Below are 131901 nucleotides of genomic sequence, written 5' to 3'. Positions count from 1 at the left end.
TTTTTGAAATCTCTTTATCCTTTCAGGCATTACAAGCAAACTATTACTCACAGGTGTCTGTTATATCCACACCGACTTCCTCTTTATTGTATTTTTAGTTGTGTTTTAGAGCCTCCAGCACGTTTATGATTAACACCCGCCCTCTCTCACTGCAGTCAATATAAATGTTTCTATTATTGCATTGTTCAGCTGTCACTCCATATGCATTTGCAAAGCTGACTATTTGTATTCTTTCAGGTAATACACAGCCAGTTCCACCACCACTGAGTCCACGTCTGTGATTGACAAGCCCAGTAATAACAGCAGAGATTTGATATGGTCAAAGGGCACATGGTGTTGCACATGAGTTGAAGAGGAATGGCCTGAGTGTGTCTACCACACCCTGAAATGAGCAAACATACACTGCAGGCAAAGCTCTGTTGAATTAAAGATAGTTGTGTTGCATTTTCTGTGTCGTTTTTGTCAACACATTCAAATAAGTGAATGCAAGGAGGATGTCTCATTAAAACAGGGAACCTTTTCCCATCCAGTAAATCTTCAACATTTATCACATAGCAGCACTTTAATTTGTGAGAAAAGACAGGAGAAAAGGAAAGAAGATGGTGTGAGGTTTGGGTTATTAGATAGATAGGCCTGTGTTGGTAAAGTCCATGCCTTTCAAGCACAACAGTAATTCCTCATCAAAGAAAAGCACAGCTGAGCTGTATATTTGTCTCCCTGCATTGCTGTGTATAAATGGTTTGTTGTCCATTTGTCTAAAAAGGTTTATGTTGGGGCGCTACTTTGTGACATTTTTCCCCCTTATCTGAACTGTGGGCCAGAGGAAAAACTGTTGGTATATGTTGTTCACACTGTGAAGCCCCTTCAGGCAGATTTGTGTTATTATCTGCACGGACCTGTCATCACATGGTGTTTCCGTTTTGTGTTAATGAGAACCCAGTAAACCTCACCAAGACCTTCTCTTCACACATACGAACATGCAAATGCTGCAAGCATGCTGCTAAAGCACACTCTTCCCAGACAAGTGAAGGAGGTGGGAGTTTCGTAAGTGGAGAGACGAGTAGGTGATGGTGCTTATGACGGTAATAATGTGTGGTTATTGCTTTGTGTGTTCTCCATTCAAAAAAGCTGCTCACACAGCAGCAAGTCCGCTTTCTTGGTGTCCATGGCAACTGTAAAAGACAGAAGGCACTCTTCACTTCTTCTTCACTTCAGCTCTCATTCTCTCTCCCTGCAAGCCTCTCTCCTCCACATCCTCCATTAACGCTCTGTTTCTCACCACCTTTCATATTCTTGTTGCCTTTTGGGTGATGTTTGTTGCAAAATTGAAGGGAAAAAAAAAACCTTTGAATTTAGCAGCACGGCTCCTTTTTCAGGTTTCTTCTGTTCTTCCTCCTCCAGTATTTCTAATGAATAATGCAAATTATTGGCTGTACCAGCCACTAATAAGCTTTGGTAGATCAGACATGGACAAATGATACATAAGAATTCTGATACTTTTACCATCCTGATTGTACCGTATGTTGATGGGTGGCACAGCTCTAGTCTCACTGCGGTTCACCAATTACTTGAGATGGGTTGAGAAAAATCAAGATTTCATTCAAAACAGACACAGTTCCTTTTTTAAGCAATTTTTCTTCCTCAGTTAACCAATAGGTGCATCTATTTGAGTCCAGAAAACAAGGCCACTTGTTTCTATCCTGGAAGTGATTGATAAAATTGACCCTTCACTGGAGTGGGTGGTTTGGTTCCATGAGGTTATAAATGGTGCGCTGCCATTCAGTAATCAGCATTCGCCTGAAATAAACATAGGAGCACCGCAGTTTCAAATAACAGACCAATTGGGTGTCTTATACGTCTTATGGATCATTTGGAAACCATGTGACATGATTGCATAACCGAGATAATTAGTGCATAGGGAGAAGAGGAAGGATGCATGACCGAATTCCACAAGACACCAGTGATGAAGCTGCACAGGGACTTCTGTTCCACATCACTCATCAGAAGCAACTAATGGCTGGAGGTGTTTTTCGGGGGAGGGGTTGAATGCATTGAGATGCATTTATTGCTTTATGGCTCTCTTTCCTTTTTTAATCTGTGTTTCCTGTGGCCACAGAGATTGTAGGAGTTTTTGCCTCGGGCTTTGAAATGCTGAACCAGATTATAATTCAAAAATGCTGTAGCGTGTCGCTGCTGTAGGATTTAGTTCATTCATTTCGGATCGCTGGTGCCCTGGTGGTTCTGATCTCCTTCTCTTGTGTATTATGACTAGACTGAGTTATGTTCAACACAAAGAGGATCGCTCTCTAGCAGAAACCATGAAATATCCCAATTACATAATAATCACACAGAGGGTGTAAAAAGAATTAAGTTTAAAACACAAAGCCAACGTTTGTGCTGCTAGTTATTTTACTCGTATTAACTCCAAGTTCTTTTTTCACACGGAGACCTAAAATAGAAAGTGTGAAGCACCGCTTTGAGACATGGACTCTTCAGTCAGAGATGAGACAGAACTCTCCATACACCACGAGAAGAAGCAAGAGAATCATTACCGGCCATTTTCCACTAAATGTCACACATGTTGCCCAGGTGTCTCAGTAAGCTTCAAATTAAACAAAGTGTGGTCCATAGAGAGTCTGTGTAGAGAGGAGGGAGAGGAGGAGGAGAATGAAGAGGAGGAGGAGGAGGAGGTGGAAATTCTTTCCTATCTCAATTGCTCGTTCTCTCTTAAGGATTTGAGCAGCAGGTCTGTAAAAAATAAATAAAGACGTAAAGTAAAGTGTTCAAGATATTTGAGAATGTGCATGAGTGAGATCATGCTCTGTGTGTGTGTGTGTGTGTGTGTGTGTGTGTGTGTGTGTGTGTGTGTGTGCATTAAAGTATTTGATTCAGTTTACAGAGCTTTCCCTTTGATGCAGTCCCTTTCAGAATTAGCGATGTGTTGGTATTTTACAGGTAGCTCTTTGCCATCATCCATCATCCTTCAAATGTCATTTGTTAACTGTGAGTCCATTCATTCTTTTTTATCAAAAGGAAAAAAAAACTGGGACAGACTAGAGAGTAAGATCTCTGCTCCTCTCGTGGAAACATCCGGACAGTGGTAATAGCGCATTACATTTCCTCTCCTCCCTTTGTGGTGAAAGCACAGCCAGCGCCATGCTTCACTGAGCTGCACATTTGTGCTGGGAACCATCTCTGCAAACAGACAGAACAGCATGCATGTATCATCTTATGAAAGCTGTATTCTTTTTTTGTCTTTATCTTCTTAAGGGTTCATGAAGCAAATTTACACATTTAAATTTATAAATGAAAAATAAAATCTTCAATGGCTTCTTCAGTCCGTGTCTACATCTTATGTGGGTTTATCTGAGTCAGGGTTACATGGTGCTGGAGCCGAGCCCGGGAGACTGCAGACAACAGCAAACACCAAAAGACAGACAGGCACACACAGTCATTCACACCTAGGGGAGAATTAAAATCCCCACTTATCTTAGCTTGAAATATTTTTTGACTGTTCAACAGATGGACGGGGAAAGACTTCCACACACAATGACTTAATGCGAGACAGGAGGGCTAACCCGACACCACGGTGCTGCGCAGCATTTCTTTTTCTCTGTCCTGTTTAAAGTCTAAATTAAAATGAAATTCAGTCATTTGCAAAAGTAATGTCAGTGATCTGGAGTGAGTAGAATCCAAGTTTCTAAGAACATCAAATCATTGCAGGCTGTTGTTGTCAACATTCAGCCCATTGTTTAACTTGCTTTCATTGTTTTGCTTTAGCATCACTCAACTCAAGTAAAAGTCAGTTTTATAGTGAATGTAGCATCATGGAACACACACCTCCATTATCTTGTCAGTTTTGGGAATTTTTTTTTGCAAAAAATAGAACAAAGATGACAGGCGGTCTCATAAGCATGTGAGATTCAAGCCAATTAGTAAAGCCTGAATGCAAAGGCAGCTTAGATGATGTGACGAGTCCCTTTGGAAAGAGTTGCATGATAGTGGTGACATAATGAGCTGGTGAGGGACGACGGAGCGGGTCTAGTGGGTCACGGGGGGGATCAGCTGATGAGGAGCAGGTGCAGAAGCACAAACTTGCCAAAGGGGTCAGATGGGCAGGTATGCTACAAACAAAAAATACACACAAGAGAAAAAAAAAACACCTGACAATGATGAAACCCTGAGAAATATTTACAGTACACTATATACTGAGCTATACCACGCCTAGTTAGAAAGTCTTGTCAGTTAAATTTGTCCTTCGTGTTTGAATGAAGATCACTCTGCAATATTTACAAGATTTTTTTTTATTTTTTTTTTTACAAAAAGGAACATTTACTTTGAAATCAGCTGTTGTGAACACAAAAAGACAAAGAAGCACACAACGTTCAGCTGTGCTGTGCCTCAGTGAGAAAATCCCTCAGGGACTCGTCTGTGAACGGTTTGCATGTTCTCCCGGTTACATGGTTTTCTTAAGCAGACCAAAATATGCAAATAGGGTGAATGTGTCTCTGAACTGCCTGTTTATATTTATGAATGTGTTGTATGGTTGTCTCTCTGTATTTGTTCTATGACTCGTGGCCTGTTGAGGGATGACCGACTTCTCACTTAGTCTAAGCTGGAATCGACTCAAACAGACTCATGACCTTAAATTGGAAACAGTGACTATGGCTGGATATAAAGTTTATTTCAGGGAAAATAGTCTTAATAAATAATGAATGCATTTCCCCTTACAATTTGATGATGCTTTATAATTAGGACAGCAGGGCTTTCCAATTAAATGGGGAAAAACTAGATCAGAGACAAAACATTACTTGCTCACACAAGCTCTTTGCACATATTTTTGTTTCTTTTTATGCAGGTTGGACTTGTTATGCAGAAACCGAGAACTTTAGCTGACACAAGTCTTTCAAGGCAGTTTTTTTTTCTTGACAAACAAATTGTTTTATTTCACTGATGAAATAAGTGATTTACCCATTTCAATGACCGCAACTGAAAAAAGGGGGCAATTAATCACATGTGAGAAGAAAAATACAATGTAACTGCTTTTGATTTGGCTTCACAGGTCTTATTTTATCAGAGTGAAAATTAATCAGGAACACATTCATTATTTCAGCCTTTTTATGGGAGCCACACTGAACAAACATGATTCAGTTGTTTGGAAGTTTTGATGAAACTTACCTAGTGAGCTCAGCCAGGATTTGAGTTTTGATCAGGGTTAGAATAGACGAGTCAACTATTGTCTGCTTTTATGCCATATGATAAATTCAGCACTTAGCCCATGTCTTTGCTTTGTTACTGAGCTACAACTTAAAAGTCGGCGTTTCTCTTGTGGTTTAGTTTGCCTGCAGAAACTTTCAGCTGAGCTCAGCTGCTTTGAACAGCTCCCCTACTGTTAGCCGTCAGTGATCAAGTTTAGTTGTACATCGAACACAAAGAAGCCTTAAGAACTCACAGTCCTAATGAACGACATTCAGTTTACTTCATCCACTGGCCGTAGGTCACCACAGTGTTTCCCTGAGCAAGACCCTTGAACTTTAACCCCACGGCTTCCCTTGGTAGTGTGCGCCACGGAGCTTCTGTCTGTCTTCGCTCTGCTCTCTGAGCATCAGCATTCCAGCTATTGTCTCCCGTAAAGATGTCAGACTGTAATTAACGTTGACATTAACCTGTTTTAACAGCAGCTTCATGATTCAGCAGAAATGTTCGCCTGCCTGTGGAGAAACGTCTGCTGCTGTCTGCATGTTTGCACTTTTTCTCTGCTGGACTGTCTCTGCGTCTTCTCGATGTCGTTAGTTCACGAAACTAGTTATTTCTGGAGAGTCCACCTTACAGTTAACCTTCATCTACCTAACAGATTCAGCACCAGCTCCAGGAACATATTGAGTGAATCGACTAATTCATACATATGCATGGACAGGCGGAATAGAGGGAGCCATTTACAGGTAACTCTAAATCATATTACAAGTTCCTTTTATATTTCTATGTGTAATGACACTTCTTTTCAAAGAAGCTCACAAATGCCGTCAATGGCCAATCTTCAATAACGAGCAAAACATGTTGTCTCTTGTTTAGAAAATATAGATTTCTGTCACTTTATTGGCGATAGTAGACAGATTGGATGCAGAGTGTTGTACAGGACTCATCCATGTTCAGTAATGATGCAGCTGGAGGATACACTTTCACAGGAAACTGTGCTCTAATGGTGCTGGGGAAATACAGCCTCGGTGAAGCAGCAGCTCACAACTGAATCGTCGTGAACCACTTCCACAGCTCAGGGTCATTACGTGCACAACAGACGGACCACCACAACCTCAAGTGTGCGACTTCTTCATTATTTTGTAATGCAGTCAGATTATTCATGGTGCAGATTGATGGAGGAAAACAAAACATATATTAATATAAACAGGTGTTGGTTTGTCAATCATTAAAACAGTGAAAAACAAGTTCATCATTGCCTGAATGTAACCCTGGCCGGGGACCGCGCTGTGTGCCTCAGTGCAAAATAATGTGTGAATGAGGCTAAAAATAGCCAGTCTCACATGATATCCAGGAAAACGAGAGAGTTAGAATAGGCTGAGTTATATATTACATTTTGTTCTCTCCACATCTTGCTTTTTGAAATCTATTAACTACAAGAGCTGCACAAAATCTGTGTGCCCATGGAATTGTGTCCTGGAGCTTTCAGATAGTCATAACAGATTGAAATTGTAGATTTGACTCATGCAACTTATGTTTTCTGATTTCTGTGTGTTTGTGAGAAGTGTATAGGTTTGAAACGACATTGCAGTGAAATCTCTTGGGGTTTTTCTGCATTGATGTAAGCCTCTAAGGACATTGTGCTTTTTGACTGTATCAAAACAGAAGAAACTTGAAAGAAATTCTTAAAAAGAAGACGAAGAAGAAAAATGTTATCAGAGATGCAGCATGACTAGCCTCGGCTCTGGTTGGATGAGGTCTGTCACTCTGATGCGCTTGGTGGGCTGTGGGGAAGAGCGTGGTGATACCCTGGCTCTGGGCGGGGGGGGGGGGGGCATCCAGTGCCCGGCAGGGTACGGTCACAGCCCTCTGCCTCAGTGAGAGGGGGACATCTCCTGGTTCCCAAGGGCCCACTGCCCCGAGGCTGCCAGGGGTCCCAGCTGGAGCCTCCTTCCTCGGTCCACTTCTGGGCCGGTCTGGACGTCTTCCTTGTTTGGTGGCTGGGCTCTGGGATTGCTGCCGATCGTCTGGATCTTGAGGGCCTCCCTGGCCTGCTTCTGATCGTCTCAGAGGTCATAAGTCATATTTGCATGATCACAGTCACATTTGCATGATCATGTTGATCGTTAATCACGCTGCACTCTTCATATTCTGCTTGTGGCCTCAGACACCATGTTGTCTTGTGGGGTATTAGACTAATGGCTGGCTGTGTCAGGTCTCTCCTGCTGCTCTGGTTTCTAATTTGCTGTAGGGATCCTCAGCTTGCGCTTCCTGGATAATCACCATCTACTTTATGTTTCCTATCAAAAGTCCGTAGGATATTCTAAGTTGTTTCTCTGTGCAGGAGTAGCAGCCGGTCGTCTGGAGTGTCAGTTCCAATCGAAGGATCGTCTTACCTTTGCAATTTTTTTTCTTCTCTCCACACTTTTGTTTTGTTTTTGTCTTTCTTAATCTCTATTTAACTCTCTCTCTCTCTCTCTTCCTGTTTTTTTGTCCTCTTGTCAGGTCCAGCAATACATGTACCATCAAGAGCCATATACCTATAAGCTCTGCTTGGAAGAGCAAATCTGTCTGGCACATTACACCAGCCAGAGCACTTCATTCTTGCTTTGATGCTGGACAGGGCATGTGCACGCACACACACACACACACACACACACACACACACACACACACACACACACACACAAACACACACACACACACACACACACACACACACACGCGCAGTCTTGTATTTCTATCCTTGTGGGGACCTTCCATTGACTCCCATTCATGTCTAGCCCCTAACCCTGACCCTTACCCTAACCCTAACCCACACCACAACAAAGCCTAACCCTAAAGAAATGTTTTTGCACTTTTACTTTTTTCAGTAACAACAACATGGTCAAGAAAACACTGTTTCTCCTACTTAGGACCGGAAAAAGGTCCCCACAAGGCACGTCGTTCCACGTTTTGCTATCCTTGTGGGGACATTTGGCCCCAACAAGGATAGAAATACGAGAACGCACACACACACACACACACACACACACACACACACACACACACACACAAATTACAGACCTCATCAAGTCTCTGCAGCGGCATCATGGCCGCTTTTTTTTTTTCATGCGTTGAGCCTTTATTGCTCGCTCTCTCGTTCCCATAGCAAATATTGCAACTTTTCCCTTGCATGAAGGAACAAACGCATGAACTATTTGCCAGGAAGACTCTTGAAGTGACTATATAACAATCTCCTTCTAACATTTTGAACATTGTTGCCATACTTCTCACATTGTGGGAAGCTTCCATAACAGGCCCACTGCTGAAGCTGAAATACACTTTTGATAAGCTTGCATGCTCACACATGCAGTGAAGTTCCAGCATTCCCACCGATTCATGTCACATTGCTGTAATTTTGAAGTCTTCTTTATTCCTTCATGCATGATCCCGTTCTAAATATCTCCTTAGTTTACCTCCAGAACACCATGTCCCTCAGTTATAGAGAAAGTACAAATATACTGTGTACAAAAAAAGGCAGATCAACAGAAATGTAATACAGAGAAGCAGTGTGTGAGTTCCTAACATACAGAGTTCTTCACAGTTCACATAGAAATTGAAAAAGAGCATGGCCGAAAACCTTAACACAAGCTTTGTGTCATTAATCTGTAAGGGGAATAAAGTCTTACAACCAAAATTAGAAATTTACAATTTCAGGAACAAATAAAAGATCTGACTGACTAAATATTCTCAGGCGTTGAGTAAGACAGGAGAACCCTGTTTGCCCGTCATCTCCACCTGCGTGAGTGTTAGACTGTAAGCAGCTGAGGGAATGAGATGTGTTGCTTTGCAAGGCAGTGTGTTGCCTCAGGAGGGATCCGCCCAGAGAGAGGCTAACACCTGCTCAACCTGCTGAGGCCTGTGGGAGGATGCGCCTATAAAAAGGACACACACACACACACACACACACACACACACACACACACACACACACACACACACACACACCCATCACACAGAGAGACAGCCTCTACACAAGCTTGATGTGCACTAATACTTTTTTTCCTATTTCTTATTTCTTCATTTTGCAATGTCAGCTAGAGCTGCTGTAAATTTTACAAATATCTATTTCAGATTTAACAATAGTTATAACCTTAAAGTTATTCTAATTCTTTCAGGCACGCTGTGTTGACCTACACTCCTTTCCAAAAGGTTCACTCTGTCTGTTCCTCCTATCATCGTAACCCTGAGCAAACTCTGAAAATTAAATCTGGAACAGCTGTAGCTATACAGACATTTACTCTGGCATTACTGTGAATCCAACACGCAGCTACGGATCTCTTATTTTCATTTGGTCCGTCCGTCGCTCCTCTATATCCAACATGTCAAAGCTAAACCCTAAAGCAAAAGTCACCGCTGTGAGAGACATAAAACATCAGGCTGAAGTAACGCCAGAGTAACTGGCTCTTTTCACAGATCTTTTGACCTTTAAGCGTATAATTGATTCTCTGGGATGCCTATAAAGTCTAAACTCTGATCCCAAGCATCTGTTGATTCAAGACTCTGAACCTGAGTTGCTGCATTTATATTAGCATTGTATGAAACACAGAGAATGAAACACATATCTATATTGATGCTTCTCCACATCACTAGACCTGTGAAATAGAATTCCTTCATTTGTACACACTAAATTGAATTTCCATTTGAAAGAGATGGGGCCATTAAGCTGGCTTCATTTGCCCATGAGGCACGAGGGAGCACTGCAGCCTTGCTAATCATTATTCCAATTTCAATCACACAGAAATCACAAAATTGCTGCTGGTCGCATCCGGTAGGAGGACTTCCAGATGTTCTTAGTGTGGACATGGTGCATTATAGAAATTACAAATGAATAATTTGAACAAACACGAGGAAACAATAGATCTATTTTTTATCAGTTTTATTAAACAAACGAAAAAAAGACACTAAGCCGAGAGGTGACTACAAGCTTCTATTCATTTCTCAGAGACAGCTGGCCTTAATCCTGTTAATATCTAATTAAACGAATGATTAAAACTAGAAGCACTGTATAAAAATGGATGTTTCACTATGGTGCTTCTGTCGTGTCATTATGGAGCCAGAGTCATGAGCCACACGGTAATATTGATATGTTTTCTGTTGTGCAGCCTACAATTGATCGTGTGAGAGCGATTTCTCTAACTTGAGGGGCTCTCCGAGCGACGTAACATCCTCTCTGTTAGTCTGACACACTTCCTGAACATCAGCAGCTCCGCTGCGTCTCCGCGAGAGAGCTCCGTAAGTAGACCCAGGGGAGGAGGGCAGGGCGAAGGTTCGCAGCGCTGCCTCTGTCTGTGTGGAAACGTTTCCGTGTTTGTGTTAATGTGCCTACTTGCGTACGCTGTATAATGGATGTTTTTTGAGGCAAGATATTGAACATACATGGGTGCTTAGGGACAGTGAGCAGTGTTTGTGACAGTATTACCATGTCAGTAATAATTTAGCAGATACAATCTGCGATGCTGGATGTGTATATTACACACATGTCTCCTGGGTTCACTATGTTCAGGCCTGCACAACAAGCTTCAGTAACTGCACCAGACTTGACACCAATGCAGCAGTGCAACTAGAAAGACAACAAGATTGTTGAGTGTGTGTGCAGGCGTGTGCGTGCATGTGTTTGTGTGTGCAATAATGCAAACAAAATAACAATGACATTGTTTTGAGCTGCAGTTTCCTTACTTGATTTTTTTTTCATGATTTCATATATATATGTGAAATTTAAAAAAACCCAAAACAGGTTCACTAAATATAGATTAACTGGTGACACGGAGAAGCATGTGAAATAATAGGTAAAATGAAGGGAAGGACTTTTAGGAGTAAATTCTCACGTTACAATGTAAGTCGATGTTCAACGTTTAAGGCTCCGTCTGATAATCCCAGGCTTTGTTGTGTCGCATTTGCGGTCTTTCTCATTTTTACGTCATAAATCCAGCAAGTTTCCATCAGATCAAGGTAGATTGAAAACCAGTGAACCACTTTCTGCGGCGCTCAGAGAGAAGAACCAACTAAGCTGAACCATTGCACCAAACCACCAACAGCCAATCTCTGCTGATGATACCCCCAACACACACACACACACACACACACACACACACACACACACACACACACACACACACACACACACACACACACACACACACACACACTGCCTGTTGCCATGGTAACAGTGCAGCAAGTACCTCTATAGCTCTTATATCTCTGGTTATGGCTATCCTTTTCCATTCTTAGGTGAGGGGATTGATCACAATTCTCCTCACCAAGTGTTGGATCAGGGTCGCTCTGGTGCAGAACAGCTGGAAATGGACTGGCCTGAGACTGGCGACCCATTTTGAGTCAACAAATCATGTGAGAGGGAAAACCTGTGAAGCCACTGATCCTGCCTCAGAGTAAAATCCAATCCATCCTTCCAACAGATCTAACTAACCCGTTTCTGATTGCTATCAATACTGTGCAATATTCTACATTCTCATTCAGCAGTGGATTAAAGATAAGCAGTTACAAACTGCATTAGTGCAACTCGAAGGTAGGATGCTTTCCGTACTGCCGCAGTATTGTAACGTGTTGGTGGAAAAGCTCTTTTCTCACAAAAGCTGCATGAGATGAAATATTTCTAGATAAACTGACTTGTTTACTTCGTCAGCTGATAAAATCTGAATTTCTTTGCTACAAATTGCTTAAGCTAATTAAAACTGCATGTTTCTGTTACTGCTGTGTAGCGCAATGTTATCATGTGATAACAGTGTTAGACACAAGGGTGGTGGAACCTGTTAAAATGCAAATACCTGTGACAATCAGCACAGCCGTGTGTCTCCACAAGGGAAGGAGACCTGCAACAATATATCACGTTGACATATGGCTTCATGTGAGGATCACTGAGCTTTATTAATAACCTTCTGTGGTTGCATTATGTCCGGTCACTGCAACATTATTTCACTGAATCCTTCACCTCCTGCTGCTGCACAGAAGTATTTGGTAACTATCTCGTGGAAGCGTGGCTTCCATATATCAGGATTGTCAAAGCCCACTGGCTGCTTCTGTTTACGCTCGGAAAAAACAGGAGCAACAAAAAGTTTTCTCACAAAATGCAAAATCTGACAGTCAACTCAGTCAGTCTCTAAATCAGTTTCTTATTGTGTTTTAATTACATCTCAAGAATGATTAAAATTATAATAATTAGAAAAAAATATTTATGTCATATATATATATATATATATATATATATATATATATATATATATATGTTGTGCAGTGGTTCAATGTCAGGCTCAGGAATGTTCTGTGTTCTTTGTGTTCGTGTGGGCGCAAAAATATACAGTTATATTGGATTTCTGGCTCATAGGCATAAGAATGTGTGTGTGTGTGTGTGTGTGTGTGTGTGTGTGTGTGTGTGCGTTCTTGTATTTCTATCCTTGTCGGGGCCAAATGTCCCCACAAGGATAGCAAAACGTGGAACGACGTGCCTTGTGGGGACCTTTTTCCGGTCCTAAGTAGGAGAAACAGTGTTTTCTTGACCATGTTGTTGTTACTGAAAAAAGTAAAAGTGCAAAAACATTTCTTTAGGGTTAGGCTTTGTTGTGGTGTGGGTTAGGGTTAGGGTAAGGGTTAGGGGCTAGACATGAATGGGAGTCAATGGACGGTCCCCACAAGGATAGAAATACAAGACTGTGCGTGTGTGTGTGTGTGTGTGTGTGTGTGTGTGTGTGTGCTTCTCTTTGTGAATGTTCTCTGATGGACTGGCAGATTGATGTATAGAAGATGGAAGAAATACACAATTATCTCAAAACTAATCGTTTGTGTCTGCGTTTGCACACGTGTGTTTAGCTTCACTGTTTCTCCAATAGTAACAACAATAAGTAAAAACAGCATTTACCTGCGTCATGCTCTTGACATTTCATGCAGTGCTCAGTTTTATTGAATATGTTGTGTAGATTAATGTGCTTTTGAGCCAGATGTACAGACTTCTGTCTGCTCGGTACAGTCGCCATGCTGCTTTCTATTTGACTTTGCTTCGCTGCACACAGAGTGACATTCTGCTCAGTCATTACAAAGATCATTAGACACAGTTTGTATCATTACATGTTTTTTTCTGCCTTCAGCTCAAAGAAACAGAACTGAAACAATGGCTCAGAGGAGTCCATTTCATGGAAAAATACAGTGACTGTTAGGGATTCTTATCAGAGACAACATTCCTCAAGTAGAGGAAATTTAAAGTTTCCTCATGAAACTTTTGCCAATTTGCTTCAAGACTGGCTTTCAGACTACTTGTGCCACCACAAATTACAATTGTTGGACCAATTTTTAAAAATGACTATTTTTAGTGGGTGCACAGTGTCTTTCTTCATTCAGCTGATTTCCAGTTTCTGACCTTACTCTGACATCGCTGTGCACAGTAGAGCTCAAACATCCAATCGTTGAAGAAAACAGGAAGCAAAGGAAACATGCCTGCATCTGAAAAATTTAATAATCCAGACTGAGTAATTATCTGGCATAATTTCTCTACTGGGACCTATTAGTTAGTGCTGGAGTGAGAGCAAAATCTAATCAGGTTGTCACTTTTCATTGTTCTGCCTGTACATCTATGGATTGTGCCTTTACAGTCTGTAAAGACAGGAGACGTGCTTCCAGTCCGATCGTGTGTGATTGTTTCCACCACAAAATTTGGTTGAACAAGTCAAATCATCACTTTGTCGATAATAACATGTTGAAAGGCTTCATGAATTCAGACTCTGTGACAATTCTTGGATTATAATCGATATATCTGATGATCCAAGTGAGTGAATTTGCAGTCAGTTTCATTTTATATATTTGTCACAGTCGATTGGTAAACTGTAAACACACGCGCATGTTTCACCTCTGCCTCTTTACTTTCTACATGAACTTTTCATTTGCCGTGTTAGCTTGCGTTGTGACCCAATAAATCACAAAGTAAAAGCAGCTGGCGGCCTTTTGGTCAAAAAGCCAATAACACTGTAGTCATTTCAGGGAAATAAACAGGATTTCAAGGAGCAGGAGTTATACTGCACGTGATGAAGAATTCCTTTGGGGGCGCACAAGATGATAGAGAGTCAGAGACACTAAGAGAGGGAGAGGGAGGATTTTAATGATGTGGGAAAACATTAGAGGGAACCATTACATGCTCTGGCACTGCTCTGGGAGCCATTAGCTTGTGTAAACAGGTCATTCCTCTACTGAGCTCTACTCATTGATTCACAGATAATCTTTCCTGGCTCCTCCCACCAGCAGTAACCGAGCGCGGCCTGCTCAGCTCTGCAGTTTAATACTGGAGCTGCCAAAAATGTTCTGGCTGACCTGAGAGGTCCATCAAATAGTTTAGTACTTCCGAGCATGTTTCCTGAGGATGCATCCATGCTTCGTGTATTAAAAATTACGTTCCTATCACGAATCTTGATGTATAGCACAAGCTCCTGTTGTTCCATCACATCTGCGGCGAACCGTACCGTGTTGCTGCACACCTCACAGGTGTGCGCTGCCTCTGCGCAACCAGCCATGATAACAGGGACGTAATCTGCCGGGAGCCGTGCTTTTATCCATCTATCTCATACAAATCTGTAGAGACCAAACGAACAGTTATTACAAGCCTGTTGGCGACTCCTTGTTGACTGTGGGACATTTAATCTAAGACCACGAGCCCCCCCCCCCCCCCCCCGGGCAGAATGAAACATGAGAGAATGATGTGACGATGCACTGATACATGAGACCAGGGTGTGCAGAAAAAGATGGCTTTTTCCAAAAAAAAAAAAAGAAAAAAAAAAGGGGATCTGGCATCAGCTTTTAAGCTTAACTTTGATGCAGCAGGTTTAGGAAGCAGATGGATCTTCTGGTTAGAAACTGACTGGATTTTTCATACAAACGCGGTTGCTCTTTGTCGGTGAGTGAAACAATTGATGTGGATTTTGTTGTAAAAAGGTGAAAACGAGTGCACGGTATCTGTATCAAAGTTCTACTGAAGTACAATTTCACAGAGGTCTCTTTGAAGCAAACGGAGCTGCGGTACATCAGAAGTAAGTTTCTATGTGTTTAGCACAGAGAAAAAAATCATGGCTGACTGTCTGCGTCGACTAATTGGATTGGAGCCTGACAGGAAGTAGTCACGAGTGCATTCTGTGGATAAAATCCAGCTGAATGATGTTTGTTATTTAAAGATAACAGCTCAAGAAAAGGATTTTAAAAGCTGTGTATTCTGCATTTTTTAATTCATATGATCAGGATTCAGTGCAATACAGGGGAAATTTAATGGCACTCTGAGGGTTTTGGTGATTGGTTTCTTTTTCTTTTTGTTTTTTTGTGGAAAAATAGTTTTCTATCATTTCTTTAGAATTTTTTTTTCAGTGGGATATTGTATAAATTTAAGGACAAACCCCATAACAGCAATAATCACATATGCATATCCTGCTGAAATTCAGCCACGTACATGCAAAATTTTTCAGAAACTGTTTTACTTGTGGAAATCTTACTGTGATTTTATTAAAACGCTATCAATTCAACATATTTTCCACCAGTGCCAAATTCAAACCACTGAATGTACCAATACATGTGCTGAACTTTAAGAAACAAAGTGGAAATGATTTTAGTTCACAGTGTTTGAAGCTGTTTTTTGAGTGAGAAAAGCTTTTTTTAACTTCATGAAACGACGCGTCATCTCCAGCTGGAGATAACTGTGCGACGCGTTCGGGGAATTTGAGCTCAGTGAGAAACTGTAGTCGTACTGAGAGACAGTATGAGAGCAGGACATGACATGTGCCAACTTTGGAACAAGGATTTGTCACAACCTTGAGGTCTCCAAGCTTTTCGCTGGCAGTGAATGAAGTCCCAGAAACCGAGGAAGCAATTCAACCACAGTCAACCTTACAGCTTCACAAAATCCTTTAATATCAATCACAGGCATCCAAAAAAATAATTAACTCTGCCGAGGAGGTCATGTTTTGTGTCTGATAGTCTGTTGTCCTCCGGCGATGGAATAATTGATTCCATTTTGGTGCTGAACTGGATTGGGGATTACTATACTAAGACAATTAGCTCATTTAGCCGAGCCTATCAAAACTGTTGTTTTCACTAATCAATCCAAACAAAGATAGAAAACCTCAGGGTGTGTTTTTCATTGCAAAGGAAACAACAGATCTATTATTTGAGTAATAGGCAAGACAAGCCACGGTTATTTGTAGAGCGCATTTCATATACAGGCCAGCTCAAGGTGCTTTATGTCACTGAAGAAAACACAACATGAGAACACAAATATACACGGAAGTTAAAGCAATAAGATGCAAGGAATAAAATACAGGAAATAAATGCAATTCAAGAAGAAATGTAAATGTAAAACATTTATAAAGTGTCAAAGCGAGCTAGTGAAGTCATTCTGCTGGAGAGGTAACCTGAGAGAATTCATTGAAGATCAAAATGGCCACCTATTTAGAGAACTCTGAAGCTCATTCGTTAAGTCAAAGCTACCCAAGAAATAGGAGAAGCCACAAACAGGAAGTAAAAGAACACAAACATTTGGTAAAATGGAAGTTACACTACAAAATGTGATCTTTTTCCTCTGTATTTTCACAAGTTGTGGAAATGAACCCTCATGAGTTTCAGGTTCTATCGTGTCGTGGCCTCGTCTTTCTGACTTTGCCTCATTAAACTGTCTTAGACTGTCTTCTGCTAATGTTAGGGTTCTCGGCCTGTGTTTCCTACAAATCAGAAAAAAATATTTCTAAAGTAAAAGCTTTGAAACTGGACACACATGTTGGGGAGTTTCTTACATAACTGGGAACATTATAGTTCCAAGCTGTCTGCCCCCTCTTGCATCTTGGGTAAAGCCAGCTTGTTTCATTCCAGGAGGTTGAACTGCGATGTAAACATTTCTGTGAAGTAGATAGGACTTGCAGCAGGAGAGAATCAGAAATGTTCAAGTTAATTCTGAAGCCCAAGCTAAATAGAAACTCCAGCTCTTTTTTTTTTTCCAGACTTGGTCTTTTCTCCTTCTGATTATCTGATTTCACGTCAGCTTTGGCTGATAACAACGGAGACGGATGTGTGATAATGATTTCGTCTGCATCTCCTTCTGATTCATTGTGACCCAACGAGTCTGGTTGGAGCAATGAATCCAACAGTTCTGCACATAAATTCTCTGAGGATGCAGCCACAGAAACATACTGTACACACACCCACGTGCACAAACCAACCCGCAGCCAGCAGTGTAGGCTCTGCTCAGAAGCTGCTCGGAGGGCCAAATCAAAACAAATGAGGTTAGTTTAATTAGACGCCACGGCGGATTATAGAAATAGTCTCTAAAGAAAACAACAGACTTAATTATTGATGTAACACACACTGGTATTGCACTTTATTGAAGATAGCACTAGTCTATGATCCTGGGTCTGTCATGATCATAGCTGAGGAGACTGAATTCATGATAGGAAAAAATAAATAGATAATAGATAGATAAAATATCGGTCAAAGATCCAACATTTTGTTTGTGAACATGTTTTAAGGCTTGGTAAAAAAATTCTAAATTGTTAATAATGACAGAGCATCATTGGGACCCTGTTTAGCAGTCACTTAAGTGTCAGGTGTCGCTGATTAACATCAAGCCTGACATTCATTTCCTTTGATTCCACTGATCTTATGCCATTGAAAAACAGACTGCTGGAGGCTTTCTCTGTTTGTGTGACATGCAATCTTAAACAACTTATCACCCAGGGGGGGGTTGGATCCTTTTTCACTGTTTGCATAAAAACTGTTTTGTTCTTGAACCTGTACTGAGGTCATTCCTGCTTGTGTTATTCATTATATTGATAGAAAACTTTATATTAGTAACGTCCAAATGGCTACTCCTTGTAATTGACCAAAAACTTGGACTTACTAAGTCGAAAACAAAACCCCCATGCAATACTGTAAGAGGTTCTTCTGTAGGACAGAAGTGTAAAAGTTTTAGTCCAGGGCCAACACACAAACGGATTTTATCTTGAAGGGGCAAAAGCAGTAATATGGTAGCACAATAACCTTACTGTTCAATTTCAGATGTTTACTTTTACGTAAGTGCAAATAAATAAAAAGTAATTTACATTATAACTGAGGTCTTTTGGGGTGCAGGGGCCACTCCTGAAGACTTTCTGTGACTCTGTGGTGGCCTCAGCCATATGGAGAGGTCTGCTGGGGCAGCAGCATCTCAGCTGCTGACAGGATGAAGCTCCTGGGGTGTCCCCTGGACCCAGTGGGGGTGGTGGGAGAAAGGTGTCCCTACTGGACAGGGTCTCCCACCCCATGCAGGACACCCTGAGGGCCCTGGAGAGCTGTGTGAGTGACAGGCTGCGTCTCCCCAGGAGTGTGAAGGACCGTTACCCCAGGTCCTTCCTCCCTGCTGCCATCAGACTCTACAACCAGCATTGCCTCAACTAATCCAAACACACAACACACACTCTCCTAAATGTCAAGACAATCAAAACCTCAATTATAACGTGCAAACATCCAACATCCATTCAGCTCTGTGAAAGTCCTGTATATAAATCTTTTTGTGTCTCTCACATTTTTCTATTATATTGTACATATGTGTCTGTCTTAGATTTATATTCAAATAATATTAATTTATATCTGTTGGTGTATATCTGTTTTTAATAATATCTGTCTAAAATTTGTATCTAAATTATATTTAATTTATATATGTTTGATTATATCTGTTATTTAATTATATCTGTCCTAAATTTATATTTAAATTATATTTAATTTTTCTATTTATGACTGGCTTTGTACATTTTCACATTTCTATTGTATTTATATTTCTTTTCTCTGTACTGGTGGAACACTGCAATTTCCCCCGTGGGACAAATAAAGGACTTTCAATTCAATTCAATTCAATTCAATTTTTTTTAAATATGTATAGCAGTTGAAATTTCAAAAGGAAGTAAATTTTCAACATGACATTTAAAAAAAAAAGGCCTCGTAGTGGCAAAAATAGAGAAATGTTACTTAAAAAGTTTGTTAAAATTGTGCTTGAGGGCGTCATGATAACATAGCGATGCCCTTTGTAGTAAAATATAAAACATCACATACTGTTGTAGGGACTAGATCACACATTTCTCAGTGATTTCATTAAATAGAATAAGAACAATGATAATAATAACAGCATTAATTCAAGGTATGTGAATATTATACAGTGGAGACGTGATGAGTGTGAAGTTTGATTCATAGTTTGGGGCGCTCTCTTTCTCATTTCCATCTTCTTTCTGTGCATGAGTGTTCTTTTCTGGCTACTCCAGCTCCACACAGTCCAGTGGTATGTTTATTAGTTTATATTGCATTCTGTCTGTATGCTCATCGGCGCGTTTTTCCTTTGACGTTTTCAAGTTGTACCTCGCATCTTGCCCATCGCCAGTAATGATTGACTGAACCTCTTTGTGACCTCAAGCTGAATGACGTCTGTAAACGGATTCATGTAACAAGTCCGGTGACATGGTGGTCAGACATGAGGAGACTCCCACTTCCATCTTCGGGTCTTTTAGTGTGAAGCTTTGGTTTTCAGTGTGTCAATATGTGGAAGTTCTCCAGGTACTCCCAAAATCTAAAGACTGTTAAACTGTAGCTCTACACTACCTGCAGTGTCCACATTTCTGATCCGTGCTCTGGTGACCCAGTTGGATAAAGAAGGTACAGAAGAATGTTTGATTTAGTGGCTCAACCAATGTCCACAATAATGGTACTGTATTTGCTTTTCATGATCGTTTTTCTCATCTTATAGAACTCCAACTTATAAGAACTGTCAGGGACAAACAGAGGCTCCATGGTGAAGCCTCATAGTCACATTCATATTGTTGCTGTATGAATTCCAGCAAAATATGTTTCCCCAGCAACAGCAAAATAACAGTAAACCCATCCATTGCACAGAGAAGGCTTTCTTCTATCATTTCTGCCAGTCTGACAGAAAGCAATGACGGCAATGAAATAGAGAAGAAAGGCAGTAAGTAGAGTAGTCAATCCAGCTTTACATCTAAACATGCAGAGCCTTGGAGGGAAATAGTGAGCCGTGCCCTGAGGTAGACTTTCAGTTGCAAAGACTGTAAACTTCACACAGGAGGCCCTGGCTCTACTTCTCTGGCTGTAATTGTTTATTCCACTAAAAATTCTGAGTATGCTGTAATGCTCACTGACATTTCACAGATTCGTCCCAGTCTAGTCTAAGTAGGTTATAAATTCAGGACATTGATTCTAGCAGTAGTCTATAAATTTGTGGAAAAGAGCCTTTGCAGGGCTTGCAACCTTATTGATTTTCTCTCTGAAGTTTATTAGATTATGAAATCCTATATTTCCTGTCTTTCTTTGTCCAGTCTGAAGAACAGCTTGTGATGCCAATAAAATATGGACCCACACCATATCTCTACTTTCTTTAAAAATCTATAGGACTGCTTTTAATTTTGTGTTTCCACTCCCTTATGTGTGTTTTGTCAATGAATGGCCCCATCCCATTCAATAAAAGCTCACAGTCAACTTACATTAAATGTATTTCTGTCTTCATAGAGCATGTGCTCTACACTAATGCTGCAGTGCACGTCTCCTGTGGGCAACTGAAATCTTACAGGGATGTAGCTGCAGGAAAAACCTGTGCGTCAGTGGGATGCCTTTCTCTCTTGTTTCTTCCTTTATTATTTTGGGAAAAAATCTGATACGAAATTTTGAACAGATAAAAGTGAAGGTTTAAACTATCCATCTATCCAACCCTCCATCCATCCATCCATACATCCATCCATCTTCTTTACTGCTCCGGTCATTTGGGGCAGTATAGAGAACAAAGAAGCCTCAACATCTATGCCCCCAGCAACTTTCTCCAGTTCTCCTGGGTAAATCCCAAGCCACTTCCAGACCAAGCCAGAGATATATTCTCTCCAGCAAGTTGTGGGCCAACCTCGGGGCCTCCTCACATTCAGACGTGCCAGGTAAACTACTAAAAGGAGGTGGCCTGGGAGCGCCCAAATCAAATGCCCCAACCACCTCAACTAGCCACTCACAGGGCTGAGGAGAGTCTCTCCCCGATGACTGAACTCACTCTATCATAAAGAGTGACACAGAGCAGAGGAAAATCATTTTGGCTGCCTGTATCCAAAATTTAATTTTTTCTGTCATGACCCTAAGTTCATGATCGTGGGTGAGGGTGGGAAAGTAGATCGACCGGCTTTTCTTCAGCTCTCGCTTCACCATAACAGTCCGGTATGGTGACTGCATTGCTGCAGCGGCCTTTCCAAATCTGTGTCCAATCTCATGATCCCCCCTCCTATCAGTTATGAATTAGACTTCAAGTTACTTAAACTCCCCCACCTCCGTTACATAGAGAGACCATGCCATCCTTTTACTGTAAGACTTACCCTTAATGTCAGAAGGAGCTAGCATTAGCTACTTAGTTTTAACTTCAACAGCACAAACGACCAAACTAAGTAACATATTCAGACAAACCATATTTCACAGGAACCATGGCACTGGATCGTGTTGCCAAAATTCAATTTGACGGTAGCCTCCACACCATAAACATAAAGGTATGAAGTTGTCTTTACGCCTAATCCACGCTCTGGAGTGGACAGACAGCTCACAAACATACAGAAACAGTTCACTGTCAATGGGGGTGACAAGAGGGACTTTTTGACTGGCTGAATTTGAGGGGAAAGACGAGATTTGGGGCAATAGATTTTGAATACAGTATTGTTGGACAAATTGCACGTGTGTGAAATTGTTGAAAAGCTGTGTGATATGGGACTTTTAATGGGTATACAGGCAGAGGTCTGACAATGGAAAAACAAAGACCACATAGCCTGCAACAGCAGTCCCACTGCTCTAAACACCTCTCACAACACATCTTTGGGGACACAATCCTAGACCTTCTCCAGGTCCACAAACCACACGTAGACTGGATTAGCAAACCCCCATGCCCCCACAATAAACTGTGATAGGGTGAAGAGCTGGTCTGTCATTGCATGGCCAGGATGGAATCTGCATTTTTCCTCCTGTATCTAAGGTTCAACTATTGGTCAGAGGCTCTTTTCTGGTACCCACACATAGACTTTCCCACGGAGGCTGAGAACTGTGATACCCTGACAATTGGTACACACTCTACGATTCCCCTATCTGCTCTACCTCTTCAAGGAGGCCGTTGTATCTTTTTCTCTCTTCTATCTTTCTCTTCATTGCTTGACTCTTTGTCCTTACTCTCTTTTGGCACTCCACTCTGCTTGGTTGGCGAAAACTTGAAATTCAGAATGGATTTGATCAACTGGTGTCTCAAAGTAATCGACAAGATTATTTCAATGAGGAGCAGAGACGTGGCGGAACCTGCCTGCCCAGATGGCAGTTTCAAAACTGGCTGCATGGCCCATGTGTGGGGGAAGTGGGGGCCATGTGCCTGGTGAAATCAGTCACAAGACGGACAGTTTTTTTCAGAATGATGGTTTACCTGAACTGTAAGGTGGATTCCATTTGAGAATGGGTTAATGTCTCCTCTGGTTAATATTTAAGAGACTCAGTACTCATATTGAGATTGGAAAGGCCTCCCTGCCCCTATGTCACCGCTGAAGTTGCCCAGTAAGACCATGGTGTCCATTGGTGATGTCCTTTCCAGGACCTCACCTGTACACTACAAGAAGGCCAGGTTTTCTGAGCTACTGTTTGGTGCAAAAGCACAATCAACAATCACAGTTATCTCCTTGCCCCTTTAAGCCACAGGGAAGTGACCCTCGTGTTCACTGGGAGCAATTCCAACTGTGTGGCCAGCAGCCAGGGGCTGGTGAGTTTCCCCATACCCAGGGAGCACATCTTGACATGTGCAATGCCTGAGTGAGAAAGAGACCGTCTGTTATCAAGGTGTATGGTTCCAGAGTCAATGCTGTGTGTGTAAGTGAACCCAACTATATCTCGTCAGTACCTCTTAACCCTCTACTCCAGCTCTGACTCCCTCCCCCAAGTGAGGTGACATTCCACGTTGAAGAGCCAGGTTCTGTTACAGGGGCCCACAACACCATCAGTGCATTTACTTGGGACTTTTTATTTCTCTATAAATCCAAATAAAGCCTTATTCCACTTCAAAATGACCATGTAAATGCTTGAAACCTTTATTCAGAATTAAGTTTAAATCCGAATAGACTGGTGGGTTTATTCTCCTTTGAAAGTGGAATTGTATGCTAATTAGGTGCAACTTCATTCTGGTCGTTGTGTGCATGCTTCGACGTGATGACGCAAATTTCCAAGATGAGTGGATCAACGGTCGCTTAAAGGGGCTGTATTATGCAAAATTCACTTTTTGTATGTTTTAACCTTGTTATATAGTTATGTACTCACCAAAAACACCCCCAAAGCATTTTTTTCCCTTCACGCCTGTGTGTTTGAGCTTTCCTCATGTTTCTGCTGCTCAGAGAGGCAGCCCCTCCCGCACCGGTGAAAACGCCCTGTTTCCCAAGTTCACGTCACACGGTGAAGATGGCTCCCCTGAGCCCCCCTCCCGCAGGCCCTCGGCAATCAGCGTTGCCGCTTTTTTCTAACTCTGATTACGGAGATAAACTTTGACCATCGTCTGAAAGCAACAATCAAGCAAGAGCAAGAGTCTGAAGGGTCTGCGCTTGGTGAGTTTCTAACAGGAAAAGATGTTTTCGCGTGTCTTTGCATGTAGAGAAGCTAGAGCTAAAGAGCTAAAGCTAGCCAACGTATTTGTTTTGAAGCGCTGATTGGTTGAAGTACGCTGTCAGTCAAAGTCCACAGGGGGAGAGGCTCGATTTTCAGTGAAACAGAGCGTTTTCTCTTCCGGGTTTCAGAATTAGCCCCAGAAAATCTTTTATTTCACACAAAATGACTTTTCCTTTGCGCCAAAAATAAACTATTAACATGTTAATGCCATTTCTAGGGTTTGGACTAGCTGAAAAAGCATGATACAGCCACTTTAACAATGCAGACATTTTCAAAGCTGTAGTGTCAAAGTTAATCGAGGAAAAAAACCCAAATGTTATGAGAGACGATGTTTACTTCCTGGAGACGTCAGTACTTCCCAACCGTCCCCTGTGCAATGAGAACGCTTCGCAGACCCCAGATTAGAGAGGATTTTATTTTTATTTTCTTTTTCCCATGTAAACACTACCCTTATGAATGCAATTCTGAATTATTTAATCCAGAATAAATTAATTCTGAATTAAAAACACCATGTAACCACCCCGCATGTGGCCCCTGCTCTATTGCACTGCCTTAGCTATGCCCCGCTCCACCATGTTGGATTTTGTTGGTGGTGGGCCCACGTAGCCTTTCCGCATCACTTGTTTGGGCTGTGCCTGACTGAGACACACTGGCCTCCTGCTCACCAGGCCTGGCTCCAGGGGTGTATGCTGGTGACCCTCATCCAGGCTCAGTAAACAATCTACTGTTTCCTTTTCATAGGTGAGATGATGTTAACTGCAACATTTCTAAAAAATACATGTATTGTAACTGTCATGGATTAAACTAAAATGATAGAATAAACAACAAGTTCAAGCTGGTTGAAGCTTTCAGAAATGACCTGCTTTGTGTTTTAAGATCCTTTCAGAGGAGACAGAAAATAATTTCAAAATCAAGGCTGTCATGCCTGTGTGGGATTCAATACTTTGAAGAATTGATTACATGTAGATTTATTCATTACATATTTCATTAAATGCTAAAAAAGTGTGGATAATAGCTTTCATTAATATGTATAGAACTGTTTTGTTTACATTAATGGTTGGGAGAATTATGGACCTTCATTAAGAGCTTAAAGTCTTAATTAGTTTTATGATAATTATAGGGCAACAGTATTGATAAATTGGAAGCTGCAGCCTTTCATTCCTTTCAAATAAATAACATGTTTTTTTCAAGTGATTTAGGTTTCCAAGTTGTTTATAAGTGCAAATAAACTCATGAGTCTGTCATACATTTCACTCAGTCAAAGATAACAGTAAAATGCCATCATAGTTATTATAACCTTTTAAAAAAAATGCATTGATAATATGAAATTTAATTTGTTTTATGTAAATTAAAACTGCACATTTTTGTTGTTATTCAGTTTGATCAAAGTAGACACAATAACATTATGACTGCTGTGGGGTGAAGTGAAAAACATTGCTTGTCTCTCTGAAATGGTACATGCAATGCTGAGTACGGTAAATGTTTTGCCTTCAAGAGCAAAACCTTAAGCTTGTTATAAGTTTAAACAGGGACAGACTGCAGATGACTGTTTAGAGCATGTCCAAAGCTGCAGCTTGTTTTGTGGGGTTCCTGGCCTGCTGCGGTTAACTTTTATTAAAGGTGGTCAAGGAGAGAGATGTGGTGAACCAGCGACAGGGTCTTCGATGGGAAAGGCTCACTGATGCATGTTGGGATTGAGGGTTGCTTCGTGTTGTCCAGTCTGATGGAGGAACTGCTGTAGCTCAAACTACTTCACAGATTAATGAAGACTCTGTGATTCAAACATGCTGTGAATGACAGTTTTTGTTTATGAGGCCGAAACAAGAGACCTCCTCAACACTAGGATAATTGGTGTATTTGAAGTGCATGACAATTTTAGTCTTTTTTATTTATTTATTTGCTTGTTTCTGCAAAATTTTATTGATTATTTTATTTTCTGAACACAATTCAGATTTTTTTTTATATTTGAATAAAGTAGGGAGTGTTCTAAGCGACCTCTATAACCACGTTTGCATGCTTGGCTGTGATAGTTCATATATAGATGTCAAAATAGGACTGGCGGCCTGCACAGGGTGAACCCTGCCCTCACCAACAGTCATTGCCTGCAGCTTTCCTCTATCTGAACAGTTTAAAGGCAGCTGTGAGATGAATGGATGTCAAAACTGTAATATAAAAGTCGAAATCTCCCCTCAGCCATAATGAAAAATAAATTGAATATAAAAAGAGTGTCTTTAGTGAAATATTCCCATCCTTGGACATGTATATTCCGTAAATGTGAAGGTACGATGACACATGAGATCACTGAGCTGTAGGTAAAGAGCAGAAAGACAGCAAATCACAGAGCTGTTAAGTTTGTTTTAACTGTTAAAAACTATTTTCAAACTAAGTAACCCATCTGTACTGACAGATATATACTCAAATATGCCTTTTTTCACATTTGATGGGAGTATAAAGTTATTTGCATATTATTTATAGTCTTTGTCTGGCTGCAGACATTTCACTATGTCTAAAAGTACATGATGCCTGGTTATGGGTCTCGTTATTAGGAGTGTTTCTGTGTCATAATGCTGCCATTACTGTTGCATTCTTTGTTTATTAGATTTATCAAAGCTAAAATAATACATTTTGAAATGTGATGTATAGACAAAGTCTGTATGTCTGCCACTTTGCCACTCTCATGCTTTCCAGTGATGGACTTCTTGATGTTTGCACATTTTAAGATAACGGACATGAATAGAGAATGAAACTCACCACTCCTCTAATGCTAGATAAAAACTTTAGGTATTTGTATATTTTGCAAATTTCACAACTTTTACATTTATGATTTTCAAGTAATGTTTTCATCGGATTCGTGCAACAAACTAAATATATGTTGAAATGAAATAATCTACAGTATTACTCTATTTATTACAGGATAGTCCCACCCCACACTAAAAACCACTGGTCAAAAGCAATTACAGTTAAAACAATATGCAAACTTTTTGTTTTTTTGCTTTATATGTTGCTTATGTTTCCACAAACTGTCATGCTGAGAGAAGTATTCCTCACTCATTTAACCCTCACACTGATGCCACATTTCTAATGATGATATTGGCTCAACTCCACTTTACTCATTTTGGGAGCTGGGGCTTTTTTGGAGGAGCGTTTACACTGAAAACAATGTTCCCTCCTTGACGCCAGGCAAAATTGCCATGACGTCATTTTCAGTGTGACCAAAATCAAACAGAGCACAGACCGGCACAGAAACGCTGGGCGGCATCGCCGTCTGGTATTTTTGACTCTTGGAATGTGGCTGCTCGTCACGGCAAGAGCAAAAATTTTGTTTTGGAAGACGACAGAGAAAATGAGAAAAGAGGAAATGCCAGTTTAGGGGATTGCTCTGCTGTTGATGGCACAATGACCCCTTGACGATTCTCTGAACCAATCAGTGTCTGCAATGTGTCTTCGTCACCATTCAGTACCGGGGGATGTTTTTGAAATGCCACACAGATATGCGAGTAGAGCCACTGTCATCAGAGGAAAAGCAGCATTAGCTGATCCTTCACTGGTTCTTTAAATTTTGCGCTTTGATGTTATATATCAATTGTTCACATTTAACACAGTCTGTATGTCCACATAGAGGAACAGTTCCTGTGAGCAACTCTGAGTTTAGTTTAAGGCCAAAGAAGAGCACTGCTACACTGCACGGCAGGACAAAATGTTGATGGAGTGTCTGCTCGATTTGTCCAGGGTCAGTCACAACAAGCCTTTGCAACTTGCACAATTTTCTCTCCCACAGTGAAGCCTGGTCCTCATTTATGGCTCTGGCGTTAACACTTACCTGTCTATGTGTGAGAGCACTTTACGCACTGATAAACAACAGGAATTAAAGGAATAATTCCCGCTGTGACTTTATGGCCTTGTCACCCAGACGTTGATGTCGGATAAAGATATACTGTATAAATAATGTGAAATAACTTCCACAGTATACATAATAATTTGTAGACTTCAGACTGATCAACCATGTTCTTTGTCCTACTGTAAAATCTCTCATGCATACACCCACTGTACACTGTTCTCACATCTTTGTTTTGCCTGAGGCACTTGGAAATAAGGACAGGATGTTGCACAAACTTACATGGATCTTGCCTCTCAAAAAATTTGCAGGCAGCCAAATAAACACAGTGATATTTCTGAGTGATGATAAGAGATGCAATCTAACTCATGGTTAATAGTCCATCTCAACATCAGCGAGGAGAATTTTTCTCACCCTCACACTGAAAGGAAATAACACTAAGTGAAGACGAGGATGAAGGGTTCAGCCTTCAAGTCGACACTGTGACCTGCCCCCCTACAACATAAATATCCATTAGTGTGTCCACAGACAAACGGAACTCATTATAATTTCACAGATACAAGAAAGGTCTACTTGCATAACTGCATCTCTGACATGATTTCCAGTCTGAGCTCGGAGACGCTGCTGCGCTAAAACCCGCCTCCGGCATCACGCTGGACTGAATAAGGTCTAAAACGTTTCCCCGACCAGATCACAAATAAAAGATGAAACAATGTCTTACGTCCATGTTTATTTAGCCGTGCATATTCCCTTACAGCCTCCATAGCAATTTGCGTTTTAACATCTCACTCACGCCTGTAATAATTCCCCCTCCATGTTCCCACTGCCTGTGAAGTGTGTAGGCTTCCCCCCATGTGTGGTTGTGTTGGCATGGAAACAGGAATGGCATTGTGATGTGTGTATTGAATTTTTCACCCCTGTCCCCAGAGCTCCAGTGAGAGCCTGACACCGTCCCTTCCCCCCACCCATTACACAAGAGAGGAGGGTGCACGATTCCTCGGAGGTCTCAGAGAGCAGGAAAACTCGCTGCTCTCCAACCTTCACCAAAGAACAAACCCTTGGTGTGGGAAGGGAGAGTGAATGCTGTTTTGCTGGGGAGGAGGGATCTTGCAAAAATGACTTCCCTGATCAACCAGCTGCGATGAGGAGCTTGGTGCCACATTAATGGCGATGTGCTGCAAATGATCTTAATCAGTTTCAGACAGCTTTCAGTGTCATTTGCAAATCAAATCACCAAACGAACAAAATGAACAGACCGTCATCATAAATGCAATCACTGCACATCACACTGCCCTCTTGTGGCTGAAGGGTGTTAGTACAGAGAGTTGAGAGGGAAGTCAGTTCCTCACAGTGCTGAGCAGACAGACAGCCTCAGGAACGACCAGTTTCTTACATTTGAGACTTGCCGTCGCCATCTAGTGGAAACTGAGGGCTGACCGCACCGCATCTCATTTCCCTGAAGAAAAAGACAGATCCATGTGACAAGTTGTCACATTTACTTTTATTGTAAAGGTGATATTATTCCAAAATATTAATATGTTAGAGGAACAGAGATAAAGAAAAAGGAAGGAGGAACATCTACAAAACACCTACACAAGACTTTGGTCTTGGGACACATTCTTATCAAAAAATTCCACTGGAAAAAAATAACAACATTTTCTAACAATGTTCAAAATCATATAGATGTCAACTGTGGTGCATCTACATGTACAACAATATAGCTGGGTAAAAAGTTAACGGGCGTTCTGTATTCTAGAAACAACTGAACATTTGAAGGCATATAAAACACTGGAATGGCTGGGCACCTGTGCTTTGAAGTCTGGAAGTACTACCTAAGGATACCACAAGATATAACTTTATTTATTTTTTTATTAATAAATCAATTTATTGTTCATAATTATTATAATTTCAAAGATATTTTATACCACGACAAGTTTACAGTAATGTTGCAAAAGTCAGATGTGTTTCAGAGCTAGTTTGAAAGCACAGAAGAATCAGCCGAGTTTAAATCCAGGGTTTTCCAGGGAGATCTTTTGTTTTCTCTTGAGAAAAAAAAACAAAAAAAAAAACTAAACTCTGGATTTAACCAATACAGATTCATTAATGTATCATTTCAGCCCTAAACAGAGTGCATTGGGTTGTTATGTGACAGCGCGCCTTCTCCTCCTCCTCACTGTCATCTACCCCACCCTCTCCTCCCGTCCGCACCACCCCCGCTGCCTCCCTCCTTCCTAGCAGGGGTGAACGTTGCAGGCCCTGATCTCCTTCCTGTCCTTACAGCTGGACAGCTGGGCGGTTTTGAACCTCTGCTTCACGATCATGTGTCGCTCTTGAACACCGCCGGCGCATATCTTAGAGCACTCTGTCCAACTGGACCACGGCCTCATTCTACACCCTGAAAGACAGACATCAAGAAAGAGAGCGAGCGTCAGAGGACTATTTTTAATCACCTGTGTGTTTTTGTGAGACTGATTGACGGGAATGAAACGGGCCCCTAACCTGGATGGTCGGAGGCGCTCTCGGTTCGTCCCTGTTTGCTCCTCCTCTTCTCACGCTGTTCCTTGCGTCGCTTCTTCTCGTCGCTGTTGCCCTGTCCTCGGTTGCACTTCCTGATCTTACACTTCTTCCTCTGGATGGTTTCAGGACAGGGATCTCCACCAAACTGGGGCTCCATTGTCACCATGCGCGTCCGGATCGTGTGACCCTTGCCACAGGACTTGTTGCACTCGGACCACTCGGTCCACTCTGACATGACACAGTCGATGGCTGTGGAGACGGGCACGGTCGGAAAGAAAGTCAGAGTGACGCACACTTTACAAAATGTGACAAAAAGTTGCAGAGACCTTGATGAAAATACATTCCAGTGGCAATTTCTGATCAACTTCAAACCGATTCATACATTGACATAAAATGACATCCTAACAATGAGGGGTCCATTTGCGATGAAAGCAGAAAGGGATGACAGGAAAAGTGTGGAGGCAGTAAAACGCAAAGCTTGAGACCTCAATATTTTAGGAAAGAAAATCATGGAATAAATGTATTAATGCCTTTCAGACAAAATAAATGTTCAAAGATAAACGTTAGCTCCCACTTTTAAAGCTAAAGCCAAAAACCAGCACATATCAAGAAATGGAATTTATTTTCTATAGGTAAAACTCTGACAACAATATCTTTTAGTGGGAATATATTAGAAATCCAACAAATCGACAACTTCTGGTGAGGCTGAGTTTTGGATTAGTTTTACTCTCAGTGTGTGAGCCGTGACGCGCCCGCTTTGATTACATTCAGAAGATATTTATTCATTCATTCATTCATTTTCTGCTGCTTTATCCCTTTCGGGGTCGCAGGTGGCTGGAGCCAATCCCAGCTGCTGTGGGCGAAGGCGGGGTACACCCTGGACAGTTCGCCAGTCTGTCGCAGGGCTGACATATATAGACAAACAACCGTTCACTCACACATTCATACCTAGGGGCAATTTAGGGTGATCAATTAACCTACCATGCATGTTTTTGGACCGTGGGAGGAAGCCGGAGTACCCGGAGGGAACCCACGCACACACGGGGAGAACATGCAAACTCCACACAGAAAGGCCCTGAGCCCCGGCCGGTATTTGAACCCAGGACCTTCTTGCTGTGAGGCAAGAGCGCTAACCACTGCGCCACCGTGCGGCCCCAGAAGATATTTATCTGATGTTTATTGACGTGATGTCAAGTAGCTTTATTCACTATGAGGGGAGGATTACATGATATCAGCCAAGTTTCCACCATAAACAAAACACAGCAGGTTGGATCCACCTCCATTCTAGCGGTGATGTAGGTTTTGCGTCTCTTCCATGAGACATATGCTTCTCAGGCACCAACGCTGTTCACAAATCACTAATTACTTGAATGCTAAGCTTTCCAGGTATGTAATCCTTTCCTTGTTTTGTGTTTTCCCTGCAGTCTGCACTCAGGCTTTTGTTTCTGCCTTCATTAGGTGCTCCTGCAGGTTTTTTTGGCCGTAACGCTGCAGTTTTTCCGAGCTGCTCTTAGTCTGAGTTCCCTTTAGACGCAGGCTGCTGTTTTGACCATGCAAGAATGTCGGCACACTGAGGACCTGATTTAATAAGATCCTGCAGAAAGTTTGCTCTGGCCGTGCTTTCAATTTATGCGCGTGTTGCAGCTCATTTACTAAAAATAACACAAACAGTGACATTATGTGAAAATGAGGGCTCAAATGAGGGTTTTGGCTGGAAACCACACTGGTTCTGTGTTCATTCTCTTGCCATAGCGCTCTGGTGAGAGAATGAACCTGGAGCTGAGAATCGACATTTTGGTGGAGAAAACAACCAAATGTTATATATTTAAACATTACACATTCATCATTAATCTCTCTCAGCCAAGAGAAATTTGCTAATTTGAATACGCATGTTATTTTGTGTGTCTTTCAGATGCGATCCCCAGGGCACCTCATTAGTCGATCAGCGTTCACGTAGGTGGAATACGTATACGTACGTTTGTGGCCGTTTTGATACAAACAAAGCCTTAATTTTTAATTATAATCCTTTACCTTTGAGCATGTTGTGCCTGTCCCAGCATGCATTTTCTCCAGGTATTCCTGTTTCCTCCCACGGTCCACAAACAGCCATTTGAGTTTGAGGTTAATTGGTGTGTGTGTGTGCATGCGTGTGTTAGCAGTGGTGACCTGTCCTCCGTATATCCTGCCTTTACTCCTACACACCACGCGACCCGGAGGTGGAGGTGGACAAAGCATAGAGATGATCGATGATCCAGCCAACTGAAACTTGAAACTTGATGCAGTAGTTAATCTGTTGGGATGGTTTATATTACTGATCAAATCTGAATGTGTGTGTTGTCTCACGCTCTTTTTTGCAGCAAGACCCCAGCGTTCAGAAGAAAGACGGTATTTACGTGAATTGTCATAAATTGTACATGTTGATGTTAAGTGTTTGTGTAGGTGCGTAAGGGTGTCTTCTACTCACGGCACTCTGGCAGCATGCACTTCTCCACCTGCTCTAACTCTTCTGTGCACTCGCCCAGCTCCACTGGCGACTTGAGCATGCGCTGCCGCGTCCTCAGGCCCTTCCCACAGGTCACACTGCAGTCACTCCAGTCAGACCACGGCGTCAGCATGCAGGGAATGGTGTCTGCATGAGACGCGTATTGTCACACAGCGTATACACACACATACGCGTTACATACCAATAGAATTGCATCTTTTCAAACAGAATTGTAAATGCAGGCACGGACGTGGCAACCGCTCGGCATTGTTGTCACAGGAGGACAAATAGTTGTAAACTCACTGAGGAAATGTCCTCTTCAATCCAAGTTCAGACATTTACTACAGGGAATTCACATGTGGGTTTGCTTGTTTGCACTTAGGCTTCTGTTCCCACTTGCATAAAGAAACAGTTTTCAATAGATTTGTAGAGTAGGAGGGGTCAGGATAGTTATTACATTAGTTTTTTCTACTCACGACATTCAGGCATCATGCACTTCTCCACTTCTAGAACCTCCGCCCCACAAATGGAGCCGTCTGCAGGAGGCATCTTCACCATGCGCTCCCTCCTCTTCATGCCAAGACCACAAGTGGCACTGCAGACGTCCCATTCACCCCACTCTGTAACCAGGCAACTGCTGGGAGCTGAGAACAACAGAGAACGGCCGAGTACAGTTCAACAGCGTTGTTTGACATTACCTACGAATTTGGATTATAAGACATAAAAACGTAGCTGGACCTTGCAAACATGTCAATTGTATTTTCAGAAAATTGCAAAAGTTTCAGAGAAAACTAGTATCGTGATGATCATTTCAATTCGAAACTGCAGGAAATGAGAATTGAGAGCTCAGCGGGTCGGTCTGGTCTTCATGCAGCAGCTTCTTGATTTTTGTTTTTCCTGATCTGATGTCTGACCCTACATTTATGGTCAGGAGTTCTCAATTTCCTTACAAAACTGTGGCGCAACTGTTGCTCAGTGTGCAACATGCTTGTGCTCTCCAGGTGATATCTGACTCGTGACCAACAGATAGTTCATCGCTACATTCTTGAGATATGTGCAAAGTACTAAATGAATGTGATTGAAAAGTAAACTGTCATGAATTAATCGATTTCTTAAAATTTTTATGGGCCGCCCAGTGAGACCGCAGTCCAGATGAGACGGAATAAACTTTAAAACTCACAGCATTCCTCGTTGACCGCGCAGTTCTCAGTCTCCTCTGTGGGCAGCGTGCAGATTGAGCCGTCGTCGGGAAACTGTTTGACGTAGCGCTCTCGTGAGCGCGTGCCCATCCCACAGGACATGCTGCAGGGAGACCAGGTGATCCACTCCGACATCATGCAGGTGGACGCGTCTTCACGGGAGAAAAACATGAAGACGTCACAATTTAGTTTGGGAACATAACTGTTTATTCACCACATGCTTCACACCAAGCACAAATTGGTCTTGCACAATATAAATCGAAGTTTCTTTGCACTGAACGATCCAAACTCATGACAGCAACTAATTAGGAGGGGTAATTGCAAGCACTTTCTTAAATTTATTTCTAGCTGTTATTGTAATTATGAAAGTCTCTGTGAAGAATCCAGCAAGGTTTAAATAAAGCCCACAATAAATAAGCCCGAACAGGAGAGCAAGAGATTACAGTGTGTTGAAGAGCATCTAAAGTATCCACGAGGAGGGATTTCTCATTCAAGTTGTTACAATATTTATCTAATACGACCCTGGAAGCAAACGGAAAAAAATCCAAATGAAACTGCCCGGTGATTAAATTCCGAACACAACAGTATTTTTCGTCTAAATGTGAGCCGCTTTAATACCAGCATTTATTAGCACTTTAGAGCATTAAGTACAATTTATTATCAATCCATTGTTCAGAGAAGGAGAAACACGTCTCCAGCAACTCACAGCTGTTTCTATTCTGAAAAATAATGACTACAACATGAAAAAGAGAAAACAATCCATGTTGCACCCAGTAAACCTGCAAAAATGTCTCCAAGCAACAGCTCCGAAGCTGACTGGTATATAAATGTCAGCTGTGATTAAAAGTTGGTGAACTCCTCCTTCTTTTCAGGCACACAATCAATCCCTGCTTTGAGTCCAAAATGTGACCAGGCTCTCTAATTATGTGCAAAATCTCTCTCAAAAACAACTTGAATAACAAAGAAAGACAAAAAAAAAAAAATACAAAACATACTTTATTTCAAAAAAAAAATCACAACAAAGCAACTACAAATGGTAAATGGATTTAACTTACATAGCACTTTTCAACAGCTTGAGCAGCCTTAAAACACTTTACACTGTCAATCACATTCACCCATTCACACACTAATGGAGGCAGCTGCCATCCAAGGCACTCGGTTCGTCCATTTGACCAGACGGGAGGATCAAACCTGCAACCTTCCAACTGCAAAACCCTCGCTCGATTAACTTAAAGGTCAGATTAGCCGAAACACATTTCTTTCCAATAATCCAGCCTGTGTTCCAGCCACTAGCGGCCTTTGTTGGCTGAGAAATAATCATGTCATAACACAATGAATACAAAGAACACAATGGACACCTGTAGTGGTGAAGTAATGGAAGCAACGGATCAGCCTCATGACCACTGACAGTGTGACCGATCCTTTTGTGATGAGGTTTAAAGAAAAAGAAAAAGCGAAGAACGGCTGCTTCCAATTCCTCTCAAATCTCTTCATCCCACCACACACCTTCGTCCAAAGGTTAGGTGTGAATCTCTGATGCTCAGAGTCAAACAGGAGCAAGAAAAACAAATGGAAAAAAACAGAAGAAGAAAAAAAATCTCTGTTGAATAAATTCAGTGGTGTAGTGACAAACACTGTCACCTCATAATGAGAGAAACTTGTTTCCCCCCCAACAGTCCCAAAACATGCTTTTGAAGTTAAATTGTCTTCAGCTGTGAATGTGTGTCTGTGGCTGTCTGTTTCTGTTTACCTTGAGATGGCAAAAGATGGATGGATGGACGGATGAATGGATGGATGGATGGATGGATGGATGGAGGTTTCAATATAACAATAATAGTACAAATTTGTGTTTACTGTTTGTTATTCATTCAAGCACAGTGTTTCTATTAAACTGAGTTTAAGATGTAACCTGGTTGCCCTACAGGTGAGGAAGCAGCCTATTTTAAACAGACATACATTGTTTTGTCTCTTTAGCGATAAAGGATTCAACGAATAAGAGCAGAGTGTGACGAAGGAAAGAGGGTTTTTAGATTCAGATTCAGATTCAGAAAACTTTATTAATCCCAAAGGGCAAATTGTTTGCAGCACATCTCGAGTCGTTTCACACGTAAATACAACATGAGACAGTCCAGTTTAACCACAAGTGGAACTCAGGTTGAACGATATTAAAACAAGCAATACAATAAACAATTTAGGAGCTGGAATTCAATAATTTGATTGCAGAAGGCACAAAAGAGTTTGAAAAACGATTAGTTTTCCTAGCTGGAGCATAATACCGGCGTCCAGAAGGCATCAAGATAAACTCTGGAGTCAGTTTATTTGAAACTGTTAAGTTTTTCATGGTCTGGTTCCTCAAGAGGCAGAACTCTGACTAATTTAGAAAACTTTGCTAGTTTTACTGTTGTTCATCGCGATTCATTGTATTGCTCTTCTCCTTATTTGATCATATTTATGAGTAGTGAGGTAATCTATTGTATTCCCTGTACAGCAGTTTGTAACATATTACTGAATAACGTTATGTAAATATAGTTCTGAAAGTGAATAAGTGAGGGCTTTTAAGCTCTATATGGAGAGTAGTCCTATTGATGATCCTGAATGGGAAATGGTGTCTGGATCCTTCATTACCTCATCTAATCATCGGTACATTACAGTGTATTAAATAACCCGCGCTTGTTATTGACGTGTTGGTCAAAAGGAATTTTGACTCACTGGGGTTTTTTTTCTGCTAATCAAAGTAATTATGTTTTGTTATGTGTTGGATGAGCACACACTGCTGAACACTAAGAGACAGGATGACTAAGCTGCATGGACTCGCACCCTCAGGCAAGAATCGCTGTGCGCAGAATGAAAATAAAAATCATGAAGAGATGAAAAGATTTGAAGAAAAAAAAGAAAAACCTTGAACGACGAGCAGACATTTCCTAAGTGAATTATCATTTGCTTTTATATTTAATTACCTCTTCCAGTTTACCTCACCTTGCTGTAAAATTTAAAAGCCTGTCATATAAACAAAGAACTCCTCTTCCTTTTCTGCTCTCACTGAATTGCAGCCGCAGATATGCCTTTGGTTTGTTGCGCGGCCAAACATGAACAGATACAATCATTATCACAGAGATTTAAGTGGTCTTAAAGTACTTCTTGGCTGCTGAATCTTTGGAAAACATTAATTATTTCTGCTGTTTTTCATTCGTAATATATTCTGTTTTTAAAGCCAGAACTCTGACCTTAATCAGAAGCACACTCACCCTCGTCGCTGCAGCCAGGCCCCATGCACGGCTCGAAATCCTGAGTGTGAGGACAAGGGACGCTGAGGTCCAGCTGGGCCTTCAGCATCCTCTGTCTCATCCGCTTGCCCTTTTCACACGTGGCCGAGCTGCAGGCCGACCACGGAGACCAGTTGGAGTAGATGCACGTCTCAGGGGTGTCGTCTGCATGGTGGAAGAGGGGAAGGGGGCACGCTTTAAAACGCTGCTCTGTGTGCTTTCAATCTTGTGTGTTTTTGTTTGAGAAAGAGAGTGAAAATGGAATACAGACCTTCCTCCTTCTCCTCCTGGGCGATGTCGGCAACGATGTCGTCCACATTGTCTGGCACAATGTTACACTGTTCGCCCTGCGGACACACAAACAGAAGACCCCCGGCCTTCCTTTCAGACGGTTTCCAATTCGCAGCCTTTAATCCGAACGAATATGCTCTGCATTTGTAATCTGGGTGTGTCACGGTCTGCATCTCGAAGTAGAGTATTATAATTAACCACAAAAAAAGTCAAGCACAGAAACCCTTTAAAGTGCTCTCAGCTGCCTCTAGGTGTCACTGAAGGACTGCTACCCCTTGATCCCTTCCAGCTCTGTGTGGTTCATCAACTATTACATTATCAGGAGGAACAATCTATTTTTGTATGGATTCCATCAGGATTTGTGTTTCAACACTTTTAAGATAAAATGCTTTTTCCCCACGTTTGGCTGAAGTACTGCGAAATACAATCATGACTGAAGTGAAACAGATCATATTGCTATTTTAGTCATCAGTTCATGGAGACTGGTTCTTGCTTTTCTTGCTTCTTTTTCTTTCTTTTAAAAAGAAATTCAAGAAGTTATTATAAATAATGCAGTCTCACGTTGTCACACTTGGAGGACACTACATCTTGAAACTGTTTATGACTGACATTGACATTCCATTGGATCAGTTTTGATCACTGAAAAAGTATTTTCATAATTTGAATAATAAAGTTGGCTTTGTACTCAGCCAACCTGGTGAGTTGTTCCTTGAATATTTTTAACCTTCTGTTCAAATTTAATATAAACTTTACTGTTAGAGTCTTTTTGTTTGCTTTGGTCAATAGGATCAATGATTGAGTTTTCACACTGCGCTGTGCTTTAACATATTCAATACTCATCAAGTCCACTAAAATTAACTCAAGAGTTAATTCCTGTCTCACCAGAACTATCAATGAACTGTATTTACATACAAACATTAAGAATAGGAGAAAAAAAAAAAGGTCAGACCTTTCTGGCAATACGCTCCACCACCACCCTGGCCACAGGAGTGATAGCGCCCCCCTCAGGATCATAAAAAGGGCTCTGTGGATGATCCAGGCTGGTCAGGGGACGGATTTTGTCCTGAGGTGCTGTGGGCTTGTTGGGAGACTAAAAGAAGCACAAAGACACAAAAAGAGAGCGAACACACACATGAGCCACAAAGCAGTGGGTTTTGGGGATTTCAAAAATAACACACTCAGTTTTTTTTTTTTTTTTTTTTTGAAAAATACATGTGCACAAGTACAAAGAGAACAAAGTCACCCAAAGTTACTCAACACAAAAGTCCCACGAAGGACAAGTTTCAAAGTCGGAGAGCAGCTGTGGAAGACCATTGTAGTTTTTTATGGGAGATGCTCTTATTAGTCAACAGTAAAGGTCTGCCAGCATGAGGCTGATAGAAGCACCACAGCCAGAGGCAGTCTGGAGGCAGGAGACCAACTCATTCTTCACCGCTCCCCCGCTGAGGCCACACCGAAAAACAAACCGGAGACGAGGAGGGAAACTCTTTACTTTGAGGAGGGACACGAAAACGAGGGGAAGGGTAATGAGTAGCCGCTAATTAAAAGGTACAGTGAAATTAATGAGATAAAGGACGGAGATCATTGTTTTGTTACAGAGCTGTGCTTTTTACAGCTTGAACTACAGAGAGCCAGAGGGCCAAAGTCACACGCACACACATACACACACACACACACACACACACACACACACACACACACACACACACACACACACACACACACACATACTCACAATAATGCATATGGAAGTCTTCAAAGATCCTTCTATTAGTTGCGGAAAAAAACAATGTTTTCTTCCTTGACGTCCTGCAGACTTTCTCGAACATCTTTAATCCCACCTCAGAATATATCTTCATGCCCAAATTGTATGTTTTTTTATGGTACATCGAACAAAATACGACGATTCACAGGCGAGAGATAAAAACATCTATGTTATCATCGTTCTTGCAGGAATGGCGATAACGTTTTCAAATTCGATTGACATGGAATCATAAAAGGCGCGGCTGTATGTTCAGATGTGAGCGAGTTAAGTATTGAAGGAAGGAGAATGACTGCTAATGGTGATTGTGGCCATCAGGCACCGAGGGCTTTAAGTGATCCAAACAGCCGGTATGAGTGGTTTGGAACGGCCGCTGCCGCGGATGCTATCGCTGACTGTGTTGACAGGTGGGCCAATCAATGGGTCAAACTCTAATACTTCATTTCCCGCTGTTCTCCGAGCGCTTGTTCCTTTCACCACGTGCAGCAGCCCTGCCTCGTGTTTCTCCCTCGGCTCTCTCACACATTTATAATACGCAGACAGCTTGGAAACGACTGCTGCACATGATTATTCTTTTTACAAAAAAGTTTTACAAACGCACATCGTGAGATTTAATCCTGAGTAACCTAGTTTGAGCGAGCAAACACATGCAAGACAGTGAGAAAAAACAGGAGGAGGAGGAGGAGATTAAGTAATATTATTTCAGAGGCTGGCCAAAAAAAACAAGGGAGTACAGTTCAGTGGGTTTATCTTGTGAGCGTGAAGGTATCAGCCAAAGGTTTTGCAAATGTAGTCACAGAATTTGGTCAAACATAAAGCCTAATCTGTCGGCGCTGGCTGGAGGCACCGAGCACGCCGCAGACGGCACCTCGGAGCGACGGCCGGGAGGGAGGAACATTGTTCAAGGCTGTTAGAGGAGAATTGGACGGGAGATGGCACTTGAACGCCCGCAGCCCGGCAGCATGTGAAGAGGTGAGAGTGAGAAAGTGATTGCGAATGTGGGCTGACAGGCAGATGAAGAGGAGGAGGTCAAAACGATGACAAGGTCAAAATGCGAGTGCAAGGGTAAGCCTCAGCAGGCGACGAGAGCGAAGCAGACGGGTTGTGCAGGTCGGAGAACGGTGGAAGAAAGACCAGAAACACCCTGATGTCTACCGGCTCAGAACTCCAGCTGAGTCACCACATGGGGGACACTGCAGCTTTTGTTGGCTCACGGTAATAAAGACTTTCCTTCCAGAATTAAATCCATTTCTTTTGGTCAATTTGAGAGCAACGATTCATTAATTTCATCTGCAAAATATTAATGATTTCCAAGTAATGTGTTCCCCTGGAGACCTTACTGCACTTATATCTAAAAAACACTGCAAATGAAACAAGAGTTAAACAAATTGTGTGACAGGGGATGATAAATGACTCGATATATTGTGTGTGCTGTGGATGTTTGTGGCAAACTAATCGAGAGACACAGAGGCTTGATTTTGTATTTAACATCTGGATGATTGCATGCGCGGATGTTTCCTTCACCTCGTACGTCACCCCGCTGTCGGTGCCGGCGTCCCACGGGATCATATCCTGCACCACCTTCTGGGCCCAGCCGCACTCCTTGGTACACAAGTCCTCTGCAGACAGACCCACATTCCAGTCCGGACTCGGGCCTAACATGGTCAGGAAGGACATGAGATGACGGCTCCGGTCCACTGAGAATTCAGCCGAGGGAGCAGCCCGCCTGAGGAGGAGAGCGAGCACAAGACAGTCAAAACTCTCCCAGTAGCGCGAATGTAAGCTTTATCCTGAATGACAAAGACCATCACATACTTTGAGAAGAGCAGAATTACACTCAACAAGACTTTGAACAGCTCTACCTTGTTAAAAATACCCACTTTATTCTTCTTTTCATCAAAAAGTTTCAAAGGGTTAGAACTGTTAGCATTCCCAGCCGCCACAGTGGGAATAGGAAGCAATGGCTGCAATCAAAGCAACATAAGACATACCTGAAAACTGAATGGTTATTTCAGGGCTCATTCAAATGTGCAGCATACACAACACTCTGCACAAATGCTTGTATTAAAATTCAAAGAGTCATTAGTTGCTAAAATGTTTTACAGAGTGCATCACAAGCTTCCTGAAAGGCACCAATGAAAGAGCATTCAGTAAAAAACTGACTTCACATTTTCCCAGATAAAGCTCCTTGTGATATACCTGTAGATATACGTGTATCTGATCTACTATCATATGCATAGCTATAATATACAACAAATAACATTGAATATCTGAAGTCAAAACGTAAATTAAATCAGACTGGAAAACAAAACTATATTAAGAGCGATATGAAGCAGCTGCTACACGAAGTCATGACTTTGTTTAGAGGAAAAATAAAATGAAATTCATACAAATTAACAAACCATAGACTAAACTAGATATGTGATGTGTTTTCGGACCGTTCTGTGACATTCCATAGGTCCCATTCATTTCCTGCAGAGTTAGTTTAAATTCTGCAGTGACCTTCCACCCTAACCCTCTTTAAAACACGTCTCACTAGCTGTAAATTTGGTTTGTTTTTATCACCACAAGGACTGAACCTCTTCATACCGTGAATCTTAAAACACATTTTGGTCACTACAAAAAACACTGAATGAGAAACTTGTAAATTCATATCCTTACATAGATGTAAACTATTTGGAGACCTGGATCCTGGACCCCACGAGTGTAGCATGTTCCCAGTTATGGCTGCCCAACAGAGAAAAGAATACAAAGCCACACACATGCACACACACTTTTGTATTGACCAATGATTGACAGCTAAACTAATTAGGAATTTTTTCCCAGTGAACACAAGATTAATTAGGAATGGGAAGCTTCTTGTTGTAAGACAGACAATTAGCCGGCGATTCCTCTTCACCTGTCATCGCGCTCATATAAATCCCTCTGACTCCAGCCGACTCAGCCCTGCCCTGGTTCACTCTGCTAATGATGGCCTCTGACACTGTGAAACAGCCCTTATCCCCTGGGAACACAAAACTTGACTCAACTCTCCGGGGCTCCTGCTTAGTGTGCGCTGCGAGTCAGAGGTTTATCTCGGAGAGCCACCTGGGCTCTACAAAAAGGTAAAGTGTAATTGACAGAAAAGAAGAGACAGAGCAAGGCTGGTAGCAAATGAGGAAAGCATTAATCATCCTAGATAACCTCAGTGAAATGCTCTCGTAATGTCTCTGGTTTGAAATGGGCCGGCATATTTTTGGAGGGATGTTGATATGAGTGTTTAGTGGGTGTCACGGTGTTGCTACATATTCAGGACTAATGATTCCCCGACTAACTTTCACTGCTTCACGCGTCGCTTGTGTGGGTGACTAATAGTGTTTTCGAGTTGAATTTACTCTGGTGTCTTCTGTCATGGAATAAACAAACAAAAAAAGAAAAAAAACAATCTATGAAGGCCCGGTTTCAGTTCACCTTTGGCGATTTTGAATGGTTTAATTAATTCTCTGCAACAAAAGACCAAATTAAAAATGCAAGGTTATGGTAATATTGAATAGTGAGGCATCTGTGCTATCTATGACAAAGAAGTGGCAAGTTGAAGGGAAAAGAAAACACTGATAGACTAACAAAACTGTTTATTTATCTCTATTGGCTGTCAATGGAACTTTTTTTTTTAATTGTGCAGATTTGCAGGGTCAATGTTGTTTGTAAACCTGGGTTTTAAAATGAACCACATGAATGAAACAAATGAATCACAGATAAGCGCAGTGGTTAAATCCAGCTTCTCCCACTAAAGAAAGTTGGCTGAAGGGAGGCCTGTTCTTGCACGTGAGCACTTTGAGACAGTAATCTTTTATCAAATCTCAGCTGGATTACTGTAACACACTTTATTTTGGAGTCGGCCAGTCGTCCCCCAAACGTCTCCAGCTGATCCAAATCGCTGCAGCTCGTCTACTAACTGCAGCACAGTAGAGGGAAAACATCACTCCATCCTGGCCTCTCTCCACTGGCTACCCGTGCATTTTAGAGTTCATTTTAAGAATCTTTTACACATAAAGCTGTAGTTGTTTTTAAAGTGCTCTACTTATAAAGTTAAGTTGAGAGTCCACCAGGATCACATTGTGCCCTTCCACCCCAACAAGGTGCAGGAAGTCCTGCTATAGAGCAGCATTTCGACTGTGTTCGGTTGTAGTTGTGGCTCCTGATTGGGATGCACCTGCGTCGTCTCCCATTAGCTGATTCTATATCCAGACATTATACCTCATTTGGTCTCGGCGGCTCGACGTTCCCCATAAGAGCTCGCCTGATGTTTCAGCGGATGGGTCTGAATAATATCGGATGCATGGAGATGACATTTTTCAGGAGTTAAAAAAGTCAGAATCACTGTTGGGTACCGCCGAACAGCTCTCCCTCCTGGACACGTCTGCATCATTAAAAGCAGATGAATGAAGGTATCTCTGATGCGGCGCACACCTACACCAATTCCCAAGTTTCAAAGAATACTGCACGGCAGTCAGTGGACTGGATATTATTCTTGAAATGGGGAACACAACTATTAGAAGAAAAAAAAATATATAAACCACCTCTATCGACACCGAAATGTAAAAAGCAGCTCATTACCAGCTGTATCCTTGTCTTCAAAAGCTTTCCATTTTATACTCCCCACAAATACCTTTTTTCTTCACTGCTAATCAAGTGTAACTTACAGAACGCCAAAGTATTCCTCTGGTTATTAGGAAGAAGCCTGACAAGAGAGTGGGAGTGGAGAGAGAACAACAAGCCAGCTTGAGTGTCATGAAGGTACTGAAGCTGTCAGGCAACCAGTTTAATCCAGTATAAATGAGAAAGTGGCACAGAGAGGGGGTGGACTAATGAAAAGTAGTTCGGTGAGGAAACTAAAAGAGGAAGATACTGTAGTGAGAAACGTGATTTGGAAGTGAGTGGGAGGATACAGTGCAACAAAGCGAGTCAGAGGTGGCTTCGTATCGGGCTCGAAGTGAAATCAGGAAGATCTCTTCCCTGAAAGATCCCATTAAACTGAGAGAGAAAAAAAAAAAGCTTGTGTCTACGGGCTTGTTGTTTGTTTAAATGTTATTCTGTGCAAAATGATTGTCAGTCAAAGTCATTTCAGTGTTCTCCACAGAAATGTCCGTTCTTTTCTCTTCCTGCAAAAGACAGTCATAAGTCAGACGACTCATCCAGCAACTTGAGGGCATTTAACACTTCTTTGTGGAGTTTCTGCTCTGAACGAAGCAGATATAGGATCAAACTGTCGGAGGCGTGAAGCACACATCAGGCACGATTAGAAACTGAAAACGCCAATCAAATCTGGACGACTTTACAACTTTATTCCCCGAGAAAGACGTAAATATACAGAAATCAAATAGCGCCGGGTCTTTAAAGGTTAGAGAAATTGCTCCAGACAACTGATGTGCAGACAATCAATGTGAGCGTCCGACGTCCTCTGGGGAAAAACCCAGCGAGCGATGGAACCGCGGCTTCATAAGCAGTGGGAGCTTGATGGGTGAACAGTTTTTCATTTTTGGCGCAGAAGGTCTTGATACTCAAAGTGGCGTCTCGAGTAAATGCAACGCCACACAGACGCCCAAACTCTCTAAAATAGTGATGTACTGAAGTTTCAGCACTGATAAAGTTCCAGTGTCTGCAGACTGAGAGACTGATTGTCTTCCTGTGTAGGCAGTGTTAACAATTAGATTTAAATGTCATATTTGTCTCTCTTCTCAGCAATGAGAACTTTTTTTTTTTTTTTTTTTTGCTGCATTCAAAACATTTTCTTCACCCACTCTGTTTTTATTATGTGAAGAAATCAACAACCCAACTTTAGTTCATCTCAAGTCTTCAGCAGTACAAAGCAATTAAAACATCTCAGCTTTGTGTCTGCATAATTATAGGCTGAACAAACCGGGAGTGGGGTGACTGCTCCGGTCTGACTCTAAAGGAGTCACAAAGTGAGCTCAAATGTAAGAAAACTTAGATATGCAACTTATTATCGCATTACTTTTCACATCTTGTCTGCTTTTTGCTACTTTTTTGCATGTTTCACTGATTTAAAAAAAGTTGTACCATGTTAAAATAATGACAAATAATTGTCCCTGACCTAAAGAGACAGTGATGTTGAATAACTTTGTGCCTTTGAGACAACTTGACACGAACGCAGTTTGAATTTAAAAAAAAAAAAAAAAAAACAAGCATCTTGTACACCGATACGCCCATTAATGAATTAATCTCACAATACACTGTTTATCAAGGTCATGACTGCCTTTTCCACAGTCTTTCATCAATGCTTAGAAAACAATTTTGCGGTAAATATATTGCACATTTACTAAAACTCTGAACACAAGGAACAAAAATACAGTAAAATTTAGCAATACAGTAACACATGCAGTCTTATCCTCACACACACACTGTTCAACACACATCCCTGCATTAGATGCATCATCCAGAACTAAAAGCTTGTATGTGCGTGTTCATTGTCAAACACACACAGTCAGCAAACCACAAAACCTCATAATGCACGTGTAAAAACTTGCTACAAATCAGCTCATCCTGAATTCGGGGTTTCGGCTTTTCTCTTTTGTGTGCCTCACTATAGACGACTTTGGAAAAGAGTTAAAAGGAGAGGTACACAATTATCAGAGATGGACAAAGCAAGAAAAAGAAAAAGCCTTTCACTGACGAAGTGAGGGCCACTAATACATTTGCCTGTTGAGAAGCTGCTTAGAAAGAGCGACCTGAGCCAAGGTGAATCACTGCAGCAGGTGCCACATTAGGATTCACACCACGTGTTCGCAATTTCAGCAACATTTGAATGAAATTTTGTTCTGGCTGTAACTTTTTCATGTTAGCTCCTGCTTCATGTTCAACATTAAAAAAAAAGGATAGTTATAACACTTACAATGCACACTTTTGATTGTATTCAATGCAACCAGAGGAAAAAGTAAAAAAAAAAAAAAAAATCATATTTCCCAATATCATCACAATATTGAGACTTTTAAATGTGAATTAGCTTTACTATAGTTGGTGCTTACATCTTTTAAAATTGTCAAGAAAAAGTATTATAGTGGTATAAAGTATAGAAGAACATTTACAAATGATATCAATCTGCTGTGCATTGCGTATGTATGTACATAATCTTCACTTCAGAACTGTTAGATTCAAATGTTTGTGTAGATTTATTAAGATTAAATAGACAATATGAGCTCAGGGCCCGTGTCCAGACAATAGGATCTCTGCTTGGTTTAATTAAGTCATAAACGTAAAAGTCAATGAGACACAGAAATAGTTTGTAAAATACTGCTTGACAGTCACATTTACATTTATATCTGTAAAGTTTTACATGTGTTTTCATTAAAGTTCATAGTGTAATTATTTGAATATAAAAGCCTATGAAGCTGCACTTTTTAGTTTTATCTTGCTCTCTGAAATGATATCACAGCAACTTCAATCAATATTAGTGGACGAGTTTCAGTCGTGTGGCTTTTTTCTAGAAAACACATTGTCACATCTAATAGTTTCTCTCCTTGCCTTGAATATTCTGGGTTTGTGGGGAAACTCAAGACGTACTGCAGTAATGTTTGCGATAATGGCTCCATTTCTTCAGCCTCATTCTGCGCTTATCGCCCACCTCTCTTCTCCTTCTGTGTTTCCGCTGCTTTTGCCCTTTGTTACAGCAATTATTTTACCCTTTATGACCGATTGAAACACTGCACCATTTTTTTTCACAAAATACAACATGAAGCACTGTTGTTTTTTTTCCTTATACATAACAGAGTCGAAAGTTTCTGAAAACTCACACACACATGCAGGCACACAAGCACACACACACACACACACACACACACACACACACACACACACACACACACACACACACACATCATGTCACGGAGCAATAAAAGACCTTTAGCAGACAGGTAGGAGTCTTTGGCTCACACTCCTTCGTGTAGCCGTACAGTGTTTAACATCTCCTCAGTTATTGAAATCCACTCCTTGAAAGATTTATTTTCATATCCAGGAGTTGAAGGTATCTTAAATAAACCTTCCCACAATACGATCCATGTTTTCTGGCCTGTTAAACAGCCTCCAAGCAGTTTCTAATAATGTGTTCATGCTTTTCAGACTGCCAGCCTGATGCCCATGGGGACTCGTTTCATTGTGGCTGCATCACTTCAGGTCCCTATTTTCAGGTGAAGACATGCTGCAAGAGCAGACTAAGATTGAGCTTTGGGTTACGCAAGTATGGCGAGTTTAGAGTAAGTGTGCTGGGAGCCAATGTACGTCCTGCTTACTTCAGATTTTGCATTAGGTGCAAGTTAGTTTTTCTTTTAGTGGCATTCATGTTGATCTCTCTGTGCATCAGCACTGTACAGTGAAGCGTGTGCGCCAGCTCAGGGTGGAGTGTTTCATCAGCTTCTTTGCAGTCGTATTGTGGGCTTTATGTTCCTTCCCGGGCACCAGATGTGTGATTTTATCCAAAGGTTTAGTCAGTCTCCAAAAGACTTCTCACATTCAGTGTGTTGCCTTCTGCATCTCTTTGTACAGGATTTTCAGAGGAAAGTGTTCACTGGTAGGGATTCCATATTTTTATTGCAGTTCCAATCTTTATACTCAGTTGATTATCTGAACCGCTGATTGTTGAGAGTTACATAAGCTTTTATGATTCAGAGAATGGATTTAACACCTGAGCTGTCACCACTCAGGAAGTCATTTATGGTGAAAGAATTAAAGTTTACAGCTTCTAGAAAGTTGCATTTATTTGTATTTTCACAGTTTATGAAAGGAGACTATATGAAAATCAAAATATATTGAAAATTTTATTTAGTTTGTTATTTTATTTCTCTCTTTACTTCATGTAATTACCAAAAGTCACCAGTAATTCACTTTACTCAAGAGGCATACTTTGACACCTTTTCTGTACCCTTCATGTTTTCACATCATTTTCTCAGATTTCAAAACGCTTTCATACTTTATTTGCAGTACAGATCAAGAGCTGGTTATCATCATAGAGTTCAGCTCAGCAATCTGTCCTTTTGGTCACATTTCCACTTAGGGCCATTGGATGTGGAGTTTGCATGTTCTCACTGTGTTATTTTAAGTGGATTGAGTCTCTAAAGTGACCATAGTAAAGTGAACTGAGCGTGTGTGTTATTGTGTGTCAGTCCTGCGTGAACTGTCATTGTGTCGAAGACTGACCTCTGAAGGCTCCCATACCGTATCTCATGATGGCCATGTTGCTCCCAGCGAGCCAATGCCTTGCTCATTGGTGTGTGAGTGAGGAAACATCTGTCTGCATTAATAGGTGAACATGACTGATAGCGTAAAGCGCCTTGAGACAGCAGAAGTGTTAAAAAGTCAATTTACAATTTGTCCTGCCTTTTTCCAACTGTCTGCTACCACTGGATGTAGCCCCGAGAAACTTCAAGCAAGATAAAGTGGATGGATGAATATGTAAAGCCAGATAGAAAGTGGGAACTTATGAGGTTCAAAACCGATCATCTGTGAACAGGATGTGTGAAAACTTGTCTTATAAGTTGCTTTGTCTGTTTCTACAACAATGGTTGTGTTTCTTTATGGCACTAGTTAATTTGGGGGAAATCCCATGTTGTGGATAACGAAGAAGTAATCATGAGTTTTAACATTTATTAACATCAACATGATGCATTTTTAACTGAGTAATAATTAACTCTTTTAGAAAAATACATCCATGGCATTTACAAAGTCACCGACATAAAACATAATTTCCTCTCTGTGCTCCAAACCGCTGTAATTGATCCGACGTATACTTGAGTGTACTGTACACAATCACCGTGTGGAACAATTAATCGACTGCACACACACACACACAAACACACACACCACCGAGCGAGCTAATTAGCGCTGGTGGAGATCATGGCTTCTGTTTGTGGCTGTGTTCTTCCCTTTGGAGACTAATCTCAGAGCCCTCACTGAGGCCCCGTGGATGTAGAAACAACACAACACAAGCCTCTGTGCAGCTGAAGTTCTGCTACACAATCCCAGTTGTTTTTCTCATGAATAAGAAATTAAATGGCTTCTATTTACTAATGTAGAAGTTGAATTAATGTGCTCGTTGCAAGCTTGTGTAGCTGGTTTCTTTCATTTGGGTTCCCACCGATCAGCAAGCTTCTGGGTCCAACTTTGGGAATGATAACTTCAAACATTGTAAGCTCTGGTACAGAAACCAACAATGCTGTAAGATTGATTTCCTGCCCGCAGGCACACGCTGCTTTCCAGCTATTTTAATATGTTCTAAAAATCAAGTTACAGAGAACTTCAGAAAGACAATCCATCACAGCTGACATATCTACAAAAGAACACGCCAAATGGTGTCTTTCTTCTGCAGTTTAACCAGTTACAATATAAGAGACCGATTTCTTATGTCCTCAAATTCAAATCACATCAAATGCAATCAAAAAATGATCATAGTGGAGCTGCTTGTGTATTGCTGAGCCATCACAAGAACTACACTGTTAATAATTATTACAGGTCGGCCTGATTTAAGGAATTTACCTCAGACTCAAAACGACTCTGAAATAAGCAGCGAAAGGAGCCGATACAGGAGGGAGCGGACTGGAATCAATCTACCTTCACAATGAGTTAAAAATGTTAGTGAAATAAATGTGACATCTTTACGGAATGACTTTCATTTAAAATAGTGTTGAAAACACCGAGCACCTTTTAACTTTATCGCTTCATTCCCAGTGAGCCCCGAGGCTTCCTGATCTCAAGTCCCCAAGTTACAAAAGACACTGAAAACATAAAAGTCTCATTTTCTGCTTGTTCGATTACAACTGTAAAGCGAATAAGTAACTTTACTCCCATGAAATTAATCATCAAATTAATAAAGCACATTTGTTTGTTGGGACTGATTCCTTTAATTTGTTGTAGTACGGTGAACAACATTACCAGCTCTGTGGCTCAAAACACGGCACTTGGGACGTGTTTTGAAGGGTTCTTCCCAAACCAAAGGTCAACAATAAGCTCAGCTCTGAATTTTTTGAGATCAGATTTGCACTTTCTTGAATCTAAAGTAGATCTTGGAAAAGGCCCAGTCCTTTTATTTGGAAAGCTCTCCTTTTTGTACACTGGTAAGACAGTGTGAGTCTACATTTAAATTCACTGTAGTGTTTATACTAATTAACTGATTGTTGATTGAACTTTAAAGAATGTGACAACACTTTTTTTTTTTTTTTTTTTTTTTTACAAAAGACAGGGACTTACACTTAGGCACTTGCTTACACTGAGTAATGACATGAATATTGTTTCTTAAAATGACCTTATCAATGTTTTATTTCCATCAGATGCTGTTCATTTACTGACTGTGACAAGTTTTATGTTACTGACACTTAAATATTCTAGGAGGTGCCATATGGGTCAGAATTAATTTTTAACTGTCAGCCACACCTCTGAAGTGCCGCCTCTCATACCAGCCGCTCGCACGTACTACCATGAGTTCAGGCAAACACATGTATAACCTCTGGCGTAGCATGCTTTTATTACTCATTCAAATGTGTACAGGGTGTCATGAAGGGTTTAGTAGTATGGATGTGTGAATTTATACTGGTTTGTATGTGAGACTTGGGTTTATATGTATTTGAAAATGATTATAGTTGTATATGCATGATTTCAGAGGTGTATGTGAGAGTTAAAAATGAATTCTGTCCTATACGGCACCTCAAGACATTCCCTTTGTTTTTCTCTAACCCTGCATTGCCTCCAGACATGACATAATGTTTAATTAATGTAGTGAAATGTGATCCTTCAACATGACATATTTAGAAAACAACCACATTTACAATGCTTTCCATACTTCCTGTTGTTATCTTTTTATTGCTGAAGGGGAAAAAACAGCGACTGTTCATGCTTCAGTTGCATATAGACAGTTGTGTCAAGTGAAAGTGTCAGAACTTTTTGCAACCCAACTCAGTGGAAACAGAGGCAAATGCTTTTGGCCACAGAGAAAAGAGGTTAAAAGGCAGCGCTCATCTTGGCTAAATGTTTCTCAAGAAAACAAATTAAGCATGAAATGTGGGTGTAATTATGGACTCTGACCTGGAATTCATCCACCACATTAACACAATAACAAAATCAACTCACTGCCATCTGAAAAATATTGCAAGAATCAAAGTGAGATTCAAAGGAACTCGTTCATGCATGTACTTTCCACAGGCTGGATTATTCTAACTTATATATGTCTCAAAAAAAAAAAAAAAAAAAAAAAAAAAAATCTGCAGCTCTTCCAGAACATTCACCAACACAAAAGGGGTGGAGCACATTACACCTGGGCTGCACACACACACTGCTCTGGCTGCCTGTGTGTCAAAGTATCCCTTGCAAACCCCTCCTTCCTGTTTAGAATGTTCTTTGGCCTGAACACATCTCAGATTCACTTGCAGATGATGAACCGTCCAGACCTGCGAGGTGCGAAGGCAGACGTTTACTGAATGTTCCCAGAGTCAGAAGAAACAAGGTGAAGCAGCTCTTAGTTCCTGATGCCGCTCAACCTTCCTGGACTGGAGACTGCTTCTTTGAAATCACCCCTTAAAAGACGATTATTTTCTTTCTTTATGTGTTTTATACATTAAACAATGGATTTCACTTATTTTACGTAAAACCTTAATCGTAAGAAAGTATTTTTCTTTATTTACTCTCCTTTATGCCTTTCTTAATGAATTTGTTTTAATATGTTTCATAATCTTGTTCCTTTAAGATTAATCGCCTTGCTTTAATGTCCAGTCTTTCTTGTCTGTCTTTGTGAAGCACAGTGAATTTCCTTGGATCTGATCAGTGTGGTATAAATAAGCTCGCCTTGTTCAGTACTTTATTATTTTTCACTGTTGTTTACCTTAAGAAATCTCCTCAAGGAGAGGAAAGATCGCCCTTTATGTGGCTGTGAGAGGTAATGTGGATCATTTGCAAACTGCAATAATTTTCTGATAAAACCTGGAGGATGTGCAGGAGGCTTTAAGGCACTTAAAATATTTCACTTACACGTTAAGTGGCTGCCAGGCCGGCCACTGCGCTTTCATTTTGATGACTGTCAGGACCTCATCACCCTACAGGAAAGAGACAGATGAAAAGACACAAAAAATTAAATGTCAGTCCACTGAATTAATCGACCCTTCATTCTCCGATGGCTGTGCTTCACAAGTGAATGATTGAAAAGGATCGCTGCAATACTTTTTTTCCATTTCCACACTTTATTACCAGTGGGTCGAGATATATGTGTGGTCAAAGGAGTTAAAAGCAGATAGATGGACAGAAAAGAAATATGGAAATGCTCCGGAGGAACTGCAGGTCAGGCATTTCAATGAACGTCTCAAACATTCTCATTTCAGCTCTTTCACGAATTCAAGCTTTTAATATATTTGATGGAATCCCTCTAATAGTATTCACATATCCAATACCAGTACTGAAATATCAATGTTTATACAGAAAGAGGAATGTGTATTATCTGCCATTGAATTCACGTAAGGTATATAAATTACAAGAGCCCACATCATCAGAGTCTGTGAATACAGTTTAGCTCAGGAAATAAAAAAAATACTGGCAAACAAACTGAATATGACCAACATGACCTTCATGGTATTGTATTTTTGTTGTATAGAATTTAATTAAGTTGATTTTCTTATTGTTTTAAGTCTGTATAGTTGTGACCTTCACACTATTTTGAGAAAAACTGAAAAAGATTAGGCATGCAGTCTCTCAAAGGAACAATGCTGAGTTAGTATGTGTGAGCTACAGTATATGTACTTGTATAGAGTCTTTCATAGAGAGGTTTAATCAAGGATAAACATACTTTCCATCTTTCAGTCAAAACACTCCTCATTTCCAGAGAATACATCTTTAGAACGGATCCAAATCTCATTAATTAATGCAAAGCAGATGAAAGGTGATAACTTCTGATTGAATAATGTATGTAAATATGTGCATAAATGTGCCTGAATGATGAGAACGCCGCTGCTTCCTCTAGCCAGTGCATTTTTTAATAATTGTTTTTGTTCTTTTCCAAAATGTCATCGTGTTTTGTTTACTGTTGTTCAAATTCACAGCACCAAATCTTGATAAGCCAAGCAGGGTAATCATGTTTCAGACTAAAGGATCCATGCGTGAGATACTTATGATCTTAGCATGATTCTACGACCTGACACAGGTATTTAGGAAACACTTCAGTCCTTTTTAAATCATATGGTGAGACACTGGCAAAGTTAAAGTAACAACAGCTGAAAAGTGCAAAGCTGAAAAAAAAAGTCAAGCTGTCAGTTTGGGTTCAGGGTCAAAAGTGATTTCAAATAGTAAAAACAAAAAAGGTATTTAGTTTGGTGGCCTGCAGAAAGATGACATGCTTACACTGTCTGGAGACAAGCTGGTTGAGAGTCATTTACATGAGCGGCGAAGGCAGCACAGAGTCTCAATTTTCGACAGAAAAAATACAGGAAAAGAGACGTTTTGATGGCCGCACGGGTATCTATCAATCTGAAGTGATTTGGGACAGAAAAGTGTCCGCCCAAATTCCCAATGAGAAAGAAGCAACGGCGATAACAACTATTGCTCTTTCAGTCAACATCTACCAATCTCGAACAAATGACGGCTGAGTTTACTTATGTAGATCGCATCAAATGTATATACTCTCTGTTAAAATTGGTCAGAATGTAAAAGTATGATGAAAGTAAATATCAAATATTAGCACCGGGGCGGAGGCGGATACGCCTGAGGCTGCTGAGCAGCGTGTGGACATGATATTGACACATCTGCAATGAATCATGGCACTTATCCTTTCCATCAAAATGTCTCCTGAGCTAACAAGGGGTGGCTTTCTGGTAATTAGTCTGTCATGATAGGAAATATTGGATCACATCCTCGTTATTGGCCCGACAGTCTCCTGCTGACTGCTTCATTGCCGTTGAGGAATGAGAGCCACCGCTGAGCCGGTACTGCTCTCTTCTCTGCACTGCTCCAGTAACTGACTTCACTATTTACCTCTTGTTCCACACACACACACACACAGAGGAACTATCACTTGGAATGAAAAGAGGAATCGCAGGAATAAACATATGCAGCAACTATGTTAACATTCCTGTTGACTCAGCATCTCTGACTTTAAACATCCCGCAACGTATGATCCTAAAACCATCACTCTTGTAGTTGAGAACAAAATTAACATTCAGATCGTTCATGATGTCCGACTGTTCCTCATGCATTCCTCTTGACTTTTGTCTTGAAAGACTGACTCTTCTGCTTTGTGTCGATCCATTTCAGAGGAGCATTTCCATGCATTAGGATGCCGGCATAAAAAAAAATCACTTTCACTGCTTCACACAACTTCGATGCTGGGTTTAATGGCTGGTAGCACCGAGATTTATGAGCCTAATGATATACAGATCATTACTTTTGCACAAAATCCCAAGGTCCTGAAATCATTTCTCAATTACTAAATATAACTGGGCATGGCTGTGTCTTATCTTCCCCCCCTGTTTTCAATCCAGGGCCCCTATTATCATTTCTGAAGCAACTGCCAACAACAGCGCGTCTCTTCTGCTCTCCATTTCCAAAAGGAGATGTGGTATCTTCTTCTAACAGCCACAGGACTGTTTGTACTCCATAATGGAACTGATATTGTGATTTTGTTGTTTGTCCCCTGGTTAATTTCATTTCGGTTTTGTTAAGCTGTTTTGATAAGTTTCTTTTGCGTTGCTGTTTTTCCCATTTTCAGAAACAATAATAAAGTGAATCTGTATTAACGCATTAGTTATACTTCAGTCTCACACAAAGCCACGAGCCACACTTGATTTTTTTTTTTTTTTTTTTTTAGCAGCAGTAACTGAAGCAGATGCTGGGTAGCTGTTAATTGGTCATCCTAACACCACTGATTAGTATCCTCCCACCTCACAGTCCACTCGCAGCGTTTCCTCCTGAGTATGTCAAAGGCAGGCAGAGAGCGGCGGAATTTCAAAGATTATATGAGAGCGGACCTCCTGCCTATTTCCACTAATGACAGGGATGAAAAACGCTGAACCCCATTAGTCATATAAGTTGTCCCTTGCTTCCTCTGCCAAACTCATACGGTAGTTAGCATTTCACACAGCCTGTCATTTTCCGCTGCTAAATTAATATTGGGGGAAAAAGGGAATCTGTGATTTTGTTAAATTTTGCAGGATGGATGGCAGCTAAAGGACAGCCTCTCAGAAACTTATTAGGGTGGACTCGAGAGGTGTCCTTTCAATTTTTACGCTATGGCACAGAAAGCCATTAGTTACTAATAAATCCAAATACTGCAGCGCCTCTTCCTGCTTCTCAAGGTTCTTATTTCTGCTTTTTTTTTTCCCCTTTTCAACTGATTTTCCAATTTTATATATTTGTCTCTGGTGATTAAGTTTCATGACCCTGAGTTGAGTCTCATCAGAACCTGTACTGGCTGAGAATATGTTGCTCCTTGTCTAAAAAACAACTTTTTTTTTTTTTTACTTTATAAACAGACTTTCAGCCACTGTGATGCCTTCATCACCACAAAATTCAGTGATTAAATGAATAAAACCAGTGCACCGCATTTCATCCCTCTCCCTCTTCATGTTTTGTCTCAGTTGGACCATGCCGACGTTCCCTTGAACACAACATAATTAGCGCAACATTTCTGTCTTCATGGAGAAGCTAGAACAAACACTGTCTAAAGGTTTTGACCTTCATCTACATTTCCATCAGCACAACTCCATCAAAACTGTTCTAAATGAATGCAGTCTGTTTTTATCACTTGTATTGTGCAGATACACACCTGCTGTATGTTTCCAGCCCCTATTCACTGTTTCTCTGCGTGAAATAAAACACACACACACACACACACACACACTGGCCCAAAACGACAGATGCTTCAGTGTACAGCAGGGAAGGTAATTTGATTTAGTTATTTCTTATTAACAGAGAATCAGTTACTTGACTGTAAGCCAAGTTCACGTCTGTCAGTGTGATGCTCTGTGTTTTTTTTTTCTGGCTTTTAATTCCATGAAATGGTCTCATGATCAGAGAATTTTCACTAAGCAAATATAAATGATGAAATTTCTCATGATGTGGTTTGAAATGACTCCATTAGCTGGATATAAAACCAATTGATGCTAAATGATTTCATTATACTTATAAATGTTCAATTCAACAAAACTAATCCCCTTTTTTTAATTTAGACAGTTTTACAGAAAGTGAAACTTGTTTTGATTTCAAATAGAAGCAAACATTTCCAATCTATACTGCAATTTAGTTTCTTTAATTCTTCACTGTACTCAGTCTCAGCGAGACCGGTGGACTGATTAAGAGGACGAGAGGGAGATATTACAACAAAGTGACTTGAAATTAACTGTCTTCTTAAAACTCGTCAGTTTGCAGAAAATAGATTTGAGCAATTTGCTTATTTATCCCTTTTATAACGTTCATATTCAGGATTCTTATGTTTTGGCTGTTGACTTTTTTTTTTAATAAACTGTGTAATGAGTGGGTGCTTTTTCCAAAATAACTTTAACGCTCAATATCTGGCAGTTATTCAACATCATTACGTATTTTGATTGTTCATGTTGTGAGTGTGTGATACACTGCTGAGTCTTGTCTGGATGGCTGTGCTGCTAACCTCCCAGGCTCCTCAGAGATGATTACAATATGAGCACAAAGCTCTACTTCTCTGGTTTCTGGTACTTTTTTGAAATGTGTGCAGATCCCATGAAGATTGTAGGAGTTATGAAAGGTTTGCATGCCAAATCCTGCCAGCAGGAGCAGAGTAGAAATTGAAAGGTTAGCTGATCTGCAAATAACACCAATAAAGAATCCAATTTCCTTTTCAGACGAATATGTAGTTGTAAATCGGAAGAAAAAAAACTGGACTAAACAAAGCGCATTAAGGCAAAACAACCCTGTGAAGGATGCTGTAATGACGGAACCTATTATTTTTTGGGTCGGTGGCATTATACAGTGCCTGTATCAGCAAGAACACCAAACCAATAAAAGCCCTGTGAAAGCTGTTAAAGCTGAGCACCTCTTTTTTCACTTTCATGAGGACAAATTCAAGTTCCTTCAAATGAATCTGAAGAAAAAAACTGCTCATTTCTCTGTGAAATACCCATCCTCCCCATTTGCACCTTTTTCTGAATCTCTCCCCGCGCAAAGAACACGATGTGAAGAAGAGGCAACAGTGAGGAAAGCATGGAATGAAATACTGGTGTCCATTTCCACTGGGCTGGGTCTAATCTTCTTCATCTAAAAAAGTTATCACCACTAGCTAGGCAGCAACACAGAAACTTCCAAACTGCATAAAGTTTCTGCAGCTCTCAGCACAGACCCCCATAAGTGACGCACTGCTGTTTATGCTCAGTTGCACAAACCGACCAGAGGTAGAATCATTTACATATGTTTGTCGCTGCACTTTCACTTGCCTGGAAGTGCAGCGCATGTGTAAATAAATGTTATCACCTCATTTGATCAACCAGTGAATCATGACAAATGATGTCAGAAACATTTAATCGAGACACCGATGAGTGTTGATATCCATGTATGAATGCGCAGTTATGCCTCTACAGGTTTTTGCGTGTGACCCTTGTAAACAGCCACAGGGAGAGCTGGAAATGAGCCCATTGTCAGAGTCTTCTGAACCCGCCAGGCCAAGTCTGTCCTGCTGGGGTGGAATTGACCTGTCGTGCTCCCTCACACTGAGGAGATCAGCCATGAAATTGGCTTACAGCAAGCTGAGGGTATAGTCTTTAGATACTGCTGCAGCGAGGTGATACCCGAGTCGTGCATGGTTCCACGTTTTGGCACAGAAAACCTTAGCAACCCCCCACATTCTGTCCTTTTTGTCCATTACTCAGACTGCTGCGCAGAAAGCTTGTTCTGCAGGCCCGGTGGGAACCTATGTGCTTCTGGGACATTGCCGCTCTTTGACTGGCAACATCTTCAAGAGAAACTGATTAAACATTTGAATGCAAATACTTTTATTTGTTATTCATGTTTCATTTTTTCGATGCGTGTGTTTTGGCATTTGTAGTATTTTACTCATGCTTAGCTACTCTTGTTGGGTCATTAATAAAGTGACCAATAAAGATATGTAGTAAAGTTGCACTGCTGAATATTTACTAACAGATGATGTGACATTATATACATATCTGAATACCTCTGAGACAGACAGTGTTGTTTTCTCTAGTTTATTCTCCAGCGAGGAAAATATGGTGGAGAAACTCCAAAGAAGTAATCTGGAGATTTCCCTGTGTTTTTGTTTGTTTGGTTGTTTTTCTTCTTTTTTTCTTTTTTTACAGTGGATTAGAAGGTATGAAATCAGTGTAATAAATATCAACATCAGAGGACGTCATTAGAAGGTTGATCTAATCTGAGTACAAAGTAAAGAGCAGTGAGCTGAATACTGACCCCTGAGGTCCACTTTCATCAGTTATCTGGGGACTGATCTGCGACAACAGTTTGACTTCACACACATGCAAACAGAAGCAGAGCACAAAACGCAAAAAGAGCAAAAACAGATTCATCAAAAGAAAAAAGTAAATCTGCTTATGAAAGAATTGGCAATGAGGTGCGAGTCCTGTCTGAGGAACAAAAGGCTCAATCAAAGAAGAAGAAGAAAAAAAAAAAAACAAGTGTGATGTATGTTTCTGTGCATATTGATCCACGCTGCACCCGAGTCCTTTATTGGCAGGGTGTTGTAATTAGATGCCTGGTCATGCATTAAGCGCCTTTCTAAAGGTAAAATGGTCGTACGCCGGCAAGTCTCTGTGAGCATGCATGACTCTGTGTGGATAAGCCAAGTACATTTTAAGATTGCTTCTCAAGGTTTTATGAGCCAAATCACAAATGAGAAATAAATAGCTCCCTCGTAATTGTTAATGTTTAGTCCTTTTTCATCCTAATGGTTTGCTTTAATATGTTGCTGATATTCCCCCCAGGATTCATGAGACGTAAAGCTGAAATATTCTGCATTCATGAAAAATTCTGCAGCACTGTTGATACTTTTAGTGCACTTTTAGTGGAAAATTTTACAAAATGCATATCTTGCTGAGTTAGCCTCTTATGTGTAGCGTGTGATTTGAACGTGTTTATGTGACCTTCAAACAACAAAAACACTGAATGATCAGTGTGAGACTCAGAAAAATTACTTTTGAAAGCTTTACTTCATCCAATGTTCAGAATGTTGAATAAGGAGTTATTTTTGCCAAAGTATGCTCAAAGTATTTTTATTTCTAACTAATATAAAAGGCTCTGAAGGTCACTATTTCTTTTTTCAGAAATTATAAAACAAAACTGACCTAAAGAAGCATGACAATGACTTACATTGAATTCATTTTCAGATTTATTTTAAAACCACCTGTGATTTGGCCTAACCTTAAAGGGACTTAAAGGTGCATTAAAGGGATACTTCAACATTTTGGCAAATTGGCCCATTTAGCGCAATTCCTTAGTCATTTCGAACAGCACACTTACTTTTTTGTGAGGGTGAGCTATTGTTTATTCAGAGGTGAGTCTGGGAAGGTTTTTGGGACGGACACAATGGAAGTGGATGGTATTTTTGTTCCCCCTCATCAAACTCATCAAATACACAATCCAACAACCCCAAAACACTTTGGTGGACACGTTATAATCCGCACATTCACTACGCTGTGGAACACCAACAAATCATATTGTAGCGTTACGACACTGAAGCAAATACTGGGAACTACTTTTTCTTTTGAAATCACTACGCCCAGACGCCATGTTTAGTAAGTAGTTCCGTCTTAGCAATTACTCAATCTCGTAATTTTGCATTAATATTTCACAGCGTAGTGAATGTGCGGATTATAACATGTCCACCAAAGTGTTTTGGGGTTGTTGGATTTTGTATTTGATGAGTTTGACGAGGGGAACTAAAAATACCATCCACTTCAATTGTGTCCGTCCCAAAAACCTTCCCCGACTCACCTCTGAATAAACAATAGCTCGCCCTCACAAAAAAAGTAAGTATGCTGTTCGAAATGACTAAGGAAATGCGCAAAATGGGCCAATTTGCCAAAATTTTGAAGTATCCCTTTAAGGAGTTTGCACGTTTTATGCGAAACACCGGCCCCTGCAGGCCTTGGGCGTAACTGCAGCTTAATGAAACGCTCGTGTCTGTGGCTTGTGTCCACGGAAGAGGGGAACTCCTTCCTTGCTCTTTTCGTAGCGCTCAAGTAAAATTTAAGTCTCTTTTGCCTGGTGGGGTCTGTGCTGGAGTTGAGGCAGTGCCAGAAGCCAATCTTTTCTTACTTTCTGGAAGATCCATCCTCAATACTGCTCGGTTGCTGCTCGTTAAGCATCTGGCGGAGTAATGGCGGACAAAACAAAACTTAAGGATATCAGGCCAGGGAGCGTGCACTACGTCACATCATCTCATATTCTCCCCAAAAAAATTCTGGTGCCGGACCAGTACTGCAACTTTCAAGTGACAATTTAGCACTGTGAGAGGTACTTACTATGAATATATCAGGGCACATTGTACACATTGTTTAATATTATATAACATATTTATGGTGGAAAATAAGGATTTTTAAAGTTGAAAACCTCCTTAATGCACCTTTAAGGCAAGATTTGTGAAACTCATGCATTTCCAGTTTATTCAATGCTAATGGGCCGTAAAGCATTAAAAACCTAAAATAACAGGCCAATCCGCGCATCTTTCTGTTGCCTTATACAGGCTGTGTGCCACAGAATTGGCTGCAGTTCAGCATCCGAATTTCCCGTGCAACTGTAGGGATGTGACGTAAATTGACGCTGTATGCGCGTTGCCGACAGCTCTTGAACAGGATGGTAAATGGTAAATGGACTACACTTATATAGCGCTTTTTCTACTGCATTAGCAGAGACCAAAGCGCTTTACACTGCAGGATCACATTCACCCATTCACACACGCATTCACACACCAGTGGAGGCGACTGCCATGCAAGGCGTTCAGTCCATCCACCGGGGGCAATTCAAGGTTCAGTGTCTTGCCCAAGGACACTTCAACATGCAGACAGGGGGAGATGAGAGTCGAACTAACAACCTCCCGATTGTCAGACAACTACTCTCCCCACTGAACCACAGCCGCCACAGGAAGAACATGGCCGCCGTGGACACGGACTCAAACACTCCTGGGGTACAAATGGATTCTTCAGCAGCCATCAAACGACCTGCATCCACTCAAAGCCCCACAAAAAAGTGCCACCACGAAGAAAAAAAAGAACTTTATCAGCGTTGTCTCATGAGTCAAAAAAAAAACATGACCGAAGCCGGGCAGGTACCCGAATAAATATTGGATATGTGTTTGATTCATGGAGGGAACTTCAGCTGCATTTGGGAGTGAAAACGAATGCTGACATGGCCCATGCCATTGGTCCATCTGGTGCAGTGCTGTGAAGACGGACAGTCTGTTAAGTGTTTGTGCGCGCTCCCGTGCCGCCTTGGCTGGTGGCTGCAGTTACCCACAGCGCCTATCGCGGCAGCACTGAGGTAAATTTTGTAAAGTTGCCTTCAGTCCCTTTAACCTTTCATCCCGAAAGAAAGGTTAAAAGAAAAGTTTTTTTTCAGAAAAATTGGAAATGACACACAAAAGCATGAAGCATGAAGTCATTAGTACAAATCTTTTAGGAAAGACTTCCACAGTAAAAAAAAATACTTCACAGTTATATAACCGTGGATATGAAACTCAAAAATGTAAAAAGTTCATTGAGGAACAGAATTACTATTATTATTAATCAATTTTTGTAGCAAATCATTAAAATCAAACCCAGAGTTTTTTTAAGGAGTGCGCCTCACAACAATATAAATTTAATCAACAGGAAATATTGGTTGATGAGATAGATAGATACATAGATAGATAGATAGATAGATAGATAGATAGATAGATAGATAGATAGATAAAGGCCTTATTGGCTGACTGCTACTGTGTGAAACACCATAAAAAAAAAAATTCTAAATGTTTTTTCACAAAAACTGAAAAACGTCATGTCAAAGAAAAAAAACATTGCAAAAAGCTCAGTGGAGTCATTTCAACGGCACAGAACTGCTTGTATCCATTAGAGAAGACACATCATCCACTGGAGATGACATACTCTCTCATCTTGAAGGGAAAAGATTCATCTTGCATGAATAATTTCCATCTAGTTCTGACAAGCGCAGTGAACCTTCATTTGTGATGCTTGATTTAGCATTTGTAATTCCCTGTTAGGCAAGAAACGGCATTTAAGCTGGCATCGTTACAAATAAGAATTGGTTAGGAAGAGAGTCACAGTGTTAATATGGTATAATACCATCTGCCGACACTGCTCCGCACGAAGAAACCATGTGAAAGGTTCAGTGGGTTTAAGCAGACATTTACAATAAAACGGACGCACGGTGGCATCTCACAGCGAGGACGTCTGGGTATAAATACCAGCCAGGTCCACAGTCCAAAAACATGCATCGTGGGTCGCTGAGCAGTGACCTTCCTGAGTAGACATTACTTATACAGTAATCCATCAGTGGCCAGATGTATCGGGGGAATCGCTGGCCAACAGAAATGGTGGCACAAAATTTGACAGACAAAACGTCCCTCACGCCACCGGACTGCCATCATGAAAAAACACGTATTATCCTGAGCGTTGTAAAACGTCATATTTAACTTAATAAATAAAATTAAATAAAGTACTGTGAATGTCATTCCTCACTATTGCATTGTTTTTTGCTGTGTTTTATTTTGTTTGGGGTGAGTTATTTATGCTTCCAAAACTGTAATAAAATGGAACTCACCAGTGTTTTTGACTTATTTGTCCACTCCAACCCCTCAATTACTTTGTTTCTCCATTTAAAAAAAAGAGAGAAAGAAAATGACTCATCTGATTTTTTTTTTTTTTTTTTTTGCTCTTTCCACTAAAAGCATCTGCTAATTTCAATATGGTCATTTTTCTGCATTTGTGGAAAAAAGAAAAAAAACATGCTGTCATTTCTTTTTAAAAGGCAGTTACAGTCCTAACATTTGCAGATGATGCTCTACTGGCTGACGTCTGTCCAAATTCTAAATAAAGACTGCCATACATCTGTAATCCACACTCTCGTGTATGTGGGCACATAATTGCCAGCATCGTGGAAGCATTTGTTGAGAATGTCTCACAGTTTTCAGAGTGATGCCACGGTAAATCCTCCTCATCTCCTCCACAGCGAATATAGCATTCACCCCTCAGGCTGCCACAGCCGGACTTCACAATGAAAACAAAGAGAGCTGTCACACCACGTATCCCCCAACTAAACACTGAATAACCACGAAGAGAAGATGTTCTTTTGCTTTGTGTTGTGCCACATTTATCGCCAAACGGCGTGGATTTGATTAGCTTCAACTGCACTTTAACGGACGCAATACAGAAATAGATGTTTTCTCTTTTCCATTCATTTGAAAATGATTTGAAATCATGTTTCAAAACCACCGGGAGCGAGGAAAACTTGATAGGGCCTCATGTTCAGATTCACCCACGGCTGTACACCTAAAGCAAAAACCAAATGTCAAACGCACACTGTGTATCTTTGGATGGAATACGATTAAAAAGATGCATTTCAATTTTAAATTAATCAACATTCCCCATAATACATCTCATGTTCATGAAATATTTATTTCAAACACAGTATTTGGGGTTAAATTTTCATTGAGTTTTCAATTCCCCGAGTCTTCCTCCACAAAACAGACGAGGCATCAGAGATGACCAGCTTCCCACTGCAAATAAAACCGCATTAGCATCTTTCACGCCAGTAAAGGCAGCCTGTCGCCGAAGCAAAAGCACAGGGGGGGTGGGGGGTGGGGGGGGGGGGGGGGGGCTGTTTTGGAAATTGCCGGGATTATTCATGCAGTTTCTGGTGAACAGTTATACTAATGGCTATTCCCAGTTCCTGGTAGGCTAACATGAGGGAGATAATATCCCTCCCTGCAATGGAAAAATATCCATGATGCTATTTCAGCTGCAACTCCCTCTCAGCTCCCTTTGGTATCAGCACCACAGCACACACTCATACAATCACCATGCTAAAAAGATCATTAGTGCTAATTACAATGCAAAGACATCGGGGTTGGGCTTTTTTTCAACTCATAAATATCATAGGCAAAGGTTATTTCCTCTGAGTGTGGAGCTCAATGCTTTGAATCGATGAATACTTCATATGCTTTGAGAATATAGCAGCGTACCTTGGTGTGGTTAATGACTATTGTTACAATGTCTGCTTTGCCTGGTTGTATCTGAAGTGAAAGAGGGATCTGAGATGAAAGACATGAAAACAACAAATTTCTATTTGCTGCGACGGCTAACTGTAACCACTCTGTGTGTCTTTTTGCAATGAAAATTACAATGATGTCAAATTATACTTGAGGCCAGATGATGGCTACCGGTACGCTTCAACTGGGAGGTCATCACATTTACATAATTTTCTCACTCTTGCTACCAACTAATGACCAATAAGCAAAAACTAATGAGTCTTTTGTAAGATTTTTGAAAAAAAAAAAACCCCGAGAGGTGAATGTTTTGAGGGGGTGTGTGGAGAGGATGGGGGCTTGTTATGTGTCGGGTTGTTATGTTTACCCATGCAGTGGGGTTCTCTGATTAATTTCCCAATGTTATGCCAGGTTCTGCATGACAACTGCACAAGCGAAACAAGAGGCGCAATGCCTGAGTCAGCTCAACATCAGGTTTGAAAGTCGAATCTTTTATCTGGCAGGAGGCGAATGTTTCAATGCGCTGCAGCTGGGAGGCTTAGGATGGCGGCAGTGACCAAGGAGGTGGAAGTGAAGGATGGGAGCAACAGATGTTGGAGAGAAACCAACAAGGTACAGCAGGACATCTGTTGCAGGATTATTTAAAGCACGGTGTAGTGTAATCCCATATAAGACGTTAGGCTCGGCTCCACGTTTAACACTCGCATGCCAGCTGTATACCTGCATACCAGCTGTTTAATTTAAGGCGTTTTTAATACTTTTAATTAAAAAAGACATTAATATTTTCATTAAAACCAAAACTGTCTGCAAGACCATTTTGCAAATAAATGAGCTTTGTTTGAGCCACATGTTTTATCACTGGGTCTCATTTTGGTGTTTTATTAAAACGCTTTTTAATAAAAAGCAAGACAATAAAATCCGAAGACAAATTTGAAATAGAAAATAAGCTGCTGCATGATGAATAGGTCTAACTGGTGTGTTATTAACTAGCACACCTCTGCAAATCCTTTTATAAATAATCTGTCATTCCTTAGGAAATCTAACAAGAAATATCTGCTGATGAGCGCGAGGCGAAGTGTTTGCTGCATGTAATCTTAAAGTCAATAGCTTGAGCTTCAATTCATTTCAGTTCAGTTCAGTTCAGCTTTGTTTATACAGCGCCAGGTAGAACAGTCATTTCTAGACACTTTTACAGAGGAAAACCCAACAGTTCCTGAAATTCATGCAAAGGACAAACTCCCTTCACTCTGGATGCATTTGAGTTTACAGCCATGCTTTTGCTTGTCTGAAAAAAAGAAGCTATAATCGCTGTGAGGAAGACAGAGCATATTGCCTCCTGCCATAAATATATTACCGCAAGGGACGGCATGCATCGGCCGCAGCCGGATGGTTGACCCCCTTCCCCTTGTGTAAATAGGACCTTGTTTCCTCTAAAGTACATGGAAAGCAAGCTCAGAGTCTATTGTAATCCTGCTGACAGATGAATAAACCTCAGGCGGAGGTAATAAGAAAGCTGGACACTCGTGTCATTGTTACATTATGCTGCTCTCATTACGTGACTCGGTGGGATTCTGCACAGTTTGGACATGGCTGAATCTTTCATTCTGCATTCAGACTGGTCAAAGTATTCCCTAGGACAGCACAATTATGTGAAATTAAGAGCTATTTTCTGCCTGTGAGCCAAAACCCCACTTGGTCTGGAGCAGCCTTTTCCCTGGGTGAGATAGGGGCTCCTCTGATGTTGTAATCAAAGTTCCCCTCAAAAATCTCTGATCTGTCTGTCCCAGCACGTACTCCAAACTATTAATAGACATTAAAAAAAAAAAAAAAAATTGCTTGGAAATTCCAATGGGATGCAAACCAGCTTTTATCAGCACATAGCGCAAAGGCTTACACTGCCTTCAGGTGTTAATTAAATCTCCACTGACATTCCCATATCCTGCTCTGCAGAATAGGCTGCGGTTCAGATATCGCAGAGGTGAAGTCACTTCAGTCACAGCAATCTCGCTCAAAACAAGACCGAACATCCCACCAGCGGAGGGGAAAACGTGGCGACAAGAGAATTGTCAGTGCTAAAGGCAGATGAGTTTGCGAGCGCTCACTGCTACTCTGGAGAGCCGTGAATTGATTTGCTGACCGTGGCTGTCCTCGGTGGCAATCTCTGAGCCTTGCAGTGCACTCTGGGAGGCTGTAGTGGTGCCCAGCACACTCATTCATCAAGCCGCCTGAGCCATCATGCAGGCAACTCCGGCAAACCTGGGCCCTGGGCTAGAGGATATTATTAGAGATGAATTGAGGTAACTGCCTTTGATGACCCAGTTCAGGGTGCCTGTCGCTCTCTGAGCCTTTCTCCCATTTTGCTAACTTTCATTCTTGCTTTCAGAATTCTCACTCTATAAGGGGGTCAGCTGCCATTGTGGGCAGCTGCACTGCACTGCGGAGTATGCAATGATCCCAAATCTGTTAAAGTTATGTGCACGTCACATAGGTGCAGTGCCGTTTAAATGTCGATGGCAAATTTGGACAAACAAATTGTGGATTTTCATCAGTTCACAATGATTTACCAGGTAAAGATGATCAGCTTGCAAACTCAATGATTGCAAGAATGATGTGAAGGACAACCAGCTGGTAAACATCATAAAAAAGTATGTTTACCCCTTTATGGATTTTTTTCAACTTTGAAACTGCTGACTGCCTGTAGAGGGGCACAATTATTACCAATTCAAACTGAGCTCCAGTGCTTTAAATTAAAACAGATACAACCCATCCATGCATTATTTAAGAATTGCATCTCAATCAGCTATGCACCGGAATACAGAATTTGGTCCAAAGCACACCAGAGACATTAAGTAGGCATTACCTCCGTGAGGGGAAAACACAGCAAAAAAACAAAAACATGCTAAGGGCAAAACATCACTTTGCGGAGATGCAGAATATAAAACCTGTCTGAGATTCATCTCCTCAGCACCGAAACAACACGTCTGTTCATTTAAGCACATGAGAGGAAAATCATACTATAGGATACAATTTTTTAGGAAGCAGAGTTACATCAAGAACATGAAAACTGTGGACGTTTAACACTGATGATTACTATTACTACTATTACTTGAAATACTACAGCAGGACAAAAGTACAACAACGTTCACTTTATTATTATTCACACTTCAACAGGTTACTGCATCAAGCTGCTGTCACTAAAACACCAAAACTCCTGCATGCTTAAAAATAGCATGTTTGACTGTTTTTCAATCTCCTGGCATAAATGTCATGTATTTATACTGTGCAGACAGAGAGGAATTATATCCAGAGACTGTATGCAGCACATGCACAAATACACAATTTCATGCCTCTCAGAAACATTGCCCTGACTTGCATTCATTTTCTTCAAACTTTCTCCAGACTCAGCTGTGAGTGCTACTAGCCAAACTCTAACCTCAGCAAAAACCACAACCTTAGTCCGACCTTAAAACATTGTCTCGTCCTGAAAATTGAATGTTTTTTTTCTTCCTAGGGGCACTTTCTGTCTAAACACAGGAGACAATCTCCAAAATAGCAGAGTGCAAACAGATTTAAACACATATCAGCACACACAAAAAGCTCTCCCTGTCCTCTCTGTCTCTCTCTCTGTCACAGCACACAAAGTAAGCTTGTCAGCTTTTTAATACATTTGAAGCAAAATAATGCATTGGAAATGTATTTTCTTAAATGCTGCACTAAAGGTAACAGAATAAGCAATGACCTGAAATAAGCCAAAGCTTTTCTGATACAAAAGCAGATTCTCTGGAAATTAAATTATCGCTGCTTTTGCTTTTCAAAAAGCTGTTGTGGACTGGTAATAGTGTTGATGCCAGTCAGGGTGGAACATGTCTGCAGCTTGAATGACTCAGTGCATAATGAGATAGAGAGTGCATAACGAAAGGAAAAAAAAACAAAACAAAACAAAAAAAAAACAAATCCAGTACATCAACTGAAATAATAGCATGCTTTAGAACTTCATTTGTTGTTGACTCCTGTGCTGCTGTGTCGCTCAGCTGCAAAATATGTTACATTTATATAAACTCTGAGCTATTAACTCTCTGGGGATGCATGCACCCCCATCAACAAACCAGCTTAACATCTCAGTTAATCAGTTCATATATTTGTGTAGAAAAATAGAGGCTTGGAAGACTGCAGCTGTTGTTTATCGTTTCAATTTCTGTAGCTTGACTGAGCATTTTGTTTCTGTTTCATGTCAAAATTGTCGCTAATGGATTGTAACAGCTGGATATGAAGGAATGTCTTTGCTTCTTGCACAACACAGTGACTTTTTTTTTTATTAACAATCCTTCAACATTTACATTACCTAACCATATTTTTCTTGTGGCTTTTTTCTGATGGAGTTTGTCCACTGATTTGTTGTTTCATAAATAAAACTGAAGGAACTGATGAAAGCGCCAAAATGATTCATGTGCAGCAAACCATGCATTGTTACATGATTATTTCATTGTTGTGTTATTACGCCTCCAAACTAAAACACACACATACCCTCCAAATAATACATTTTTTTTATTCACGTATATTTTTGTTTGAATCATTTTCCAGTGTCAGCTGGAGCTGCTAAATAATTTCTCGCTCTTCTGGAACAATCATAACAGATTTTACTCTTTATTTATTCTAGTCAATTAAGAACTAATTGATACCAATTATCCCAACAGATGATTGCATTACACCTGTCCTCTCTATACTCTACAACAACAAAAAACAGAGGCAAATGATCAAATACAGTTTTGTTTTGTTTTTAACTGCATTTCTTTTTTATTTGTTTTTCATAAATATGTGTGGACATGAACCTCTACTATGTCCTCAACTGTCAGTCAGTGTCTGTCCCCTTCATCTGTCTGACCCACTCCGACAATAACAAACTTCAGGTTCCCAAACCGATCAAATGATATGGAGATTGCGGTGAATGGGCGGCCTCAGAGCCATGGTCTCATTTACATAGGGGACAACATAACAGGTAAAGCCATTACCGAAAATAGATTTCCCGAGGCCAACTCATGAATAAATATTGTGCAGATTTATGGTTTACTGTATTTAGTTGGCCTTGTGAGTCTTCAAAAAAAAAAAAAAAAATAAGCGCTGTGTTTATTCCATACTCCAAAAGTTCACTCAGAGCACTGAATCCTTTGAAAATACAATAACCATACACAGATTCAGCAGTGACCTCTGGATATGTCACCTTCACTCTCTACTGCAAAAACCTTAAAGGCAAGTATATCATCGTGTAATTTGCAATTGGTCACACCAAATGTACAATAAATTGGACTGGCTTCACTTCCTAACAGATAAAATGCAGAAGAAATGCCAGCATTACAGAGATTGATAGTTGAGTGAGTTTGGAAGGGCAAACAGTCCCATGCATTTGTCTTTTCACAATGTATGCTGCTCTGCTACTCAAAACCTGCTCAGATCACTCACTCTTTATTCGTTTTGCAGTCTCAACACCTTTTTGTTCATTTCCATGTCTTACTGTAGAAGTCTGACCGCTAAATGTAAGCATAACAATAGAATCAGTGTTAAGTGCTAATTTGTTTAATTTGCAAGTCATTCCTTTCAATAGCACACATGCACATGAGCAGAAAAACACACAAAACATCACAAATAATGCACTGACAGCCTGTATTCATAATAAAAAGTTTCAGTTGGAGACCACAGATCAATAAAAAACTAATATTCAGGAAACTTCTGACTCTTCCAAATATAACAAACAAGACGAGGAAAAAAAATCTCACCTAAAATGATGAAATACACATCAAATCTTTTTGCTCATTTCCTCTTTAGTTAACATTCTTTCATTTAACTGAGGTCTGTGAGCTCTGGCACGGCGCTGTACTGCAGTCACCTCGACCCAAGATGTCTGAGATTCCACAATAATCCATCTTTTATCCCCGAGACTGTCGATGGAGCCCTGAGTTCTGAACCAGCCGGCTATACTAAAGTCTGGTTAAGTCAACATTAGGGCCACAGAGAGAATAAGACAGAGAGAGAGAGAAAGATGCCAGCGGACCGGAATGTCAACCAGAAGCAAATGGAAAACACCTGACATCTTTACTCCGAGTTCTTCATTAAAAAGTGAAATACTAAGATCTATACCCAAAGTACATACTTCACATACTCAAAACACACATTTCCTCATCCTGCCATGATTTCTGCCATGGCAATAGCACTCTCAGGAGCCAACACAGGCATTTCAGAGCTTTGTTTTCCCAAACAGGAATATCTCTGCTAAGCTCACAAGCTGACAGACCAAGAGAAAACTTCCATCTGAAATTTAAAAAAAAAAAGTCTTTTTTGTTCAGGAAGCCAAGAAGACACCCAGAAGGCAAGCAAACATAAGAGTGGTGCACCAAGGGAGAAGTGGCCAAGAGAGTTGGTATTTAACAAGTCGGAGTTTCTACATGCTCCTACACCCACTGGGGTTTGGCATAATCCAGCACGGCTTGGCAAAGCTGGATACAGAGTTGGGGTCAGGACTTCACTCTCTGGAAGGCCCCCTCGGAATTGATTGCTACGCCATTGTGGCAAACTTGATTTCACACAGCAACACACGTAAAGAAAAATGCACAAGAAGTACAAGGAGCAGGATGAATGCTGTGCGTTTGACCGTGAGTGAGTGTGATAACGCAAATAGTGACAGAAAGTCAAAGAGCCTTTTGCATATTTGAATGATTTTTTTTTTCCTCATGAATCCAGTAGTGCTGCAGTTAGATGGTGGCGTAAACCATGAAAACAGCACTTATATAAGACTTCTATTGTTTCAAACATGTCTTCTCACCACAAATTACACGATACTTAATCCACAATACAAGGGGAGGATCGTCCCCGAACAAAGATATACTATAGAACATGTTCTCTCTGAAGTGGCTTCAGTGGGTGAGCATACATACACTGCTTCATTACTTTAGAACATGGCTGAGAAAGGATTTAGTTCAGAGGCACTCAAGAGTAGAAACCTGATCCTTGTGAATCCAAACAGTACTTACAGACCGGCCCAACCACAAACTGACTCCTTTGATCAAACTGCTGTCTTACTGACTGCACACAGAGGAAACAACACAATACTTCTTGTGTGATTCCCATAAATAACATTTGTCCAAACGCTTCAAACGACAGAGGTGAAGTTTTTTGTGTAGATTAAAAAAAACAAAAACAACCCCATTCCCATATCATGGCATCCTAAAAGGAGTGAATGTCATTAGTGTATAATACATGCTTGCACTCTGCAGGGACTTCTGGATTTTCTCCTATAAACCCTGGCAGGAGATAATTAGTGAGTCCGGAAATTAATGATATGTGAGGGTTGAAACACCAATTCTGAATGGCATCAAGGTGAAGAAGGGTTTGATCTCTTAATGTTTGATGAGAGATTGGATCTGAAAAGGACATTAGAGAAATTAATGATGCAAGAAAATAACTGGGCTGAAGCCACTGAGGTTTCTCTAATCTGTCTCATGCAGCAAGGGGGAACGAGCCAAATGCTCTTCAAGGCTTGACTGTTGTTATTTTTTACTCAAGTGTGCGGAATAAAGTCTGTCTTTCTGGTGAATGAATCAGGAGAAGGTGCAAGATGGCTGGGGTGCGCAGCATCGAAAACAGTAAAATCCAGTTGTCAATGGTCTTGAAGTTAGTCAATGGTCCCAGAGCATTCTGGGAGGGAAAGTTGAGCCACATAAATAAATCAAATTAGAAGAAAAAAAGCTTTTATCTTTGTCATAAAACTTTTTGCCTTGAAAGATGAGAAAATAACTTAAAGAGTAAGATGGGCTTCTCCATGAGCACATATTAAATATTAAATGCCAAATTCCAGGCTGGTGTGATTTTCTATTGATCAGTGAGACAACATGTCCTTTGGTGACTGAGAAACACCAAAAGACATGTTCACTGCAGTGAGAGGTGGCTGAACAGTAATTCTCAGTACACAAGACACACACACACACACACACACACACACACACCTGCTCATTGAGCCAGAGTCAAGGACCCAAAGCAACCTGCATATCTATTATTCTCTACCCACACTGCTAACTGAAGACCTCCCACTTACAGATGGCAGACTGAGCTGTTCTCACAACAACTGAACTGCAGAATTATCATTTGCATTCTTGCACAAAAAGAAGAGCAGGAGATTTTCCCTTAGAAAACTATAATATTTAATTCCCTTCATTTCCTTTTCATTCATTACACCTCTCTTGCTTGTTGCCTCTAATGCTGTTTTCTTTATCGACCAAACAATTTGATTGCATTGAGAGGCGAGTGGACAATAGAAGAAGAGTTTTATTACTAAATTCCTGCTCTGAAATATTGTGCCTTTCACTAAAATAATGTAGGGGTCACTTTTGTAAACGTTCTACAAAAAGGTTTGAACAAACATAAACAATGTACTTAAGACCAGAGCTGAATCAAGTGACACAGATCTGTGTGTCTGTCATTACTCTGTAACGTCTCTTTTTGGCCTCAGCCTGACTGGTGCTGCCGCTGCTCCGTGGCACAGCTGCAGAGCTCATGATAATAGAGGATTCCATGAGCGTCTGTACTGTGCAATAATGAAAAACACCCCATGCTGCGAGAGGAAATAGGAGATTTCATAATCCGTCTGAGGCCCAGGCCCTGGTCGCTGGTCCATGGAGAGAGTCTCATTAAACTTCTCATTAGTGACACACTGGGCTTCTGTAATGACTGAATGCATATACAAATCACCTCAAACATGAAAGGAGGGACAACAACCACGGGCCCATGCTGCATGCCCGTGCTGCCAAGTTCTTTGATAAGAACATTTGTACTTGGCAAATGGAGCAGTTCTGCACATCTGTTTACAGTCAGGAAACCAAATCTGGAAAGAAAAAAAAGGGGAGGGGGGGTGTCCCCCTTCACAGTCTGTCACATCCTCAAACTGCTGCGTGTAAATAAGACGTCTCACCTGTCTGACTTCACAAACTGCTGGAATCAGATCTAAACACCTTCTCATTCGCTCTGCATTCTCACATTATGCAGATCATGTCAACGTAAGAATGTATCCACAGCATTAATATGTATGTGGAGCTACGTCTGAGAGATTTAAGGAGGCTCTGATATATAAGAAAAAAAGAATGGTTGTACAGTTCCAAATATGAAGCATCTTTATTTTTTTTATTTTGATATACTTCTACAAAACCGTGCTTTTCATCCACAAAAATTTTAAATAAGACAAACCAAAGACTGAAAGCACTGCTGTCTGTATTGCAGCTCAAAAAATATTGAATTCTTCAGCTCTATCTATTCCCAAAAGGCAGGGCCTGTCGACAACGTTTCCACCGCAGAGCTGATGGGCAGGCGAAACAAATGTAGAGCACATATTACTTCCAGCTCTGGAACGGCGGCAAACTCAGACGAAAATAAAGCCATCGTATTCTGAGTTGGCATGAGCGTGATACAGAAGGCCGTGCGACGGAGACGGTAGTGGCGCTCTAGCTCTGTAAGGACCAGTGTCAACGTCAGGACAGCGACCAGCTCTTCATTTGTCCAACTGCTTCATGGTTGACGTGCAGTTTTACGGTTCAGGTCTGGCTTGTATTTAAGTCATGGTTTGAGTATGATTTTGTTCTCAGCCGTTAGTTTTGATGCATAAGGAGCCAAGGAATGTATAATATCAATGAATGTCCCCACAAGGATAGCCGAGGGGGAAGCGGCGTGTGTGCAGATGTTTGCGTGGTCTGCATGCCTGCTTGGCTCTGCAAATGAAACTTTGTATGAACACTCTGATCAGTGCACCCCTTGGCTGGAGTGAAGCCTGGCTATGAATATCAATTTTGCATTCATCGCTGGCTTCTCCCCGCTGACGCCTCACCTGACACAAAAGCGAATCAGCTTTCTGTTTGTGTCAGCGTTTACCAAGAAGCGCTGCATGGCTCAAAGGAGAGAGGCTCCTTCACCCAGCCTCCCCACCTCAAGGGCATCGCACAGTCGCTCCGTGTTTCAGGAATTGTGGAAAAAAGCGGAAACACTGACTGAACATGTGAACTGGGGGGCAAAACATTTCTGTAGATTATTATTGTCAAAGAACTGTGGAAACCGTCCGCAGCAGACTCAGCTGCCTCAGAGGGACAAGATAACGTGAATCCACAACAACGGCACGGCCTCACAACACCGAGAACGATATGAATGGTGATACTCAAGCCTTTAGGACGTTGATTATTCATGGCCTTATTCAGCGTGCGACCGGCTTGGTTCAGACCAATCAGGGTTTATATTGATTGAATGTGTAATCATCATCCCACTTTCACATATCAACCAATACCACTTCACCGTTGGGCTTTCACGCCATGCCACTTTTGATGATAAAATGATTATGCTTGGTGGTAAATTTGCCTCATTTCTTCCTGTTCAATCACTGTTCCATATACTGAGCAGCCCTACAACGTTCCACTGAACGCTTACAGCCCACCTATAGAAAACAAATGATTGTCCTGGTTTAAGCAAGTGATCCCTACATGGGTGCATTCAAACGCATGTGTGAGTAAACTAACACCAGTTTCATGTGTTACGATTGCAGCTAAACTGCGAACACAATATATATATTTACAAATGACTGAAAACATTGATTTCTGCAGCATATTTACTGCATTTGACTATCAAATCTAAGCCCTTTTTACTCTTGCCCCGAAGCTCACAAGAAGCACATATAATGATTCAGGCTGACAATAATACAGAAAAAGAATCTGCTGTGAAAGCAGTGGGAAGGGAGCAACGACACAGAGACCCCATTGCTCACACTATGCTCTCATTATCTGCTGTGACTTCAGGTCTTCAATATTAGCCAACAATAAGCGCTCCGCAGGACCATCTGCTCTGCTAGCATGGGTTATTTTGGGACTCCGTAAAACAGCCATGAAGACAGAAGATGGGATAGATATATATCAAACTATTTGTCGAAATATTAAAGAGAAGTGCAGCCGAGGAGGGGTGAAGAATTTAAGGAGTGGGGGTGCAAAAATTCTGTAAAATTATGATTTATTGCAGTAAAGTGAGAGGCAAAGCTGTAAAAAGCTGTTTAAAGGTGAAGCTAAAGGAAATTTCCTTTGGGCGCACTGGGTGAGATATGGCTGATGACAGAAAATACAGCTACCTCTTATTTCTTTCCTAACTCCTCCTGAGTCATATCAAATTGCAGCGTGTGATCAAAGATTAACTGGTCTGGGTGACCTGATAGCCGAGAGTTAAGGCACATTATTGGTCTCAGCGGTGGACCCGCGGTCTCATTTTTGGACGGTCTGACCATTTATTGCATGACATTTTCCGACTCTCTGCCCACATTTCCTCTCACTCTCTAATTGCCCTCAAAATACGTATATATACATTTTAATGACACACCTGGGGAAGTTGCTTCTAACCTTTTCTTTTACCATACAAGCCAGTATGAGCAGCGGCGCTACTCTACATCCTGTGTATAGTGAGTGCGCATAGGTGATGTAGAGGCAAGCTAAGAATAGCGCAGACGCTTGAAAGCTCTAATCAATCTGGACAACAATGTCAAAACTGTTCACCATACACTAAATTCACAGCCCCTGTTGCGTTACACAGCTCATCTCTCACCAGCTTTTGTTAAGGCTAAATATGCTCAGCCACAGTACTGTTTTAGGTCAGATCAGTGCATTTCTCACCCAAATATAGCTAAAAATGAAATACATTAATATTCAGTGAATGCTCCTTTTTTTAATCACCATCTCCCAGGACTCTTACCTTTTGTCTGATCTCCTCCTCCATCTTGACTGGGGAGCCCAGCTCAGCCACCTGTTTCACTCCTTCACTGGCAAAGCCGCCGTATTCCCACAGCACGTAGTTCTTGGAGTGGGAGGCACCGATGATGGCCGACCAGTGGTTAGCACGACCTGTGAATTCAGACAGTGAGGCATCTTAGTAGTTGCCTATATTTCTACAGTTGAGTCATTTCAAAAAAAGCTTTTCTCAGTCTTGAGCCACAATTCAACTGATGTTAATGCTGACTGAATTCTTGCGTTTGATGCCCCCTCGTAATCCCTCTGCCCTGTCTGTCTGGCTCAAGACGAGAGTGTGTGGGCCTAAACATGGAGGGATTTACTCAAAACAAGAATCCAGAAAATACAGCTGTTTCCTCTTTAATAATCCACCGAGGTGTTACAACTGACGAAAAAACTCTGTAAAGCACTCCGTTTTCAGCTGTGGTTGTGGTTGACATAAAGCTGTGGGATTATTAATGAAATAAATCAGTACACGGTTTTATTAGTGGCAGTTTTATTGGGATAGAAGAAGCCCAAACCTGACAGTATCCCATTTAAAAAGCATGGAGTAGCCCAGTTCCTCTGTGACTGGCAGGAACCCTGCTCATGTTTCCAGGCCAGTTTGGAATATCGTTACAATCTCAGTGTCGGCACTCGGTGGTCTGATATCAACAACCTTGGTGGACTTGTGATCAGGCATTCTCTTATCATGTGCTCTCATATACCCCCCCCCCCCCCCCCCCCCCCCCCCCCCCCCCCGCCCCTCTGTGCACATGCCGTGAGATGACATTTAGCTGCATTCAGATAAAAGCATGATAATGCTCCAGCTGTTCTGATCAGCATACAATGGATCAGAGATAAAAGGACTGGTCATCTATTTCTATCTTCTGAGAGCTTGTCAGCCGAAAGATGAATGCTGTGCCACGTAATGGGATTCTGTCAACCTGAGAATTGGACTGCACACCTTAACAGGACTTATTAAATCCAGGTGAGGCCACCTCAAGCAGGTCAAAGGCCACATTTTCATCTTCATGTTCTTAATAAAGCATCTACTTTACAGCTCTGTGTGTCACAGCAAGACTTTGCATTAGGGTGCAGCCCTAAACATGCCATGATTCACGTTTATCGCAACGATGTTCATGTGTTCGTGTCCCGATGTAACAAACATGGCAGTTGTTCTCCAACGCAAGCCTTGTTCTTGCCATTTCGCGTTCCTACGTTTTTCAGTACAAAATTAGTACCATGGTTCACTGTTCACTTCTCTCTGCTTTGGTGATGTTAAATTGGAGACATGACAGAAGGCATCCTTTCCTCATTTTAAGATGATTACACACTTCCAGCCAGCTGAGTGAACTAATTAAATTGGACTCAAACTGCCCTTGGCTGGTTAACTCAGGACAATGAGCTTCATGTTGCTTACATGATTCTTAAAATGTCATTTAAGCCAGTTTCCTACTTAAATTAGCAGCAGATCAATACTATATTCAACCGGTAATTATTGTGCTGTGATTGTGTTGTGTCTGAAGTGTCTGTTTTCACATCAGAGGAAGAGCAGCTGCAGCTTGATCTCGCTGGTCCTGCTGCACCCAGGAGCTTTTGCCATTTCTATGGACAGCATCATTAAATTTAAGCAATTTGAAGCATTAAATAATTCTATTACTACATTGTGGCTTAAAAAATGTACTTAATTTATTTCCTTTTTAATCACCTTTTTCAAAGGACCAAATAAAAGGCTTGAACAGTGTCAGTAGCTTTGAACAAGTATCTCACCTTGGCTGTTTTCCAGGTGCACGGTTTTCTCCCACAGTGCAAAAACATGCATTTTAAGTTAATTAGTGACTCTATATTCCCCGTGTGAGTATGTGAGACTGTCCGTCAATGTGTTTGCCCTCAGAAAGACAGGAGGACAGTCCAGGGTGAATCCTGAGTTCACCCATAATTAACTAGGATCGAACTGAACATCCTGTGACTTTTAACTGACAAAGTATAGAAGAAGAAAGGAGAAAGGTATCAGGTATGGAAGGAAGAGATATAATGAAATGAAACTTTTCCGCATGTTACTGTGTTCAAAATTGGGTATTTGTGTGAAGGACTGAGCCTTAGCAAACAAAATGAAATACTGATTTGGTAAGAAAGCAAAGAGAGAAAAAAGCAACATGGGAGACGAGCCATCACAAAGTCATTGCTGAGGGAAAAGAGGCAACGGGGAAATCAGAAAAGCCTGCAGCAGATAAGAAGGGATTCAACACAGAAAACATATTTTGGCAAAGTATGCAAATAAAAGTCTTGGAGAGGCAGCTGAAGGAATGCCTCTCAGCACCATAACAGCAGCATCTCTGCAGAACCGATTTGCTCCTCCTTCTCACGTCTTAACAGACACAATTTGAATTTGGCACTACTGATATTAGAAATGCATGAAGGACAAATGTCAAGTATGTCCAATATGGATGGTATTTTCAAACTAGATACAATCTTGGTTTGAAGCATAACAGCTCACAATAGCACTTGCAATCCACTCGCAAGTAAAACTTCAGGACTGATATGAGCGATTCCCTTTGCCAATAAACATGGATCTCTGTTTGGCAAGTAAATACATAGTTAAAAAATTCTTTTTGTCATCCTTGAACAACCTCTTCTAAAAATAATGAAAAGTTAATGGATGATTTGATTAAAACAAATAAATAAAAAACATAATTAATACATAAAATTGCTTCCTATTTATATGGGTTGATAAGTATTAAGGTGACTGATAAAACAGGAGAATTCTTTTGTGAATTTTTGACCCCCAGGACTCCCTTGAAAAAGAGGTTTTTTAATCTCAATGGGACCTTCTTGGTTGAATAAAAGTTAAATAAAAATAAAAAATAAAAATTGACTTAAAAGCAAAATTTAAAAAGCAATAAAGTAGGGAAACGCAGCTGTAGCATCCAGAAATATTGACAGAGCTCACTATGAAGTGGGTATCTACAGCAAAAAAAGAACAAATGCTCTTGTAATTGTGGGAGTACAGGCATGTGAATTAATTTTAAAAAAATTATAAAAAGGCCTCATTATGAGTAGGTGTTGTTCTATGGTGTGTATATGCCATAATTCAATACTGTGCCAAAGTCACTGTGATGGTTTATATTCTGTTGAAATAGGACTCTGTATTGCTGTTTGCCTTGTTGTTCCATTCTCAGTCTCTTTCTCTTTTTTGGGCTAATCCCATCAAAAGTCTTTGTTGACAACCGGGCCAGTCTCTGTCACAATGTACTCCCAGCTTCCAAGTGAGCTGCCATTGCTCGGGCTGAATAGCCATGCATTGTTGCATGACTTACAATGGGGACGAAAAAGGAGAAAGAAAATAGAACTGTCAAGGTTATCATGTCAGCGGTACATAAGAAAACAGTCTCAGGCCTGTTTTACATTGACTTTCGGTTTGTGAGTTTGGGCAACGGCAGCAGTTTGGAAGCTCAAACACTTTCAGATTATGTGATAAAAATATAAAGATGGTATGGCACCGTGAGATATTTCAATATGGTTTGCGTTTAAAAAAAACTATGTAATTAAAAGAGGAGCAAGAAAATACACACACATTTCCATGTGGGTGGTGTATTGTACAGAGTGGATAATATTGTGATTGCTGCGATGTCTCACCATCTAGGAAATGACTTTCTGCAAGGAGAAATCCAGCTGCATAATCTCAGCAGCTGAGATAAAACAGACGCTGAATGGACTCTTCTAAGTTGATCTTTCTGCCAGGTGTGAGTCTTTCTGTGTATATGTGAGGGGGGATTGAGTCACATAGAAGCTGTTCGCTTCATGAGACAGTGAATTAAGGCTACTTTCGATCTCAGGGTTTATCTTATTCCCCTCTAATCAGTATATTGATCTGACTGGCGAGAGGCTGATTTAGACAAGAGAGGCAGTGTAATCTTTAAGTCCATTCACATCCTGATAGTGTGGCTCAAGGTTATATGGACATCACACCCATCCATTGTACCGTAGCTCACCACCCACATCACTTTTGAGAGCCACGTGGAAGGGGATAAACCGCGGCGCTGAAATATCCACATAATGGAGTTTTACTGGCTCCAGTGCTGAAATCAATGCTATAACACAAGCCTGCCTATAGTCTGTATTTTGTGGGCAAATTATGAAACCAATAACAGAATATATGAGTGTAAATACCTGTCGTGGAGCAGTTAAATGGCCCTGCCTAGTCTGTGGTTCCCATTTATAAACATTAATTCTTCTATTATATCTTCAAATGGGGTTGAAATGTCAACGTCATCTGTTAAAAGGAAGGATTCCTCCACTGCCATGCTAGAAGATTTCAGCAGAAGTTGCTCAAACAGAGGTTGCAGGTGAGAAATGGCTATATATACTACAGTATGAAAATGTTTAGTATATTACAGACCTCCTGCCAGTGCAGAAGATCCCTGACCAGAAGAAAAAAAATGAGTACGACAGAGCTTGACAGATAAGAAAGACGACGGGCGATCGCTGCTTACGGGGATAGTCTTTGGGGTGGATCTTCTCAGACCAGTTCCCGTAAAAGGTGACTCTGTACTTTGCCGTTCCGCACGCACAACAATCGAGCAGCGGTTTATCCGTCGCATCTCCATACAAGGATTCTGTAGAGAAATGAGAGAGAGAGAGAAAAAAATATCCAAAAGGCCCAAGGAGGAAAAAAAAACACACAAAAACTGTGAGATACGTGAATAGAGAGCTCTCATTAGTGTAAGGAGCAGACGAGAGTGATGCCCGTCATACAGGAAATGGGTGGTTAAAGAAAGAGGGAAGCCAAAGGGAGGAAGGGCAGGAGAAAAAGAGACGGCGTTCAAGCACAGTTCTTTTGATCTGTTGCTCAGTGTGGCATCCAATGTCATGCACAGCTAGGGGGTCATACTCATTTACAATCATTCACATGCCAGAGCGTAACAGCTGACAAGAATGTCCCTGCATTAAAATCAAGAATGAAAGAAAACTGAGAAGAAGAAGAATAAAAAAAGAGAATATCAGCGGGGAGTGAAATCGAGTACCAGCAGGGAGATGGAAGGAACAAGAAATTCATGGTAAATTATTTATTCCGTGTCAATAAAGGAAACCTACCTTTCTCACACATCCGCTTGGTGAGTGAGCCTTCATCCTGGAAATAGATTATTCTTTTTTGCACGATGCTGGCCCTACACAGAGAGGAGACAGGCAGTGAGAGATTCGGTGATTGGAAAGTTTGTTGTTTTTAAACTCAAAAGCGAACGTCGACATTAAGCGGGAGGGTGAGAGTCAGTGACACAAAGCGGAAAAAGTGAAAATTATCTTTTGGAAAAAAAAAAAAAAAACCGTGACACTTTGACAGTTTAAGAGAAGATAATCAAAGGCAACACACAAAAGTTGATTTTCTAGATAATAAGATTCTGAGCCGGGGACGGTGGCAGATGTAACAGGTGCAAAATTATGCATAATCATCTTCTTGTTTTTCGGTATACTTCTGAGAGCAGGTCTACGAGCACACAGGGAAATCTAAAAAAAAAAAAAAAATCAAGCTCTCTTTCAGATGGAGGCTTTCAATTCTGCACACAAAGACCACAAAAAGCATGCATCAGCATTAACATACATACAGCCAACCGACAGGCTGAAAAGCTGAATGAAAAAAACTGAACGAGAGAAAAAGTTCCATTAGGAGCAATTATAGCACTTGAGAAATTCCTTCAGAAAATTCACAGAAATGCACAGACGCGCCACACCGTACAGTCGCTCGAGCAATGCGTTAGCAGGAAGTGAGTGACAGGCCGACAGTGATGCTGTCTGAAAGCGAGGCCTGGCGGAGGAAGGCTTCTCCAGATTGAGCTGTCTCGGCAGCTTGTTCAGGGGCTCGGCGGAGAACAGGTCTGAGAGCAGTCTTGACATGTAAATCAGCCACAAACAAACCTTTTTTAGAGGCCGACAGACTTGAGAAAACAACAACAATTCTTCTCGGATCTAACTTCCTCACATACACCAGTCTTTACAAGAGCCATGGCTACAAGAGGGTTTCCATGGCGATAAACCCCAACAAGGAGGTGCTGAACAGAGGCACAGGGGCAACTCGGAATCCAGGTGGACGCCGTCCAGCTGGATGGTTTGGTTACTATTTTTCCTGGAGTATGAGAGTAAACCCACCAGTGCTGTGCTCTGTTCAGTGAGATGATCGCTGATATGTCAGAATTTGTGCATAAAATTAAAGGCCCCAAAAGGCAACAATTATTACGAATATGGTCATAAACCAATGCTGAATGCATGAATTCCTTTAATTATTTTTTTCTATAGAACAAATGTTTTACATTTTAGTAAAAATGTCTTGATATTTCTGTGGGGAAATGCTGAATTGGACCAGCTTTCTAAATGAACCCCACACATTGTAACAGAGAATGTAATATTTGCATCAATGATTGACAGTGTTATCAATTGACGAACAATAGACCTAATAAAGAAACTCACTCCACTCTCTTAAGAGTAGTAATGGGTTATTGATTGTTTCCTTCTGGTGAATGCCACACATTCATCAATACATGCATCTTTATATCTCAATGTGTGCCCTTTAAGAGCCATATAAAAAGGCCTTTTCTGCCTATGAAATGTTACAATGGAGTGAAATTGATCAGTTTGCACTCAGTTACAAGTCGGTTTTCCATTCTTACTTAAGATCATAGAGAAGGAGCAGTCGAGGATCAGGTCAATTGTGGAAATAAGATTTGAAACTACATAATATAGTATTGAATACATTCTCTGTTCTTAATTCAAAAAAGTCACGCCACTGTACACAGTTCACATACACCCAAGGGCAATTTAGAGAAACCAGCGATCCCTGAAAAGAAAGAGCCCAACCCCCCAGCGAGAACGACAACCACAACTCCACTGTGGCGCAACGCATATATTTTACAATGAGAGTCTTGCGTTTGTGAATTTTATAGATTATCATTACTCACTGCAAAATCATTCCTAAAAAAAATCAAAGATAATGAAAAGAACTGATGACTGCTGAAGCTGCAAGTGACCTTTATGCCCATATTTGAAACACCGTTTTTGCTAAACTTGAAGAAATAATAGGAACATTTAATTGAATAAATCCTGCCTATCCTCTGCACATGATTTTAACATGCATGAATACTGGACTAAGCACAAGGTCACAGTTACATTGTTCCCTGACTTATGCAGTGAGAGCAGGTGAACATGTGGCTAACAGGAATACCTTTCTATGAGATGCTGTACTGTACACAGAAATCTGACACATTTAAAGGCAAAAGCCCAGCACAATGTAATCGCTTCCACATGGGAATGAAAGTCAACATCTACCAAATGTTAAGGAATCCCTCCATCCTCTGGAGGTCTGGCACGGTGTGCTTATTAGAATGGAAGTGCACTGTTCTCTTAAGGTCAACAGTCATCATTTACCGGTTAAACTAGTGCATGCTTGCTTGTTCAAATGTGCAAAAAATATTGTTGTTCCTGGACAAGTCCTGTTATGTATATTCATTGATTCATTTGAGAAGGAGTATGTGTGCAATACATATTTCTATGATGAATGACGGCAGTGACCATCCACTAATATAACACTGTCGGCTTTTTTACTATTTCTCAAACTGGTTTACCTTTAAAAAGTAATTTGAGTGTGTGGACAAAAAGTAAGACAACTAACAAAAGAACAAAGCAAAACAACACACAAACAGGCGGTAATCACTGCAAAACTTCCATTTCCAACAGAAATGTTCTCAGCGGGTCATTTTCCTTTCCAGTGTAGAAAAACATGTCGGCAGGACAGACAAGGAGAAGAAAAGACGGTGAATGTTATGACAAATTATGATCTCCTAATCATTATTACATAATGTGAGGAATTTTAAGTTGATCGTTACTGTTTTGCTTTTCAACATATCAAACAGATTCTAGGTTTGTTTCAAAGGAGCTGGAAGCCACAAAATAAAACTCAAAGTCAAGACAACCATAACACACGCTGCTATTCTTCACCATGAATGCGTACTACACACACACACAAAACGGTTCACATTACACTGTAATCATCACAATTAATCAATGAAAGCAGTAGAGTGAGTGTATATTGGTGTGTCATTATGACGTATGGCCAAACTGACCCCACGCAACGCGGATGAAATGACTCAGGGTGAGAGACGCCACCAGCGCACCTCTAATTGTTCAATCTGGTTTGTTCAATCTCACCCCAATTTCAAATATCTCCCCGAGAGAGAGGAGCACACTCTGCCTCACTGCCTGCCCACTTTCCTGGGCTGGCCAGACAATCAAGCGGAGTAATGCTTATTTAACATCCAATTTAAATTCTATCTCACTTTGCTGGATCCACACCACTGCCGATCCCAATCACCCCAAAACTGCCCTGATTTAAATGTGTGAGTGTATCTGTGATGTGAGCATGCATATGTGTGCGTGCGTGCGCGTGTGTGTGAGGAAGAGAGACGTTTACAAACAGAAGAGAAGAAACGAGGGAACAGGAAGTAAAAAGCTTAAGGGGAAAAAAAGATTTCCTTCCTGTGGCTAGATACATAAAAGAAGACAATAATTTCTCGGTTCCTTGTGTCTGCTGCAGCTACACTCCAAAATTAAATCATTTTCATTTTGTCCAATCTGCTTCCACTACAAATAGATTAAATGAATTCATTTTGTTCCTTCTGCTCAAACACGGAAAGAATTTAGAAGAAAGGAAAATATCAGAGACAAATACATAAAATAAAACTATCACAGCGAAGCAAACTTCCAACGTGATGCTGTGGAAATTTCTGTTGTAATGTATTGTGTGCACCTCTTTGTGACCCTTGTCTCTGAAAGGCAGAAATTAAATTGTTCTGGTTCTTGTTGTTCTTCGGCCATGTGCATTTAGCAGGAGCAAGCAGTGAGTCAGCGCCGTATCACGTCACGCTGTAAAGTTTGGGACCTCTACCTCCTGCCTTTTTTACGATCACAATGTGACTATGACCCAGAGAGCAAACGGCAGCGCTGGGAGTGTAACTGCCCCCACTTTCCAAGCCCAAAGAGGACGAACGGGTCAGCAGAAAAGTAAGTATACCTGTCATCACTTCCCCATTCACTCAGTCTTACACCATGAATGTGCCGTGCAGTGTCAGACTGTGAAAGTGTTGCTGTAATTTGTAACACCTTAAAAGTGTGGTCTGATAGCAGCTCACTGCTATATCAGGACTATACACCGGCAACCTTGTACATTTAGTCTTTGTGGGTCTGGCGGTTTTGGCATCCTGAAGGCCTCATTCATCCATCTTATCGCTGTGCTGATGGAGATAAACAGGCTCTGACAGCCACATGTGGTTGTAACATTCATCTGGCCGCTGATGCACTCAGACAGCCCATCACAACACATCACACGAACGTCCACATGCGAGCCAGAGGGAAATGACAAATAAATTGCTTCCCACCTACAAATGGAAAGATACCAGATAATGGCAACTTCGGTGGTGACTGGAAAATATAGATCATATTTGAATGGGACTTACTGTGGCTCTGCTGGAGCTTTCAAAATGCCAATGAGATTGAAGTGTGACAATAACACTTGACTCTACTTTTCCACATTGGACTCTAACAGGTCGCATTTGATTCTACCGTCATCAACAGAGAGATCGTTTTCAATTCAATTACAGATTAAGTTCAGTATTTGATGGAGACCAATGTCAATTAAAACGATTTAGAAGAGTCTCACTTGGTGAAATATGCTGAGTTGTGCTTTTCTGTTACATTTGACAGTGTCTGAAGAACAGTCAGGAAAAGAAATGAAGAAACAAAGATAAGGAGATGTAATCAGTTGTATGTATAAAGAACATTAAGCAGGCTGCCTTCTTGTATTTCTAATCAACCGACAGAATCTGCAAAAGAAACTTTCTGCTGTTTGACTGTAGCCAGTTTTCCTTCTCAGATAGAAAAAAACACGTTGACGTGTTCACCCAGAGGCAAACAAATCCTGCACAGAGTGTGTTTCTCTGCTCATTTATTAATGAGCGTGGTGTAAAACAGTGAACATGCAGCTTCCCTTTTTTGGCATTCATGTCACTTTCACCAATTAAAATGATCGCTGTCATTGGGAGTGATTAGCTGTAGCTAAAAATGTCTTTACTAACCAGGTGTCATCTGTAAGAGGCGAGAGACATCGCCTCACACTCTGGACTGGCAGCTGAGCCAGAGATTTAAAAAAACTGCTACTGACGTCACGTGAATATCAGAAGGATTTTTCAATAAACCTTTATGCGCATTCATATATGGTGATATTTAGCATGATTAGTGTTTTGATGGCAACACAGAGATGCAACGTGACATGGTACAAGGTATAAAATTACTGTACAAAAATACAGTCTTCACCTATTTGTTCTTTCCTTAGTTATAACATTTTCTGATGATAATACAAACAATAACATGGTCAGTGACGTAAAGTTACACAAAGCTAAATCTATATTTATCACGTTTAACTTTTACACATCTGGGACACATTTCGTTCATCATAGTCTATTTCACAGTTTTTGAGTTATCGTCATGTTTATTTTCCATGAGCCATAAAACAGCAGCAGTGTGTTTCAGAATGAATCAGTACAATCCATGTCTGATTATTTGTCTACTGGGGTTTCTCCTTAACAATGACAATTTGTCATATAATAATGAAAAGGAAGGTAAACGAAAAAGGTTTTCAAATTTTTGCCAAATTGAAAGTAGAAAAGTATGGCGTTCAAAGTATTCGTATCCCCAGTGTCGTTACTTTGTATTGTAGCTGCAAGTTCTTCAGTTCAAGGTGTATTTTTACCAGCTTTATGCGTCCAAAGACGTTTTGGCCATTCTTTGTAAAATAGCTTCAGCTCAGTCAGATTGGATGGACAGTGTCTGTGTTTAAAGTCATGGATTATGGTCCGGACAGGAATGAGCCTGAATCTAAACTACTCCATTGTGGTTCTGACTGCATGTTTTGAGTTTCTGTCTTGCTCGAAGGTGAACCTCCATCCCAGTCTTTCGTAGACTAGAACGTTTTTCTCCACCTTCCCATCAACTCTGAGCAACCTCCCAGTCCTTCCTGAAGAAAAGCATCTTCACAGCATGATGCTGCCGCCACCATATTCCTCAGTGAGGATGGCGTGTTCAGGGTGATGTTCTGCCATGCACAGCATTTTGCATTTAATCCAAAAAGTTCAATTTTGGTCTCAGTTGACTCAAGCACCTTCCTTCACACACTTGCTGTATCCTCAGCAGGGCTTGTGGCAAACAGGATTTCTTCTTTGTTTCAACAATGGCTTTCTCCACTCTTCCACAGAGGCCTGATTTGTGAAGATCACACCTGATATCTGTCCTGTGGAGAGATTATCCCACCTGAGGTGAGGATCTCTGCAGCTCCTCCAGAGTGACCATGAGCCTCTCTGCTGTTTCTCTGATCAATGCTCTCCTTACCCGGCCTGTCAGTTCAGGTGAACGGCCGTGTCTTGGTAGGTTTGAAGTTGTGCCATACTCCTTCTATTTTGAGATGATGGATTGCACGTTGTTCAAAGCCTTGAATACTTAACCTCACTTTAAACTTTCTCCCTGACCGGTGTGATGTGCTCCTTGGTCTTCATGATGCTGTTTGTTCACAAATGTTCTCTAATGAACATCGGAGGCCTTCACGGAACGGCTGGATTTATAATGAGATTAGATTGCATAGAGGTTAACCCTATTTATTATTTAGGTGACTTCTGAAGGCACTTGGTCGCACTGGATTTTACTCAGGGGTATCAGACTAAAGGGGTATGAATACTTCTGCATGCCACACTTTTCGTCTTATTTGTGGAAAACAAAAAAAAAAAAAAAGCGAAAACCATGTATTATTTTCCTTCCATTTTACTGTGAAGATCCGTCTAGTATTATGGTCTATCACATGAAGTCCCAATAAAATACATTTACATTTGTGGTTGTAATGTGACAAAATGTGGACAAGTTCATGGAGTGTGAATACTCTGTATTTGGGGTATTTGCGGTTTCTCTAAGATACTGAGCGAGTCCCTGAATTAAACTGAAAGACTGAATGTCATCTATGATAAAATCAGACCTGGAATTTAGACTGAGATGTTTTGCTTCAGAAAGTTCACTCTTTCAGCTTACTTGCTTTAACTTGAGTTAAAGAGTTGAATCACGACTTCTATGTTTAACAAAGTCTTCGTTTATACCAATATCTACACGTTCACTACCTGTGCACGAGCTGTTTTGATTATGTGTCCACACAACACAGCAACAATCATCCCTGTTGAATCCACCCAACATATACAACTATATGTAGCAAAACTTCATCTTATGCCGTGTATTTTAATGAAGCTTGAGCGCGCAGCAGCCGGACCACAAGCACGGAAACCTTGGCATGATTTCACTGAGCATGTAAGTCTTGCTGAAAATAGGTCTGTTCAGGAGATTGAAGGAGCATCCTTGACTGACCCTGTCATCATGAACCGACCTCTGACAGAACCAAACCACCAAGCTCCGTCTTTCAATCGAAAAGACCGCGGCGGCCCATCAATTATCCTAAAGCAAACCACCCGAGCAAGATTTGTGAGACAACAGGAGTCACGGAAGCAACAGGAGTACACACACACATGCCACACACACATTCACACACTTCTAACCCAATGAGCAGAGCTTTCTAATAGCAATGGTGTTTTACAGGCAGCTACTGACAGTGACAGAGCATGTCTGCATATGAATAAAACATTGATCCTGCTTGTGGTGGTAATAAAGCTGCCTTCTCCAAACTAATCTATAAGAAGATATTTATCATTTTTATGCTGGTTCCTTCTGAGCTCCTGTCCAGTTGATTATAAGCTATACTTACACTTGTTAGTAAATGTGTCAATGATCGTATATAATACAACTTGTGAAGATTGATGTATATTCCTCTGATCTCTCTTTATGAAAAAGGAAAATTGTGCTTCTTCCATGAAGGAGGCTTTATTGTTATTTGGTTGCACTGGCATCTTTATAACCGCCTTGCAGGTAGGATCAGGAACAAATATCCATTGCCAACTTGTAATTGTCAATTTCACAAGCATTTCTTTTGAGCTGTGAGCTTCTCTCTGTCTGTCCTCCTTTGTCTGTCAGCTGGTATTAGAACCACATCTCTGCTCTCTTAAGTGTCTCTTTGGAGCGAGTGTGCTCTGGCACACTGTTCCAACTTTTCTCTTCCTCCACGCTCTTTTCTGAACACAATTGTGCCATCTTCCCATGGGCCTGTGTGAGGAGCGCAAGTGTATCATGCAACATGAAGTGCTGTGAAAAAAAAAAGCTATGACGATAAAATCCAGTGATGATGAAAACAGAGGAGAGACAGATGTGGAAAAAACCCAACAATGGCAGCTATGGGACAAGGAATTTCAGATATTTCGGGGAGGGCATCCCAGTGTGAGTGTGCATTATTAACAAATTCAACCTTTGTGGTAAAAAGCCAACCAAGCTCTGATTCAAGAGAAACAGATCAAGCATATAAACAGTTAAATATTACATTGATCTGAAACCCTTGTGATGCTCTCTGAGATTCTTTCCACCTCCTTTAGACTCATTATTTCTCTACCATACAGTACAGGATTTCTGTCATGATCTGCCTTCAGTTCAACATGACTGCCCTCCTTTATCCGCACCGGCCCGGAGGACTCGCAACAGCACAATCGACCGGTGTCCATCAGCAATATATTGAGTGAAGCTGATGAATATGTTATGAAGCTAAATGAGAGATGATACAATGAAATATTGTACATTTCAGTGTTCTTACGCTGGGAGGAACAATAAATACGTTGTCATTATACTCGTAGACTTGATGTATTCTGGCAGCAGAGCTGAGTCCCACCGATATATAACATGATTAAAACTCTATTATGAACTGAACTTAAAAAAAAAGAGAAAAAAACACAGCTTTAAAGTTAGTTAAAAGTCTTTGGTGCATATTGTGGAAAGTATAACAATAAATAGAAAGGAATATATCACTGTGTTATAAAACACACATCTCTGTGGTATTTAAGTTTTCAGTGAGCAATGAGCACAAGTTACGAGGCATTGATACTGCATGTAGATAAACGGCTAATAACATGTAAAATCCGACGCAGTCACAACCATGATATGAAAACCTTTACAGGGCTTTTTTCCTGTTAGAGAATCACTTTATAAAACACAACAGACTTGTAAAAATCACAAATTCTACAGGTCACAATTAATTTTGAATATGAGTAAACCTAATCTGAAGCATTCAATGAACGCATTTCTTTACTTAAATTTGAACAATCGGTTCCTCCTGTATGCACATACACATCATTAAATCTAGCAAATCACGCTGAAAATGATATTTGTCAAAGAGCATGGAATATACGTCAACATGACTCATCTAACTACACTGTTTTTGCTCTAAGATGATGCTTGTAGACCCAGATTGAATCAAGAAACAGACAGAGAACAAAACCTCCTCTGCCAGACAAATAATTTAGTCTAAGGACACAGTCGTACAAAAGAACAGTCATCTTCCATTAGCAGGGTATCGCGTATGTGTTCGTGACAGAGCTGAGGACTGGCCTCGCTCAGGCAGGCTGCTGTATACGTACTTGAGGAGAACACAGCCGGAGCCACCCGGGGGCGCCGTCCAGAACACTTGGATGCTGGTCCGCCTGCGAGGCGTGCTCTCTGTCACAGCAGGTGGACAGTTGGTCATGTACTGTGTTTCCTCCTCATCAATTATCTGTAAAATATTCACACACACACACACACACACACACACACACACACACACACACACACACCAAGAAATCAGTAATGAGCATGAATGCTCTTGAAAAACGTTCACCTTTGAAGGACCCTAAAATAGCATTTGTGATTCTGTTCTTGAAGAGTTGGTTCAGTCTGTCAGCTCTCCAGCTTGCGAACATTATTAGCAGCAGGAATTGAATTTAATTTGCATACATCACGCTTTACTGTACGGTTATGCAACAAAAGCAGAAATAATGTGCTGATTAGCAGCCAGCGATGTCTCATGCATTGGTGAGTATCATCAGATAATAGGAGTGAGCGTGTGTTACGGCGGAGGCTTCATCTCATTTTGGGATCCGTGTGCACTTTTGTCACCTCGTAAATGTTGCGTTTCTGGTCTTTCATAAAGATATTTCCCCTGTGATTAGACAATTTTGACTTGTTTAAATGAAGCAGTTATAATTTTCGTTGGGGAAATCAAAATTTGGCGCAGCTGATAACAACTGCTAGATATAGTGAACGTGTCAAAAGACGTTTGTAGCTCTCTGTGAGAGGCCATAAGGGAAAGAGCTGGGAGCAACTGCTCCTGAGTGAGAGAAACCAGATGGAAGTTGGTATTTTTATGGCGTGACTCCATGTGAAGATCTATCATTGTCATTGTGCTGAGGATACAGACACAAGCTGCTCTGGATCTCAAGGTTCATAACCCAATAAAGATGGTTATGGTGTGTTTCACACTGAGCAGTGATTAATCCAGTCTGGTGGCATGTCACAGTCTGCCTCCATTCTATATATTGTGGGCCACCCTAGTAAAATAAAGTTGTCATTCAGCTGGTGCTAAACACTGCATCCTGTTATCAGAACCACAGCCATTATGTCGGGAATCTCATTTGAGCTTTGAAGGCTTATGTAACCACGATTCAAGACGTCAGTTTGTTTATTGTCATAGGCAATGAAATATAAATACTTACTAAATATATGATTAATTGTAAATACAGAGAGGAAAAAAACAGGAGTTGCTTTGGATTCGTAAACGATGTTGTTGATATAGTCCCTGCTCATCATGTTATTTTCTGTTGTTAGGTGCGATGGGATCATGAAGACATCAGTACAAGATGAACTGCCAGAGAGTTTCCGTACATCAGCATGGGACATGCCAGAGATTAAATAATCATACATCTTGCTGTAGCGCTCCACCAGCTCTTGTGTTCTCATGCTATTTATTTTTAGTTTCTCAAATAAAGCTCTTTGAGAGTTGTTAACAGCCTTTTAAGAAATTTCAGGCCAGAACATTTGTCCACCTGTCATTTCTGGTGCTGGAAGCAACATGTTGTGGCAGCGCTGCTTTTGACAGTCACGCACTATAGATGCTGATTACAATTATGAAATTAATTTCATGGTTTCAATTAGCCAATTTTTCCAGGTAACTTATTCTGTTACAGAAAAAATCAGTAGTATCTCAATATTGGACGTTGATAATGACTGATTAACAAAATACAACAAAATAATGTTTTTATTGTGAGCCACATCGTGCTGAAAGCTACGCTAATGTGTCACATCAACATACTAAATAAGAGAGAGACAGTTTTCTGCACTAGTAATTTCTTTTAGATGAAGTGAGTGTCTGGCACTTCTTCCTAGTAACGAACCCTAATCTCTGATCAGGTCTTTTTTTAATACTGGTCACACTGTAGCACTGGCAGACTCCACTCGGTTGTGTACTGTGACATAAATCACACAATTTTCAGAAAGCAATAATAGCATGACACACATAATCCATCACGCAGTTTGTTGCCAACATTTTTTCATAATCGATTTCTGTCAATATAATTGATTCTTGGTTGCAGCCTTGATTTAATGAGCTGGAGTGGATAGACGAGGCTGGCGAATCACTCATTTGACTGTGATTAGAGCCGAGAGCAATGCAGAAATAATTGAGAGAAAGTTCATTTCCTCCACCTGAATGGGCTGAAAGAGTAGTGAAAGAGGGCAGGAAACTGGGGGGATTATGACAAGTGCCTTTCATGAAATGTCAAACCAGAAGGAACCGGCAGCATGTCTGTTGCCAGATTTCACAAAGCCAGCAACAAAATGCTTCGACTTTTTTTCCCCAAAGAAATTCCCTGGAAGAAATTGACCACATCTACTGCAAAAAACAAAAGTGCATACTGAGGAAGGTCTTTTTCCCATTTAAATAGTGTCAATGACCTCTGGCGAAGGCATGCAGCATTCAAATTCCATGTTTTATGACCAGGCTGAGAAAGTGTTGCTGTTCCTGTGAGGACAGAAAGTCTCTCCCTGCACCGGAGACGAAGATCCCCTGCCAATAGGAAAAGGTTATAGTTTGTCTATGGAAGCTAAATTATTTCTACTATACAGTGCTTGGATTGCTATAGTCTAATTAAAGTTGGCAGATCAGGCTAAGAGGTGGGAAAGTCTGTTGGAATATGATGACTTTTTCTTTGAAAGCTTTGACCAAACGCTCATTATTATTATATGACTGATACACTAACCAAATACTTCCCATAAGTCCTGGAAACACAGCTGTGCTAGCTAGCCAAACACTCATTAAGTTTGTCTTGAAGCATTGGCTGAAGTCATGTAAATTAAGGCCGTCTTTGAAAAGAAAACAGCAGCGAACATAACGGCTCGCTTTATGACAGCCGTATATCTACTGAGTACACTTCTTAGGACAGACGACTTTATGCCGTGCATGAGAACTGTGAAGCCCCGAGCCGTTCTTGAATGGAAGAGCTAAGGGAAATAAAGGCAGTCACACCTGAGAAGAAAGCAAAAATGAGGGAGGAGTGGCTGGTCGATGATACGGAGGGAGCAGAGCTCCAAGCAGAACTCAGACTGTGGAACTGAAAGAGGCTTCAGCGTCCCGGTCAGGAAGAAGCAATTTACAATAAAAGTTACAATAAAGGAGCATAGCACCAAATGTATAATTTGAACATTTGAATATATTCTCAAGCTCATCAGGACTCAATGGAAAAGGCTTTTGCGTAATTGAATTCCCTTTCTATGCTTGATAAGTACGTTAACTTCCAGATGCAACAATCATGACATTATTTTCTAAAAGTCGCCAGATTTTGGCTTCATTCAAAGTGAAAAAGTCCAAATGAATGTTGCCCTCTCCACTCGCCACTGTACACTTGAGATACTCGGCATCTCATTGATTTTAACTGCACAGAAAATGAGTTGAGCTGGCTGCATGAGGGAGCACAGCCAAAGGATATTCACTGTGCAGAGACCAAGGATCCGTTTGATAGGAAGTGACATCAGGGCAGTGAAAGCGTGGAACTTTCTCACTCCATAAAGCTGTCACCAGAGAATTTCCTTTGTCATGCTTTGTTATGAATGAGCTCTCTTTGCAAGTGCCTGTGTCTGCGTGCGAGTTCTACTCTCTTTGTGGGGTGCAAATATTGAGAGCATACAAAATTTGTGGAGGGTCTCGCATGAAACATAGTGTTTTTTTGGGTTAATATATGAATTCAAGGCTTGGGCTACACAGACACAAAAAGGGCCAGGGTGGGCTTTATTTGAGAGTGTGTGTGTGTGTGTGTGTGTGTGTGTGTGTGTGTGTGTGTGTGTGTGTGTGTGTGTGTGCGCGCAGCCAATTCATGTGTATGCAGCCTGATCTCAGCCTGATGGATTACCCCCCTCCTCTTCATGTTCCCATGGTTCCAAACAGGCATCCTGGGTTGTCCTGACTGGACTACAACGCATGTAAATCCGGTGAAGTCTCATGGGAATGCATTGAAAACCAGCTGCAAGAAGAAGGAACCAATTTGCTCCCAAGTGACCTATGATCTCCTTTCAGTCCCCCGGTTTTAAAGTCTTTCACCATACCCTGACGTCCATTGTCAAACAAGGCAGAGAAAATGTGACACATGAGTGAAAAAGTGAAATTGTCTTTCTTGATTTATGCAGCAATGTGTGTATCAGATTGTGCAGCTTATCAGGCTTAACACGAGCTGCTGGTTGGGCTCAGACAATGACATTCAACATCAATCTCAATTAACATGGTAACTCTAGGAAAGTGCCATCGGAGCATTTTGCATAGGATTCAAATGCCAAAACATCATAGCCGCCCTAATGTAAGATCATGACTTCACCCCTCGTCCCATCACACTGACACACAGCAATTTGCCTTTTCTTGTCCTATTATCTCATCCTGCTGAGAAGCAACGTCCCGTCGGACAACCCCAGCATTCCCTGCTGGTTTACACTCCTGCCAGAGAAACACACACACACACACACACACACACACACACACAGTGGCAGCTGACCTCCCCAGTGAGCTCAATAAAAGTGCTTTTCATCAAGTGGGGAGCTGTCCTGAGACGGCTGAGATTGGGCACACCAGCAGATTTCAAATGAGCTGTATGTTAAATAAAGCCCGACGTCTTCTGTTGCAGATTCCTTTCTCTCTTTTTTTCTTTTTTTTTTTTTTTTTTCCTTTCACAGCCCGGAGGCTGGTCCACCCAGAGCTCTTTCAGAGAGCAGGGATGGTGTGTCTGTGTGTGCTTTCCTGACATAAGAGGCATGAAACATAAAAGACTCACTGGGCAGGTGATAATGAAAAGATATCTCTTTTGACAGCAGTTTGTGTGTGATTCTCTGTCATATAATGCTTGAAATGAGACGGGTGATTGTCCACAGTGAGGAAGAAAACCTCTGAGTTCTAAAAACCTGACAGAAATCAAATCAAAGTGATGACGTGCCTGCTTTTATTTTTTTTCTTTTGACCAACATCTAAAAGTCAGTGACTTTTCTATTGAACATTTTCTGTGCGTGCAACATGTATCCAAGTGTAGAGTAATGGGACCGAGTGTGATTCAGATGATGCAAGGTTTGCCCCTCTTTACTCCTGACACTTAGCGCCTTTCACGCCGCACTACCCCCTGCCATATGGCGGAGGAGCGAGCTCAAGACTGGCATGAAATAATAACACCAAGACATCATTGGCAAAGACAAATAAAAATGGGGGACGAAAAATGCCGACGTTAATGCCGGTTAATGAGATGTGAGGTGCACACAAGGCAAGAATAAAATGATCCCTTTTTTATGTCCTCTGTATTCAGCGCTCAGGTTCACAAAGAGCGCCACAGCATGGCAGCAACTGTGATCAGAGCAGCCTGAGGACTGCTGGGCCAACTTTGTCGTGAACTGCAGGAGAGGCTTGGTAAAATAATAGGGTTTTATGTGGGAAGCAACTGAAACCGACAGGTTCACAAGAGTCTGAAATACAAGAACGCCACACGTGCTTTTAAAGCCATTTAACAACTGCTTCCGAACAGGATATGCTCCAAGAAAACATATGATTTCAAGCTCTGAGCAGGAAAGGGATGTGGCTTAGGTTCAGACTGGGTGTCTGTATGTGATCCGATAGCTTGATTCAATACATCTGTATTTATAGTGCACTGGGTTTACCCTTGTTAATTATGCCCCAGTGTTACTCTCAAACTGTAATAGTTATAAAGTTAAAAGGGTCCCTCACTTGCTCGGCTACCTTCAATAATTTGAACAGTTTGTGCTCTTATGCACCACATAAGTGCAGTAAATTTCTGGAAACTGCAGCCTCGACTCAGAAGAAATAAACTTTGAATGGTTGTAATAAACTAAAAGGGAAGACAACAAGAACCAGTAAACACTGAGGTATTTAAAGGTTATGAATGTCGTTAAAGTTTCATAATGCTGTCGCCTCACAATCTGTCCCACACTGTGACCATGTTGAATTAACAGCGAAGGGCATTACCTGCTGTGGTTCACGCAGCAATATATGTTTACAAGTATACATAAACCAGAAATGAAGTAATGTCATAAATCTATCATTTATTACATGCTCATTATTTTGCCTGTCTAATGACTTTCTGTTGCACTCTTGTCTGTTGTTCTCTCTCTCACACACACACACACACACACACACACAGTGCACTAACTCGTCTCTCTGCCACTTCAGTCCTCACACTGCATTATAATTACAAAGACCTCACATATTTGGCCATTATCACATGTGCGTAGCAGCACTGGCTTCCCTGCGTTCCCTTTTTTCTTTCCTACTCTTGCCCCTCTCTGCTCTCTCCTCCTAGAACCGCCTGTGTAAAATGCTAATCAGCCCCTAAACTAGACTAACTGCGCACCCCCTACATACATGAAATGTATACCTGCATATGAATGTACGACTTCTTAAAGTCTTCGCACTTGTACCTCGACAGCCCGGCGAAGCACAGATGTGCGGAGCTGAGCTGAGGGTCGGCTCTTTTCATATGCTATATCAAGCCTGTTAGAGGAGCCGAGGTGAGAATAATCACACTTGGACATGTGAAGCCTGGAAGGCGGCAAAAACAGAATCTCCTTTTCTGTCTTCACACATCCTGCACGGTGCTTATACTGGACTCCAGAGGATAGATGGTATTGGCATTGCTGTTAAACCAGGTGTGCTTAACAGGGTTAGTGGAGAGTCCTCAGATTTATTGCAATATGAACATTTGTTATGAATTGGTTTCCTGGAAGTGTCTCAAACCAAATACATCACACCAATCTAATCATCAGATGCTACCTTACCTGGAAATTCCCAGCGTAGTCTTCGTCCTTGTCTCCTTCTGTGCCCTCCTTCAGGGCAATAAGTGTGAACCCTCTGAAGTAGGAGGGGCTGGTTGCAGACAGAGTAACTAAATGGAAACAAAGAAATGGAGCATCCATCACTGAACATGGATGAATTATAATCCTCACTCTGAACGGGGAGCTTAAAGTGGCGTTCATGACAGGCGTGCTGGAGTGGTGTTACATCTGCAAATTACTCATGAAACGCTCTGATACATCTAGAAAAGGATTCTTTATCCAGCTCCTCCCTGTGGACTGGCAGTCCTAACATGGCAGAGCACCTATACACAAAACAATTAACAATGTGCTTCAGGAAAGGCTGACAGTGTCTGTCGTTTTAGTTTCCTTTCTTCAGACTAATTAAGTTGCCACTTTAACCATGTAAAACTGTTCTGTGTAACAGCAACAAGGAAAATATTGTAAGGAGCAGAAGGGCAATGAAGAATTGGAGCTCACAGAGCAGATGGCACATGCCCATTCACTGCTCACCATAACACTCCAGACAAATACAAATCAGGGACTGACTTTTAACAAGTCTTTTTCGTGCAGGTTAAAGAAAGCACAAAGAATTAACTGAGGGGGGTTGGTTCTCTGGGAGGAATAAAATGAACATTTTCAGATTGTGCCCCTTTAAGTGTAAACACATGGCTAAATTTGATTTGTTGTCGATACAGCTCCAGTACAACACAATTTGGTTGTATTTTGGTTCAATTTGTAATACAAAACATAAAGAAGAAAAAGAAAAGTTAATGGAAAATGAAACAAATAAAACACCAAGGTATGGCTTACATTGTCATTCCAAGAGTCTTGCTTTAAGATAACAAGTTCAGAAAAATCAAAGTCAGAAGAAAACAGGAGAACTCAAAGCCAACATGGTACATCCCTCCGGAGACGTCTGACATGGTGCACCTCACCCCAGGGATGATGGAGCAGATTCAGTTTGCTCCATAGCTGGAACACAGCCATCCCACCCACCCCCACTGCCTTCTTGGAACTAAATGTATCATTATTCAGAAACATATAACATATAGTTTCACACTATAATTACTGGGTATGGAGGCATTTGTGTATAACATACACACAAAGACAATACAGTCATCATCTGTGAAGATCCAGCCTTCTTGAGAAATGCTTCAGCTTATTGTTCCCCCATCAACACGGGATGGACTCTTGCCGATAAGGAGACGCAGAGTTATTCCTTTCAGTTGACTTTCAGGGCGCATTCGCTCATCAGGCATCAGGAGCAGATTGTGGGAGAACTTGACTTGTTTTCAAGTTTGCACAGATCCGTGGCGAATGACATTCTGCAAATAGCGCACGCATCGCACAATCAAACTGCGCGTAAAGAAAAAGAAAGAATTACAAAAAGCCAACCTCTGTATGTGCTGCCCGGCTGGTAGCTCTCCGGATCTCCCTCCACGCGCAGCGCAAACTCGTTGTTCCCCTCCTTTCGGTTGCTCTGAGCCCGTAAGATCCGACTACAGTACCCGTCCGACTTCCCGGCTCTGTCAAAGGGCTCCTCGGTGAACGCAAACATATTGCACCCCACCGAGGAGACGAGGCAGAGCAGGAGCACAGCCCGGGGAGGTGGTCCGGCGGCGGCTGTCATCGCCCCAGACCCGCGGCGTCAAACCAAGTTGACGCGAAAGAAAAAGAAAGAAGGAAAGAAAGATGGAGCAGAGGAGGACGCTCGCCTCGGCTCCCGGTCCACTTCTAAATGAAACTTGCCAACTGCTCAAGTAGACTTATGCTGCTCTGTTAGGAGGGCAGATTCATCCTGGTGTGAATGGAGAGAGAGAGGGAGTGAGAGAGAGAGAGAGAGAGAGAGAGAGAGAGAGAGAGAGAGAGAGAGAGAGAGAGAGAGAGAGAGAGGGCTGGCCGGGATGGAGCTGCGCTCTCGGCTCCGCGGGATCCGCGCGCTGCGTGCAGCTGCTCGGACTGAGCGGGATAGCAGGGGTCCGGGGAGGTGGCCAAACGAGAGACGGGCGCCGTGGAGCTGTCTCCCGGGCCGCAGCTATTTACAAACCGCCGGGGTGATGAATATACCCGAGAGGAGCGCACAGACAGCAGCCATTCCAGCCGGGGACCGCCGCTGCGAGGAGGCAGCAGCTTCTGACATACTTGGACAGAACTCACAACGCTGTGTATGTGTGTGTGTGTGTGTGTGTGTGTGTGTGTGTGTGTGTGTGTGTGTGTGTGTGTGTAAGTACATGAACACGCACACAAAGCAAACATGCTCCACGGTTGTCATGGTGGCTAATTAAAGAAGAATTTTGCCTCCACTATAGCTTGTTGGCATTTTTTTTTCTCTTCTTGGCATGTAGCTGGTACACAAATGGTCGAATGATGACCTGCACATGTAGCTATAAAGGTTCTAAACATAGCTGCACAATGTAGACATATTTTGATTCTGCTTGGGTCAGGAAGGATTTGCTCTTTCCTCCTGTAGGCCTCCAGAACTGTGTCTGTATTATTGGTGGCAACAATTCAGCAAGGTGTTGGAAACAATCGTCAGGGATTTAAGTCCACATCGATTTGATAACACGAGGTCATTTTGTTGGCTGCACATTTTGCAATTGTCCCATTCAGCCAGATCCCATAGGTGTGCTGTTCAGTTGAGATCTGGCAATTACCGAGGCCATCGGAGTCCAGAGAATTATTGTCATGTTCAAAAACCGAATGAGACCATTTGAACTTTGGTTCAATGTGCCATCTCTGGGAATCAGAGAATAGGTACACCATGATCATAAAAGGATGGATATGGTCAGCAGCAATGTTCAGTTACACTAATCTAAGGGTGCTAAAGTATTCCGAGTAAAATGTGTATCACGTTTTTCCACCACCAGCTGCAGAATGGATACACGCCTTTGTGTATTTGGTGCCATCTGAATGCATGATGAGAAATCAAGACTAATTAGGATAGGCAGCATTTTTCAAAACATTTATTGTATGTTTTTAGTGATTCTGTGCTGTAGCCTCAGTTTCCGGTGTGGGCTTTTTGCTGCTGAAGCCCACACCAGCATGGTCTCCTGCTTACTTTGGTTGTGAAGAGCAGTTATTTGGGTTAGTGTTGCCTTTATTTTTTTTCTTTTCCTTTCATCTTCAACCAGCCTGTTCATTCTGCTCTGACCTCTGGCATCAACAAAGCATTTTCACCAATTTTTCAGACCATTCTCTGTAAACCCTAGAGATGATGGTTGTGCCAGAAAATCCCAGTAGATCAGCAGTTTCTGAAACACTGAAACCAGCATGCTTGGTACTAACAACCATGCTACACAGGAAGTTGCTTAAATCATCTATTCTTCCCCAGAATCATCCTTGATATGACGTGCATCTTGACTATGTGTGCATGCTTAAATATTTTGAGTTCCTGTAAAGTGATTAGTTATATGCATTAATGAGTAGTTGAACAGCTATACTTAATAATGTGACCATTAAGTGTATATACCTATATTTCAGTGACCTAGGAACCCACAGAGAATAATTGATCCTTGCCTGCAGTGTTGTGAATAATTCATTACTTTAGTGTCATTAATTTTGAAAGTAGCACACTGGTAACTGATTCCTGCTAAAATTGAAGTAAAACCCCCCTTTTTAAAATGAATGAAGTTAGAGAGAGCTAATTACTCATTAGAATGGTTGTCTCTCTACCCTGATTCCCGAAGCATGCCGAGAAGCTTTGTAGTTAGCCAATGTCCATTATACGAGGTGTTTAACTATATAAACCTCGGTGTGTTGTAAGTTATCCCTCATTTTCTTTATATAAGAAGTGATTTGCCAAGTTGTGCTGTAAATTGTATCCCCATTGTCGAAGCTTGAGCATGGACTCTCGTAATGACCGATTAGCTCCAACAGACCAAAGCGACGTATGTGCTCTACAATTTGAATTCTCACTAATGGATGGAGCATCAGTTGAACTATGCCAGTACATGTTATCCGTTGTCCCAGTTAGAGGCGTACAGTACCCATTGCTTTGCTTGTCCGTGTTGTCACTCTCACGCTGTTCTCAAGTTCTGTGCATAAATTACCATCCTGGACCTAAAAGATTAATCCCATGTGGGGTATACCAGATTTTTGTAGCCTGTACAACATTTCCAGTGTTACACCATTCCAATGTACCATAGCTACATGCCCTTTGTGAGAAATTTAATTTCTCCTGGAAATCAAGTCGCACAACCCCATGACACCTGGTGGAAAAGAATGTTTTCACTGCCATTCACTCATTTTATTGAGATTGAAATGCCATTTGAGCTCCCATTCCTATGATTCCCATGATGAAGTGACCCTCAGGTCTTAGCAATCGTCTGTATTTCACTCAAGCACAATATGCAGGATGATTTTTTTGTGTATAGCTTGACAGTTACAGTTGCCATTGCAATCACATTTTCTGCACAGGTACATAGATCCAGACAATATGCTCCAATAACCGTATGAAACTTCACAGTGTTCATAGTTGTGATTACTGATCTTGCATCAAAAAATCAAACAAGACAGAATACCATGGGATTTGATGCAGACATCCCTGTCTTCTGTCAGACTGGATATTAAATGTCTGCTAGTTTCTCTGATTTGATGTGATTTTGCAACATGTCAGATCAAGGCATCAAGCATGATACACAACATGTACCACCAGCACAACATCAGCCTGTTAATATTCCCATTATGATAAAGCAAACATTTAGCTAAGATCTTCAATGTGCCTGAAAACATCCCTCCTTCCGTGGAAGCGTTATAGGATAGTTGTTTCTGTATTAAAGGCAGTAGAAAGAAGACTTTGCATTTAAAATATTTGTTTGAACTGGTTTAAGTAACACAAGGTAGTGCAGTGGTTGGCAATCTGAGTTCACTGTGAGGATAATCCAGCTTGTTTTCGGGCACAGGGATACTTTGTGGACTTTCCTTGTTATTTCTGGAGCTCCTGTGGCTTCTTCATATAATCTAGTCTCTCCTATGATCCTAACATGCATGAAATGGGTGCAAAAGATAGATTTATCCACAGTTGTTGTGAGCCCTAAAATATTGGCTTTCCCTGTATCTTCTTCTTTTCTTTCCACGCTGTTATATATTAGCATATGTGCACGCCTGCTTGCCCACTCACTTTTAGACTTTTTTCAATCAACATTAGCAAGCAGAATGTCGATAGAGATCAACAACCACTTACGATCATGACCAAGTGCTCTCCATCAGGTAAAGTGCCCTTTTTGTCCAGGTATGATATAATCTATTAAATTACGAATACATGAGTGTTTCTGAGTGAACATTTAATCAAGACATTTATGAATATTTGACTTGTTACTTGCATTTACATTTCTTGATTTACTGATTGTATAATTTATTAGCAGCATTTCTAACCATGCGGCGTTCAGTTCAGTAATGCAAGCATGGGGATTTAGGGATGGTATTAAAAGCTCGACCTCTGCCACTTGCTGCACATATAAAGCAGGGAAATCAAAACTGAGCCAGAGAACATATGAGATATTTGTCTCTAGCCGTGGGAGAAAAACAAGTTACCGGAATGTAATGGCTTTTTAAATTTATCTTGTGGTTCACTTTATTGTGACCTTCTATATTACATTCAAAGGTGAAAAAATAAAATATCATTTCCTGATTGTTTACTGCCTCCATCTCTTATCATTCTTTTTTTTTCACCACTTTTCTCTTATTTCTCCCATATCGGCTTCGACAAGTATGCTCACCACGAGCTCTCTTCTGGCTGAAATGAAGATGCGATATGTTAAATGGAAACCAGAAACCTCAGAGGTGATAAACTGCAACATGATGATATAATCATGATTTCTTTGTGCTCTCAATATTGCTCACAAGATAAGCCATGTTTTATCCTTTGTGACATTTTTTTTTTTTTTTTTTTTTTGTAACGCCCCCATAGTTTATTTTAGTTCTCCGAGGGGTCAGCAGGCATGGAATGGTAATGAAAGCATTTGTGGTGGGCACTGACAAACCGAGAGTGGCTGCGTTCTGAGCATCGACTGCTGGGTTGATGGATGAATGATGGGGGAGGAAAGAAACAGCGTGTAGATAGCAGAACGCTACACCAGCAGGTGTCATGAAAGCATTTTGTCTCACCGCCCTGCTGAGCTGCATCTCTTCTCCACCTTCACTACCAATCCTGCCCTCTTCTTTTTTTTTTTTTTTTTACAAAACATGAAATACAGCAGGGCAGAAAAAAAAAACACGATTTCAACACGGACCATTGTTCTTATGAATGACGTTTCCCTTTTTCTGAAGAATATAAACGTAAAAATAGCTTGGATTTAGGTTCTATTGCATACATAAATCTTCTCAACAATTTATAAAGTTATTGATTTATATATATGGCTTTCTTACAATTTAAAGACATGTTTGTGTTTTCATTTTTCTTTTATAATCTTAAAGAAGTGTTTGTTTTTGGCAGAGACAGAGGAGCAATACGAGTAGTGATGCTGAATGAGTCATGAGCTGCCACTCCTTCCACAGCTCTTCTCCAGTTGTCCTTGAGTACGGCACTTAGCCCCAATCATCTCCAGGGGAGCCGCTGAGACTCAACAGTAGGAGACTGTGAATGTACTGTCACTAACAGGTAGGAGTGTGTACAAGAAAGGGGATGTGAAATACAGCAATGCTGAAAATACCCCTGACTTTTAGCTGACCTTTTCTAAAACCAACAAAAGTTCTTTTTTTTTTTTTTTTATTACCGGTATTATATCAAAACTGATTCCTTTTCACTTGGATGAAGCAACATATACCACAATAAATAAAGGAAAATTGGGTTTGGCTTAAAATCTGAAAAGAAAAAACTCCCCAGGGACATAAATGTAAATGAAAATGAACCTGCCTTTGAGTTCAGTTGTTACGTTCTCTTTTTAATGCCTTCATTATGTACTTCTAAATGACAAGTTGAACAATTTGCAGCGCAGTCTCAAATAACCTGCAAACATAACGTCCACAGGGCAAATTAATGTTTCAGTGACAGTTGACTGTGAATGTAATTATTAAAGAAATGAATCACAATAGAGCAGAAAATGTACAATATATTCAGTCCTTTATCTACATACTGTTAAATCAGTCGTGCCCCGTGTTCAAAGTGGGACTGTCTTTTCTGGGCGAAGCACATGTGGCCTGTGGATGTGGTGTTATCAACACATGAGGTTGTTACTGTTGGTCTAGACACCCACTGAGTGTTTTCCTCTGTCGTGACGCCATGGTCTGCTGCCTTCTTCAGAAGTGGTCTCTCCCACTGCCACATTTAAAGCATCAAATCAAGGCCAGTCATGAAAACCAGACCCACAACTTCCAAAAGGAAACAGGCAAGCACTAACTAATTTCTGTTATTGGTATTGCAAACACAATGTGAAAGTATCACTTCAAAGTAACTGTGATAAAATTGATTGTAACATGAAGAGACTTCCTGTTAAATACAAACCTACAACCAGATGGGGATTAACTTGACTTAGGATGAGAAAAGAAAATAAGCAAAAAAGCTACTCTGTCTTCATATCTACACCTCTGCCTCTTCCGCACTTGTTAAATCAGCATGAAAATTATATAACTGACAGTCTGCTGTTTTATACGCCTTATGAGTTAAACAATTGCAGCTGCTGCAACGTCGGGACTCACTCAGTAACATAAGATAGATTTATGCTCCTATTGAATGTCCAACCTTGAGCAGACTCTTTAGCGTCAGGGCAGACAGACAGAGTCTGACAGTAGTTTATCATGACTGATTTCCTTTGACCTTAAGCTTCAGTGAGAAGTGGTCAGACTTTTCAGTTCTGTCACTCCTTGTTTCGCAAGTGGGCCCGAGGCCGCGACATGTGCAGCTGCACTCCTGCAATTTTCAGGCCTTATTCCAGGAGGACGTGTTCTGACCTTTGATGCTGTTCCTGCAGTGTGAAACTAAGAATCACACTTTCTAGGCTGAGCTTTGTTAAATACCAAATAGTGAAAACTTTGATGGTAAAGGACTGATATATGATTTTTTTTTTTCAGAACATTTCTCAAAAGCTAAAATGTTCCTATGTAATTCGAGAAAATGTTTATTGTGTACATTTCCAATTCCCTCCAAGAAAGGATGTAATCTCTGTCTGCTTCCCAATTTGCCAACATTTACAGTGAAACCAAACACTGGCAGATTCACACACTGTTTATTATAAAGCAGGATCCTTCCAAATGAGACCAAGAGACGATTTTAGAAGAGCACTGTAGTGCTGACTGAGGTGGGTGTCTCACAGTGGCTGGAAAATACTGGTTCTGATCACCTTTATGCTGCTAAAACAGTTATAACCCAATCGGAAAGGGACATCTGAAGACATCCTGCGGTTTGAAGCATCAGGGGATCTTTAAGCATATTTGCTACCTGTCATCAAGTTTGACGAGATGAAGTTCTAAGTTTTCAGGGTCAAGTCAGCTGCTCAAGCTTCTTTTTATATTTCTTATTAAAGTAATTAGTTAAAGGGGTAAAACAGCTGTTTGGATGGTATTGCAGCTATGGAGGCATGCAATGTGTGGTCAGAATGAAAGCTACCAGCATACCCCGGCCTAGAGCATCACACTGCTTTTTCCATATTGCCCCTTCCCTGTGATACATTTTACTGCCTTCTTCCCACCAGGTAAAAGCTGCATGCACGCGCACACACATGCACATGCACACACACAACCATCCATATGATGTAAAACATAGCAACATAATCCATCAGTCCAGCTTTTTTTATTGCACCCTGGTCTAGATCTTGTTGTACCTATTACGAGTGCTTTTAGCAGGACAGGGGTCTGTATGGGTTCGGGGGTGGGGGGATGGGGGGGGGGGGGGGGGGGGGGGGGGTCCACCGCCTCATACACAGAGGGCTGAAATGCATTGCCTGTACTGAAATCTTTCTAGGAAAGCCATCATTGAGGTTTTTTTACAGTGGGAATAGTTCACAAGGGGCAGTCCGTGATACAGCTGTAAGCCAGCGATTCCTGGGTTCCCATTAACCATCCCCAGTCTACAATAAATACCTTTTTGGAAATGATTTTCTCCGCTTCCAGTATATCACCTTCAAAAACTAGCAGGCATCATAGAAATGAAATAATCAATGTCACTTACATCACCAGTGAGAGATCAGATCTGTGTGTACTACACCTAATTGTTTGAAAGTGCGTGTTATACTTTATACTGTGATGGGCAAAATCTCCGAGTTATCCTGTCTTTCTCCACACGTATCTGGATTTTTCCACTGCTGCAAAAGTCTTTGAGAAATCCCTCGCGCTTTTTTGTTTTCTGAAGGAAATGGAGGTCAAGAGGGAAAATCAAATTAGGTGCTCATTTGATCGTGGTGGAGCAGGAGAGCCTGCTCATTAAACAGCCGCGCCCCCCGCCGCCAAGCCATTACGGCCATATTTACCATGCAATAGGACTATGTGCAAAAAAAAAAACCTGAAATGATTTACCGTGTTGCTTCCACTTAAATTGAAGGAGAAGCTGAAGTGTTTAGGGGATATTGACAGAGAAGATGAAAAACTTGTCTTCGGTTAAAAACTTTTAATCATTTAATGATATTGTATTACATTTAATGATTGATTATTTAATAAAGCAATAATGTAATTATACCCTTTTTACTTAGACATTTCAGCAAGCCTGTCAACTTTAAGGTAGACTGCCATTAATTCTCTTTGATGTGTATGTATAAAAGTCCATAATGTCACTTGGCGCAGCCCACCAGCCGTGGTCTGCAGATAGAGTTAATGTCTTTATTTCCACCCTGGCACTGCACATTCAGCCCCCCACCCCCCCCCACCCCCATCCCCTGCTTTGGAGGTAATGCATTTTGATGTCCGTCTAAAAGCCAGAGTGAAACATGTACTGTTGGGGTGGCCAGCAAGCGTACGGGGGCTATCACAAATGATTACACTCAGCCAGAGGGTGACGGAGACCGCCAGGTGCTGAGGCCTGCTGAGGCATTACTTATTGAATCCTGTCTTTAGCTCTAAGGAGACCGGGGCCATATCTAAATGGCTTTGCGGAAATCGCACACCCTGTCAGAAACTATTAGTCTCTGTATCAGAGGCAAGAACACACTGACTATAGTTTGCCACTGGTTTATATGGAGGTAAAATACAGTTCTAAGCTTTTGAAGATTAATTCAGCTAAAACTTAACAAAAATGTTTTTGGAGAAATTCGTCAAAGCTGCTCATCGATTTAAAGGGAAAAAAAAGAGACCTAAAGGTGTTTCCTAATAATGCAGAACAGTATACCAACACAAAACAATTAGCTAGAAATGAATTATCTTCAAAGGTTAATCAAAGAAACAATCCCACAGCAAGATATGACAGAAATACACACATATAATTTAAACACCAATTACACTGGTGAGCATGGATTTTGCTGCGACAAGCTTTTCTGCTGCAGCAGACTGTTATCGTTTCAGTTCCATGAAGATGATAGTGGACAGTCATGAATGATGCCTCTACGCTATGATGCCACACCTTTTATCTTTTCTGGATTTTTTTTTCAAGATGCCTGCACAGACTCAGTCAAAGCATAATATTTTTAAGAGCAAATGTGGACAGCTGATATCAAAATACCAATAATTCATTTTTTCATATTTTTATTCCAGGCATGCTCCGGGTGGCATACTGTACATTCTGTGCTCAGGACCAAATCCACACAGAAACTGGAAAAGGAACATGCATGAAAATGTCAGTGAAACAGGATTGATGGAAACAGTTTGAAACATCACCTCCACTGTAGTATTTTCTTCAACCAAAAGCTTTGATTGACAAGCTGCCTTCAGCAACATCAAGAAATGAAGATTCAACGGCAAACCATTTCGCTTCCAAACACGATTAAACATAAGTAACATGAAATAATTCTCCTGTTTTTCAAAATGCACAGAACAACACTCAGCTGGATCCAAAAAAAATTCCACTCAGTATCAAACACTATTATTTGCATAAAACATAGATTCGTGAATCGGACTTGATCTTACAATCCCTAAGTTTCAGCACACTTCTTGTCAGAGACTGCTTTCCATCGTGGTAACTGACTGAGGCCAATCCTTGACACATCTTCAGTTGTGTACCCCAACTTCATTGAGTGTTTTGGCACTTTATGACAATACACTCTCTGTTAAGGAAGGCCCGCCACAGGCTGATCAGACCTGGGTGTGTGTCGACACGTTGGTTCCTTCCTTTTTTCACCTTGGGGCCCAGACAGGATCCTTCCTCTTCATCCACAGCCACTGACTGCTTCTTTCTGCTGCATTGGCCAGGGCTTTGATGGTTTTTCTCTGTATCAGCCCACTAATTCCAAAATCTTTGAGGAGTTTTATGATGGAGTGGCCTATGAAGCCTCTGCAACCTACTTCGACTGGCGACACCTCAGCCTTCCAACCTCTTGCTGCAGCTTCAGCCAACAGGTCAGCATAACAAAGCTTTATCCGTTCAAAGGCCTCCCCATTGGCATCCTCCCAGGGGACAGTGAACTCTATGAGAAAGGCGCGCTGCCGGGACTTTGACCAAAAGACCAAATACAGTCGTAGGTTGGTTGCTGCAGTCTCAGATGGAAATATTAGACGGTAGTCCAAGTCAACACACATTTCCCTGTCTCTGGCTCGCTGTAGTTGTCTGAGCTCAGGAGGGCAAGAGTGATGTCTGTTTCTCTCCCTCCTGCACAAACATATGGTCTACTTGCACTGGTATTGGGAGTGTAGAGACATGGTGTTGATGACTACTCTCTTGGCCTCTAGCTCCACTGCTAAGCACCTTAAAACTTGGTTATGCCCCCAGGTATACCTGTCCTGAGCCAGACTGGCGTTGCACCCTACCGAGATGTGCTTGAGTGAAGCTGGTACTGAGCACAGGTGGGAGCTGGTGGGAGTAGGCTGGACATCATATGTTACTCTGATGATGAAGCTCAACACATTTGCCCCAATCCCCAAAGCTCAGTCCAGGTAGCCTTGCTGGCCCTGGGGAATGGCTCTGGCACACCTACCCACTTCCTCTTGTTGGCGCACCTCCTTTATCAGCAGGAGTCGGCGTTGGGTAGCCTTTTGCCATGTTGTTCTTGATCCTCCCAGGCCAAAGCCCCCTCCACCTTGTTGGATGTGGCCCATAATGTCTCGATGGCGGAGGGCATATCAGCCACTGCAGCAGCTGCAGTCCATTTTCTCCCTGTGGCCAGAGTTGGTGCAACTGCCCTTAGCACAGGGTCCTGAGATTCTGTGAGTGTCATCTCCAGTCTGGTTTTAGCACTCTTGTATTCTTCGACCAGACTGGAAATGGGCATTGACAGGGCTCCATACAGCCCAATGCTACTCAGGCACCTCGGCAGCCCAAGCCAACTTCCTCACCTGAGTGTTCACCAGTCTTTTTAGTCATTTGGCCTGCGAAAGACTCACCTCATACATGTTAATTGGCCACATAAGTTGGGGCAGTAAGCCAAATTGGAAGCACCAGAGCTTCAGCTTTCCAGGCAGGGCAGTGCTGTCGATCAGCTTGAGGTCGTTGATTGTATTCTTTCTGAAGCTCCTGCACTTGCGGTGTGTCTTTGAGTTCAGCATTGTACCACCTCCTAAGCCTTTTGATGGACTTCTCTTGCACTGTTGGTATTGCTTCCATCTTGATGCCGAAACTCTCATCAGAGAGCCAACCTTAAAACATAATTAGAAATGTAAAACATTTGCCGAAATTGAGAATTTGTTTGCCAGTTACAAATTTTTGTTAGAAGGCAGCAGATTTTTTTTCTTCTACCGAGTGATGCTATTCCACCTCTGTTGATCTCAGGAGAAGAGATCCATCCATCTTCTATCCCGCTCCATCCTGTTCAGGGCAGCAGGGCACTGGAGTCAATCCCAGATAACTCTGGGTGAGAACAGGGTTCGTCTGGACAGGTCTCCAGTCCATCACAGGGCAAACACAGAGACATATATACACTTACTTCAATGCCTATGGGCAACTTAAACTCTCACCAAGTTACTTCACTTTTCTTGGACTGCGGAAGGAACCTGTACTAATGCACAGAAACAACATGAAAACTCCACAGAAAGGCCCAGATGATCTTTGAACCCATGACATTCTCACAGTGAGATGAAATGTATTAAACGCTGCACCACAGCACCACCTGTGAAAGAGGTCCATCCTCATATCTGGTTCTGACTTCACTCTCATATAGATATGGCAGGGTGCGTTGTACAGCAAAATGAGTCGCACATTTACTTTTGACATATCTCTTTGATTTAAGTTGTTCTGCATACATATACATCGACTGTCTTCAGCTTTTTGTGCTGTGTGGATCACATGATTTTACAATGTGTGAAAGGTTTTCTTGCAGTATCACGTTTTCCAAACTGTTCATGTCCATGGCAGTTATTCCAAAGTGTTCTGTGGTCTTCTTTTTATATTCTCACGGGTGTGTTTGAACTCATTCTCCTGCTGCTGTATGAATCCTCCTCCAATATGAATCAATTCAGTCCAGATGGAAAACTAAAAAAACTGTCACAGTTTCCTACGCGGCCATTCATCCTTTACTTATAAACTGCTACCCTTGTGTGTGTGCTACCCAAATGATCTTTTCTTTGATTTTAATCAGGTCATTACCATGTGTTTTGTTTTACTTAATCGTCACCTAGCAAATCAACTCATTGGCTTCCATCATCCATATTTGTTGCCTTGCATCAGTGCAAGGCATTGACCACTAATTATTTACCTATTAGTCTCTGGATTGTTTTTAATGACCGTTTATCAAGGTGCACAACTGTCTAACATAAATGCTTTCTGTTTCTGTTACTCACTTATATCCATTTACAGCGGTGAAAACAGGGCATAAACTAAGCATGAACCTTGGTAATATGCATCTGCTGGCCTTGTGAGGTGACGCTTATGACAGCAGACATTTAGTGTACATCTCTTGAAAGGATATGGGCCACAGTGTCCATATGAAGTTGAAAGCCAAGACACCCAACTGTGTAGTCTGGCTTAAATGTCACATTAACATCTATGCTGCCTGTGCCATAAGTGCTGTGACATTCTCTGACACTCTTCTGGGCAACAGTCTCTCATTGACATGTCTGAAAATTTCTATGTTATTGTATCATAGACTGTCGATGGACACATCCATTTACCCTTTATGTTGTTTTTCCACTAATCTAAAGGCACTGTCCATGGCGCACCTCCATGAGCTCACAGATCTGCTGTGTTTATCTTGCTTATGATGCTTAGTATTTTGTAACCACCATTTTCAAAAAGCTTTGACCTTTTCTCAATCTCAGCCTTCCACTTGCACCTGACCTTTGGCTGGGAAACAGCAAGCGTTAGCTGAAGACGCTCGTGTTCTCTCTTCTGAAATGTCATGCCCGGAAGCACTACGGGTCCATATCTCTGATCTCACTGCTTCTTACTCTGTTTCTACTGAAAATCATGTTCAAACACCGACTTATGTTAAGCAAAACACATTTTTCAGTCGAATGTAGGACAAAAAAAAATCTATACTATTAAAACACAGGCTGCTCACAAGACAAACGCACTGTAGACCACACAGGGAAAAAGAAAACTTTCTATCTGCCCTGAACCAAACTGGAATAAAGCGATGCATTATGCTTTGCAGCATTAAAAAAAAAAAAAGAATTAAAGTGTAACACAAAAGACTCAAAGAGAAATGCGTGTTATCTTCAGATTTCAATTTTCGCCGCATTTCACACAAGGAGGAGCTCAAAGAATAGGTAGCATCACAGGCTACAAAGTACACTTTAACAACTCGCATATGCAAATGAAAATATTGAATGTAGATAAAGCTGAATTTAACATTCCCATCACACCGTGCAGCATGTTGGTGCAGCACGTAGGCTTTACAAGGATATTTATGTCTCCTCACCCCCGTAGTGTGTCTATTTTCCTCTCTCCTTTCTTTTCCTCTTTACCTTTCTGCAGGTTTATCTGTAAGCTGTAATCTGCATGTACTGGCCTCACCAGTGCTTTCGGCGTGTATTCTGTTGTTTTTCTCTCTTTCCTCCCCCTCCCTGCTCATCACTCACCCCAGCTGGTCAGGGCAGATGGCCAAACACCTCTGAGGTGCCGGAGTTTCTCTCTCCATTGTTGCTCATGTGGGAATCGTTGAGGGATTGTTGACGTGTTGTGCACGCTTCAATTTAATGGAAATGTCTTGATTGTACCGCTAAATTATCATTGTGAACTTTGTGAACCTCAGAAAGTTTTGCTGAACACAATAATTATTGTCTGAGGGAACTCAGTGCAGGTACCATAAGGAGAATCTGTAGCAGCTGAGTTTGCTGGTTTAACGCATGGCCAAAGAAACTGTGCACTTTCTTTTCCCATTTTCCCTCATGCTATATAAATCAGGGTTTATTAAACTATTTTGCAGACCTACCTTAAGGGGATAAGCGTTACACAGGGCCTCAGCAACAGGAAAAATCTGTGAGACAGGAGGCTTCCTTTTCCTTGTTTTTTTTTTCCTTTTGTGTTTGAGAAAAAAAAAAAAAAATAATATAATTTTATCAGAAATAATAATTTTATTAAGAAGAAAAACATTTTTTTCTCCAGGTTCTCTGGTTTCCTCCCATATTCCCATAAACATGCATGAGAGGTTAACTAACAAGCCTAAAATTGGTTCTGTAGGTGTGCGTGTGGCTGTCCGTCTCTGTCTGTGGTATACCCTGCCTTCGTCCTGGTCTGGGATCCGTTTCAGCACCCCGTGGCCCTGAACAGGATGAAGCAAATGAAATATAGATGCACGGTTGGACTTTTGAAACAAGTGTAGAAGTTTATATTATGGGACAAGTACGCTGAGTGCAAAACTGCTGAGACACTGAACAGGAGCAAACTATGGACAAAGGCATGTGCTGCATGTCAAAACAAGAGCAACAAATTATTGCCAGCAGTTAAACTAGAATTATGAACTAATTCCAACAGCCATTAACAGTGATATGATATAATGTGAAAAACATGAAGTGGTTGAAGCTCTATGCTGAGCTGCTTCATACATTTCAAAAAATCCATATCTATAACTATAAATACAAAAAATGGCAGTTTGACATATTTAATCTTTAGAATTAAAGGTTATAGTAAGGTAAGGTCTGTGCTGCAATTGAGTGTTTTATGAGAGGATAATAGGCTGTTTACTTGTACAAGTAATGTGTCTGAAAACCAGCTTTGTTTTGAGTGAAAGTCGTGCTGACAGTGGAATTCAAGAGAAACTAGCCTGTTGTTTCTGTTTGCTTCCTCTGAGCTCTTTGTCTGTAACTTATCTTAAATTATAAGTTTTGAAAGACAAACTCATTCTCCACAGTCAATAGAGTAAAAATATCCACTATTCACACTGGAGACCTTGATGCTTGATGCAAAGCGAATGTGCTGCTGTCTGCTTCTTTTACAGTAATATCGAATTCAACACGTAACCACAGTGGAAGTTCCAGTTTCCCACATCATGCACTTGCCTCCATCCAGATTAATAGTTTAGCAAACAAACCTAGGATTTTATTGCCTGTTTTAACCACATGAAAGGGCTACTACCGAATTCAGCGTCTTTTTCATTTCTTCCATCTGTAAATGAGGCTGTCTTGAATAGTCTGTCACATCCGAAAACTGGCATTTTCAACCAGCCTAAAATAAGGATTTGATACAAGCACTGATCAGAACAATTTGGACATTGTGGCAACTAGCAGAAATCCTTCAAGAAAATAAAAAGGCAGGTTTTACATAAATATACTGGATACATATTTGTTCTGTTTACTGCCTCCAGATTGTGGATGAAATGATAATCCTCTCTCCTCAATTTCCAGTCTTTTTTCCTTGAGTCCTTCCACAGCAGACATTAACTACATCTCACAATCAAATATTCCCCACTCCGCAGAGCACCCGCATCAGTCGATTTCCAATATAACATTGTCATACACATAAAAACTACAGGGATATAAGCGCTCTCCACTCCAAGATGAGCACACAACCATCAATCATCCAGCACTAGCTACACATACACGGGCTTTCACAACAGCCTCCAGGCAATAAACAGATGTATTTCTCTCTAACATGTAAGTTCCATTATCCATGGGGATAGCTCTTAGTCTCAGAGATCATCACAACAGCTCCGCTCTATCTCGCCCAGTTTCTCCATCATATCATCCACTCCCTCATATCCCAATACCTTCACATGAAAACAGTTCTCCCATCCCCTCTTTCCTGATATAATCTTTGCTTGAGGCATTACTCATTTCTGCCTGGCATGTTGGGAGGTGTGTTTTGATACACTACGGACAGAATAAGCGCATGGTGTGCGTGTGTCTCTGATAGCTGCTGAAATGAAAACAGAGTGAAAGGCCTGCATTAGAGGGTGTGTTGACAGCTTTGTAGCTTTTCCCTGTACGTTTACAACATGACAACATTCAGGCCGATAACAGCTGACAGTTTATTTAACTGGATCATGAAATGAGATAGGGCACGGCAAAGTATGTATACAACAAACTACGTTGATATTCTATCAGTTTGATTCAGGAGAGTTTGTCCAAGACAAGGAAAACCGGATTACCGAACAGAAAGGAAGTCATTTTGAGAAAAGGTTGGAAAACCATTATTCCAGTAATATGGAAAGCAGCACAGGTTATCTTCTTCATTCTAATGTGAGGCATTAAAAGGCAAACTTTTAAGTCCCATCACATTACCGGTACTTAATGCATAGAATTTGTCAAAAAAAAAAAAAAAAAAAAAGAGAAAGTATGCAGCTTGTTGCTCACAAGGTGAGGTCAAGATGAAAGGAAGAGCCAAGTCATCTTTTTTTTTTCTAATGCCTGGAGGTCAGCCAGGGTGAATTTATGCCATAGCATGAGGGAACGAGATAATAAAAAAGTATGAAACACAAAAAGAAGTGAGGGGAAAGTCTTCAGACTAAATTCATATTCCAGGCGTCATTAGTTTGGAATGACTACCCTGGGTACAGATGTGGTTCAGACTGTAAAGAGAAGCGGAGTGTTTGGGATGTGGGGAATAAAACTGGTGACATAAAACTTCTGAGATGGCAGCGTATGTTATAGCCACTTCGCCAAGGATTTATGTATGAAATTACAAATGGCTTACACTTGTAACAAAGTCCAAGTCCGTGTTTCAATCCCTCACTGTTACACACAAAAGAGGTGAAACGTGGAAGGCTATCACTCGGAGGTGTACGACTGTGTGAGAGCGGTCTGGGCAGCCGCCACGCTGAGCGAGACGAAAGGCGCTCTTCATATACTCTCAGGACAATCAGGCCCGGCTGACAGTTCGCTGGCTGAGGGCTCTTCCCAACGCCACTATCGGGTGTCCGACAATGACGAGTGGCTCCAAGGAAGGTCAGCACAGTTAATAAAATGCAGACTTTCTCGGATTACAGAACAATTGAGCATTTGAAATCACATGACAATGATAAAAAAAACACATTACTATATACAGTAGATGCATGAAAATGTATTTATCTTGTTCTCAAAGTATTGAAATCAATTGGAAATTGTGATTTTGCTGATTTTACATTTTAAATATGACTTTGATTTTAAACAATATATCAATGCCTTGTTAATTTATCTCAACAAGGACAAATGTGGTGGGATTTCTACAGAAACTAAAACAAATTTGGAAAGAAATACATACATCATGCAGGCTTCTGTCTGACTGAAATTCTCTCAGATTGACAAGGTTTGCAAGCATTCAGAAATTAGGATTGGCTCCGATGTGAATGAAGAATTGGGATGCTTGTTTCTCCTCGGTTCTCAATAGCTCTTTGTCTCAAGCATGCTTTGGCCGAAGTTGGGGCCCACGCAGCCCCGGAGAGCTTTCCTACACCTGAATACTAATGAAGAGCTTGTGATCTTAACCTGACTTTGACTTCAGCAAGGAAGAGACAATGTCAAGCACTCTGCTGGTCGGCGGTGGAGTGTCGGAACGGGCCGTCTGACACCGGGCTGCGCAGGATCAACGGGAGAAAATAGCAGAGGGCAGAGAGCAACGATGTGAGCAAGTGGAGGCAGTCAGCGGGAAATGTTAGCATTTGTGGAATACGTCCGTTCTGTGATTAATTTCCAAAACTAACTGAACCCTCGTTTTCTTTTGTTCCGTTTTCCTAGCTTTAACCTGAAGTTCCTTATAAACTGGAATTTTTTTCATCTTGAATCGTACATAAATATGGAATGAAGGGCGTTTGGAAAGCATCGGATTCTGAGCTATCGACCGATCCCCCCGAGACTGAAGGTGTAAGAGCACCACGGGGAGCCTTAGAGATGTTTTACAAGTGGAAACAGAAGAGCAGCTATCAGGGATGAAACGAGGCTGGAAAACACAAAAGGGAAAGAAAAAAATCCCCACTACGGGTTTTATTTATGTATGTTTGCACATTTGTGTGTTGCTTAGAAACATGCCAGAATCCATTTTAACATGGTCTTTTGAGTATCAGCTGTGGGCCACATAGACTCCCACACACTCTCACTGCACTCTAGAGAGCGATACACACTCAACATTTGATTGAGCGGATCAAGTCTCCATTAAGGATTTGCACTTGCTTTTATTTCCCAGCTGTAACAAAAGCAGAAGCAACATATTGTGTGCCCATGACAATGCATCGGAACCTGAGCTCTCGACCTATCGAAGTTATTGTCCAGCAAATCCAAGATCAAATAAAACGTAAATACGAACTTACAACACAAATCAATTTTCCCTCACCTGTGTATGTATAGTAAAGGAAGCATTTATTATTCGGTTATTTTTGCAAAATGTCTCAAAACCCAGTAGAGTGCAAAACAGACCTCAACAATTCAACTGATAGTTAGGTTTTACTTTTAAACAAAAAGGGATTTACTAAGCTAAGCTAAAGGAATTATAAAACAGGCAATTAGGAAAAGATTAGAGATTTTTTTTCCTCCACAGTGATTATTTACAGTTGCATAATCTTTTGGGAAAAAAAACCCTCAAAATAACTGAATGTAAAGCGCAACCCCACGTCTTACAAAGAAACAAAGATGAGAGATTACAATCCTCCCTCATCATTCACTGATCGATCCATAAAGAGCCTCCTGACCTGCTGCACTGTGTGCTTCTCCAAATGAACAGACAGCAGGAAGGACCTGCAGCAGATGGTGAGGGTGGCATATGACCACTCCCTCCCCTCAGCTACGAAAGAGGGACAGCTGTATCCTGAAGAAGTCCACCTGAACTGGACACGATCTGCTCCCTGATGCTCACTATAAGGAAATACAGACATAAAGAAAACACATAAAAACCTCAGAAAGCATGAAAATCTGCTCCCACTCAGAACATCAACACACAAATACACGCTCACACACATCTACCCTCAATTTGAAGTGCCTCATCTCTTCAGTCTATTTTACTCTAATAAGTCATCATTCAACTTGCAATGTCAGTGAGAGTGTCTCAACATTTCCCCACACACATTTCATATCAAACACAAGATAAATCCTTAACGTCCAACCTATCACCGATCGAGGTTGGCATGATAACACACATCTTTAATGTCAAAGTGTTATTAAGTTTCTTAGTCTTTCAACCATCCAGACCTGCCGTAATCTAACCTTTATTCTGTTCGGGGTCACAGGGTGCTAATGTCAATCACAGCTGATGGATGAAGGCAGTTTATTCCCTGGACAGATCTGCAGTCCATCATACTGCAAACACAAAGAGACACACATCCACATTCACTCCAGGCATTTGAGAATCACCAGTGAGCCTCAGGTACGTGCTTTTGGACAGTGGGGTGAAAACCCACAGACCCACAGGGAGAACATCCAGACTGCATACAGAAAACCCAACATTCTTACTATAAGGGGGAAAAAAACACAACGGCTGCATCAGTGTGTGGCCCCAGACCTACCAGTGATAAATAAATGTTGTGCTTTATTCCCTCAAAAAAGATTGAATCTACATGGAGTAATTATTATAGGTGTCAGAATATAAACTGAGTGACAGCTAATAATATTATCAAGATAATAACAGCACAAAAATTCAGGAGCAGAAGAAGACCACCTAGGGAGGAGACAGAAGCCTCGAAACGATGTGGTAAATGAGCTCTGCTGAGCAACAGGACACTACTGAATCCATTATCTCCCACAAAGAACCCCCTGCTGAGTACATAAGATATATCACACATATGTAGCACAAGCACACACAACCACTTTTATCCTTTGGAGAGTTATTCTCTGACTGCATTGAAACCGAGCCTACTTACCATGCTCAGAATTTAATATGAAGCCATACTGTAGCTTGCTCAAGTTTAATGCGGAAGTGAGGGCAAAGGGAGAGGGTCCAAAACTTCCCACAAAAACGGCTACAATGCTCCTGCTGCAGGATTTAAATTATGCATTTACTCCCACAAAAATCCTCATCATAGCCGAATTGATAAACCAAGCACAAAGAAGCGAGATAAATTAATTCTCAGTGGAAAGGTGATTTTAATTACGCCAATCTACTGCATCACTCTGGTTCTCCTGCTCACTCATTGTCTTTCACATAATGTAGCTCATCAGCGCTGACAAAATCACTCCCCATCAAACAGGTAGAGCAGCATGTCCTTTGATAGCAGCGATGAAATTTTTCTGCCCTGCTGAAGAGCAGTTATCCTCCTTCAAATAGTGTCAAACTGACTCAAAAGCTACACGGCCATGTACCTTGACCACAGCAATGAATTCACAATTTCCACCTCAGACTTCTGTGAACCTCCTGAATAAATGAGCGTTGAAGTTTAATATATACAGCTGAGAGTAAGGGTTGGAGCTATGAGATACATTTTTTTTTAAACCACGTGTTGTCATAGGAGTCATTGAAAGTGATTTAACATTTTCCCTGCATTTCCCAACATGCATTGTGGCATTTTGTGGGTATTTTGTGTTTGGTAGTCTGCCTCAGCTCATGTATACACATAAACCTACTAGGAACAAGGACCCCACGAATGAATGTTGAAATTGACTATGGATGTACATTTTCTAAAAATGTTTATGGTTTATAAATGGAAATAACACAAAACACAAATTCTTACAATGATATAAAAAATAATAACTTAAATAGAGTGATTCACAGGAACAAATTGAAATTGAACACAAAAACTCAAAGTGGAATATAAGAATATAGGAATACATAAAAAAAAGCTAAAACAGTTATTAGAAATCTTTTGCAATTTATTTAAAATTTATGTAAAATTAATTGAAATGATTGTTGCATACTTTTTTTCAGGATTACATTACATTAACATGTTTCTTGCACTATAAGATTTATCAGTGTCCTGGAATCCTTAAAGTAAAACAAGTTTTAGGCCATCTGTCATTTCAGCAGTTACAATACAAAGGTTGGAATAATGTGAGTTCGGACACATTGCTCAAATTCAAATCTCAGACCACGTTTACCTCTGTTCACAGTCCCCGCTCCTCATGTGTTCTGGTGAATAATTTAAGGTGAAGCTAATTACTTTAAACAAATTCAGCAGGGTTACTGTGCAACTCATTTAGGACAACTAATGAGTTTCGAAGCACGCATTACCGATGCATTCATCAAGAGCGAGGAACCCAGCTTGACACCGGCGCTCTCTCTGGCCACCAGACTCTCCGCGTTTGATCATTTTCCCACTTCCTCTTTCATTGAAAGCACTCTTGAGGTGAATTGATTAACATTTAACTCTCATATGAAGTTGAAAAAAAAAAAGAAAAAGTACTCAGGATATTGAGCTTTGAATAAAAGGTTTCCTCAAAAAATGACAATAAATTATCAAAAGTCGTCAAATAGTACGATTTCCCTTGTAATTTCAAGCAAACTGTAAGTCGTAATGCTCCAAATGTTAATATCATTTACGCTTTCATCTCATAAAAGGTAAATACGAATTTTTTTTCTACTGCCAGTTCTATCTTTCAGAATTATGGCTTTTGGCTGCAGGGAAAGGCAAAAAGCAAAGTAGCTCACAAAGGAAATTTTACTCCTGCAGAGTAAAATGGTTATTACCCTGATCCTGATTTACCAAGGCTGACTGGACATAAAACAGCAACATATGCATATTGTTACGGCCCATTGACTCACTGTAAGGCTTTCCCAGTGATGTATTCATACTCAGATCACTTGCAGCTGACAGACATAAAAAGCAACCTGTACTCTGGATTAATGTACGATGCCGATCTGCTTTGAATCGGTTGTAGATTCAAGGGAAACAAAAGGCGAAATGTTTGAGCTTTATTGCAAAACAAGCCCGTCTTTATGCAACAATGAAATGTATGGAAACATATATTTTAGATAATTGCTTGTAAAATGAACAGAATCACATTCTCCGTCATAAATATGTTTTATCGACCGCCGCCAAATAAATAGTCCTGCCTTTTCACTTTGTTTTTGCAACTCAGTTCAGTTTTAGTTTCACGTTTCAAAACGGATTGAAATAGTAAAGCAGTAATTTGAAAAAAAAAAAAAGGCAAAATGGTGCAGTCCATTTTTTGAAATTTAATGAAACAAACAATGAAAAATGATAAACCTGTGAAGGATAAAGACAACAAAGAAGAAGTGTTTTGCAAAAAGGAAATTAGAATATTTCTATCAAGGTGTTTTACTGATTTTGATTGAGGACATTGTGGTCTCATTATGCTCCAGCAGTTCTCAGGATTTTGCTCATTATTGTTGAAAGCAGGATAAAGAAAAGCGGGAGCTCCAGTATGTTCTTTTTTTTCCATCTTCCTGTAGGAAGTGTGTGTCCTTTGGATCACCTTAGTTTGCTAATTTGAATACTTTTTTTCTTCAAAGCCACTTGCTTTACACTTGAAGCGGGTGGTAATGAGATAAATTACAGGGCTTCATTTAGGGTACTTTTTCCCTCTTTAATCTGCTATATAGAAGAAACTGTGACAGTGTGAAACAATCAATAACCTCTTTGTTGTGGAGGTCAATCCAATAATGAGATGCAAGAGAATATATTCGCTGGAAAAATAGTCACTTAGTTGTAATACATTTCATCGTTCTCTGGTCTATGGATTGGCAGGGTTGTTGCACACATGTGCTGTAATTGCATTATTTTATTCAATGTATGATTTAAAGTTACTTGTTTTTTTCTTTCTTTTTGTTGCTTTTCAAGCTGCATAGAGAGAAAAAAAGCATGCTAGAACTAATTAAAATGAAGCCAAACAGTGTTCTTGTTTATTGATTTTTAAGAATCAATCCCCTTAAATTCAAGAATATTTCCTAGAAGCACCTTTGCTGTTCCACATTTTCTTATCCCTTTGAGTTCTTACTCTTTTGTGCTGGACTGAGTCGAGTTCCTTATCAATTGCTTACGCTCAAAACCAGCTGCTGCCCCCCCAGAGTCACGCGAAAGATATTGGATGCATTACAGAGGAGCTGTTGGTTTAATATGACCAAGGACAGCACTCATAGATGCTCTCAGTTAATATTGATATGTGAATTACAGGTGAGATCTCAGTAACCATAGGTAGTCACACATCCTTGGTGAGTTTTTTTTTTTTTTTTTTTTTTTTTGTATGTTCACAATAAATATACTACTTTATTAATCACTTGGATTAAAAAAAATTGAAGGGTTTAACAATGGATCAGTGTGTAAAGTAAGTTGTCCGTTTACCGTTTGCTTTTTGATTTGCTCGTAAGACAAAGACAAATGGAAAGAAAAGAGGGTAACACTTTAATTGAAGCCCCCCGTATACCACATTATAAGTACATTTATAAAGCATTCTAATGCCATTATAACATGTGTAGCTATAGTTCTAAACATTCATAGATGATCACAATGCCAGGACCTAACCCTAACCCTAATCCTATGCTGTATAGTGCTGTATAGTGAGTTATAAAGTATTGTGATCATGTATGAGTGTTTATAACTACTCATAATGTGTTATACCGGGTGCTTAAAGTAAAGTGTTACCGAAAAGAGTACAATATGAAGAGGGGTTCCTATCTATCTTACTGTCTTGTGGTTTTTCAACTCACATGAGTATGGTCAAAAGTGGAAGAGTGGTGAAATTCATGTTGGGACACAGAAGTGTGTGACATGTTGGGACATTTTGGCTTAAAGATTCTCAAACGTTATGTCAAAAAACAGCAGGAAACAAACATTGCTTGGTAATACACAAAGATAAAAAGAACCCGGAATGTCCTAAAAGCCAATTTTGCTCATTTTGGAAAGTTTGTGATGAAATATTTGTGTGAAAACTTGTAGCAACATAGAATTTCTTTCGAGTACTAAGTGGTCATTACAGTCTCTTCGCGTTGCAGGGCTTGGTGCTCCTACTGCGTCTGCAGTTGGCAAAGCTCCTTCAAACATCAGGAGGGCCGCAGCTGGGAGTGAAACGTAATGGCCCATTTGGTTTACATGAAACCCCTTGAACAAGTTGGAAACTCTTTTTTTGGGGGGGGTGAGGAATACCTTCATTAGCATTGACAGGGCTTCCTCCAGCTTGGTTGTTTGTGTTTGTTTATTTAGTCTTGAGCAACATTTGAAACAGAATTCTGTGCTCCAGAAAACCTAATGAGGATGTGCTCACAGTGTTTACTGTGGTGTTTCAAATTCCCATACAAGACGTGCCGTTACAGATAGGAGGCCTCTACATAAAAGTGGCAGGAAAAGGTGGACCTGTACTCGTTACACATTTCTCAAGTCACAATTAGAAACATGTTTTTTGTTTTGGGTTTTTTTCTTTATGCAATTCTGAAACACAGCAGTCTAAAAGTCTGAGGCAAAGGTACAATATTTAAGTTCAAACTAGCATTTATTTGCATATTGCAGTATTAACGAGTCATGCATGATAAGGATAATGCTGAGATATAGGTGCTGAACAATCATCACATCAGGGATGGCATAAATCTGTAACAAAAGCTATTCTGTATCTCTTTGGAGTTCGCTTGTTTTCTTTCTATTGTTTTTCCATTAAATGTTTTGCTGAAATGTTTCTTCAATCTGTCAGTCATATATAGCGTAATGAGGTCCATTTTTGAGGGGGAGTCAATTATTGTTATAACCTAGTTAATATAAACAGCAAAAGTGAGACAATCAAAAGTTTTAATTAAACACGTTCTTTCTACTTTAATGAAACAAAACATGATCGGTCTGCCAAGGAACTCTGGAATGAAAGGAAAACAAAATTTGTAAGAAATTAATCTAAAACCAAACTTTATCCAAGCAAGTGCTCTCCCCAAAAAACACACTATGCGCAAAATATATAGATTTATTTTTGAGTCTGAGCTGCGTCACTGATAGTGTATTACATCAATCAACTAAATGTTACATATCTGTGTCGATGCAGTTGCATCAATAGATTAAAATGAAGTCTTCCAAGTGTTTTTCCCTCATTCGGATTCTATAGATATTCCGTCTTTTTCTTTATCCTTCCGTGGCATGAAGTCTACCTACTCAACTCAGTCAAATGTTGGAACCGTATAGGAGGAGGTGACTGCAAACTCAAACACATGTCTCACCACATTTCTTTCAGCTCATGAAAACAGTCATATGGAAAGAGCTGTAGCTGTGGACCATCATCTCCACCTACAGCATGTCCCTTCCTCCTCACCACTGGCACTAAATGAGATTCATGAGTGAATTAGTGCCGAGGACCGAAGCAATCAGCGACTCCAGCTGTTCCATACTGACCGCGGATCATGTGCCGTGTGTCTCAAGCACGTTGTACATATGCCAACATGATTGGCATGCTGTTTATACAATGACCTTGATTAAAGTCGGGAGAGGAATTTAATTTCTGAGGTTTCCCCATGGGCCAATCAGCCAAATTCAAATCAAAGATAAATATTTCAGTGCAGATGTTACCTTCAATGATTTTCTAGTGTTTTCCTCTTTGGCTTAATAATGATGAGACAATGGAAAAGACGTCAGTGGAGGGTTGTTGGTGAACAGGCTTAATTTGCATATACTAAGAGGACAAATTAATATTTTCAGTCAAATTACAAACCTGCGTTCAGATTTGTTGTTGATGTTTTGAAGGGTTGTTATGTTCCTGCCGCAGTCCAACACTTTTGTGCAATGTCCTTCAGTTCATTCTACTAATTTTAAAAGAATTCAGTGACGTTGTTGAACAGCAACACTATGTTAATTTAAAAAAAAAAAATCACCACAGTCACTACTCTAGCTTCTGTATTCCTTCTTTTGGATCATACAGTTTAAGTGCTAGTCTTAATTTTTGCAGCCAGTTCTGAATTCTAGTGTTGAAGCTGAATCCTACACATTTTTTTTCATTGACTACAACTAGAAGCATGCTCTTCGGTAGTGAGTCCATTTGTCTCTGTTTCACACACAGAACTTCAGTCGTTGCATACTGGTTTCTCACTGAGCTCTCGAAGCAGACCTCTTCAAAAGTAAAAACAATGAGAGATCTCTTGTACCTGGACCCCAGAAAAGTCTGTGTCTGAACATCTCTTCAAAGTATAATACCTAAAAACACAGACAACCAGCAGTATCAAAAGGTCGTTAGGCTCCAGTCAGACTGTTCGCTCTCTGCTGCTTTTTAATGACAACAGACACAACAGAAAACATTATCAGGGGATTTGACTGTTTATTCTTTCATTCATTCATTTTTATTGGAAAACATTTATAGTGAAAATAAACTAGGCAAATGTGGTATAAATGAGAGCTTTCTTCAAGCAGCGTTTGATGATACATTCTGTATAAACTGATACTCATTTCATTTTTTTTTCAAGTCTTATTTGATATTCAACTTTGTTTTCTATTTATTGTGTGTGGAGAAATGCAGTCAAAAATGTCCCTCTGTGATTAACAAAGCATTTCTGTTCTATTCCTTTCCAGTCGTGATGTTGTGTGAACACACACTGTCAAGCAGCCAAGGTGTGTGGCATCATAACGTGTGTGTGTGAGTACAAATTCTAATGCATTTCAGGTTCCATCACACTGGTTTGATGACCTTTATCGCACTTACAGATAAGGTCATCTTAATTTTAAATTTGGATAAATCCTCTCAGTTTTTAGAGATTTAATGTGCCAACATTTAATAAAGAATATACATTTTACAAGCTTTATGTTAGTTAATAATCATTTATATTTATATTTATAATAAACAAATATGTGCAGTGTGTGTGTGTGTAGGATTGGTCTGGAGCAGTAGTCCTGGGATTAAACTCCAGCACTCAGTGCCGTCTCCATCTGAAGGCTCACTGCTGGACCATATGCTTACACCGAGGCTGCAGGGGACTTTAAAACCCTTCATTGTCTCTGAATGGAAAGCGACAGCTCATAAAGACACTGCACCCAGATGCAGTGTATGATTAAGGGGCAATGACATTTAATATGCAGTCCTCAGGAACTCCACAAGGACGGAGCAGTGTCCTCCGGTCCCTTCCACACAATGAGCTCCAACAAATCTGTCATATCGATGTCCCTCCCTTCCAACCCCATTCAGCCAAGTCAGTTTGTTTGAGGGTAAAATATGGGCTTGTCATGTTATTTCCAGGCTGTATCCTCCCTTAAAATTACCAATTATTCCTCCCGCTATGGAAAGTGGCCACCCATTGTGCACTTTCTCACCGGACATGGACGAGCCAAAGCAGCACTGTACTGAGATAGGACAAATATTTAGTAGCAGATCAGACAGGAACACCACATCCCTGCTGTTACTCTAAAAAATATATATTTCCTCAGACAGACCAATATATGGAAAAAGATTTAAACAACTATGAATTTAAAGCTTCTTTTTTTGTGTGTTTGAGTGTGCGAGGATAAGCTTCAGTAATCCAGTATCAATGGACACTGTAAATCAGTTAACTGATACAGACCGTGATAATCACAGTCTGCGTCAGTGTTTATATTTCAACGGCTGCTTTGAGACCTTCTGTTTCCATCATGTCATGAAGTGCAAACATCAACAAGAGTAGTTCTACATTTTCTCATGGAGTTCATCAAGTCAGCAACAAGCTATAATGTTAATATTTAGACTTTCTTCAAAGTGATCGGAAGCATGTTAGTTTTTATAGCAGCGTTGTCATTGTTTCTCAATAAAACTCCACTTTACCGTGTCGGACAAGAGGAATTGAGCTATTCTGGCTTGAAGGTCAGACAACACAGTGTGCCCCGGAAGGATGTCGAGCTGTGAATAACAGCTCATAAAAACTCTGTTCAAGACCGACTGGCCAGAGCACCGAGCTCCAAAATCATACAACTCGACAAGAACATGAATAATCAAAAACAAAATCTCTGCAACAGTCACAGGTAAAACACCGTCAGGTTTATTTCTTAACTGTGTAGAAAATATATATACAAACTCAAAAACAGTCAGAAATTGAAGGATTAGTGGGTAAGAAATCGATTTTCTTACCAAAGCCACAAAAATCTTGTTTCTAAAACCAGCATAACCTCAAATTTTTCGGGGAAGCAGCCTCTGCTGGACTAAATATCTGTTTTGAACTTCTCACTTCTCGCGCTGTAAATATTTTTTCAAATGCAGGCTGGGGATTGTTGGCTGTCAGGTCAGATAGGCAGACGCTAAGGGCGCTACGGCCTCCAGGGGGCGCCGCAAAATCTGGGAAAAATTCAAGTTAGACATAATTGTACTAAAAGTAATTTTTACCGTTAATAACTCTTCAGTGGAAACGCTTACGTTGGTTCAAAGCAATGTCCAATAAATATTATTACAAATGAAGTTTGTATTATTACAAGTGAAATTAAATATCTTATTCATTTTTTTCAGAGTTTTTGCAAAATGTAAATGTAGTTTATGCATTATTATTGTGTGCAAACTGTGCGGTTGTTTAAATAGTTTGATCTTGATTTTTCTGTATTTATAATTCATCACTATTATTATTTATTCATTTACAGAATTTTTTGTCGAAATGTTAATCCATTTCTTTTTTAAGTGTATGTAAACTGTCAACGGAAGGATGCGCCGTATAAAATTTCACCTTGGCCGCCTCATTGTCAGTTGTTCTCATGTTATAGATTTCTGCCAATTTCACTGAAAGACTAGGTAAACCTTAGGTACACTCACAACACATGCATGATGTGGAAGAGCAACAGTGAGGAGAATTTTATTAAGAGCTCCATGAACTGATGATTCATTGTATACACGACTTTTTCAGCAAAATTGCATTACCAGTATGAAAAAGCTCAGACATGCAAAAAGGCAGGGACATGGGCTATTAGTTCAATATCCTCAAGTTAATTAAGGGCCATGATGGACATAAAAGAATTGCTGTGTTTCTCTCTCCTGGTTCATTCTCATCCATCCCCTGAACAAGGAAAAGGCTTTTTGTAAAATTGCGGTTGCATCAGCAGAAGATGTTCCAGCAGGGTTAACGCCACAATTACCAATCTGTAGCCACGTACAATGTTCCTTTAGTGGTATGCATTGGAGTGGCAGAACAAAATGTTACTTCCTTTCACAAGTAATTTTCTCCTATAAAAAAAATACCATGGCGTTAGAGTAATGTGGGGAAATTGAACAGGGATTGTGGTGAATTAATATGATTTTTTTCCAGCACATCTCTAATTTCATGAGGTTTGAGGTGAAATCTCTTATGAACAGAATAAAATAGGACTTTTGATCTATGTATTTAGCTCCAGATATTTCAAAACGTATACATTTATGAGCACATATTACTATTTCTGGGCAGTTAATGTATTTGACTCAAAGTGTTGCAGATATGAGGGAGCCACCGGGAGGTCCAGACATCACAGCTTGTTTTCTTCCAGTCCCAAAGTTGGTCGTTTTATTCGCCTTCTCGACTAGTCCAGTGCCAACATGTCCTTGTGAAAGACGCCCAAACTTGCGTTTCTTCAAATGATGTCTGTGAATCGGCCAAAAAAAACATGTTGAGGCTGTTCACGTGGCAAAATATGTTAGGAGACCGTAGCCTGTTAAGACATGATAAATATATTTCACTGATACAGCTTTTCCAGTCCCTACAGCACTTTCCATATTCCATCCATTCACACCAGTGGAGGCAAGGTGCTCAAGGCAACCATCAGGAGCAGTTTGGGGTTCAGTGTCGTCCTCATAGGCACTTCGGCATGTTAACAGAAAGAGAATCGATCCTACAACCTTCCGATTGGGAGACGACTGGCATATCCACAGCCACCCCAAGCTTCAACTAGTTTGTATTTTATTGTTGATATTTACCGTGAGCCTGAGTTCCACTGTCAAATCTGAAATAATTAGAATTCTGCAAAACACCGTGGTGTGATTCAGACGTCAAAAATTAAACAACCTTTTTCCTTGTTTGTATGAGTAATTTTTGCACTTTAATTTAAAAAAAAAAGGTGCAAAATGATTAAAATCCCAAAGAAGCTGCTGATTGCCATTTCGTTTCACAAAACACTTCAACACATTTGGACATCATGAGAGCAATTTCATTTAGAAATGCAAAACTGGGCGTTACCTTGGTAACGCTCAAGCCACAAAAATGCCTCACTGAAGAAAATAAATGATATTTTGGCTCCTTGTAAAAGCTCGACTCGAGCATTTCTAACAGTCATGTTAAAAAGGCCAAAATTAACTGTCAGTTTATTTTTTTCCATCAGAGAAAGGCCGATGATTTCAGTCATTACGACAGGGACTGATATGTCTGCCATGAACTTTTAATTAAAAAGCAAAAGTTCTTTAATTTGATGAAAAAATTGGACATACATCACAATTAGGGCTCAGAGTAATCCACATGGTGCATGAAATAATATATTCATGTAAGATAAATGAGAGGATGGTGTGATAGATGATTGTGGAAAATTATAAAGCTACAGACAAAGTCTGATGACTTGTTTTTTTTGTTTTGTTTTTTTTTTTTTTTTTTTTTTTTTTTTGCTGACAAGTGATTTTGTTGCAGTGCTAGAAAGCTGGAGCACTACGTCGTCTCTGCTGGGTGTGGCCACAGACACCTCAGAGTCACACTGGACAACTAACTGACGTTTGATTGTTGCACCATGGATATACAGGAAAGAAAAAGCCATCAGAGACTCACAGCCACCTGAAAACCCATTTGCACCTCATTTTGTGTAGAACCGTACCATCCTGCCTGATGTTTTTTCCACTCGATTTCCACTGTGCTCTCTTTCTTCCTTGCCTTTATGTTTTGCAGCTGTTAGCACAACTTTTGCAGGACAGTTTTTCACAGGGCATTTTGTAACAGAAATACCATTTGAAGGTAGTCAATGCAAATTAACCCCTGTCGGCCAAACTGTGCTATCCTTGTCTTTTTTTCTTTTTTTTTTTTTTTTACAATATGTTCATTGTCGTTTTCCTTTTATTCCTGCATTACCTTGCCTCGTAAACCAGCCCCGCCCATTCCTCATCCACGTTTGGATTTTGGAGTTGGGCTCAGTCTGGGTAGGAGCCAAACTCCAACCTCCGCTCATAAAACATGAAGATAACGCGGAAGAGCAAAAAAGCGTTAATTCTGAAGAAATTCCAGCAGGGGGCGATGATGCTGGTTTCAAAAAGGGCCCCGGTCTCATTGGAACCCATTCAAAAATGTCGATTTTCAGAGGGCAGGTAAACATATAAAGCGCCCGGTTTCAGAACATGTTTTGGTCTCTATCACTAGTTTCTATAAGCGTGCTGGCTTCATCAGACTCTGATTTTCACATAAATCATCTGTTGATTTTATTTTTCGAGTTAAAGTTTTGCATAAATCGCCCTATCACAGCGCCTCCTCTGGCCACGTGATACGGTCACGTGACGGGCTGGACCAATCACATTTACATCCGGTTTCAAACATTCAGTGTGGAGACGTCCTGCTGGACTCGCTGAAGTCTTCAGAACGGCGGTTGGGAATGCTATGGGTGACGTCACGAAAGGTCTATCCATTTATTTACAATCTGTGGTAGGAGCCCATAGAAGGGGATTTCACTCGGTCGTGAAACGGCCGAGCCAATCAGCGTTGCCGCTTTTTGTTTTCATATTTTTTTGGCGAATTCCGGTGGCTAAACCGGAAGTGACACCATCACCACGCGTAACGGGGATTACGGACTTTAACTTTAACCATCGTCTGAAAGCTGCAATAAGTAAAGTTACAGCCAAAATACCAAGAATTACAACAATCAAGCAAGAGCAAGAGTCTGTGCTTAGTGAGTTTCTTACAGGAAAAGATGTTTTCGCGTGTCTTTGTGTATAAGGAAGCTAGAGCTAATGAGCTAATGCTAACCCTTAGAGAGGCGAACGCATTTTGATGACGTATTTGTTTTGAAGCACTGATTGGCCGAAGTACGCCGACAGTCAAAGGAATAACCGACGCCCCCTGCAAGAGGTTTCTATGGGCTCCTATCCAGACTAAGCCCAACTCCAAATCCAAATGTGGATGAGGAGTGGGCGGGTCTGGTTTACGAGGCTACGCATTACCTACAGTAATAACATAACACCAATACAAACGACTACCCATAATTCCATCTCTACCAGGTGAAGTTCAGGTTACAGTTAAAAGATAAGGATTTGTCTCAGAGATGCTCATGAATATCACATATCTATCATGCATTCATCTGCAATAGTGTTCATGTATGATTCATGTTCCCAAAGGTAAAAAAAAACTAATCTCTGTTTTCCCTCAGCAATATATGTTAGTTATTCAAGTCAAATGCTCCTGGAATGCATATTTTCAGTGTGGGAGGGTCCAAACTCTTCCAATAGCTATATCTGTCTATACCTCCATGCATTTAATTCAATCCCTGTCCTTTCTTCACATGCCTGGAGTATTAACATCTATGTGAGCAGTCAGCTGGTGTGTCTGCACATCCTCTTCTCTCAGGAGATTGTTAGGGCTCATATGGCATCTGACCGGAATGTCTCAAGTAACTGGCCTTGCCCTGGAAATTGGGTTTATTGCACACATTGCATTAAGAAAGTCACTAACATCTGTCCTCAGATGAGTGGATCCATATTTTCTCTCTCTACCCTGAAGATGTCCAAAAAATAAAACTTAAGTATATTGCTTAAGTATTCCTAATATTAAGTATTCAGACTTTGAAAAACGAAAAGGAAAAAAATCTCTTCTTTTGTTTCTTAGCAGTAGTTTATTTATACAGAAAATGTGTGGTGATTGTGTGTAGCGATGGATTTTTTTTTTTTTTTTTTATCCATGGATTTAAAGCAATATGTTGCCTTTAAAAATGAAATTACTGTTACCTCCACAGATTTGTATTAGGGGTGTGGATCTCCATTACTGTGGCGATAAGATATGCATCTCGATGCCCTGCCAATGATACGATATAATTTGCGATACACTGAATCCCTGCCATCTTTCTTGTAAAATCTATAGTACTTCCAAATGATGGATTTGAACTTTGAGGGTGCGTTAAAAGACATATTCGAGGATTCTCCGCCGCATGCGCAGCTCCCTCCGCATGAGGACTGTCGGGAGCGCGCACGTCAACCGCATGTCAGTTTGT

General features: G+C 40.9%; 1 protein-coding gene across 1 annotated transcript; it reads right to left on the bottom strand.

The window, feature by feature from the left end:
* Positions 1-29215: 29215 nt before the first annotated feature.
* Positions 29216-99219, bottom strand: spon1a (spondin 1a). The gene is made up of 16 exons (XM_030088908.1): positions 98948-99219; positions 97535-97641; positions 90823-90956; positions 81329-81402; positions 80728-80850; positions 76218-76366; positions 52256-52320; positions 40775-40976; positions 38438-38578; positions 37469-37544; positions 37180-37362; positions 33916-34086; positions 33212-33379; positions 32718-32882; positions 30236-30502; positions 29216-30131 (listed from the first exon to the last, which is right to left on the bottom strand). The coding sequence occupies exons 1-16, from the start codon at positions 99180-99182 to the stop codon at positions 29968-29970; spliced, it is 2424 nt and encodes an 807-aa protein (XP_029944768.1). The 5' UTR covers positions 99183-99219; the 3' UTR covers positions 29216-29967.
* Between the last annotated feature and the right edge of the window lie 32682 nt (positions 99220-131901).

The sequence above is a fragment of the Salarias fasciatus genome, chromosome 1 (genome assembly GCF_902148845.1).
Source record: "Salarias fasciatus chromosome 1, fSalaFa1.1, whole genome shotgun sequence".
NCBI lineage: Eukaryota > Metazoa > Chordata > Actinopteri > Blenniiformes > Blenniidae > Salarias > Salarias fasciatus.
The sequence above is the reverse complement of the archived record's forward strand: the minus strand, read 5'-3'. Positions and strand labels throughout refer to the sequence as shown.

What these genes read in the sequence shown, in the direction of transcription:
- spon1a (XM_030088908.1), bottom strand. Translation starts at nt 99,182, where the DNA reads ATGACAGCCGCCGCCGGACCACCTCCCCGGGCTGTGCTCCTGCTCTGC. An exon ending in CAAGCGGATGTGTGAGAAAG is followed by an intron (nt 80,851 to 81,328) that starts GTAGGTTTCCTT and finishes ATTTCTCTACAG; the next exon opens with AATCCTTGTATGGAGATGCG. An exon ending in GCCTGGCTGCAGCGACGAGG is followed by an intron (nt 34,087 to 37,179) that starts GTGAGTGTGCTT and finishes TCTCCCGTGAAG; the next exon opens with ACGCGTCCACCTGCATGATG.